At 35.7% G+C, this 126,282-nt stretch overlaps 3 protein-coding genes and 2 long non-coding RNA genes across 8 annotated transcripts; 2 read left to right on the top strand and 3 right to left on the bottom strand.

Annotated features, from left to right (window-relative positions):
• Positions 1 to 9,090: 9,090 nt before the first annotated feature.
• Positions 9,091 to 10,903, top strand: cldn23.2 (claudin 23.2). Its single transcript, XM_068223923.2, has one exon. The coding sequence runs from the start codon at positions 9,169 to 9,171 to the stop codon at positions 9,937 to 9,939; it is 771 nt and encodes a 256-aa protein (XP_068080024.1). The 5' UTR covers positions 9,091 to 9,168; the 3' UTR covers positions 9,940 to 10,903.
• A 2,997-nt stretch (positions 10,904 to 13,900) lies between these two features.
• Positions 13,901 to 15,852, top strand: cldn23.1 (claudin 23.1). Its single transcript, NM_001386714.1, has one exon. It carries the CDS (start codon positions 13,938 to 13,940, stop codon positions 14,778 to 14,780), a length of 843 nt encoding a protein of 280 aa, NP_001373643.1. The 5' UTR covers positions 13,901 to 13,937; the 3' UTR covers positions 14,781 to 15,852.
• Positions 15,853 to 20,902: 5,050 nt separating this feature from the next.
• Positions 20,903 to 26,421, bottom strand: LOC100537265 (uncharacterized). Its single transcript, XR_117764.7, has 4 exons — positions 26,101 to 26,421; positions 24,788 to 25,074; positions 23,323 to 23,398; positions 20,903 to 23,223 (listed from the first exon to the last, which is right to left on the bottom strand). It is a non-coding gene; the product is annotated as an uncharacterized lncRNA (long non-coding RNA).
• Positions 26,422 to 31,279: 4,858 nt separating this feature from the next.
• Positions 31,280 to 37,954, bottom strand: si:dkey-88l16.5. Of its 3 annotated transcripts, none has more exons than NR_170264.1 (4): positions 37,878 to 37,954; positions 35,071 to 35,357; positions 31,898 to 31,976; positions 31,280 to 31,799 (listed from the first exon to the last, which is right to left on the bottom strand). It is a non-coding gene; the product is annotated as a si:dkey-88l16.5 (long non-coding RNA). The 3 variants fall into 3 exon arrangements; NR_170263.1 differs by lacking the exon at positions 37,878 to 37,954 and adding an exon at positions 37,385 to 37,781; NR_170262.1 differs by lacking the exon at positions 37,878 to 37,954 and adding an exon at positions 37,524 to 37,781.
• Positions 37,955 to 45,686: 7,732 nt separating this feature from the next.
• On the bottom strand, positions 45,687 to 120,137 carry si:dkey-88l16.3. 2 transcript variants are annotated; one of them, XM_073914494.1, is made up of 58 exons: positions 120,054 to 120,137; positions 119,377 to 119,514; positions 119,000 to 119,230; positions 116,522 to 116,635; positions 115,683 to 115,802; positions 113,788 to 113,913; positions 113,504 to 113,707; positions 111,909 to 112,077; positions 111,664 to 111,832; positions 109,223 to 109,451; positions 109,021 to 109,140; positions 108,710 to 108,928; positions 103,838 to 104,158; positions 103,549 to 103,767; positions 103,306 to 103,473; positions 98,564 to 98,830; positions 98,265 to 98,480; positions 93,216 to 93,416; positions 92,865 to 93,131; positions 92,566 to 92,781; positions 90,779 to 90,985; positions 90,428 to 90,691; positions 90,118 to 90,333; positions 86,971 to 87,177; positions 86,634 to 86,897; positions 86,324 to 86,539; positions 82,335 to 82,541; positions 81,988 to 82,251; positions 81,695 to 81,910; positions 80,963 to 81,118; positions 80,014 to 80,262; positions 79,698 to 79,913; positions 76,004 to 76,156; positions 75,640 to 75,906; positions 73,530 to 73,745; positions 73,298 to 73,450; positions 72,689 to 72,955; positions 72,390 to 72,605; positions 69,934 to 70,110; positions 69,643 to 69,846; positions 66,796 to 66,963; positions 66,493 to 66,708; positions 63,979 to 64,208; positions 62,105 to 62,234; positions 61,833 to 62,026; positions 61,468 to 61,654; positions 59,986 to 60,201; positions 58,402 to 58,585; positions 56,362 to 56,563; positions 56,096 to 56,260; positions 55,044 to 55,250; positions 52,697 to 53,246; positions 52,000 to 52,125; positions 50,503 to 50,610; positions 49,478 to 49,711; positions 47,612 to 47,924; positions 46,293 to 46,410; positions 45,687 to 45,778 (listed from the first exon to the last, which is right to left on the bottom strand). In XM_073914494.1, the coding sequence occupies exons 1-58, from the start codon at positions 120,103 to 120,105 to the stop codon at positions 45,737 to 45,739; spliced, it is 11,691 nt and encodes a 3,896-aa protein (XP_073770595.1). In that variant the 5' UTR covers positions 120,106 to 120,137; the 3' UTR covers positions 45,687 to 45,736. The 2 variants fall into 2 exon arrangements, with proteins under 2 accessions (XP_073770595.1, XP_073770596.1); XM_073914495.1 differs by having other exon boundaries at positions 119,377 to 119,496.
• Between the last annotated feature and the right edge of the window lie 6,145 nt (positions 120,138 to 126,282).

Below are 126,282 nucleotides of genomic sequence, written 5' to 3'. Positions count from 1 at the left end.
AAAGGCGTATATATGTATAAATAAAACATCCCCACCCCACTCCAGTCACATCAGTCTGTACCAGTCTGTATCTACCTATAATATATATAAGACAGGGCTCGAAATTAACTTTTTTACTTGGTAGCACCGGTGCTCCCAACTTCAAATATTTAGGAGCACCAAAATAAATTTAGGAGCACCAGAAAAGATTTAGGAGCACCCACCAAAAATGAATGAGCACTGCAGCAAATTGCTTTTTAAGGGATTTATTGTATTTTAAAACAACATCAATAGGACTGACAAAATCCAGAAAAAACTATCTAACTAATGCTGCGAAGACATTGATATTTGTGTGCAATAATTCCAAAATGAATGTCTAATAATTATAGAATATTAATGATGATGAAAATGACAATAATAGTAACAATGAATTACATTTCTCATTATGATACTGCCTTGAATGTGCATGAATGTAGGTTATCTGCTATAAAAAGTCTGTTACTTTATAAAAAATAATTGTATAGTTTGCATCAAACAAAAATGAAGCATTGCAGTAAGAAATATTTATTTTGTACTGCTGTTTTTATATGCATGTCAATTTAATAAATAATATTTCTGCTACAAAACAAACAAAAGATTATAATAAATCATTCAATTCAATGATGAAAGCTGCAAACCAGTCATCAGTAAATAAATAAAAAATAAAAATAATATACACCTCAAAAAAGAATAGACAAAAGAAAGAAAGTAAAGTCTCACTTCTATCACTCTTTAAAAGATTTGGTTTCAGTTTGTGTCAATTTAAAGGTTCAGTCTGAGATGATCTTCATTTTTCTGTGTTTGTGGAAAAGCAGGCGAGTCAGCCGACCCAATTTATGAGCAGGCAGCGCAAGATTATTGCGATGACCACCGGCGGAATACCGCTGTTTGTTATGAGACGCAGTTTCAGTGTAAACTTAGTAAAGGCGAGCTTCTTTGGCGATGATATGTACAGTATTAGATTTGACTTTTAGCGGACATTTGCGCTGAACACGCAGTGAATGCAACGCATGGAGATTCGGGCGCCTTCTCCATGAAGCGCGTACTCGATTGATCTCAGCTGGTGGATCATTATTCACCACGTGACGTGTCATGATCGCTCTCATCTGCACCTCAATTTTAGGTGGGGTTTGCAAACCTGTGTGCTTTAAGTTTTTTACTCTTCTGCCGTTTGCATTTCCCGTGGTCATAAAAGCTCCTTCCCTGTCATCTGACAGCGGAATACCTTGAGTGATTGACAGCTAAAATGAACCAATATAGCGGCAGGGAAGAGCGATTCAGCATGTTTTTACAAAAAATCAAAACAGGTCGCACTACAACCATTAATTATAAAAATTGATAAATAGATTAATTTTCGGGCAATTTCGAGCCCTGTAAGATGCAGGATGTAGCTGAGTGGCAGGCAGGGGCGGGAACAGCTTACCTTGGTTCTTCCCGCCCGTCACAGCGTCTAACAAAGGGGCGGGGTGCGTGGTGACGTCACCGGCATCCCCGCTCCTTTGTTTACACGGCGGGCGGGGAATGCCAGTGACCGCTGTGTACGGATAGAATCAGCGGAGCTGGAAGCGCTCTCTCTCCCCGCTCCGCTGATTCTGTCAGTGTACAGCGGTCGGCGCGGGCCACAAAATATTGCACTGAGGGCCGCAAATGGCCCGCGGGCCGCGAGTTTGAGACCCCTGTTGTAATGTATTTCTGTAACATTTGTTGTAGTGTGAAATTATTAGGAAAAAATTATCTTTTGATTTAAGTTAAAGTATGTTTTATTCTTTATTGTAAAGAGAAAATGTGCATTTACACACAAACAAAAAAAAACTTTTTATAAAAACATTGTTTAAAAATGTATTTGAGGTTTTATATTTACTGAAAATAAACTGACACATTTTGGATATACTGTAGCAAAATACCTTTAAATAGTTCCTGAAGGAACTCATTTGACACTGTTGTACAAAGTGTATTGTCACTTTAGTGGTACCTTCATGGACTAGATTTGTACCTTCGATTTAGGTACAATATTGTTTCTGCAGATTTTAAAAAACAATGGTACATTTTAGTTTTCCATGGTACAAATCATGTCCTTAAAGGTACAAACTGCAATGGTACACATTTCGTCACCTTGGAATTATAAGGTTCTGCGTTCTAAATGATTTTGTGATATTGAGCCTCAAAGTTTTTGCATTCAATAAAGCAAACACTATGTCTGTAACATTTTTTTTTAAATAGAAAGACTTAAAATGTATACACGTTTAAAAAAAAAAAACATTCTAAAGATGTAAATAAGTTGTCATTTAATAGGAATTTGTCAATAACTCAATTTCGACAATTATGTCAGATAGAACCTTATAATCCTAAGGTGACGATTTGTTTCTTTGTCTTAAGATACAATTCTGTTCTAAAAAAAAGTACTGCCCCAGCAACAAGGGTTAGTACAACACTGTCCCATTTATTTCTGAGAGTGTGGTATACAAACTATAGGCTAATGAATACACAAAAAAAGTGTGGTTCTTAAGGGTTACATTAAATATAAGAGAAAAGTTTAGAAAATCATCAATCCCATATGAAAAAATACTATAGGTTACGGTAAATAATATAGTATTTTTGAACCATCATAATATAGTGTATTTCACTGTATATTATATTTACAACAATAGTATCTGGATGCAGCCTTTATGGTGCAAGCTCAGTGATGCAATGTCAGACACAATGCACTCAATGCACACAATGACGTCACTGGTTAGGGGTGGGGTTAGGTGAGCGCATTAAAAAGCATTGGATGCAGCTCAGATTGCACTGCACCAGGTCTGCATCCAGACTCTCATTTACAACACTGTTTGTTAATGCTACAGCATCTATTATCAACTTTAGTGAACTTATAAACTGTATTACTGTAGTGTAAATTAGTTTTTACCACTGTGGTACAGGTAGCAGTTGTTGCATTATTATTAGTAACTATAGAGTTACCACAGCATATTAATTTAAGCACTGTTCTATAGATTCAAAACGTTATAGTGTCTTTATGTGGGATGTTAAAGGTTTAAAAAATTATGATCAGCTGCTAAATATAAAAAAAAATCATGTGGGTTTCTTCCGGGTGCTCCAGTTTCCCCCACAGTCCAAAGACATGCGACATATGTGAAATGAATAAACTTAATTGGCCGTAGTGTATGAGTGAGTGTGAATGAGAGGGTGTTTCCCAATACTGGATTGCAGCTGGAAGCGAATCTGCCGTGTGAAACATATGGTGGATAAGTTGGTGGTTAAATCCACGGTGGCGAACTCTGATGAATAAAGGGACTAAGCCGAAGGACAATTAATGAATGAAAACAACAGATTTACTTTTTTTTAAAGAAGTCATCTAATCACTTTAAAAACAGTTTTACTCACTTTTCAAGTAAGGTCAACTAATCGCTTAAAAACAACAGTTTTATTCACTGTTTAAAAGTAAACTAATCGCTTGAAAAATAAAAGGTTTACTCCCTTTTTAAAAGTAAAGTCAACTAATCGCTTAAAAAAATCACTTAAAAAATAACAGATTTACTCCCTTTTTTAAGTAAAGTCAACTAACCACTGTAAAAACAACAGATTTACTCACTTTTTAAAAGTAAAGTCAACTAAAAACAACAGTTTTACTCCCTTTTTAAAAGTAAAGTCAACTAATCACTTAAAAAATAACAGATTTACTCACTTTTTAAAAGTCAAGTCAACTAACTGCTTTTAAAACAACAGTTTTACTCATTTTTTAAAAGTGAAGTCAACTAATTGTTTTTAAAACAACAGTTTTACTCACTTTTTAAAAGTAAAGTCAACTAATTGCTTTTAAAACAACAGTTTTACTCACTGTTTAAAAGTAAAGTCAACTAATTGCTTTTAAAACAACAGATTAACTCACTTTTTTAAGTAAAGTCAACTAATCGCTTTAAAAACAACAGTTTACTCACTTTTTAAAAGTAAAGTCAACTAATTGCTTTTAAAACAACAGTTTTACTCACTGTTTAAAAGTAAAGTCAACTAATTGCTTTTAAAACAACAGATTAACTCACTTTTTTAAGTAAAGTCAACTAATCGCTTTAAAAACAACAGTTTACTCACTTTTTAAAAGTAAAGTCAACTAATTGCTTTTAAAACAACAGATTAACTAACTTTTTTAAGTAAAGTCAACTAATCACTTTAAAAACAACAGTTTTACTCACTTTTTAAAAGTAAAGTCAACTAATAGCTTTTAAAACAACAGTTTTACTCACTGTTTAAAAATAAAGTCAACTAATTGCTTTTAAAACAACAGATTAACTCACTTTTTTAAGTAAAGTCAACTAATCGCTTTAAAAACAACAGTTTAATCACTTTTTTAAAGTAAAGTCAACTTATCACTTAAAAAATAACAGTTTTACTCACTTTTTAAAAGTAAAGTCAACTAATTGCTTTTAAAACAACAGATTTAATCACAGTTTTAAAGTAAAGTCAACTAATTGCTTTTAAAACAACAGATTTACTCACTTTTTTAAAGTAAAGTCAACTAATTGCTTTTAAAACAACAGTTTTACTCACTTTTTAAAAGTAAAGTCAACTAATCACGTAAAAAATAACAGGTTTATTCCCTTTTAAAAAGTAAAGTCAACTAATTGCTTTAAAAACAAATAATTTACTCCTTTTTAAACATAAAGTCAACTAATTGCTTTAAAAACAAATAATTTACTCCTTTTTAAACATAAAGTCAACTAATCGCTTTAAAAACAACTAATTTACTCCCTTTTTAAAATTAAAGACAACTAATCGCTCTAAAAACAAATAATTTACTCCTTTTTAAACATAAAGTCAACTAATTGCTTTAAAAACAACTGTTTTACTCCCTTTTTAAAATTAAAGTCAACTAATCGCTTTAAAAACAACTAATTTACTCCCTTTTTTAAACGTAAAGTCAACTAAGCACTTAAAAAAACAAGTTTTACTAACTTTTTAAGGGTAAAGTTAACTAATAACTTTAAAAACAACAGTTTTACTCACTTTTTTAAAGTAAAGTCAACTAATCACTTAAAAAATATTGGATTTAATCACTTAAAATCACTAATTACTTTTTAAAAGTAACTAATCATGTTTTATTTACTCATTTTGCTAATACAATACCATTTATCAAATATTAGTGTACATTATCTCACACAGTATATTTTGCAACTACATTGATTACAATGCCACAAAACCCAATTAAATGTAAATACATAAGTAATGTACATAAACAAGTTTTCCTGTAAGCATATACAATTCAGCTTATAGAATAAGAAATGCTAACATGTTGCAGTCAGTCATGTTGGCAGATCATAGAAAGAGACAGTTTAGTCAAGTTGATCCTCATTCCAAACCACATTCCACGATGATCTGTCAAAATATGTCAAGATGTGTGTAGAAACTCATACAGGTGGACCTCAGTCAGAACAAAGTGCATGTTGACTTTGTTTTGCAACTAGATGTACCATGGCATTATGGCGATGATATCTAACATCTAATAATACAAAACAGAACAAGCCGGTCAGAACACTAAAACCTAAACTTCCGCAAAGGCTATATTTGACAACAAGACTCTGAAACTAGCTTAACTATAGAGCTGCAACCAATATACTGTATGCTGGTTTAAACTGGTCTTTTGAGCTGGAAAACGTGTTAAAAGTTTAATATGGTGAATGAGTCAAGGATACTTGCTTTATAGTTTAAATAGTGTAAGCATGTGTAAGGGTGTGTTCTGGAGTTTCAGAGTCAACGTTACAGTATGTTTAGGATGACATTTCAAACATGCTTGATAGTTTCGAGTGCATTTCCATCCGCATTTCTACATATATGCAAAATTAGCTCCTTTTTCAAGGAAGAAGTTCTCAGGCAAACTCAAGTGAAGTGTTATTTTAGGGTCATTGTTGTATTAGCTTTTATTTTTTTGTTGTGTTACTATAATTTATGCTTTTTATGAAAAATGTGGGTTAATGACAAATAAAGGGACACTGTAAAAACAAAATCTGTAATTTTAAATAACAGCCGTTAAATTACAGAAATTTAGAGTAAAATAACGGCTGTTAAATTACAGAAATTCACTGTAAAAAAACAGACGTTAAATTACATTAAATTTCTATAAATTTTAATTTCTGGTCAATTTCTGTAATAACGTCTGTTATTTTACAGTAAATTTCTGTAAGTTAACAGCCGTTATTTTGCGTTTTTATCCAGCACCCCATATTTATATTCCAGTGTCTATTTTTCCTCTCTGAATTAAAATATGTCCTGTTTTTTCCTGAAAATAATTTTGATGATTTTAAAAAGACTTTTAGTGTATGTAAAAAGTGTGCACTAAATGCAGAGTCTACAGCAAAAACAGACAAAGTATTTCAGCAATTTTCTACAGTTGTTTTTTTATTTTTTATAAACTTGTTAGAAATGTAGAAACATAAAAATAAACCCAAGAATAAAACAACAACTATGGATAAACAAATTACAAACATTTTAAGCAATTATAACATTTTACACCAAAGCAAATGCTGCCATTTATAAATTTAAGAAAATCTCAAATAGGGGAAACAACTTTGAATGAAACCATAAGGTTCCTCATAAAATTAACAATCATAAAATACTGATTTAAAATATATGAAAAAAAAAACTTTGCAGGACCTACAGTGCAAGTATAGAACAGTAGATGATGCATAAAATACAGCTGTTAAACCTAAATAACCTATCAGTTATTTAACCTATCTATTTCTAACCAAAATCCTAATTGTACAAATAGCCTCGGGCCCGTAGCCTGAGGGCTGATTGGGGTGTGTGGTCGGTTGGTTTGAAAGACCCACCCCCCTCCGACAAAGTTCCAGAATTTGTCCTATGTGCTCATTTGTCCTATTTTGACTACTATTCTATCATAAATTGTAAAAACAGCCCATCAAAGAAGGCTTTAAGACAGTGAAATCCTTTGTTGGCTGTCATGACCATCATGAGTCCAACATCTGTGCAAGAAAACATACACTCTGATGAAAATTAAGGCATCTTTCACTACTGACCTACTGAATTGTTAAATAGAGAAAACATTTATTCTGAAATTTGGACCTTATTCATGAAAAAAGATCAATAAAAAAGTGTGAAGCACCAAAGACAGCCCAAATTAAAGTTATTTTTTATATAATCAGGCTATTGTTATCCATAAATTTTCAATTTAAAATTATGAAACTCCACATTACTATTGTTAATTTATTTGTTTATTTTTTATTTAAATAGCCAAGTTCGAACTGGACAAAGTTGAATGTGCTGGCCAGTTTGTTATTTACCTAATAAATAATCCTAAGACAAAAATAATAAATCCTTTTTTCTAATTATAATAAATTAGTATTTTAAAGTTAGTTTTTTAGACTTACCCCTTTCACCAGACTGGCTACAGGCCTAAGCCTACATATATAATTTATTATTACTCACTTTGTTATTAACCTAAAAACAAAATGTAACTTTAAAATGTGTTTATATTAGTTTAGAGAGCAACCAAGTTCCCCCCATGTAATCCAGCACCAAAGTGTCATACAAAGTTTTTATTATTTTTTGGAATGCGAAAAAAAAAAAAAAATTCAATAAGATATACAAAAGGGGTATATATAGTCTCACATTATAGCAAAAATGGTAAAATTTACAAATTCCTGTTGTTTTTAAAGCCTTTTTGTAATAGAGTTAGAAACAGTTTCAATTTCTCCTCTACAAACAAAAAAAAATTAATTATTATTGCTTGAGCTGACAATACAAGAACATCAGAACAAAGTTCAAGGAATCACAGACAGATCGTAAAAAAGGTCAATAATATACATAGTCATAACAAAAATATATATAATCACATACAAATACACATAATACCTTTAGACAGAGGGAAAAATAATAATAATTATAGTATTAATAATTCATTCATTTTCTTGTCGGCTTAGTCTCTTTATTAATCCGGGATCGCCACAGAGGAATGAACCGCCAACTGATCCAGCAAGTTTTTACGCAGTGGATGCCCTTCCAGCTGCAACCCATCTCTGGGAAACATCCACACACACATTCACACACACACACTCATACACTACAGACAATTTAGCCTACCCAATTCTCCTGTACCGCATGTCTTTGGACTGTGGGGAAAACCGGAGCACCCGGAGGAAACCCACGCGAAGGCAAGGAGAACATGCAAACTCCACACAGAAACGCCAACTGAGCCGAGGTTCGAACCAGCGACTTTCTTGCTGTGAGACGACAGCATTACTTGCTGCACCACTGCCTCGCCTAGTATTAATAATAATACTAAAAATACTAAAGTAAACAAACTAATTGAAACAAATGAAATTACAAAGACACTTAAACAAATAACCACAAGGAAAGCAATTTAATTCTTAATAAGATGAAGTGATTTTAGGAGGGAGTTCAATTCTATTCTAAAATGAGCAAAGGATGGGTAATTTGCACATTTTTGTTTGTGAATGAAAAATTTGCCATATAAGATAACAAAATTATGATGTGTTTCAGAGGTTTATATTTTGGCATATTAAAATAAAAAATGTCTTTCAGACAAAAACAGTTCACAGGATTGGCAGAATCAAATATATGAGAACGTAGGAGTAACCAAAACTGCATCAAAAAACATCTATCTTCTCTGCTTGCTGTCAAGCTGTCACTGTTCAAAAATGTAGAAACACTATAATTTACCGGATAAATTTTATGTAAAATTTTAAAATGTAAAAGTCTTTTGCCTTGTTGGAAATGCAATATTTCCCAGGTAAAAGTCAGGTTCTATTCCAGCCTATATCCTCACACAAGGACCTCCAGTAAAACTTTCCTCAATAATTTTTTCTATCAAATTGAAAATTTGGACGCAGAAAGCTATTGTCACATTTCTTATCTAACAGACTGTCTCCTCTAAAAACCTACAAAGTCTCCAAACCCGCGTGACGTCACCGCGGGTGGGCGTGGTCTACAGGTGTGCCTCAGCAGTCCGTCGAAACTTGGAACAGTTTAATGTTGACAAACGCAGACAGTCACGTGACCTTCAACAATAGCCAGATTAGATGGGATCCTCCCACATGAAGTTTCAGGTTCCCTGCTACTCCTAAAACAAGCCTGAATCAAACTCATTCATTCCCCCTTTTTTCCCCACTCCCCAAATCGATTATGAGAACACCTGGGATTTTTATTTTCGGCATGGTGCTAGGACCTTGCGGCTGGATCTTGGAGCTCGTTTGCACGGTGGCACCAGCCTGGCGCACGATCAACAACATCAGCGGGGAGTCAATCGATCTGGTCCTCCAACAAGGATTATGGGACATCTGCAAGACTTACTCGTCGTCCCAGAACATCCTCTGCGGGCAGGTCGACACGCAGTACTTCAGCGCGCAGATCATCACCATCGCGCGGGGCTTGATGCTGTCGTCGCTAATCCTCAACCTTATTGGCATCGGTGTGGCATCTGCTGGAGTGCGGTGCTGGACTGAATACCCGCAGTGGACAGTGGCTGGGGTCGGGGGTGTCCTAATCTTCATCTCCGGGGTGCTCACCATCATCCCGGTGTCGTGGTACACCAACATCATGACCACCATCCCCGCCGCATCCACGGAAGTCCGCGTCGGGTACTGCCTGGTGCTAGGCTTCATCGGGGGCATCTTGGAGGTGCTCGGGGGTTTGGTGATGTCTATCGGCTTGTGTCAGAGATGTGGCAGAAGTAAGCCAGCTGATAGGACGAGGATAAACGTGGTCAGGTCCGCGCACAACCCAATGCCGCCGCCGGCGCGCAGAGACACGGTGCCCAGTGTGAGCAGTTTCAGCAGTGCCAGCAGCGCGCCCTATTACTCCAAACACACCGAAACAGACTTCTACAGAGCCAGAAAACCGGACAGCAGACCAGTGAACGCTTACCAAACACGACCTTACGATTCAGATCTATAGATTAAAATCATAACTTTGAGGCATGCAGCCTTATAACAACCGTCATTACATCTGAACAAATTTCAGTTTGGATATATTCTTATGGATGCCCGTTTATATTTGGAAATACAGACAATTTTATTTAACATGACAACTTTTCATAATTGTGAAATTATGTACCTGTTAATTAGCCTAATAGTTTCTGTATTTTGTGTTTTCTGCTTATTTGCGGTTGTGAATTGCATTATAGGCCTACTAGATGTTGATCTCTGCTTTGTCGACTTATGTTAAAAATGCTACTCTACAATTCAACATAGACACTTTTATTGACATTTTAGTAGTTTTAAATAATGTAATGTGTAATAAATAAATTTATTTAGAAACAAAAGTTTGTTAAAAAAAAAAACAGAAATGTACACTGAAACAAGGATTCAAAGATGGTTCTTTGGATGTACTTAAGTTAAGTGGTTGTAAACAATTTATTTGGGCTGAATTTAAACAAGAAAAATGTGGAACACCAACCAAATTTAACTTGTGTGTTTAAATTCAACCCATAAAAATAGTTTGCAACAATTTTGTAGAAATAATTTTTCAGTGTACCGTTTTTTACAAGGTTTTTGTACCATAATATACAACAACACAGACAGTATATCACTTTAAACTATTAAAAATGTTTAGAAAAGTCTTACAGAAGTCATAAAAGAAGAAAAAATCCTACTCTTCAGGGTTAAAGCTGTTGAAAGGTCCCATAATGCAATTCAAAAGCATGAATAATCAGGAAAAAATTTAAAAACATGGATCACAAAATATGGAAAACTGCTAATTTACGAATATTTTTTACACTGTAGATGAAGTGCCTTGCATTTATATTTATTATAAAGCCTAACATCTGGGTTTCAAAAGCAATGTCTTGTTCATTTTATTCATCAGGATATAGATTTTTAATAGGCCTATCTGTTCAACGCATAAAGACAGTTTTGAACTCTAGTGTTGTTGTCTGGAATTGTGGCAATAAGTTCAACTTATTTTTAAATCAATTACGTTTAAAGCAGTAATTATTCAGAAAAATATATAACAGAGAATTTGACCAATTTTGGGGAACAAAGAGCAGATAAAAACTGATTAGCTCCATATACTTGAAGCACAGTCAGGCCAATTAGATGTACTCAGTCTCTTTACACGTTCAAAACACTCTATCTATCTATCTATCTATCTATCTATCTGTCTGTCTGTCTGTCTGTCTGTCTGTCTGTCTGTCTGTCTGTCTGTCTGTCTGTCTGTCTGTCCGTCCGTCCGTCCGTCCGTCCGTCCGTCCGTCCGTCAGTGTATATATATATATATATATATATAAATATATATATATATATATATATATATATATATATATATATATATATATATATATATATAGAACTAACTTTAAAACAAAATGCTCCCTTTGTAACTGGTTGGTTTGGTTCATGGCTTAAAACGTTTTAGTAAAGACCTCTGTTGGTAAAATCTTTTAGGCTACATGATAAGTCATAAATTTGGCATGTGTATCAATGCTTAAGTTCTTACAAGTTAAACTTAAAATTAAGAAAAGTAAAATTAGAAAAAAGTTTCCTGAAGTTAAATAGCCGTTTATTAGCTACTTTTATAGCCATGTGCTTCTTGTTAAACTTCAGTCAGTTCATTTCATGTTAACCATTATGTTGGTGTATTTTATGTGCTCATGGTCTGAATGTTTGTTCCCTATTTACAGAAAGGACATTGATTAACTAATTAACTAACTTCTTATGTTTTTCATGAACGTTGTTATTGTAAACTACTCAGTTATTGCAATTTGGCAGAAATGATGGTTGTCTGCATAAACTTTCTAGTCTAAGATTATTTCAAACAGCACTAACACCGTTATTTTGCTTTTATACTTTGCACTTTATATTGTAAAGCCCTCATGCTCTACCTTCAACGTGTTTTGTAGCACTAGTAGGCTAATGTGTGTAAATACATAGCTTATTAGGAACCTTTGCTGTTAAAATGCAAACATTCTTTTGAGGTTGTAAAACCACTTCACACATGAACAGATATGTGTGTTTGCAAAAATTGATGTCGTGACAAAACATGTAAATGAGGGTTCTTGTGCACAATAATGTTGTCATTGATTTCAACTCATTCATTTTAATAGAAATGACTGAAGGCTGTTTATTTACATGCATTATCATAATTGTGATGAATGAACAGTGTCTCAAAGCTAGCACATATGTTTACATGCATTAATATACTGAATGATGAAGTGATTAAATAAAAGGTCAGTTTATATGATGTGTATATTTGTTATTCATAACTATTTTATAATATACAGAAGTCAGAAACATAATAAAATATTTTTTATATAATATTTGGTCACACTTTATTTTAATGGTCCGTTTGTTGAATTTAAGTTACATTGCATCTACAAGCCAACTAATTATTATTAGATTATAAGTAGGCTGTTAGGTTGGGGTTAGGGTTAGTGTAAGTTGACATGTACTTGCAAAGTTTCTTATAGTCAGTTAAATGTCTGTTGAAGGAGTAGTATCAACAGATATTAAGCAGACAGTGTACTATTACTCAAATAGACCATCAAAATAAAGTGTTACTGAATATTTAAAATTATTTGCAAATGTTTGTTTCAAGTATGTAAACGCTAAAGCAGTTGCAAAAAATAATCAATTCTCAAAAAAATAAAACTTAAAATCGTTTGTCATAAATATACAAAACAGTTACTAATGCATAAAGATACAAAATATAAAACCACAAAAAAATCATTAATAAAATGTAATATGGTTACATTTTTAAAACGTTATGAAGAATGCTGGTTGCTGGTACACATTGACCTCCATATAGTATTCTTTTCCCCTAAAGTTGATGTGTTCTACCAATGTATTCTTCAAAAAATCTTCTTTGGTGTTCAACACATAAGAAAGAAACTCATAAAAGTCTAAAACCACACAAGGGAGAATAAATAGTATGTTTTTACTTTCATTTTTGGGTAAAGCAATTTAATTAACATTTTTGTCTTTACAAAAGACCACTGAAATGTTATTAAATATAAAAAATAGTTTGTATACCAAAAAAGTCAGGCATATTCAGGACAAGAATTACTTTAAAGCCATTTTTAAAATACTCAAGTATTGCAAAAAAGCTTCAATATACTAAATAAGTCATTTTAATTGTATTACGGGATGATAAAAATTCAACTCTAGTTAACAAATTTACTTATAGGAACATTTTAGTAGTTTGAAATAATATCATGTATAGGAAATAATGTATAAAGACATAAAAAAAAGTAAAATAACAGAAACTGTACTAGCAGCTTATCACAATGTTTTGTACCTTAATATACAAACCCAACCCAGACAATACATTACTTTATACTAATACATTTTTAATAAAGTCACTTTTTCCTACTTTTTAAGGTTAAAAGTTGTCAAAAGTATGATCAAGGTATGATCAAGCTATGGAATGGTCTACACAACAGCATCAGGAATGCCGCTTCTCTAGACAGAAACTTCAAGACTCACCTTTTTACCGTTGCTTTTAACTTTGGTTATTTTTATTAATTTAATCATCCAATTGTATTAAATAGTTCATATTTTATTGTTCTGCTTTGTTACTGTTTGCCTTAATAGAACTTTAGGTCTGAGAAAAGCGCACAATAAATAAAATGTATTATTATTATGAATTTATGGATATTTTTACAGTGTAGGATTGTACCTTTAATTGCTAAACAAATCAAATTGACCAACGTTTAACATAAAACTGTATCACCTTTCCCTCAACTATGTATCCCACAGCCCTGAATACTGGAATTCCGAGTTTGACGGAAATGCTTAGCAAAAGAAATGCAGCAGAAACCAGTTTGTGAGTTTGAAGGAGACATGCATCACCACACCCTTCAGATGCTAATCGCCTCCTCCAGGTTTCAGTGTGTTTCTTCTTAAGCACCAGACACACTTCACTCACCTCAGACACAGACAGCAGCTCAACCCTCAACCATGCGGACTCCGGGGATCCTGATATTCGGGATGGTCATGGCGCCCTGCGGCTGGGTCCTGGACCTGACCAGCACTGTTGCAACAAATTGGCGCACTGTCAACAACGTGCCAGGCTACTCTACAGATATGGTGGTGGGCCAGGGAATCTGGGACAGCTGCTTGACCTACTCATCAACTAGAACCCAAACATGCAACCAACAAGGCAACGACCAAATCTACTTCAAAAACCAAATCATTCCGATTGCTCAAGGAATGATGGTCGCATCCTTGATCGTAACTGCTCTCGGCTTGGTGGTGGCAACTCCTGGGGTTCGATGCTGGAGGGAAAAACCCAGATGGATACTGGCTGCGCTGGGTGGCCTACTTATTTTCTGTTCCGGTGTCCTGACCATCATTCCAATTGCGTGGTACACTCACATATTGACAAGCATCAATTCCACAATGGTCATAAGAAGCTCAACGACGACCCCTGACATCCGTGTAGGATACTGCATAATTTTGGGCTACATCGGAGGCATCATGGAGGTTCTCGGTGGTTTTGTGATGTTCATCGGGATTTGCTCCTGCTGCGGGGGACGGAATCGTGGAGAAAAGCCTCAACCCAAAACAACAGAAAGGCCTGTGCCCAGACCAACGGCTCAAACGAGGAGCTACAGACCAAGAAATGAGAGTCCAAGCAATTCCAGCAGCGTACCGTACTCGCAGAAGTCTCTGGACGATGACCTGGACTTCCCAAGAGCCAAAACCAGAGAGAGAGACAGAGGTAGAGGAACAGACAGAGGGAGAGATTTGGCATCAGTCAACGCATCCTACACTGGAAGGCCGTATGATGCTGATCTCTAGAGGTATTAACTTGGTTAAGACATACTGTGAATATTCCTTTACAATTTTGTGAGTGTTGATGACGAAGCTGTTTGAACAACTGGAGTGTAAATTCCTGGAATTGTTGTTACACCAGTTTTTTTTTTTTTACAATGTATAAGTACACATATTTTTGGAAGTATGTTTCATGAGAATACTAGCCTTTCTGCTTCTGTGTTTAACTGCAATTCAATGTCTTGTTTGATGTATATTTGTATGTATGAATTGTGAATTTTCTACAGCATTTTTTTACAAGTATACAAGTGTACTTTAAATGTTTACAGCAGTTACTGTTTGTGCTTTCCATTTGCACCCTGAAGCTAAAAAACTCTGAATTTGTACAATAGCAAAAAATGTAGGTTTAAAATCAGCTCTTGCACCTTAATGAACATATAATCGGTATCACATTAATATCGCAAGGTTCGATTTTATACCCAATGTCCTTTGAAAGCATTGAATGTGCAATATTTTCCATAGCTGCGGAAATACAGTACAAGCTAAAGTTAGTCATCATGGTTTCTGTAATGCAGTAAAACTAGTAATACTGGTTGTTTCAGTTTGATCTCCACACAAGATTATGGGTCATGTTTGAATTGTCAGGTGATTCATGAGTCAAGTGAACGATGAAATGATAGCAATGAAGAAGTAAACGTCTATGTTGTGTTATTTTCCTGTTTTTTTATTTGAAGAAAATGAGCGAGAAGCTGTTGTAGAACAATGAGCTGAGTTTGTACCTTCAGTCAGCATCAAAACAAACTTGTACCCGTTACATAAATTGACCTGCAGCACAAAACATGAAATATATTACGGCAATAAATTAGGCTAATTAATTATTAACTGTAAAACAGTTGCATGTGACAGCAACAAGGTGTAAATGAGGTAAAAAGCTTTCAGGAAGTAGGTGTAAGACTTTTTTTGCTGACTTTATTTTTCCTGTAACCTACCAGATTATGTTGTATTTTACACTGGGCTCAAGATTTGTGAGGTTTCTTAACAATCCAACTTTGTGTAAATGTTCTTTTCTTGTATTAAAGTACTATTTATTTAAAACAAATGTTGGTGTATTTGTTATGATAACAGATGGTATACGTACAGTATATAAAATATAGCTGCAAGCAGCAACAGGGTTCAAGCACTTGAGTACCTTAGGGCATAAAAATGTTTTTATCATTTAATAATCTTATTCAGTCATTGATGAAAAACAGCAGTTCATTTGCCAGCATTTTTCACAACTTGTGAACAGTTCTATTTCAACATTTATACACTTGTTGAATTTAAAGGAGGAGGCAGTTTTTGTTTAGGATTTTTGTGCTTTTGGGTATATTAAAACACACCTTTCAAATACTTTAATGATTTGATTGACAGCACTGGTTCTGGAGACGAATATACTCAGATCTAACACAGGTGCGTGCCTCATACTGTATGTCCAGAAATAAATGAAGCTGCAAGCACTTTGATCGCCCCCTGGTAGCTGGATAAAAAACAGGTCCTGACCCTTACATGTAAATGTAAGGGACTTAAACTAATAGTAAAACAAACCATACGCTAATTTCACACGGCCACCATTTTAAAACACGAAAGCGAGGCTGTGGTGGGAAGAAACCTGGAAGTATAGGATCAGCACAGTAAACGTTGAAACAACATGCTGTGGTCTTCAAACCTCCAGCTGTTGCCGCGATTTCAAAATGCAGATATGGTGTAAACTTCACTTTAATATTATTCGGTTCAGTTAATTTGAACAATTAAAAGCAAATTAGGCATCAAACAACCTCACAATCTCTTTAAGAGTAAAGGCCCGTGCACACCGAGACATTTTTTGCTCGCGATTTCCTTCGATGTTTAACGCCTTGTGACTAAATAAAAGGGCGCCAATGTGATTGTGCACACCAACGCACAAAACACCAGGCGCAAAAGCGTAATTTAAAAAAAAAACGCCTCATGCTCGTTTTTTTGTTTTTGTTTTGACGCGCGGCATCAAAACCTTCTCCACCAATCAGATCGGCACTTTTGTTCACGTGCACGGAGTTGCTGAAGTTACCGTAAACAGCACTAGGAGGCGCTCAATCGCAAAACTGTCAATGCGAGCGTACATTGAAGAAGATGCCCAGAGGCGATATGAACGTGCAGCTGCTTATTGCTCTGTGAACAATAATCATTTCTTCATCACTAGAGCTGGAGCTGCTACTTGAACCATCCATGCTTGTTCGAGTCACCAGTAACCTAAACAACAAGCATGTGAACTTCCTCTTTTCTTCTTCTTCTTTGTTATAATCGGGTGTCAAAAGCTTATAGTTGTGCAGCGCCATCTAACGTCAAAAGAGGGATTTAGCATACTCGTCTGCATGACGCCAGTGAAAAGCGCTTGGGTTTGAACACCGAAAAACGTCTCGTAAAACGCTGATGATAAACGCAAACTAAAAACGTCCCGGTGTGTAGGAGCCTTAATACGCTTAAATCCTCTTAGGTTTCAGTTCATGGCAGGAGGTAAACACCATGGGGACGCTTCCCTGCTTCAGCCTATGTAACCCGGTGAGTGATAAAACAATGGAGCCCTCTGTAGCAAACCCTTGTGTTGTCTTTAGCAGTGTTGTCACAGTACTGAAGTTTTAAAAGGTCCATTTTCTGCTTACATTTAAGTGCCGCCGAGCACATTCAGAAACAGCACTGATTTGCCATAGTGTTCACCAGTGCTCAACAGAAATGACTGTGATTGGCCCTTTAAAATGCATCGGAGCATTTTAAAGCTGTGATGATCAGTTAATTTATCAGAGGATCGCTCGCTTGTGTTTGCACTCTGTAAACAGTGGTGGGTGAACTGATGATCTTCTCGGCCAATCACAGTCATTTCTTTTGAGCACGAGAACACAATGGCAAATCAGTGCTGTTTAAGAAGGCCATCAACAGTGCTTAAATGTTAAAGGGAAATGAACGTTGAAATGTGTAATGACAAATTTGTGTCACTTTCTCTTAGCTGATAAGATAAACAGCCAGGTTCACAACATTCATCTGTGACTCAGGCAATACTTCCGGGTTTCTTCTCATCGCAGCCTCGATTTTGCTGTAAAATGGCAGCAGTGTAAAATCAGTCTATACCTGCCAACCCTTGTTTTTCCCGGGAGTCTCTGAATTTCAGACCCATCTCCCGCCACCCTCCTGTTTTGTTATTTATCTCAGAAAACTCACGTAATGAAACAAACACATCTACAATATAAAGTAAAATACATTTCCAAAAAAATTACTATGGCTATAGTTTTGTTTTTTTTGAGGTAGGTGATATAACGCTGATATATCTTTGCAATTTATGCAATAGAAACTATATATATTGTTTGTTTTTGGGGTCAGTATGAATTTAGGCAGTTATTTTATGCTACAAAAACAGGGGCTTGTCATTTTTTTTATTAAAAGGTAGTTTACAGCTTCTCTGAGCAATCCATCTGAGCTTCTAGACCACATTGGAGATTTAAATTTGAAGAATGTAATTTTTTCTAAAAAAAAGAAATTAACAGTTTTGTTTAGGAGCAGGACTGAAACATCTGCACCACCAATTATTCAATTCAGTTAAATTCATCTTTATTTCAATAGCGCTTTTACAATGTAGATTGTGTCAAAGCAGCTTCACATTGATGATTATAGTGAATTGAAACAGTGTCAGTTCAGTTTAAGTTCAGTTCAGTGTAGTTTAATATTTACTGCTGAGAGTCCAAACACTGTAGCAAACCCACCAATGTGCAGCTCTACAAGTCCCAAACCATGCAAGCCAAATTAAGCAGATCTGCTCTTGTTTGTGCTTATATCATATAAATCCTAAAGGTCTTTTAAATTCTGATATGAAACCAATTCAGATTTTCAAATTGATTGATCCAAATCTTTATTCATTCATTCTCTTTTCGGCTTAGTCCCTTAATTAATCTGGGGTTGTCACAGCGGAATGAACTGCCAACTTATCCAGCACATGTTTTACGAAGCAGACGCCCTTCCAGCTGCGACCCATCTCTGGGAAACATCCATACACACTAACTCACACTTATACACTATATACAATCTACCCTATCTAATTCACCTGTAGCGCCTGTTTTTGAACTGTAGGGGAAACCGGAGCACCCCACGGGAATGCAGGGAGAACATGCAAACTCCCCACAGAAATGCCAACTGACCCAGCCGAGGCTCGAACCAGCGACCTTCTTTCTGTGGGATGACAGTATAACATCTTGCACCACTGCATCGCCACCCAAATCTTTAGTAAAAGAAAAAACCTGTACAAAATGAAACTATGGACATTTTTGTGGTGTGCAATCTCTATTATAATGAGGCTAAATTTAAACATATACTTGATGAATATATATTTGCATATGCAACTATAAACATTAATGATGTGCTAAAACATTGCGACAAGTCACAGGTGAAGTAATTGTATTTTTTTAATCTCCTAAGGCCACATATTAGGGTCTGGGTAAGGTAGATACTGTAGTAAGCAAACATCAGTTCTGTTATGATATGATGACTGAGTGTTTCTTTGTAACAGCTTAATTAGTTGATCCTGGTCAACAGCGGTGGGATTTTACTAACCCTATAGGAGCACCACAAACTGGCAACATTAATGCAGTATGGCAAGGTATCTAGTTAATTGTGCCACAAGTGACACTAAATGTATATGATGGAAAAAAATACAACAGAACAAAGTATGTTGCACGGCATTGAACAATTCTGCTTATTTTGCACGTCTCTTTTGACATAAGTGATTTACAGCCACAAATGGGACATTTTTTAATGCGTTTTGCTTATTTGTTTACAGCAATGACATTTTGTAGCATTGTTTGACTAAAAGTCTCAAAGTGCAAAAAATGCCACTGCTATAATTTCAATGTCAACACATGCAATATGGGCATTATAGTCCAGGTTGGATAGACTTGCGCAGCACAGTACTTGTTTAGTTTAAAGGCAAGCTTAAACAAACATACACAACAATGGTGGAGTATGTGGTAGTGTCAGAACCCCCACCACCACCACCACTTCACGATAGCATTACTTATCGTATCCGGTTCTTCATAAGGCTAAAGAAGTAGTATTTCAAATTTTAATTGACATTTACCCATCTAATAGTTTTTTTATTTGAAACATTTTACTGGGGAAACAATTCATGCAGTTTTTGTGAGAAAGATATTGAAAGTGTAGAACATATGTTTTTTCACTGTGAAGTTATAAAACATTTTTGGATGGAATTTCAAAACTGGCTGCATTCCAAACAGATACAAATACAATCTTTAACTGTGGTCTCAATCAAAGTTGGTATATTTTTGAAGGATAAAGATCTAGGCTTTTTGGTAAATAATCTAATAATTCTAGCTAAACACAAAATTTGTAAAGGTGAAACCCCATTTCAATGGATGGAGGAATGATCTGAAAATGCTCGTAAGATCTCTACACTTCATAAGGAACAAAAATGCCCGAAAATTTTTACATGCCTTGAACTCGTTTCTATTACTTGATTAAGACTCTCACGCCCTACTTTTTTATTTAATTGTATTTATTTATGTTTTTTTGTTTTGTTTTTTTGTGTTATGTTCCTAGTAATATACTTTTATATCAACACTAACACTATAAGTATTGGATTGTTGTATATGTCGTAATGGTTTGTACTTGTACATACTTTGCGATAGCATTGAGCATCTGCCCCTGTGAGGCTCTGTGCACGGGCCTGGGTAGTGTTGTTGCTAATCAATAGTTTCTTTACACTTCTTTAGCAAAAACTGCCTTAATTTCACAATTACAACCAATATCAGGGACACATACACATACAGCAAATTTGAAACACAAATGAAAAATCTACATCTACATGGAAAAACAGAGGAAGACATTAGCCAACAAAAAGTTTATCATGACTTCCAACATGTACTGCTTATTAACAAGCTGGCAGTGCCATCTAATGGCTCATCATCAATAATACATTTTTTGGCAGCTTTCATAATTTGTTGTAAATGTGTGCATGTGAATTTTATACAACTTATAAAAATACAAGGGAATTTGTTCTTGTAGTTATTACTACATGATTGTCTTGTAAATGTAGCCTCAGTAAAAAACATAATTTGCATGATTAAAGACACAAATTGGGAAATAAATAATAATTTAATGTGAAAATTTAACACAAAGAACTCTTAATCAGTCAGTGAGTTTGCCTGAAATAAGACAAAATTTAGCAGTGAATTATACAAACAAAGCAAATTTTTATTACAGGGTTTCTGCAGGTTTCACCAAGTCAAATTCAGGACTTTAAGATCTTTTTATGACCATCAAGAATGAAATTTTTAGACTTGCATAAGGGCTAAACACTAAGGTCCAGCAATAAAGAAAATGACTTGCCCCATCAAAAAACTAATTCTAATTTCTTGGCAACATATTGTAATAACCATGTCAAAACAAGAAGACCTTTAATATTTTTTAAGTTAACGTAAATTAAAACTTTCATAAACTAAATGTATGCACAACAGACTGTTATAATATTAGTTATAAACAGAGTTTTAAGTTTTATTGAGATGTAATGTCAGTGATTGGATGCACGTTTAATCGATCGGGTAGCTTTGCATAAACAAAAGAATAAAATAACACCGGTTTATAAATTATTTAAGACCTTCAAAACAACATTTCAGTCAATTTAGAACTTTTTAAGGGCTAAAATTTAGTTTTTGGAAATTAAGACTGCAGACACCCTGTATTAGAAAATTCTGTACAGAAAACTAATAATGTTTAAATCAATCCTTTATGCAGAGAAAACAGGTGTGTAACTTTTAAAGTAAAACTAAAAGCAAGAGAGAGCCATGAGAATAGTGACTGTATATCATGAGCGCTTCAAAGAAAAAGACTCATCAATCAGTCTACGAATCTCATCTGCTTTCAGTCATTCAGACTCTCCTGTCTCGCATGAACTAAATCTAAACCCACAATAGCACTGAAATGCTTGGCATGTCTCAGCAACTAGTTTCTTTTATTTGAATGCACATGTATGGCCCCCGGCAAGTACAGGAGAGAAACCATCCAAAAAATGTTGTGAACTGCATGTGTTTTTGACACAAAGGGCACCTATGATGAAAATTAACTTTTGTAAGCTGTTTGAACAGACATGCGTGTACAGTTGAAGTCAGAATTATAAGCCCCCCTGAGTTATTAGCGCCCCTGTTTATTTTTTTCACCAATTTCTGTTTAATGGAGGGAAGATTGTTTCAGCACATTTCTAAGCATAATAGTTTTAAAAAACTTATTTCTAATAACGGATTTATTTTATCTTTGACATGATGACAGTAAATAACATTTTACTTGATAATTTTCAAGACACTTCTATACAGCTTAAAGTGACAATTAAAGGCTTAACTAGGTTAATAAGGTGAACTAGGCAGGTAAGGGTAATTAGGCTAGTTATTGTATAATGATGGTTTGTTCTGTAGATTATCAAAAAAAAAAAATTAGCTTAAAGGGGCTAATAATTTTGTCCCAAAAATGTTTTTAAAAAATTAATAACTGCATTTATTCTAGCTGAAATAAAACAAATAAAACTTTTTCCAGAAGAAAAAATATTATCAGACATACTGTGAAAATTTCCTTGCTCTGTTAAAAATAATTTGGGAAATATTTTAAAAAATAAAATAAAATCAAAAGGGGGCTAATAATTCTGACTTCAACTGTATGTACTGTGTGTCCAGGGTCATACTGGAGGTTTTTGGAATTTTGGACGTCAAAATAGGATCCAAATCCCTGCAATTCTGAGACCCACCACAACGTGACGTAGGAGTGTGGTTTTCCCAGGCCACCGAATTGACTGACAGCCGCGTAATAACATGCCTCCATAGTAACAAGTATAATTATAGTCACAAGACAGAACTAAAACAAAGCAACTGGCAATAAAAGATCTGTTCATCTCTCTGTGATCATCTGCACCCAAAGAAAGAGTTTTGCAAGGTTAACAATTTTTTAAGACATGTTTGTAATAAAGTCATTCTTGTCTGTCACTGTACCGTTTATCTACATGAAGGCTACATGTGTCAGTGCAATACAGAGAGATCTCTATGGCTCTGACATGCAAGAGGTATGGGCGGGCAAGGAGAACCACAGGCACAGGCAATGAAAACTGCTACAGTGTGTTTAGAGCTGAACATCCCCATGTTCAGAAGGTATAATAAATAATATGATGAGTATTTTGAGCTGAAGCTTTATAGACACATTCTGGAGACACAAAAGACTTATCTTAAATCTTGAAAAAGGGCAAAACAGGTGCCCCTTAATATAGTTTGTTTAAACATGGAGTACATTCCCATTCTTCAGTGACACTCCCATTCTTCTAACAACAGCACAGCTTGAATTCAGGCACAATGAATAGAAAACTAATGTCATGCTGGAATGTTCTTTCAAGTGACGTGCAAGTGATGTGTTGACTGTACTGTTTAGGGAGGGAAACAAAAAGTAAGAGAGTAAGTTATTTTATTGTAGTCAAAGTTGATTTGAGTGATGATGGTTTAAGCAATGCAAAACGAAATACCTTTTCTATTGCATGTTGCATTAAGATATGTTAAAGATGCTCTCCATTTCTTAAGGCTTCTTCAAACGCCATCTTTCTGTTGACAAAAATATCAAATCAGTTTTGAGATTTTGTCATTATAGCAAATCAACTCAAACATCAAGTCCATTTACAAAGTTTTATTTCATTCCATTTCCTTAAAATGCTCAGTTCATAACATGTTGTTAGAAATATGTGTTTATTTCTCTCCCAAAATTTCTGTTTAACGGAGAGAAGATTTGTTTAACACATTTCTAAACATCATAGTTGCAATAACTCATTTCTAAAAACTGATTTATTTTATCTTTGCCATGATAGTAAATGTATTTTACTAGATAAAATATTTTGCAAGATATTTTTAAGACACTTCTATACAGCTTTACGTGACATTTAAAGGCTTAAATAGGTTAACTAGGTTAACTGCAGTTTTGGGTTATTAGGCAAGTTATTGTATAACGATGGTTTGTTCTGTAGATTATCGGGGGGGGGGGGGGGGGGGGGGGGGGGGAATAGCCTAAAGGGGCTAATAATAATTTTGACCGTAAAATGGTTTTTAAAAAATTAAAAAACTGAATTTATTCTAGCCTAAATAAAGCAAATAAGACTTTCTCCAGAAAAAAATGTTATCAGACATACTGTGAAAATGTCCTTGCTCTGTTAAACATCATTTTGTAAAGAAAAAAAAAAACTATTCAAAGGGGGCCTAATTATCATTATACATATACACACACACACACACACACACACACACACACACACAAGCACACATGCATATAAACGCAATATTTTCCACATTTCAATGTAAAAAAAGTATTTAAAATATTATGAATAAGTTAGGAACAAATGAATAATTTGGATATTTGCACAACTTGACATTTTACAAATTGAACTACGCTTTGCATAAGTTTAATTCAGTACATGAGGTCGATTGTGACATCTTTTTTTCTCTTCATGATTTGGTTGCACCACATGGATCTGCTTTAGATATTAACAAGCAGTAAATGAGGCAATAATAAAGATTTTTAATCAGTATGCATGTGTTTAAAGCTTACAGATGTATGTTTTATGCAATGGTTTTGATTCCTTCTTTGATGTTATCAGTTTACCAGTTTGTCATATATATAGCATTGATATTATGCAGCAAACAAGGATTATCAATAGATTTTATTCAATTTGACCATAAATGCTGATCCCATCACTCTACGTTTTAAAATAGATCTTTGATGAATCAGTTTTCTGTTATTTACTTCTGTTCAGATATCTACAAAATACAAACACTGAAAAGCTGCTTAATTACACAGTTCTTTTTATGTTTAACAAAGAATGAAAAAAGATCTTTGCTGAGAGCATGTCTGGCGTGTTTGTATGTTGCATGCATAGACTGCTTTTTTATAAATTTTTTTAAATTTAAAAAGCAATTAAAAAAATTAAATATACAAATCCTTACCTCTTTTTTGCTTTTTTCTTTTGACGGAAAATAGCAACAGCAAAGAACAGGACAATGGAGACAATTATGACAGTCAGGACACCAAGGGTGAGCGGGACCGCCAAAGAATCATTGATTGTTTCCTGACAGGTTTTCCCAGTATATCCCAGCCTACACTCACACACAGGCTCTTCATGCACCAACACACAGCTGCCAAACTGACATGTGACATCAGCACATGCATCCGGTTGTCGAGACACACCACCATATTTATCCAGAGGACTCATGGCAGGTACAGACATGCTGAACTGAAGCAGAAAAAGGAAGGAAGCACTCAGAAACTGCATAAACAAATTTTGATTCAAGAAAAACTCATAGCTCAAAAAGGTTACAAAAACATGTTTTTTGCAGCGATGTCAAAGAGGATCCATTTTTAAATGTTTTTTTTTTCTGGTTTAAAAAAGACAGAATTGTTAGTGAACATCAGAGGACCCTTTCCATTATATAAAAAGAACATTTGTTTTTAAATATTACAAATAAGTAGGATAACCTAGCAACACCCCCCCCCCCCCACCAAAAAAAAAGCTGTGCTCTAGGAAAGGTGAAATCAGACGTAAACAATTACACGTAAATGGTTTTCAGGATATTAACAAACAAAGCAAAATACTTGAACAATAACATATTATTAAATTAAATAAAGGATAAATAAACTTTTAAAAAATTAACAACAAATTGTGTATATATATATATATATATATATATATATATATATATATATATATATATATATATATATATATATATATAAGCAATGTATTCCTGTTTAAACAGAAATTTGAATATATCACTTGACAGTCATTACAATATGCTCAGGAAGCATCTATCATTATTATAAATGTTGAGGAAAAAAATGGAAAATTGGGTTCAGAGAGTTCAAAAGAATATTTCTTTGAATTTGTTTGCATATTATAAATGCTGACAAATTAAATCAATTGAAAGCATCATTGCTTAATAAAACATTAATGTCTTGAAAAAAATAGTAGTAGATTGACATTAAATTTATTCAGTTATCCTTATTTCATCAATTTGAGCCTTAATCTTTTTTTAACAAGAACTAATTTAAAAACAGCTCTGAGGTAAGAGCCTATGCATTATGTTAAGTCTTATTAAACATTAATTATTTAGAAAGACGTGATACAATAAAATGGTCAACTTTTACAGAGAGGTAATCTAATTCTTTTAAAGCAACTTTTAAAAGTTGTTTAACATAAAACATTTACATTATTAACAACTTCCTAAGCCACAGGAACTACAGCAAAAGAACAAATACTTACAATTTTGACGTCAAAGGTGGAAAACAGTCAAAACCAAAACTGGAATTCAATGATGTAGATCCCCAGCTTTATACAGAGGAGTAAAGAGAGCTGAAGGCGCCAATGTTCCCAAGCACAAAAACAGACCCACCCATTTACCGCAGCACAGGTAAACTTAAAAAAACCGGACTCCTGTCCTGTACCACTTTAGCTTACAAAACATATATGGGCCTGGTGAATATACAGTAGCAGCAGTAACAATTTGACGACATTTAAATCGGTTGCTTGTGTGTCCGCGTCATGCGGGCGTCGATAAACTGTGAGCTCCGATGTCCCTCCGCCCTTATCTGTTCCTCATCGCGGCGCCTTTATGTGATCACGTGAGTGGACGATTAGTCATTCTACAGAAACCACGTCCAGATTGGTATGGCAAAATGTCTTAAATTTTAAAAATTTAAATTAGACCACATTTGAATCAATTTGCTTTTAATTTTATGAAAACTTGGACCGGTTTTTATGATTGCTCTAGATATTATTTCAATATCCTAAAGGCTACCATTTTTGCCACTGGTGTTTACCAACATTATTCAAAGGTCCATATTAAGTTCAGCACATGTAGTCATAATTACAGGGAAAAAAACACGATTAAACAACAAATATGGAGCATGTTTGATTTGTTTTAAAGGGGGCCTATTTTGCAAAAAATCACATTTATAAGGGCTTTAAAGAAAGTTGCATGGCAACAGTCTGAATATAATCAGCTACTAATGGTAAATGTTTGTATTAACTTTGCTTTTTATAATCACACTTCATAAAAACTGCAAATCTGCAAAAACACTTCAACATTCTCCCTTTGTACATGCCAGTGGCGTGAATGAAGAAGTAAACCAGTCCAGTTCATCAAATCGTTCCTGACACTGAGGTGTGCCATCCCCCACCTGCTTTTTGTAGATACACATCCTCCCATGAGCACAGCAGAACTGATCCAGGAGCAAACATTGGTTAAAGTCCTAAATCTCAAAATCAGTTAGATTTTTACTCATGAATTGTGCATGCTTTACAGCGGTATGGACAGCCACATGAATGTGCAGGACACACTCATGCCCATCATTAAAGGGTTTAAAGACAACGCTTGGGTGGGTCCAGAGTTTGAGTTTTCAGTAGCCATAGTGAGACATCCATCCTCAGATCCATCACACCAAATCTCTCAACACACTTATATCCTTAAAGAAGTCACCTAAACCAAAGTAAAAAGATTGTCACTGCATGACTTCTAAATGTAGCCATATTTAGAGAAGTTCCTCAGGTAAATTTCACACTAGTAATTTAGGGCATGTTAAAAATCGTACGAAAAGTTTAAATGCACCCAAGATTAATTGTTATAAGAATGTCTAAAAGCATGAACAGTGTGAACCATTAATTAAATTTACTTCGGAAATTACTTTACAAACACTAAACCCCTAAAGTGAATTCTTTTAAAAATGATCTTCCTACAAGAGTACCTGTTTGGCCATCTGTCAAAACAAAAGGTTTCATCAAATCCATCAGGTATTTCTTGCCATTACAGAGACTAGTGGGAGGGACACAGATTAACCCGTCACGACAACACAGAAGGACTTTCACATTTCATCACCTTTGTTGGGTAACCCAGGTGAACCTGAGGACAACTCAACCACCACATCAAGGTTTTGTCAACAAGGTAAAGTTTAAAGGGAAGTCAGGCAAAAGGCATTTCATATTTAAAAAGGCAAAGAATTAACAGATTTATGAAATAAGGAAACAATTAGTAAGAAACTAATGATATATTAGTTAATTAAAGCATGTGGTCTTTGAACTCCTTAAGCCAGCGATGCACTAAGTTAACTTCAAAGTATTAGTGGCAATGAAATCGATCCGTGTTGTCACCTCGCATTGGCTGCGTCTGGTCCCGTCTGGACCCCAAAACCATGTGTGAACACATGTTCTGCACCGGAGTAAGCAGATGTATCTGCACCTGCAGGTGGCAGTATCTGTAGTCATTCCATAATGGGAAACCAGAAATAGTGCTGCACAAGGTACACACCATAAACAAGGCAACGTTTGCATACCATTTTCACAGTGACTCTCATTCAACAGAGGGATTCACTTATGCAAATATGCTTGATGCTCTGATAATTAATTTTCAGATGATTTATTTTCTTTGAATTGATACTAGCCTTTCGTGTATACAAAACACTCTTATTTACTTACATTTTGTTTGCTTTTTAAAAACACCTTTGAAGGTACAACATGTTTAGAAATTACATAGAATAAATGCATTTCCTTATCAAGCAATATTTACCTTGATTTTTCTTCAAGTGTTGTTGATAAAAATTTAAATTCCCTCCATCTTGAAGATGTTCTCAGATGGCACTATTCATTTTCATAGAAACCACATGAATAATCTTTCACACAAACTTTATAAAGCAACATTACAGTGTTGTGGTGGAAATTACAAATATACTGTGCGACAGCTATTTTTTCTATAAAAAAAATTAATTGATAATAGTCTCACATTAATAACTATAAAATATTGAACTTATTTCACTAGTGCTTCATTAAGATACATTAATAGATACCAGATAAATAATATTTTAAAATGTTATTTTCATTGTTGAAGTTTAAAACTCTGGGTGTGCGACAAGGTGAAAACAGTGATTTTGACTACTAAAAGGAGGTTGAATAATATGAAAAATATATAATAGAAAGCTGGTATTTTTTTAAAGTAGGTTTTATTGTTAGTTTGACAAAGAGAGAGGAATTTGAACAAAAATTATATCTATTTTTGCATATATGATTGAAGGACATACAAGTGCCAGTAGTGGAAGAATTACCCTTATGCTTGTACTCTGATTCATCAACCAATCCAAGTCAACATGTGGAGATCATCAAACAAACATGGCAGTAGCTCACAGATGGCCTGATGAAAACCAAACCAAACTCTAAACCAGGCCTAAACTACAGCCACAATGTAAGAGGATCAATCACACACTTGCCAAAAATTTATACACTTCTTTCTCGATTACACTGAAACATCCCTGTGAAGGAATCAGCATGACAAGAACAGGTGTGTTGGAGTAGTTACTGGTAATACGGTTTAGTTTTTAGAACATATTCATATTTTTTGAAAACAATCTCACCAGGATTGCACTGAAGTTCACTATCTTTTTCATCAGATCCATTCCTACAGTCCCTGTCTCCATCAGATGACTGTACCGGACACACTTATCCAACCTCATCAGAACCATAGTGAGAGTGGCCATCACAAACATAAGCCTTAGCAATACACTTCCTCCGGTCCTTACAGAGGAAGTCACCTTTATGATCAATAGAGTCAGATTACATATTTTGGTTAATGGCTGGAGAAGAAGAACAACTGGAGAGAAGGTAAAATAGACTATGATTAAAGGGTAGAAAAATAAGAAGGTGGTATGTCAGATATGGAAAAAGAACAAGGAGATCCATAAGGAAAGAAAGAGCAAGGTAAAAAAATGTGGAGAAGAACAAAATGTCACAGTAAATCTGTACTGGTACTTACCTTAAGACTTGTTTGGAGGAAGAATGGGAGAAAATTACACCTAAAACACTTTATCACTTGGTGTCCCTAAACGTCTTGTAAGTGTTGTGAAATAGAATGGGAACATTAAAAAGTAGTAAATGCTTTACTGTTGTAACAATTTTTGAAATGTGTTGCAAGAATAAAAAAAAACAAAAATCATGAAGAGCACACTTTTGTATTGTCTGCCATGAATTACAAGTCAACGTAAATTCAGAAATGAATACTTTCTTTTTTTTATTGCATTTTCTACATGTCCCAACTTTTTATGGTTTGGGATTGTAAATTTTTCAACCAAAAAACTAGACATTTAATGCATTTTCCCTTCTCAAACAACAATGACATTTTAAAGACTAAAAAAAAACCCAATAACTTTAAACAAAAGTTTCAAAATGCAAGTATGCCACTGCTATGGTTTTAATCTAATATCACCCAATTTGGACATATTACAGGTTAGGTATGTAGACTTGCGCAGTGCAGTACTTGTCCATTTTAAAAGGCAAGTGCAGACAAACAAACAGCAACAGTGGTTTTTTTTTTTTTTTTTTTTGCTGCTCAGGAGTTAAAAAAACTGCATTTACTTCACAAATATTACAACCAGTATGAGAGACATACACACACGGCAAACTTGAAAAACCCTCACTATTGACGGAATATGTTTTTGGATTGGCACAGAACACAGGAAGACATTAGCCAACAAAGAGTTTATCGTGATTTTCCTACAGGTACTGTTTACTATAGAGCTGACAGTGCCATCTAATTGGCTTGGCATAATACATTTTCAACAGCTTTCACAAATGTTTGTAAATGTGAATTTTATACAACTTCAAGAGTTCACACTTAGCTGATGATTGATTATAAAGCTTGTTTGGCACGCTGTCCCGGGAGAGAGCCCTGAGCTCATAAGATCCTCGAGCCTGGTGCTCCCTCCAGTTGCAAGACGAGAGGAGAGTTTAAGCTCAGGTAGATCTCGAGAACTCCCCTGTCATGGTGGCTGAAGAGCAAAAAGTAGGTGCTCTTTAAAGAGATAAGTACTTGGTTGTAGCATGTCTAGGATGTTGATTTGTATAAGTCTATAAACTTAGGCTGCATGTTTTTGGATGGTGGGAGGAAACCTACGCGAATACAGGGGGAACACGAAAACTTCGCACAGAAACATCAGCTGGTTTGGGAAAGACTAGAACCAAAGACGTTCTTGCTGTGGGGCAACAGTGCTAAGCACTGGGCCACCGTGCCACCCATCTAGGAAGGAGGAGGGGTGGAAGAGGGGGATTCTTCAAAACGAAGAGAGCTGTGATACGTAACTTAGGGTATTAATAGTAGCTTAGGAATCGTCTGATTGGTACATTGTCAATTGGATAATGCGGGTCCAGCTGAAAGCAATCATAAGCACGCGATCCTCTCGAAATTAGTTTATGAATAAACTTCACTTATAAAAAAGCCAGGGAATCTGTTCATTTAGTAGTTTTTCACTACATCATTGTCGTACATAGCCTCAATAAAAACATAATTAGCATGATTAAAGACACAAATTGGGAAAAATTAGATAAAATAATACTTTCATGCGAAAATGTATCACAAAGAACACTAAATCAGTCTGACAGTTTGCCTGAAATAAGACAAAAATTAGCAGTCATAAACAAATCTTTATTAGAAAATACTGTACAGAAAGCTTGTAATGTTAATATAAATATATCATGCACAGTAAACAGTTGTGTAATTACAAAATTAAAAGCAACAGAGGGCCTTGAGAATAGTGTGACTGTATATCATGAACACGTCAAAGAAAAATACTGATCCATCAGTCTACGAATCTCATCTGCTTTCAGTCATTCAGACTCTCCTGTCACGCATGACCTTAATCTAAATCCACAATAGCACTGAAATGCTTGGCATGTCTCAGCAACTAGTTTCTTTTATTTGAATGCACATGTATGGCCCCCGCAAGTACAGGAGAAAAATAATCCAAAAAAATCTTGTGAACTTTATGCACTTTTTGACCTAAAATACTTTTTGTGGAGTACATTCAGTGACACTTCTATTCTTCTAACAACAGCACAGCTCTAATTCATGCACAATGAATATAAATTTAAATGTAATGCTAGAATGTTCTTTCATGTAGCGTGTAAGAGATGTGTTGTCTGTACTGTTTAGAGAAAAAAAAAAGAGAACAAGTTATCTTTTTGAGGTCAAAGTTGATTTGAGTGAGAGCAATAATGATTTATGTGATGCAGAACGACATACCTTTTCTCTGGAATGACGCATTAAGACATGTCAATGACACTCTCTATTTCTTAACAAAGCTTGTTCAGCCGCCTTCTTTCTGTTGATCAAAAGATCAAATCAGTTTTGATATTTTGTCATTATAGCAAATCGACTCAAGCATCAAGTCCATAAACACAATTTAATTTCATTTTGCTTTCTTAAAATTTAAATTTCATAACATGTTGTTAGACATATAAATGTTCAAAAGCTTTTGTAGCCTGCCACTGCACAGTAAATGTTGTGTGGTGTAAGCATTTAGTAAAAACAAACTTATTTTCATTGGTACCCTATAAACACTTTGAGGGTATTTACATCCAAATCATGTAAACGGATGCATATGCATAAACAGTTTGCATATGTGCCTCTCACCTGTTAAGGGACCAAAAGTAATTTGACAGAAGAAGAATTATAAATCAAACTTTTACTTTTTTTTTAATACTTGGTTGCAAATTCTTTATATCCCTGGGTTTCATTCCTGGTGGTGCTCTGCCAGGCCTCTACCGCAACTGTTTTTAGTTCTTGCTTGCTCTTGGGGTATTTTCCCTTCAGTTTTGTCTTCAGCACATGAAATACATGCTCAGTTGGATTTTGATCAAATTGACTTTGCCATTGCATAACATTCCACTTCTTTACCTTCAAAAACTCGTTGGTTGCTTTTGAAGTATGCTTTGGGTCATTCTCCATATGCACTGTGAAGCACAGTCCAATGAGTTTTGAAGAATTTGGCCAAATATGAAACTAATACCCTTGTGAAGGGTGTTTTCTTCACCAGGGAAATAATTCTTTGGTTATCCACCACAGTGGTTTCTGTGGTTTTCCAGGTTTTTTGGTGTTGCTGAGCTCACTGTTGCATTCTTTGTTTTCAAGAATGTTCCAAACAGTTGTTTTGGCCATGCATGATGTTTTTGCTATCTCTCTGATGGGTTTTACTTTTACAGCCTAATGATGCTTGCTTGACTGAGAATGACAGCTCTTTGGATCTCTTCAGTTGACAGTAAAATATTTCAAATGCAAAAAGCATACTTGAAATTAACTCTGGACCTTTTATCTGCTCATTGTAATTGGAACAATGAGAGAATAACACACACCTGGCTATGGAACAGCTTAGAAGCAAATTGTCGAATTGCTTTTGGACTCTTAACAAGAAATAAATAATTGATTTCTGCTCTCTTCATTAGTTTCAAAAAACACAGTTTTTTTTATTTACAACACTTTCTTAACAACAACACAAAAGCAACATAAAACCTTACACATACTGCACCTTGGGAACAAAATAACAGAACATTTTAGCGGTATTAAAATCGTGATTTTTCTAAACCGTAATTAACTTTAAAACCGGTTACCTTACCATGAGGCTTGTGTATGTATGTATGTGTATGTGTGTGTATATACACACACACACACACACACACACACACACACACACACACACACACACACACACACACACACACACACACACACACACACACACGAAGTGAGAATTATTAGCCCCGTTTATTTTTTTCCCCCCAATTTCTGTTTCATGGAGAGAAGAGGTTAGGGTATTTGAGCAAGTTATTGTATAATGATAGTTTGTTCTGTAGAATATCAAAAGTGTTTTTTAAAAAAATGTAAAACTCTAGCCAAAATAAAACAAATAAGACTTTATCCAGAAGAAAAAATATTATCAGACATACTGTGAAAATTTCCTTGCTCTGTTAAACATAATTTAGAAAACATTATATATATATGAGGTCATGTTAGACTTTCTCATTGTCCGTCATTTTGACGGAGAGGGTTATAAAAATTCCGTCATAACCTATTATTGATCGTTATTTAATTTGCAGACTTTCTGATCGCTTTTTTCATTCATATTTTAATAATGAACTTGCACAATGAGCATAATAGGCTAAATTATTCATTTATTTATTTGTCAATTGAACAAAAACTTTTATCTGCCATAACTCATATCTTCCTCCTGCGTTAACCTGAACTGGGTGCTTGCCTGTGCGTAATCAAACGCATCAAGGGAGACTGATGCAGAGGCAGTTGTCATTCAATTCTGTGTCTTTGTCTCGGAAAGTTGACTTCTCGTAACCAAAGACCAGGATAATAGCACCACTACAGCTAGCGTTTTGTAGTTAAAAAACATTTCTCCTAAGCTGTGATCAGAACTAATTTTGCTGGATTCTCTGAATGTGGGATTTCACGATCCTGCAAGCACTTGTTTCACAGGGAAAAAATACTAAAGCACACGCTCCTTCTGCACCAGGGGCGCGGCTGCACCCCTAACCCCTCTGCGTTTGGTAGTGCTCACAACGCACTCAAAAGCACCTGACCACCTTGATTGGTTTGTAACAGCTGTCGGTGACTGAGGACTTCCTCTTTTTTTCCCTTTATTATTAATATCACAACTATTTGGCCTTTAAAGAAATTTCTCACAGTCAGCTGCTGTGACATTTTCGCAACTGTACGCAGCGGTGACAAAGAGACAAAACAAGGACAATCGCCATCAGCTGGAAAAGAGTGGGAATTTTATTTAGCTACAAATTACAATTGATCACCCTCAGCATAATCCGTCAAAATGACAGATCACATTCAGATTTTTCCGTCACTGCTGAAAAAAAATCTGTCAATGTCTGTCAAATATTCGGTTATTGCGACCTCGGATATATATATATATATATATATATATATATATATATATATATATATATATATATATATATATATATATATATATATATATATATATATATATATATATATATACACATATATACATATATATATATACACTAGCATACATTAATATTAGGATATTATTAATTTGAATATTTGCACAACTTGACATTGGGCAGACGTACTGCTTTAAATATTAACAAGCAGTTATGGAAGAAATAATAAAGACTTTTTATTATTTTATTATAGAGAGTATAAATTTGTTTAGGAGTCATATATGTATGGTCTATATAATGGTTTTGATTCATTCTCTGATGATATCAGTTTACTGGCTTGGCATATAATGCAGAAAACAAGGATTGTCTATAGATTTTATTCAATTGGGCAAAAAATGCAGATCCCATCACTCTTTATGCATAAACTGCCTTTAAAAAAAAAAAAAAAATTCTTAATAAATTCAAAAGTTATTAAAAAATACAAGGTCTTACCTCTTTTTTGCCTTTAGCTTTTGACAGAAAATTGCAATGGAAAATAACAGGACAATGCAGAAAATGGTGACAGTCAGGACGCCGAGAGTGAGAGGGACAACCAGAGTCTCATTGACTGTTTCCTGACAGGTTTCCCCAGTATATCCCAGCATACACTCACATACAGGCTCATCATGCACCAACACACAGCTGCCAAACTGACATGTGACATCAGCACATGCATCCGGTTGTCGAGACGCATTGCTATCTTTATCCAGCGGACTCATGGCAGGTACAGACATGCTGAACTATGAAGCAAAAAAGAAAGCACACAAAATCTGCATAAACAAATGTTGATTCAAGAAAAAAAAAGTTGAAGTTCAAAAAGTTTACAAAATCACCTTTGTTGTAGCAATGTCTAGGCATGGGACTATAACTGGTTTCAAGGTATACCACGTTTTGGAAAAGTCAAGGTTTTAAAACGTTCAAAGCTTTCTGCAATATCGTTTCTAAGATATGTGTACATTTATTTTTTTAACAAGTTTTTCACAACGATTTTAGTAAGTTTTTTTAGGGCAACAAAATATTCAGCAATAAAAGGAACATCAACATCAACTGTTACAAAAAATTATGGGGAAAAGTTGATTTTAACCCAAACATTTAAAAATAACTTATTTTGGATCAATAATAAAAATACCTTGACACTGAAACCATGATATTTTTATCCAAGGTTATCATACCGTAAGAATTATACCAGCCCATGCCTAGCGATGTCGCAGACAAACCATTTTAAAGTTTAATTGTTTGTCTTGATAGAGACAGTTTTGTAAGTTTCCATAAAAAAAAAATTGTAATTAAAGGATCTTTGTGCCACCATGTTAGTTAAGACGACTTATTTTTTTTAAAGTAGAGATAAGGAAAAGTAGGATAACCTGGGAAAAAAAAAGAAAAAGAAAAAGTGCTCTAGGAAAAGTGAAACCAGATAGAAGTAAACATTTACACCTAAATGCTTTTCAGGATAAATTAGTAATTTCACAAGCCATAGAAAACATTTTATTATATCACTAAAAACAAACAAACAAAACACTTAATAGACTGAATAGACAAAAGAGGATATTTATTTTATGATTTGCATTTTTAAATTCACAATGAGATTTACTATAAGTCTGAGTGAAATAAGAATTTTATGGTAATTGCAAATGCATTTATTCAACCACAAATTAAATTAAAATACCTTTAAAAGCTCTATCTCTCTCTCTCTCTCTCTCTCTCACACACACACACACACACACACACACGTTTATATACAGTTTATTTTTTCATCAATTTCTGTTTAACGGAGCAATTTTTAACATATTTCTAACAAAATAATTTTAATAACTCATTTCTAATATCTGATTTCTTTAATCTTTGCCATGACAATATTTATATAGCATATATACTATTTTTACACTAATAATATTTATAGAGTATATAATATTTAATTAGATGTTTTTCAAGATACTTCTATACAATTTTAAGAGACATTTAAAGGCTTTAGGTTTAGATAATTGGGTTAACTAACTATGCAGGTTAGGGTAATTTGGCAAGTTATTGAATAACGATGGTTAGTTCTGTAGACTATTGAAAAAATATATAGCTTAGGGGCTAATAATTTTGACCTTAAAATGGTTTTAAAAAAAATTGAAATTGCTTTTGTTCTAGCCGAAATAAAGCAAATAAGACTTTCTCCAAAAGAAAAAAATAATATCAGGCAGCAGTGAAATTTCCTTGCTCTGTTAAACATCATTTGGGAAACATTAAAAAAAAGAAAAAGAATTTCAAAGGGGGTTTAAGCATTCAGATTGCAAAACAACTGCCTTCTGTTTGAATATGTTTTAAAATGCAACAATGTTGCCACATTTATTCAATTGAAAGCATCCTTGCATGATAATTATTTTCTTGATAGGTATTCTGAATTACTTCTACATTTTAACCCGTTGAATAATATTAGATTTTATTCATTTTCCTCATTTGATCATTTTGAGACTTTTCTAAAAAGGGTTTTTGATAAATAGCTGTAAATTGAGAGCCTATGCATTAAGTATTATTAAACACAAATTATTTATAAAAGAGGTGATAAAATAAAAACTAAACTTTTATGGAGAGATAATCTAATTATTTTAAAGCAACTTCTAAAAACTATTTAACATGTGAAGGAATCTAATACACAAGTCCTTAAAAGTTGTGAAAGCACATCATGGCATTTTATGAAAATGGACCCTTTGAAAGAAAAAAACAACAACAACTAAACTTCCTAAGCCACAAGAACTACAGCAAGGGATCAAATACTCACAATTTTGCCAAAGTCAAAGGTGGAAAACAGTCAAAACCAAAACTGGAATGCAAAAATGTAGGTCCCCAGCTTACAATACACAAATGTATACAAATGAGTAAAGAGAGCTGAAGAAAGCCCAAGCAGAAAACAGACCCACCCTTTTACCACAGCACGGGTAAACTCAGAGAAACCGGACTCCTGCTGTTCTGTACCACTTTAGCTGACAGAACAAATAGGGACAGGTAAATATAGCAGCAGTAACAGCAATTAAATCACTGTTGGTTGTGTGTATGTGTTTGAATGCGCGCCATGCGGCCGTCGATAAACAGTGAGCTCTAGGTTGTATTCCAGAAAGCTGGGTTAATTTACCATATGCTAAACTCTGAACTCTCGGTTAATTAACCCAAAACCTGCTTGCCGTGAGTATGTCGGTTCCAAAACAGGTGATAAGAGTTAGTTAAATCAACCTCCTGAAGATAACCGCGGGTTAATGCGTTCACAGTGCATATACCTGAAGGCATTTTTAGTAGATAGCCGAATTCAAGAGTCATCATAGAAAGTCACCATGAGAAAAAAAGGCAACGCACTTTACAGAGGCGGAGTTGGAGGTTTTAATACTGGCGTACGAGGAATTAAAGCCGATTATATATATAAAAAAAAAAAAAACAGTAAACATCTGTATTAACGAAGGAAAGAAATATAAGATAATAAATAGATAAGAAAAATATTATATAATAAGAGAAAATTCAGTAGTTAATACAATTTGCCACCTTTTATTGTAATGAAAAATTAAATATAATTTTAACATCCTTTTAAAGTATGTTGTTTAACCATTCATGCATTTAATTTTCCTGCCATTAATTTATTAAGGCCACAATAATAATGAGTAGTAATTATAGAAATTAATCCTTCTGGAGAACTCTAGAAGAAAAGTCAAAAATTAAAAAGTCAAAATTAAACAGAAACATTCTCTTAAAAAGTAATATTTGACTACTGAAGCTATGTATTAAATACTCCAGAATATTCTTTGTCATGCAGCTAACAGAAAGGAGGCTGAGGCCTGTCTAACTGCTTTAGGCCACCAAATAACTGAGGAGCTGCTCTGTCCCTTTATTAAGGCTAATCAGTGGTTGAATTATTTGTCAAAGTTGTAAGTGGTTGTTGTGAGGTAACTTTAGGGTTCTTTTTACATTTTTTGTTTTGTTTTGCATGCAGATTAAATTTCTTCTGCCTTAACTAACAAACAGTGAAAGAATAATTTTTCGTTTTTCTTTCATATTTGAATTTCGTTGTTGTATCATAAAACAATCTTTTATTTGTTTATTTTAATTCTAAAGTAGCTTTATAAGGTCCATCTTCAAAGATAAAAAAGTCTCATGAGCATAACCTTAAGGTGAGAAATGTATAGGAAAAAAATATGTTACATGTTGCAAGGTGTGTGTATAAAGCAATGTAAAGAAATCATTCATTTCATTTCAACAACTAAATAAATGAACAGTGCTTCAGACCAAACTATTTAATTAATTTGACAAGTCATGTCTCTTAGCACTCTTATCTCTTTGGTCTGCTTGGGTCACTGAGGTTTCCTCTGGGTCAGGCTGCAGGTATGGTGGCATCAAATAAGGCAGAAAAGGGTATCCTTTGTCTTCCAGCAAGTAACAATCTAGTGCCTAGTACTGATTCAATTGTATAATACAAAAACAGTTAAAAGAAACATTATATAAAGCACCATTTGCTTTACACAATGTTTTTTTTTCACTATATTTGTATTATTCACTTGAATCTTTACTCCCTGAAAATTAGCTATTTCGCCTCAACATAGTAATGAGGTGGGGTCATCATCACTTAAGAGCTAGTAAGTGGAAGCAGTGATGAGTTTTATAGTTGTGTAAAATGAGAAAATATTATATATTCTTCTCTTATATATTTCTTCTATGCTAATGAAGGACTACTGAGACATTCCTAACTTGGGATGGGTCCTCCTGTAGTGGCAGAGTTCCTCACAGCTCCAATACACATCTCTGCAATTTGCTTACAGTAACCATGTCCTTTTAACCATACACAATTCGTCTGCTCGTGATCTTCCTTCATATAACTTTGTCATGTTTGGTGCCGTTTGACAGTTTATGACTTATAGCTTTGTAGTGATGAAATCAACAGACAAATTGATTGGTTGTATTTCAATATATTTGCTATTGTTGAGTCATGGCCTGAGGAGAGTTTGTTAATGTTCTTCTCCCCCATTTTATCTCCTCAACTTTGCTCTCATGTTCAGCTGGTTTTGGGGGTTGTTTTTTTGTTCTCATGTTTGATGATGCTTTGCTCGGAGTATAATAAGGAAAGGTACTGTTGGTCTGGGAGAACGGCTTTTACTCTGCATCTCCCGCACACCAGTGCGTAGCCTCATATGCTAACAAAGGCAGTTTCACTGTCTTTGTTGTTCAGCAGTGCATATGTTACAGCTAATTTCTTTATACAGTATGTTTGTTTGTTTTATTATAATGTCTGTATATTCAAATATTTAACTAGATAAACAACATTGCTTGCTTTAAGACGTAGAGATTCTTTCTCTTTATCGATGATAACAATTTTAATGGAGTCAGATTACAATAATTAGATAAATAATGGATTTAAACACGCCATCCTTCAACTGCTTTGTTTCCGACTATTGGTTCAGAATAGCAGCGTATGCTTCAAGCCTTGCAGAAAAAAAACAGGACAGAAAAAAAAAAGTTGTACCTGCACATTTATACTATGGGCAGATTTCATATTATCAGTGTCCTTTAGTGACTGATGGAGCTTTAAAACTGGCTGCAGTTACTGCACACAATAGCATTTAGAAACCCTGAAAAAAATTATATAAAAAATGTATCAGGTGTGTGTGCATGAATGGATGTATACAAATGAACGGCGTCCTGCATCTTAAAATATGGATATATTTTCCTACAAAAGACAAAGCTGCCACCCCTTTTAATATTATATATAAACTAAAGAAAATGTGAGGGTGCAGAAAGAGAAAGAGAGAAAAACATGTGATCTTTATGTGAAATTTGAAATCGCTCCGCTGTGCACTACGTTGTTATTTAATGATGCACTGTCCTTCGACTATTGCCGCGCTCTGAATCATCTGTGTAAAAATACGCAGTGGTTTATGACCAAGGAACTGTACAAAAGTGTATAAAACAGTTCAGTGCCAGGCATACTGTACAGATGGTCCTACACGCTATTGCCACATTGTACAGTTGCCTAAAATGCCCTGACGCGAATAAAGAGCTGCACTGAATGCCGGGGGCGCTCAACCTGCGGTCTGTGTGAGTCCTAATGCCCTGTAAAAGTGAAGGGGACACTATACTGTCAGTGGGCGCCGTCTTTCGGATGAGACGTTAAACCGAGGTCCTGACTCTCTGGGGTTATTAAAAATCCCATGGCACTTCTCGTAAAGAGTAGGGGTGTAACCCCGGTGTCCTGGCCAAAGTCCCTCAATTGGCCCTTACAGTCATGGCCTCCCAATCATCCCTATCCACTGAATTGGCTCTATTACTGTCTCTCCACTCCTCCAATAGCTGGTGTGTGGTGAGCGCACTGGCGCCGTTGTCCTGTGTCTGCCTTCGCATCATCCAAGTGGATGCTGCACACTGGTGGTGATGTGGAGACCCCCCCCTCCCCCCTCATGATTGTAAAGCATTATGGGTGTATGGCCATACACAATAAATGCGCTATATAAATACACATTACATTTTCTATGGTAAAGCGCATACCCGTGGTTTGTCACGTTTGATTTCAAAAGGTTTGTTAAATACATTAACAATTCTTTTGAAAACGATAACGTTCATTTAAATCAAATGTACATTTGGTTATGAAAAGACCTACTTATACACATTTTGTTTTGTTGTGAGAAAGTTATATCTGTGCTTCTACGTCCATGAATACTCATCAAAAGACCATGCAATGCTCAGTAAACTCTCTGAAACAGACAAACTCTGGAACATAGCAACTTATTCTCTGAAGATAACCTGCTCCGGAAAAAGTTGTCTTCAGAGAATAACTTGCTATGGCTACCTAACATACCCCAGAAGTTACCTTCGATTTTGGAACCAAAGCTGAGGTTATCTGCTGATTCTCAAACTTACCCGGGTATGTCACATAACCTGCTTTCTGGAATAGCCCCCTGGTCTCCCTCCGCCTTCATCTTTCCCGCAGCGTCTTTATATGATCACGTGAGGACGTTTAGGGTAAGCCTTTTAAAGGGGTGGTCTACTATGATATCATATTTTAAACTTTAGTTGATGTGTAATGTAGCTGTGTGAACAAACAACATCTCTGAATGTAAAAAGTTTCAAGTTTAATGTAAAGGGAGACCTTGGTTTTTACAGAGTTAGCTTAGCAAAGCCTACCATGAACGAATTTTGGGGACTACAAAAAATATTTCCACCCCGTGTGAGATTACAAAGGTTCGTTTACTGCGCACACACACTGCGCAGCTAAGGGCCTTGGCCAGAGGCACTGTAACGTTATAGCAGAGATGGAGCTAAAAATGCGTCCAAACACAGCTTTTTCCACAGAGCTTCGTTTGTTTCTGTATTTGGGCTTCCAAAGGACACGACACAAAGACAGAAGAGCTTACAGTTCAATATTAATTATGTTCCAGAGAATACATAGCAAGCATGATTTGACAAAACACAGCTTCAGAATCTCTTCCAGTTCAGTGCTGGATTCGTTTAAATATTACCTCGAAGCTGTGTACTACAACCTGTAAGTGTTTTTATTTGTTTAAATCGATCATGACATGGTGTAACAACGATGTAAACAATGGGAAATGCTGCTTTGCACCGCAAACGATTTAGCTACAAATTCATATTTAACAGTCAAACTGCTGTAAACACACACACACACACACATACATACATGCATACTCCACCAGCGCGTTAGTGTCTCTTATGTGTGTGCACGACTTTGCATTGATTCTCCATGCAGCTTTTCCATGCATTTCACATCTCAGATAATGAGGTCGCAAAAGATATGTGGATGATTCATCTTACTTACACCTGCATATTCCGGATATATGTGAAAGACGTCGTGTAACGCATTGAGTTAATAAAAATACAAGATAGCTCACCTAACTCATGGTAGCAGCAGAAAAATAAATCAAGGCTCACACAGGTCTCATCCCACATCTTGTGCTTTATTCTTCTGTCACGATATATTACAGAAAATAACTTAATCCGAGCAAGGGAAAAAAAATAAATAAAAAAACTCCCGTGCACATACGCTTGTTACAGAAAGTTCACACATTCACACATACAATGGCAAACTCTCTTAAAGGAGCTGCACCCCATTTTCACTCGTTACAGACACTTGTCAGATTTTATTTGAGAGAGCAGTTTACACAGCAGAAAACTGCGTGCTTGTACGGGCGTGACGTAGAGCTGATCCGCGAATCGCAGCACATTATAACGATGACCAATCAGAGTCACTTAAGGGCGTGCCTTTCAGAGGAACTAGGAAATATATCAGTCGTTTTCATGTTAGCTGAGTAGCTGTGTATATTCAAAGTGAGACACGATTTCCTTCAAGTGAAACATGAGCACACATTGCTTTGCATCTTAAACACAACCAAGCCTTAAAATTACATTCTGGACCACCCCTTTAATATACGTTTGTTGTACAAATTATTTAAAGTTCACATGTAATGTTTTTTTAGGGTTACCACTGATGTAACCTAGGCTACAATATTGGAAATATTAGAGGTTAATTATATGAAGTAATTTCTTGATTTTTATCAGCACATGCAGTCAGTTACAGAAAAAATATGATAATGCAACAAATTAGGAGCTTATGTATTATTTGTTTTAAAGGGGATCTATTATGCAAAAATCGCATTTATTTAAACAGTTGTGTGTATGTGCACGTGCGGCAACAGTTTATGAATATATCCAGCTTCTAATGTAAACAATTAATATTTTTTAAAATCACAAATAATTTACCATTAGAAGTACATTTTTACTTCTAATACTAAACATTATTTTTTATTATCACACTTCATAAAAACAGTTTGCAGAAACAAAGCCCCGCCCATTAGTTAAGATGTTTCCCTCATCAAAGAGCATAGGCTATAGTAGAATCATATTATACTATTAGCTCTTTGCCCTCATTAGCATTGGAGTTACACTTGATTCTGAATCTACCACAGTGGGAATTGAAGCTCCGCCCTCTTTTGAAAACCAGGCTGCATGGGAGCACAATCTTAATTGAATTTAAAGTAATAGCCCAAAAGGAGCAGTTTCAAAGTTATATTTTTTGTGTGGTATTATGAGCTGAAACTTCACATACACACTCTTTATCAATCTATCTGATTGATAAATATTATGTCAGCATTTTGTTAATGTGATGAGTAAAAACACAGTAACACCACTAACACAAATGAATCACCACTGAGAAACACGATCTTCAGTGTGTTTTAAATAAAATAATTAGTAATACACAACACAAACATCAGTGACTGATTTCATTAAAAACTGCATTTTACAAAATTTCAGCGGCAGGGAATTTTTAAAAATTCCTTAACAATAAAGGATGTAAGACTTTTTAAAACCGCTTTAATATTAACTACGACTATGAAAATGTCAGTCACACATTGGCTGACATCCCACATGGAATTGAAAGGCAACATCTTTTCAATACTACCTTAGAGAAAGGATAAAACATCCCTTAAAAAATGGTTGTTGGGTTGGTTGTAAAAGGTTTTGCTTGTAATAAACTTGAAGTCTGTTGATGTTTGAAGGGGGTTGACACAATGTTCGCTATGCATGCATTATACAGTACCTCACTGTCTTTAAGAAGAAACAAAAGCCTTTAAGGCAGGGGTGTCCACACTCAATCTTGGAGGGCCGGTGTCCTAGAGAGTTTAGCTCCAACCCTAATCAAACACGCCTAAAGCTAATCAAGCTCTTACTAGAAACTTCCAGGCAGATGCGTTAAAGCAAGTTGGAGCTAAAGTCAGCTGAACACCGGCCCTCCAGGACTGACTTTGGACACCCCTGCTGTAAGGTAACGGGAAGATTGGAACAGCAACTAACATTAGTAGTGCCTCCCTAAAATACTTTCAACTTTGCTAAAACTCTCTTCAAGCGATTGTTTGTGCGTCCCCGAGATTTTTTTATTTGAGACAAACCAAAGAATTTATCACTACAATATTTGGTGCCCTGCATGAGGATAAAATATCAAAATAATATTTGATAAATTCAAATCATCACTACATTATTTGGTGACTACATTACGAGCTAAAAACATCAGTAATATCTATACCAATACTGATGTGACATTCAAAATATTACACTTTATGAATAGTCTTGTCAAATTGTACAAATATCCAGATACTTTTAGCATGAGAAATTATACTCTTCACTTGTCAAAACGAGTGTTGCCCTCTGAATAAACATTGATGAAATCAATCTTTTCGCCTATCCAAGGTTAGGCAGAACAACTAATAACTTGACTTCTAGTTGATCATTTGGTATCAGAAGCGGCTTATAAGAAAAGGCAAAGGCTTCTAGATTACACTTATTTTATAAAAATAAAATGATCATGCCTTGATTTTTAATTATTTAATTAGAACAGTAAGGTCTGAGTTTGCTTAGACAAAAGTATTGTCACTTAATAGAAATGATGTAGAGTATAGAATATAAAATTCATGGTGCAGTGGAAAAATATTTAATATTGTGTTTGATACTCATGAGCTTGGAGGACTGCATCAATACATCTCTGCAATGACTCAAGTAACTTAATAAAGTCATCTGGAATGGCAAAGAAAGCGTTTACGCAGCCCTCCCAGAGTTCAGCAAGATTCACTGGATTCATCTTCAATGCCTCCTCCTCCATCTTACCCCAGACATGCTCAATAACATTCATATCTGGTGAATGGGCTGGCCAATCCTGGAGCACCTTGACCTTTGGTTTTATGAACTTTGATGTGGAGACTGAAGTAGGAGGAGCGCTATCCTAATTTTTTCTCTCCCCAAAACTGTGATAAAGACATTGATTCACTGGCTCTTCCTCCTGGTTAGGTTTCACAAAGGGGGAGATGCTGGAAGTAGAGTATTGAAAGTAGAATTTGCATAATCAAATGCTTGTGCATTGAAACAGACTGAAATGACTCCAGCCTAAGGCATGTACATTGTGTGGTTTCTGTATTGAAGTACTGCATAAATGTTTCCTAAAAATTTCAAACAACTGACATTTCAACATGTAATTTATGCGAAAAGCACTAAAGCCCCTTTTCCATGTAATATCTTTCTGACCAGGAAGTGAACAACACTATATCTTGCAATTAATATTTATTTTTTATTGAAAATTAAAAATTATATAAATGTTTTAACTGACAACAGGAGTGGTGATGATTGAAGAAATAGGAACCTACAGGAAAGAGAAAGTCATATGATTGAATTGTGAGTCAGCCTTTTCAACCTTTATACATTAGTGTCATTCTAAACGCAATATTCTCTTTGTTGAACACAAATGGAGAGGTTTAGCGGACTGTTCAGGCTACTCTAGGGTTAAAATGGAAGTTTTATCCAATTCTAGTCTGCTTGGAACAGTTCCAGCCAGCACAATTCTTTTTTTTTTTTTTTTTTTTGTATTTTTATCATCAAATAGGAAATCTAAAGAAAAGAGAGAAAAAAAACTGTCATCTGCACAAAAAAAGTTGCAAATTGGAGCTGTACTAGGAATGCCATGTAAACAAACACCATGCGTCACCACACACACGGTCCTGTATTCTACCACTGTGTTTTTTATAAACTACAAAAATGAATCAAATGTTTTCAAAGCTTGTTTATATGCCCATCACAAGACAAAGTGCAACTATTTTTCAAAACGTCTCCTTTTGTGCTCCAAAAAGAATTGCAAAGATTTAAAAACCAAAAAATACCTCTTCTGGATCATACAGCTCATTAGCAAAGTTCTGAGCTGAGAAGGTCAAGTGCTCTTTCACGTCAGTCACTAGATTCTCTTTTTCAGTCGACTCTTCCCTTGCTGCTCGTGCCCTTCTGTAAACAGAAACAAATCAGGATGAAATTTGATATACAAATCAGGTCTACATTTTAAATCTTCACCCATTGCCACTATATTAGGTACACTACCTCACAAAGTCTTGCCACCTATCCAAGTTTAAGGAAAAATAAACAATTTGACTTCCAATTGATCATTTGGTATTAAAAGGGGCTTTTTTGAAGGGCAAGGGCCCCTAGATTATGCTTATTTTAGCAACAAATAAAAATACATGATTATATTTTATTATAGTAAAGTCTGACTTTGCTTGGACAAGTCTTGTCACTTAACAGAAATAGTGTATAGTATAGAATATAAAATTATGGTGCAGTGGGGAAAAAAAGAATAGCGTATCACTCCCATGAGCTTGGAGGACTGCATCCATACATCTCTGCAATGACTCAAATAACTCATTAATAAAGTTATGTTATATGGAATTTTATGTTATTTGGAATGGAAAAGAAAGCATTCCCACAGGACTCCCAGAGTTCATCAAGATTCTTTGTGATTTGTCACCTACAAATCTAAATTTTGTTATTAATAATTGCCTACATAACACCAGCAGCAGTTTGACCTGGACATGCAAGACAATACAGATTAATGTCTTCACGTCATTTACATCAATTTCGTTCATGCAAATGCAAGGACAGAAATCAAGATTTAGACCAGTCAACCTTTGTCCTGTATACAGATTGATGCATTTTTGTGAGCTTATATCAATCATAGACTGCAGTGTGTTGTTTTCTTTATCTGACAGGAGGAGTGTCACTGGTGTTTTTTTTCTGCTGCTGTAGCTCATCTGCTGCAAGGCTTAATGTGTTGAATGTCCAGAGGTGCTTATTTCAGTTTCCGTTGTCTTTCGATCAGCTCAAATCAGTCTGGTGATTCTCCCGACCATTGGCATAAAGCTGTTTTCACCCACATGAATCATTCTTTCGGTTGTGGTTGTGCATAAAAATTCAGCAGTTTCTAAAATATTCAGACCAGGCCATTTGGCAGCAACAACCATGCCATGTTCAATGTCAGCTAAATAGCTTTTCTATTCCTATTCTAAAACTTGGTCTGAATTGAAGCAGCTCATCTTCACCACATCTGCATGCCTAAACACATTCACTGGTGCTTCTATGTTCTGAACATAGTTAAACTCTAATACCTAATAAAGTGGCCAGTGAGTGCATTACATTTAAATAAAAGATTAACCTTCTCATGAGGAAGATGGCGACCATTAGAGCTCCTCCGAAGAGAAACATGAGTGTGAGAGCGATAGCGGTGCCGCTGGATTTGGTGTTCTGACAGTTATCTCCGCTGAAGCCTTTGTCACATTCACACGCCAGCACACCGTTCACACTTACACACTTCCCATGAGCACTGCATTGCTCGGCAGCACATGACACACTGCCCACATTCTCCACCACAACACCATTTTCTGAAGATGGAGAAAGTTCAACAGCAGAGTCGAGAGAGCCAGGCCCAGATTTGGATTTCACCCCTGGTTTGGTTTTCACACGGTCACCTGTCAATAAGAAAAATTATTTAGGTGCCTTTAGTTACCAAGTGACTTCTTAACACTGACCACATTACAATAAAGTTTTAAAAGTGTTTTTGAGTGTTAATAGCAGAAGGTTTACATTCATCCAAATGTAAAAAATAAATAAATTAGCAGCTTGTTCAAGGGTGAGGATTTTCTAACCCCTCTCATAGATCTAGTCTAATTCGTCGATATATCTAGCAACTCAAAGACCCTAGATTACAGCCTAGCATTCAGCAATTTCTAAAATTTCAAAACTTCCTAATAACTACTTTGAACACCCTAGCACACAGCCTAGCAAAAGGACTCAGGCAGAATATCTTAGAAACAATTTTGCAACATGCTAACAAATACTCTGAACACTGTAGCTTACAGCCTAGTAGGCAGCAACTTCCAGAATATCTACACATGTCCTAACAACTATTTTGAACACCCTAGCACACAGCCTAGCAAAAGGAAACTAGCAGATTATCATAGAAACTTTCTAGGAACATGCTAACAACTTGCCTGAAAGCCCTAGCCCACAACCTAACAAGTAGCAACCAGAAGAAATGTCTGGAAACTGCCAAGAAAATGCCAATAACTTGTCTAAACACCTCAACATACAGCCATCAAATAGCCACCAACAGAATACTCTAAATTGTTTAGCAAACATGCCAACAGGTACACTGAACACCCTAGCATGCATTCTAGCAAGAAGCAACCATTGAAAAAACTTAGAAACATGCTAACAACTACGGTGAACATCTAAAAACAGCCTAGCTGGCAGCAACTGTCAGAAAACCCTAGAAACTGGCTAGCATAGAGCTGCACAATATCTGTGCCATATCACAAATTAATAAAATCTATTACAGTATTGATGTGTAAAGACAAAATGGTTCTAGACTGCAACCTGCTAATTTTATTGATAATGTTAGAGACAAATCTGAACACAACTGCACTGGTGTAAACGCTTAATGTTCAGGTTGTTTTGGTATCTGGCTGGTACATGTGCACTTAACTAGTCAGGTTTGATTGGCCACTCCCTATCTGTACTTTTCCTGCTGTGTAGTCATTAGTTAGGTCAGTTAATGATACCAGGAAAATATTGTACAATTCTGTCAGTGTCTCTCAGGCAAGTGGGTTTGACAAACCATCTGTAAGAAACACTTTCCTCTTTACTCTCCATATGCATCAGGCACTTTCATGTTATATGTAAACATTTTCAAGCGAGAATGAACCACATCGAACCGTACCTCTTGGTGGAAACCAGGCATAAGACAAGTGTGCCCATATTATACAACATTTATCTCATAAGGGAAATATTATATGAATACTAATCATGGTTAAAATGGACCAAAATAACAGTAATGATCATTTTAACTAGATTAACAACATGCTAAAGGCTACTCAGAACATTCAAATGAAGCCTAACCAGCAGCAGAACCACTACCAGAACACCTCAAACTACTGCAGAGAGTCTGTGATCGAGTTCATCAATGTAATATTATGAAATAATTGGACAATGTAAAGTTGGTTAGCATTTAGGAATCGCTTACACTCCTCATCGGACGCATCCTGGCAGTCTGGGACCTGATCACAGAATTTTGCCACAGGGATACACTTGAGCCTATCTCTACAGGCTTTTAAACCCACGGGACACTTGAGGCTGGACACACATTTGGTGTTGTTCACCGATAGATAGTCCTGAGCGCAGCGACATGTGCGACCACCAGGATTTGGCAAACAAAGATGACTGCAACCCCCGTTGCTCATGGAGCATGCATTAAATCCTGGCAAAGAAAATAAGAAAGGGACAAAAAATAAAAACACACAAAAATGAAAATGGCTTTGAAATAAACTTAAATGTAAGACATATTTGCATTTTAATGTACAATGTATTGTTAGGATAAATTAGAACAATTACATAAATATTATAAACTAATAATACAATAAACACTATAACTAACAATTGTTAAAAGTGTAAGAAACAAAAAAAAGACACTGCTACTTTAGCCAACAATATTGGTTTGGCCTTAAACTTCCAATGAAAAACAATTGAGCAAATTAAAAACAAGACGATAAATTACATTAACATACAAATGAACTAAATTAGATAAATTAACAAATAGGAAATACATTAAATTACAAAAAATAAGATGATATACATTTAAATGTATAATTGTTTAAAAATATAATTTTTAAATGTCAAACAACAATTTCCAAAGAGAACATCTGAACTATACAGTCACACTGGAAATGTAAGGCTAAACCAAGGTTACTACTGTAGCACAAGATGCTTTGTTGACAAATGCATTAGATCATTCAGCCACTAAGAATTCAGAAAATGTTCGCACAGTATGCATTCACACACAAGAGGAGGAATTTGTGTCAGTCTGTTATTGTGAACTGAATAATGTAAAGTGAATGAGTGAGTCTGTTCTGCAGTGAAGGGTGTGGGAAAAGTAAAAGGAGACGCTAAAAGGTGTCTATTGTGTGGCTCAAGCTCCTCCAAACACGTGACCAGTCTTTTCATACACCTCAGACCAGTCACGTTTCTCACGCACACACACAAGAGAAGCACCTTTCTGACTGGACCTGCTGTAAGCCTTCAGCTCAATAACACTCGTCTTCACCTCAAACCACATCTGCTTGGGCTGTAAACCATCGGAGTACCAGAGTTGAGAAGTACCTGGTTCAGAATTAAAGATATATATATATTTTTCACATTTAGGATTTTTTTACCACCAGTAATGCAAGAAAAAAAGTTGCAGGTCAGCTTATGCAAATTAAAATTGCAAAAATCAAAACTGAATGAAAACAAGTCAGAATTCAAGTCCCAAAGAAAAAAATGGCTACTTGTAAATTACAGAACAGCTTTCAATCGGAATAGCAGGAAATAAGCTGAAAAGCTTATAAGCGGATTTAATTTAGCTGATTAGATTGTTAGATGGTCATAACCACACTTTGATGTACAAAAAATATTTCCTAAATAATTAGAATAAGAAGACAATGACATCATATATGATTAGAAATAATTATGTTTTAAATGAAAAACTATGGTTTACTGTAATTTATTATGAAAATAACAAACTGGCCAACACATACAACTGCCCTCAGTCAGAATTTAGCCGTTTGAATAAAAAAAATAAATAAAATGCAATAATAATAGAGCTTCACAATTTTTCTAGCATTTCTTGTAAAAAAAATAAAATAAATAAATACATTTGAAAATCATGAATAACAACATAAGCCAAATTAGTATTTAATTTTTACATGGGCCATTTAATATTGGTGCTACACACCTTTTTTTATTGGTCATGTTTTCTTTTAAGCATAAGGTCTAAGATTTGGAGTAAGTTACTTGTAAAATGTTTTCACAATTGAAAAACAATGCAGTTGCGAAAAACGACTTTGCTTATGTCAGATGTTTTCTTGCACAGATAGATGTTGGATAATTGTTTGCATTGGCCAAAACTAATTAACTGATGTCACACCAGGATTTTGCTTGGTCTAAAGCATTTTTCGATGAGTTTTTTTACTATTTAATAGGGCATAGCAGTCAAAATACATAGGGCAAATGAGCTCATGAACAAATTCTGGACCTGTCAGTGAGGGGTTGGTCTTTTGAATAATCAATCAATTCTGAAAATTTGCAAACACAAAGGCAACTTTGAAGGAAGGGGAAAAAAAAGAGAGATTTTGTTAGAATACTATGATGTCTGTCTTTATTACGCAAATCTTGTAGAAATTTTTTGTTCTCTCTAGGTAATACTGCTTAGTTGCATTTTATGTAGTTCGATTGGCTTTGATAACCAAATGACAATTCCTGTTAAAGGTAAATCAGTGTATTTCCATAAATGTATAAACTATAGTCCAAATATAATTTGAAACGCAAATTTGTTGCAAATTGGAGATTGGTCAATAAATGCCTTTAAGTGACTTTAAAATATTATAGTATAAAATATAAATAGTACTTTTAATATGAACTGAATATTTAAGAAGGATCTCTCCATGCCATCTTGTGGCTCCTGCACAGAACTGCACTGTGCACACCTGTCTGGAGGTCATGAATCATTACCGTTGTCCAGTGTGATCCAGAAGTAGATGTTGTCAATACGAGCAAAAGACACCATAAATTCAGAACCGGTGCTGAACTCCTTATAATTAGAGCCATCGATGTTAACAGAGCAAATCAAATCACTCCCTGGAAGAAAAAAAAACAAACAGATGTCATTATTAATTGGTCAAAGGAATTAGGACTTGATTAGGAAACAAACAACTGTTATTGTTATGATTGAGTATTATTATTATTATTACTATTATTATTAATAATATAACAGGTGTGTAACCCTAAACCTAAATTACTATGGTTAGTATTTAAACTTGAAAATATATTATTAAAAAATTAATAAAAAAAACAATTTTTTGAACTAAAAAAACCCAACATACATTAACTTATTTAGAAAAGACAAAGACATTTATTTTTATTATTTCAAAAGTTTATTAAATGGTTGTTTATTGCAATAAATAAGTAATTATTTCTTAAATGAATCAGTTAAAAGTTAAAAAGGTATAATTACCACTAAATTAATATTAATTGAATAAACAACATTAATAATGACAATGTTTGGGTTCGATGAGGACCATTACTTCAATTTACAAAAAAATAACTGTATGCCATTTATAAAAAAAAATAAATTAATTAATTTTAACACAAGACTCTATTTTGCACCCTTTTTGTTTAAGCCACAAAACAGACATTTTCATGAACGTACCAATATCAGCCCAATACAACGTGTTCCCCTTCTCCGACAAGGCTAGTGACACTGGCATTTTTGCTTTACTCCAGAGCCGGGTTCGGTTTGCCCCGTCCATGTGAGCGCAGTCCACTTGGGGCAGCATATCAGCACCCCTGCGTCCCACAGCAGTGAAACACATCCGACCTGAAGGGGGGTGCAGAGCAATAGAGACGGTGCCTGCAAGCTCAGCCTGCAGAACCACTGCTGTGAGCTTCCCTCCAGGAGATGTAACAAACAGCTCCGGCCTCTTCATGCTGCTCCAGTAGAGGTTTTTGGTGACCCAGTCCAGAGCCAGAGCAGACAGGATGTCCCCCTTCAGTTGGAGGACGAGTCCGATTGGAGAGAAGCCAGAGCTGCGCAGGCCAAGCTGAGAGACAGAGCCCACAGAGGCGTCTGCTAGAGTGATACTTCGGTCCTGGAGAAGCATGTCGAAATCAGAGGCTTCAGAAACACCAAGCAGAGGCAAAGATCGGTGATTGGGCCACTGCTTCAGCCCAACTTCAGACTGCATGCTCTTAGTAAAGATCTTCGGGAGAAAAGACAGAGGGGCAAGACTTATTGTAGCAATATCTTGTTAATACAAGTGACAAATCACATTTAGACTTTTTTTTTTTATTATTATAACAGTTAAGGGAAAGAGTACAATTTATATTGCAACAAAACTTCAAGAACACCATACATATTTAGGTGAATATTGTTTAGTGTATTCATGTGCACAAGCAGGCCCCATGTACATAGTTTATTTTATTAGGATAAAAATTTATTTGTACACGATCTGATAAAATATTAAAATTAAATAAGGTAAATGATTTACATCTATAGACAGCTTTATTTCAAAAATTAAGACATTAACAATGATAATAATAATAAAAAAGTCATAATACCAATTATACATTTATAACCAACATGTAAATGATCTATAATTGTAAAACAGAACTGCAAGTTATAATGAAGTATAACACACAAGTAGATTTTCATTGATAGATTGTTTGTTAGGATATGATATTTGGCCAATTATCAATGAATGTTGTGAATGATATTTAAATGAATGTAGTGAATTAAATTTTAAATGAAAGAATAAATAAATAAAATTCTTTAAAAATGTCCAAATTTAAGTACTTTGCAAAGCATAATACTAACAAAACTATTAAGTTTGTAAATTTCCAACTGTAAATACATCAAATGTCTTCATGCAACATAACCTGCACATAATATAATTATGATTTTAAAAAAGAAAAGAAACTTAATGTATTTTTAGCTATTCCCACAAACATTGTTGTGCAACAATTTTTTTAAAATGCCTTTTAGATTTTAAAGAAATATTACGAACACAAACTGATGAACTGGTAAATTGGCACAGCAAGACAAGTTTTTAAAACCAACAAATACTTGAAGGTGGGACAGACAAATACTTGAGGCTTACAAAGTTAAAAATAATAGTACAAGCTTTAAGTATTTGTCTGTCAGACCACTGTCTGTATTGGCATTAGGACGTTGCAAGACAAAGCTCTACTGGGGTACAGCTCCCCCTCAAAAAAAAAAAAAAAAAGATAAGACAATTATCATTATTCATAAATAAATAAATTCTAAATGTAACGGAAAACAATCTAAAAGACCAAACTGGAGTGATCTAAGACTATAAGAAATCTTTTGTATGAAAATTAATTTTAGTAGAATGAAATTTTATAGACAATTCAATTGAATACAAAAAAAAGATGTTTTATAGAATTGCTGCGTGTTGTTTCGTCAGGACTCATGGCCGAGAATTAAGTTTATTAAAGCTTACCTCATCATGCCTCCTTTTTGCTTCATGCAAAAATCTATCAGGAGCCATGCTTAGTCAAAATAAGATCGCCATCATATTAGTTAAACTTTGTTTTGTCGACTTGCAAAACTCACTGAGTGCCAACACCTCCACTTAAAAGACTGTTGCGCCGGTTTCACAACGCATGAGCGGCGCTGCAATTATTTCAGTGTGCATGTTCAGGACTGGGACTTACACTGGGAGTAGAGCAACATCAATTTCAAGGAGCAGCTTTTTTTTTTTATCTGCGCACATGCTCAGTTTTTTTTTTTTTAAATGTACGGGTTGAGATAAATGTCTCTGGATGTTGCAGCTTTTTGATTAAACTACACTTTTCATCAGCGTTGGTTTGGTTGCACATAGAGAATATTTTCTTTATTCTGGGAGTACCACTCTTATTAAATACACTTTGCATTAAGTAAATCATATCTCAAAGCATAAATGGGATCTAGTTACACCACTGGCTGGCATTCAATTATTCTGTGTTATATTATTATTATGATTAGTGTTTAATTATACCTGTGTGATCGTGGTGAGAGACAGTAACATAAGGTAAGAGGAGGAATCATCCAAAGTCGAACCACAAGTCAATCCGTCCGCAGCCAGAGGAGCTCTGGTGGGACAGCGACACACCGCTTTGAGTCCTGGAGCCAGCAGACACACGTGAGAACAGTGGAGACTTTGACAGGGGTTCGGGACATTGGGCTGCTGAAGAGGGTGGACAACCTACAACACCACCACAGAACACAGATATCAGGTACTGATACATACTATCAGTAACATTATTATGCTGTATTTTACAAAATGCAAACATTGGTAGCCATGTTGTAAAATGCTAACATAGTACATATTGAAATATTATTTTATAATCATCTAAAATATGCTGCAAATTATTTTAAACTTTTACACAAAATGTGTAAAACATGACTTTTGGCCTATTGAAAGATGCTGACTTACAAATGGTAACCTAAAAATATTTAAGACCTTAAATATTTAAATTAAAAACATGTTAACCATGTTAAAAATTCTACAGATATACTAATGCTAAAATATTATGCTAAACCACCACCCCCAACGCCAACTAAAATTTGTTAGCCATGTACTAAAAGCTACGAACATGCTAATGTGTTAGATAAAGGTCAAAAGTGTTTACATATGCTAACATTTTAAACATGCTAAAATGTGTTAGATATGTATGCTAGGTGTTAGCAACAATGCATTAAAAATGACTAAAAACATGTTAATTTACTAATGTTTAAACATGCTAACAGCATGATTTGATTTGAGCTAAAATGTGTTTGTGCAGACAATCAAACTAGCAAATCAAACGACTGATGTTCGATTCACACTATTTTTCCTATTTCAAACCAGGTTTAAACAATCAATTTGAAAATCTTGAAAACCTTCCAGTTAAGCTTTCTCAAGCTAACAAACTTTTGTCCCTACAAACATTAGAGAAAACCACTCAGCAATGCAAAATAGCATTTTAAAAATGTGTCACCCTGTAAGAGGAATTTTGTCACATTCTGTAAAAGAAGAAATTTAATAACGCTTGCAATGTGTATTCTCACTTTAAGGGCAAATGGCTGTCCAGGTCTTTTGAGAAAAACTTTGCGGTTCTTGCCAGTCAGTTTATTGGCTCCTTGAACAGATCTTCTCTGAGTGTCAGACCAGTAGATCATGTCATTAAACACAGCCATGGATAACGGACTAGGCATATGAGACAGCTGGAGAAACTGGAGAAAAAAAAAGCCAAACATTTTACTTTATTGCAGCACTGAAATTAGGGCTTTAATATAAGAAATCAATTGAAAATGTCTTTTAAATGTCCAGTTACCCTTATGTTTTCTCCATCCAGTGTGGCTGAGCCAATACACCCGAGCTTCTTGTCTGTCCAGTAGAGTCTGTCAGTCAGAATGTCCACCGTCACACTGACAGGCCAGTTGAGTCCACGTCTGATCACTGCTCTCCTGTCTGATCCGTCCATGCTGGAGCGTCCGATCTGTGCTTGACCTCCAACCTGTGACCACAACATGATCCTGCAACATACAGAAACATTAATTTCAACTCGTACAACAAGACTAAACTCTCTAGTAATAACATGAGGTAGGGATGTGAATATCTATGATGATACTGTAATGTGGGATAATACAGAAAAACAAGGTATTTAGTGCATCATGAAAACTATTAGAAAAGCAATAAGAGTGCCCTATCATTTATGAATGCAAATATAGTAATTGCTGTTAAAGGATTTGGTGGAATTCAAGTAAGAGAGTTTTACCAAACATTAACAGAGTAGCAGAATCATAAATGTAATGTTTGCTTAACTGTTGTAAAAAAGTATAAATAGAGAATAGAAAAAAAAAAAGTATAAATGGTTAAAATTGAGCAAATTATTGTGAGGACACGATATAGCTTTTTATTTTTTGTAAACAAAGCCAGAACACAACATTTGTTTATCTCAGAGCAACGCTGCAATGTTTCATTAATTGAATGAGTTTCATAATGATCCAACTGTCCTTACTCTTTTTTTCTAAATAAATCAGTCATTTGAATGAAACATTTGAATGAACAGAGTTAATCATGCATTAAAAATAAGTTCACCTGAAAATATTTGGAGCTTCATTCAGTTCCTGGAGCCTTGTATAATTACAATTGAACCACTGAAGTCACATGGAATATTCCAGCCTGATCTCACGAGAAAACGTAAGTATTTTATATTTTGCCAGTTTAGTGGCTAATTTAGTCATCCGAAAATATATGATTTTCAAAAGGAACTGTGGCACCTAAACCACACCCCTAAACCCAACCGTCATTGGGAGATGAGCAAATCGTACTAAATTGTATAAATTAGTTCTTACGAATTCATACGAATTAGCCACTAAATCAAAAGTTACGAATTGCTGTGAGATTGTGTTAAATATTCTGACAACGTTTTTGGTTAATTTCTGATCATATCAAAACCATTGCCATCTATAGAGGATGAAGGAGCTGTTAGATTTAATCTAAAATATCTTGTTCCAAAAATGAACAAAGGTCTCAAAGGACTGGAATGAGTCATTCGTTCCTCACGGGCCAATCATATGCGTTTAGAGCCGGAAAGACATTTGATCCATTCACATCGAATCCTCGGGCTTGAGTCATTCTGCCACGTGATGAACGAACGATCATGGCTCCTATCGGCTCAGACTGTGTGCAGTGGTTCAGATTATATGTGACTAAGTGTAACGTAAACGATCCACTGACATTTGAAGACATATAGAGGTGAGCTGAGCAAAGAGACCATACATTCATAGACAAAAGAGCAGGTAAACATTGAATTATTATTTTCTCCTCCTTATAGTATTCTATTTATGAGTATCTATTTGTCGTGTGATCAACCTTTTGGGCTAGTTGTAGATGTGTTAGGAAGCAATTTGCAACATTTTAATAACATTTTGGCAAATTGAACCAAATGGATCTTTGAGTCTCGTTCATCGAGATTAACGACTTTTTTTTTTTTTTTTGAGTTGAGTCAGTAAAATGATAAGTAAAACTTCCCATCACTACAACCTACTGATGGTTTAAAGTGTAATTTGCTCATCTTTGACATGTCTAAAATTGCCATGGTCCAGCATAAAAACACAGCAAAATATTACTTTGTATAAAGTAAGAAAAGTAAATGACACTCTTAAATATTCACTCAAAATATTGTTTGTAGCTTGCTCAAACTTCTTATTTAAGCTGAAAATATTCCTGAGATTTCTCTGGGGCGACTTAATTGTATGTTCAATCCACTTAAATTTGTAAAAACTAATGTTAACTTAATTCCTTCATGATGTCCCAACACAAATCGATTGTGTGGAACCCAGCACTTTTACAGTGTTTTATTTCTTACCCTTTCTGAGGCAACAGCACAAGTGAGTTTGGCTGCTTCAGATCCTCATCCAGAACTACAACATAGTTTTGTGGATGTACAACACTGTTGGTCAGTCTCACAGCTAGAATCTGCCCAGCAACTCCATCCACCCAGTAAAGATTCCTTCCCATCCAGTCAATGGCAATGCAGTCTGACTTCACACCTAAACATGCAAGATTTGTTTAAGACAGGAATTATCAATCTTTGCATTGTATCTTTTTAGAGCTGGAATCATGAGGACAGTTCACTCAAAAGTTTTTTTAATTAATTTTTTCAGTTTTGAATTTTTTTTTACAATTAACAATTAAACTGTCCATTTAAGATTAGGTTTTCTTGATTGCATTCTAATCAGACGAGGGAGACAATCCTAATTATGACTGATGCTTTATTAGTCTCTTTTGCCCTTGTCCTGGTTGCTTTGAGTAGAGGGTTTATGAGTGGACATTTATGAGCTTTCTCAGATCTTCAGATCCACTCTTGCAAAATAAACTTGAATATTAATACAAATGTAGTCAACGGAAAAATGAGAGCATCACCTTTTGTTTCAGCTCTGATAAGGCTTTAAAAATCAGGACATAAGAAACTGTTTAATTTTTTTCACTATTAACCAATGATTTCAAATCTCAGTAGTCTTGCACACTTCAACAATACACTGTAATGCTTAAAATTAAGTTTTGTAATATTAAACATTAAGGGCTCTATTTTGCGCAAAGTGCAAAGCGCAGGACACAAAAGCAATAAGGGCATGTCGAAATCCACTTTTGCTGTTTTCAATCAATCAATCAATCAATCAAGCCTTTATTTGTCACTACACTTTCGTATAGCGAAATTGGACCCCCCAGACCAGGACGGAAAAATCAGCTTTGTGACGTGGTGCATTGTCTAAGGGTTGAGCTCATTAAGTTATAGGTGTGTTGGGTGTTGAGAATAAACCTATGAGAGTCTCATCTCCCATTCCCTTTAAGAGTCAGTTGCATCGCGCCATAGAGCATTTGTTTTTTACATGACGGACTTGTAAGTGGTAAAACTGAGTGTTTCACTAGCAAGAAAACAGTTAAACAGAACATCTACAGGCGAGAATGAGAGAATAAGCCTCATGATTTACTGTCACTTTCACTCTCGTGAATAGGGAAACTTCTTGTACCCACAGACATGCACTAGCATATAAATAATTTAGAACGCAAAGTTTATTTCAAAACTATTTCTTAATTCAGGTCTAATCTCCATCAAACGATTAAATGAACAATAATAACGAAGTGTGGTCAAAAAAGTTATATAATAATACACATGCTATGCCCCATATGGTCTAAAACCTTACAGGTGGGCAAATTTAAGCTTGTTTTTAATGAAACATACAAATATGCTGATAATAAATAATACTGCTAATAATAATAATAATAATAATAATAATAATAATAATAATAATAATAATAATAATAATAATAATAATAACAATAACAACATTACAAAAAGGCAAATTGTTTTGACCCTCTTGCTGTGAGGCGATTATGCTACCCACTGCGCCACCGTGCAGCCCCTATTACTATTATTATTTATTTTTACCTTTGACAATAGTTCCAGTATTGTCCTTTTCTCCGTGGAAGGCATATTTGATGCTCTCATCCTCCAGACTGGCCCAGTAAACCCTTCTCTCCCTCAGATCATAGTCCAGAGAAAAGATGGGTTTCCGTCCAGGAGCAGTAAGAGTCTGAATACTGAAGCTTCGCAGACCCATATTCAACAGCTCATCCTGTTCAGAGACTAAAAGACTGGGCTCATCTGCAAAAAACACAATTCACATCAGATTACTACAAAACATATATTTAATAAATAGTAAAAAAAAACCTCTTCATAAATATATGAAGAACAGATATTTCTGTAAAGACTCTGTAATATCTATAGACCACAGACCTGCCAAGCTGTGAGAGTGCAAGACACTATTTACCCTATCGCAGTATTTAGCCGTTCATCACGGTTTGTGTGCATTTGTGATCATGATCCAATGAGTTGTTGCATAACTTTCTCCACGATGCTGTCAGGGCCAATACAGCAAAGCTGTCTGTGTGCAGCAAGCATTTTTGTCAGGAGAAATGTAAAAGAATTTGAGTATGACAGACTTTGTCTTTTATCAGTTGATTTTGTTACCATTCAGACACATGGAACACTGCTGTGTTTGTACACAATCCTCCAGATTACCGGCAGGGCTAATGAATTGAATAGATGGGGAAAGAGACCTGCTGTACTGCTATTCATTGTTTCTCTATTCAGATCCGGGATTTAGGAGGCGAGAAGTCCTCCTCATTTATAGTGTTTATATAAACATGATTATTTTTTTTAATGATAACAAATTGTGGTTATATATTACATGAAATTATGAACGGCATTAAAATTACTTACTGTTTATTTCTCTGCAGTCTACTTCGTAAACTATAAAAGCATGTGTCTCCTTACATCTTGTATCAGATTATCAATCATTTATCTTAAGTTGATGAGCTAAATGGGCCTTTCCCCCCTGCTCGACCAGCCATACCCATTCCTCCCTCCGCTCGCAGCACTCCACACCTATCTTAAAGAATTTTCTGAAAAAATTCTGAGGTTAACTTGAACTAAAAGAGGGGGGGGGGGGTTTATGACCCTTAAAAGGGATAGTTAACCCAAAAATGGAAATTGTCATTTATAAATGCACCCTTTACTTATTTAAACTTTAAAGTTTCGTTTGGTAAACACAAAAGATGATATTTAAAAAAAAAAAAAAAAAATTGGAAACCTGTAATCATTGACTTCCATAGTGTTTTTTTTTTCCTACTATGGATGCCAATGGTTACAGTTTTAAGCTTTCTTGAAAATATGTTTTGTGTTCAACAGACAAACAAAAATCTGGTTTGGAACCACCTGAGGGTGAATAACATGGGAACAAATCATCATTTTTGGGTGAAATTAAAGGCAGGAAAATGTTTTACAAGCGGTCATTTTTTTTTAGCAGAACTTGGGTAAGAAGTTTAGGATGAATCAAAATATTTATAAAAACTAATAATATGCCAATACCAGCAGTTTTGCAGCTGTGACCATCAGGCTCCAGTAAAAATTCAGGGTGGCACTGACAGATGTAGGAGCCCAGTCTGTTAAAGCATTTATGACTGCAGGCAGCTGGCTGAATCTCTTTACACTCATCTATGTCAACGCAGGATAACCCGTCAGAGTGAAGCTTGAAGCCAGTCTTACAGCCGCATCTCTGAAAACACAGACAACATTTTTGAACATGTAGCTATATGCATTTACATTTCGTCTCCTAATATGCTTTTAAAATACTTCAGGTATACAGAATTAAGTTCAATATACTAAATCATCCAAAAATGTAATTAATGATAATTTATGCATTGGCTAATATAAAACTTAAAAAGATGTTTTACTGCTCCATGTGGAGTGTTAATGCAGTAGTGTTGGCATGATGGGCTTCCAGGACTGGAGCAGTTGTTCTTCAGACACCCCACGCCCTCATCAGACCCGTCCGCACAGTCTGACGCCTTGTTGCACACCAAATCTGGGTCCATACACTCCCCACTTCCACACTGGAACAAGTGCGTTGGGCATTTCGTTTGACCACCTACACAATGTTTACACTTTAGCATTAATTCAATTATTATAGTGTGGAGCTTGGAATGGATTTCAGATGTGAACTTACATCCAGATTCATCGCTCTCATCCTGGCAGTCTTTCATGCCATCACACCTCCAGGTCTTTGCGATGCATTGAGTTCTAGATGCACACGACCACTGGAACTCACCACACTTCAGCGGAGTCGCTTTGCAGTTCTGCAAAGAAAATGAGAGGGGAAAAACTGGTTAACTAAATTTACATGGACACTTTTTGTCTCTTGAAATTAAACAAAATTGATTTTGAAATCTGAACATTTACATTAAAATTGAAAAGGATGATGGGTGTATTAGTCAAGTTTCAAATGTCTTTTGATCAGATTTTAAATTAATGCTCATCACACGATAACAAATTCACACCATAAATCCCATACAACAAACACCACTGTTAGCACCAGAATCTTAACAGACCACCAAATAACTAAATACCACAACAAACATCAATACAAAGCACGCCATTAATAAAACAGACCATACAGACAAAACATAGCCACAACAAACACCACTCCAAACACAGCAAAAACGACTACAAACTAAATAGCACGCTGCAATAAAAAAACAACAACACCACTATGAACCTATAAAAACAAACTCGACAAACAACAAACACAGGCCACACAAACACCACTACAAACCAAACAAAAATATTACAGAAAAATGTAACAGAAAAACAAAGACAATCAAACTACAAACACAAAAGATAACCAAAACACAGTAAACAAACACCACAAAACATCACTATGGTACAAACACACCCAAACAAAAACAAAAATCACAACAAAAGAAAAAAAACACTGCAAACTAAATGATAGCAAAAACAAAACATTCACAAACACCACCCAAATACCATTACAGACAAACAAAACAAACACCACTATGGTGCAAACACCTAAAAAAAATACCACCACATCACTATGGTACAAGCACAAACAAAATCACAACACAAAAAAACCCACACAAAACATACAAAAAACCCATAATGAACACTAACAAACACCACACAAATATCATTACAGGCATCCATATAACCAACACACTCAAACACACATGGTACCCCAGTTCCCCCCCACCAGAAAACACCGTCACACAATAAAGAAAGAAAAAACACCACCACACCACTATGAACCTATAAAAACAAACTCGACAAACGCAACAAAAACACAGGCCACACAAACACTACTACAAACCAAACAAAAATATTACAGAATGTTTCAGAAAAATGTTACAGAAAAACAAAGACAATCAAACTACAAACACAAAAGATAACCAAAACACAGTAAACACCAAACACAAAATAAACAAAACACATCACTATGGTACAGAAAAACTCAAACAAAAACAAAATCACAAAAAAAAAAAACACTTCAAACTAAACGATAGCAAAAACAAAACAAAACAAACAAACACTCAAACACCACACAAATACCATTACAGGCATCAAAACAAAAACATCACTATGGTACAAACACACACAAACAAAAATCACAACACACAAAAAAACAACATACAAAAAATCCATAATGAACACTAACAAACGCCACACAAATACCATTACATCCAAATAACCAACAACCCCCCCCCCCCAAAAAAACAAAAAAACAAAAACAAAATAGCAATAAATAAACCCCATGCACATTAAAACAAATGCACCAGAAAAACACAATTACGCAACAAAAAGAAAAAAAAAACACCACACAAAAAACACAGCTAAACAAATTTCACTACAAGCATCAGAACAAACTGCCAAACACACAACAAAGAAAAATAAAACGCCAAACGCACTGTGTACACAATATGTTTTGTGCACGATGCATGTTATGCTTGCATGCTTCAACCAAACTGCCTTGAGCAAATGAATAAATACGAACACAAAAACAAAGTTTAGATTAGTGCAGTTCCTCACCCTCTCATCAGAGCCGTCGCTGCAGTCCTTGTCTCCATCACAGAGCCACTCTTTCAGCAGACACTCATGAGTGTGAGGGCAGCGATGATCCAGAGGACAGTGTGGAGGCTGAGGACACCCCTTCTCATCTGTGTGATCACGACAGTCTGCATACCCATCACAGCGGAGACTCAGAGCAACACACTGACCATTACTGCACTGGAAACGATCACCCGAACAAGGCTCTACAACTGTAAAACCAATAAGAGCGGAATAAAAATATATTTATGATAATAAATGGATTCACACTTTTATGAACATCAGATTCAAGGACTTTCAAATGACTATACATTTTAAAATCAAGCGCCATTGTAATTTACATCAACAGCATTTGTAGTACCATGAAAGTCCTTCATTTTACATACATATAATATTTGCAAAAAATTTGCAAGTAATTGTTGTTTTGAGTTAACAAATGTTTAAAGAAGTTTAATAAAATAGAAGTTTAATAATAACACTAGTCCAATACTAGTAATATTCAAATGTATTTTCTGAAATTGATCAAATGTTTGTTTATTAATCACATTTCTTGTACAGAATTTAAATTTAAGGTTTGTAAATTAAGAATTTCTCTTTTTCATTCCGTTTATGACAGCAATACAGAACAATTGTTGAAATAACACAATAAGCTAATTCAATTTCATTGAATTTAATTCAAGCACTTTCAAAGACGTGTTTGTTTTTACGTACTTTTTAATCCTTAAATCCATGTCTGAAATTCACATATTTTCAAGAATTCCCAGAGTAAGCCAACACCCCATCAGGTAAATGTCTAGCATGTTAGAATGTTTAATATTGGCTTAATAAATACCAGAAAATATTGTGAAAAGGTTTTCTGATCCCAGTTTCAATGGGGATAATTCGTTATACACACAGTCAAACATTCCTGCACATTCCTGATAAGTATTGCCTTTACTATTTGTATTTACAAAAACTATAGGGTGTTAATAATATTAATATAACACTCTTAAAGTAAAATCAGTTTCACTCATACTCGAAGCTACAGTAAAGAGCAAAATTGTACAAAACCATACAAGACATCCTGCCAACAGCAGGCAGCTACCTGTTGAACAAATCAAACATTAAGACAAATTATAATATGTCTGTTAAAGACGAAGGACAAAGAAATAAAAAATGAAATTAAAATGTTCATGTAAACATTACTTGGGCTGTCCTACTTGCCTGATGTAGATTTTCAGAGACTAATGCGGCTCTCTCGTTGAAAACAGCAAAATTGTGTGCCCCTCAGGGTGAGACACATTGGTCGAGGCACAACCTAATTGTGTTGCTCCTGTAATATTATGTGCTTTGAACTGCATGTCCATGTTTTCTCATTGGTGAATGAGATATCATTCTTATTGCAAAACAAATGCGTTTCTTATTTTTTTTGTCTCGTTTCTAGTTCAAATATCTAATAAATCTTAAAATCAAGAAGCATTTTCGTACAAGCAAAACAGTCTTGCTTTAAGAAATAATGTGCCAAAATGAAGCAACTTTATCTTAACAAGCTAAATAACCTACCAATGGGGTAAGAAAAACAATCTTGTCAAAAGGAAAAACAAGATTATTTTGCTTGTTTTAAGGAAAAACTCACTTAACATTGGCATGTTATTTCTGAAAAACAAGACATTGTGTTTTGCTTGCCTACAAAATACTTCTTGATATAAAAAGATTTAGATATTAGGCATTTTTAGACATTTTTATTCCTACACCTTGTCCTAACTTCAGAAGATGTTGTGACATGATAAAAAATCTTTTCCAAATAAAAAGGAGTATTTGTGCTTATGATTTGAGATGGCGAAATGTTTTCTATTACGTCGCAGGAAAACAACATCATAAACTGCTGACAATTATCACCTCAGGTACAGATTATGTGCTTTATTCAGTGTCAAATGTTACTATCGTGAGTTCGAAGGCTATTTTATGTGACATTTGTCGTTCTAAAACCTGCACAGATAGCTAAACTCAGATCTAGAAAATAAAACTAGCAAACAATTTGAAAATGAAAGTCAGTGCGACTCGGTGCAAACCAACAACTTCAGTCAATTAGTAGCCTATGGACTCTCAATAACATTAAAGAGGTTTATTTAAATGAATGGCTGGTTTCAAAATGTTTGTTGGGTTGAGTCTTGTGCAGACAGCCTAATTGCTTGTCCAGTCTTCTGTAGTTAGGACAGGGTTTTGGGAAAAATATTTCGGTCACTTTATTTTGACAATCCGTTGAATTTGATGGTCCATTTTGTTAAATTGAAGTTACATTGCATCTACATGCCAACTAATTCTCATTAGATTGACTAGACTGTTAAGTTGTGGTTAGGGTTAGTGTAAGTTGACATGTACTTGCAAAGTTTCTTAGTCAAAATTTAAGTATCTGTATCAAAACATTAAGCAGACAGTCTACTAATACTTAAATGGACCATCAAAATAAAGTGTTACCAATATTTCTATAAACTGCTACCATGAATACTTCATTACCGCAGTTGGCTTCGTCGGTGCCATCCACGCAGTCTTTTTCCCCGTCACAGAGGAACGTTTCAGGAACGCAGCGGGTTTTATTGTCACACTGGTGTCTACACTCATCTGAGAGCTTCATGCAGTTGGCTTCATCTGATCGGTCCTGGCACTGAGGTGTGCCGTCACATACAAACTTCATGTCTATGCACTTTCTGCCATGCGAACACTGGAACTGGCCTGAAGGATACACAAATGTGTAGTGTCAGCTTGGTCAGTTTAATTCTCTTACTGAAGAGCGAAAGGTATTTCCACAATTAAGCGTACCTTTTTTACATTTACGCTCACAGGTCCTCTCATCGGATCCATCTTTGCAGTCTTTCTCTCCATCACACAGATGGTCCAGCAGAACACACTCTTTGCCATCCATGCAAGGTTTGGACCCCAGAGGACATCTCAGAGGTAACGAAGTACTTGCAATCACACCACCAGTGTCTGAAATAATCAATTTGATCATTATAAAGAGAAAAGATCAAAACATGACATGGCTTTCACTTTTATGCACTTCTAGTATGTACACCTCACAAATTGAATACTTCAATTAGTCTACATTTATTGAATTAAGTGCAAAAATAGAACACACCTTATAGTTCAAAAGCAGGAAAATGCAACGTAATATAATAAACATTCAACATGTACACAAATTAATAATAGAAACTATGATAGTTCCAAAACCACCACTGTCACCAACTTATTGAGAAAGATGGAATAATTTGTTGCTAAAAAACCCTGTGACATCATTGCATGACGACATCGTTATGTAATCGGAACTCAAAACTTCATCTTAACGTAATCTATAAAATAATGACTTCTCAAATTAACTGGCCATCTCAGCAAAATGATTTAAAATATGCTCAATTACAGCATGGTATTGGCAGTTATATTGGTATGTAATGCTACGTAAACGAACAACAATTGTTGACAATGATACATACATACATACATACATATATATATATATATATATATATATATAATATTTATTTATATATTATATATACACCTGTTATATTAGACCTGTTGTCTAATAAATTACAAACAACCTATAAATTAATAAATGATATATATATATATATATATATATATATATATATATATATATATATATATATATATATATATATATATATATATATATATAAAATTTAATTTTAACCTCAAATAGGTTGTTTGTAATTTATTAGACAACAGGTCTCAAAATCAATTTCTGGAGGGCTGCGTACAACTCGGCCGTTAAAAAAGTATGTTCTATACAGTATGAATGTGAAAAGTATGAATGGAATTCGGACGTACTACATCTGCCATTTTGACATAGTCACGTGACATACCTGCGTCATTTGCGTCGCTTAACTCCCATTCATGAATTCGCTCGCGGGGCATAATTGGATAGCGCAGTGTGCATGGAATGCTTACTCCAGAATCTTGCCGGAAGTAGTCATCTGGGTACTTCTCGCATACTGTTTTTTGAATTCTATGAATTCGGACATACTACTTGGCTCGCATACTGATTTTAGCGTACTGTATAGTATGGAAGTATGCAGTTTCGGACGCAGCCCAGGTCTGAACAGTTTTGCTCCAACCCAAATCAAACACAGCTGATTTAAATAATCAAGGTATTCATGAACACCTTGATTAAGCTGCGGTTACACTGGGCTTTTCCTCCCATAGACTTCCATTCATACGCACGTAAATGCGTCAGACCAGAAACACAGGGTCATGCGTCAAGTTTCGCAGGTTGCTGCGGTGCATAGTTCAAGCTTGGTGAACCTGCGAAATTGCATCACTAGCCTGCGTGAGACCAATCGAGGAGCAAAACATGATCTCTCTGGACAGAAATTTAAAACATGGAGCAATCACGGTCACACTAGAGTTTGATTATGCTAAATTCTGTCATGCAGCACTGTGAAAAGGGGCGGGCATATGCGTCAGTTTCCAGTCTGACGCATTCGCATGCGTATGAATGGAAGTCTATGGGGGGAAAAAATTCCAGTGACCGCAGCTTAAGCGGTGTTTGATTAGGGTTGGAGCATAACGTCCAGACCTGCAGCCCTCCAGGAATTGATTTGAATCCTGTGCATTAGAGTGACAAAGGTTGTCAAAGTTGCCGCAAAATAAATCTGCTGTAGCTGACGCTATTGCTGTGGGGTTAATCTCAACTCCCCAGGGGTCGCAATTCAATGAAAGAGGAAAAAAAAAACCTCAAAAGGCTGATTGATTTTTATTAGTATGTTGTCGTTTTATGTAACAATGCAACTATTAACAACCTTCTGTGGGTTATAAGTAATCTCTCGTCATTGTCCCGCAACCCCCACTTTGGAAACCACTGCCTTACTGGACGGATCAATAACAACAGGGTCCTAATAATGCAGAGGGTCCTGGAACTGCATTCCAGCTTCTCTGGTTGTGTGGGAACATACCATTGACTGCTACAGATTCCGTGCCCAGCTATTTAGACCTTACTTGAGCCACACTCTTTTGACTCATTGAGTCATTGTAATAATAAAAAATAATAATAATAAATAAATAATAAAAAAAAGCTAAAAGTAACAAATGAATGCCAATTGCTAAACTTGTTGTTAGGTGCATTTAATAAATGTTGCTCGTTGTTACATCACTATGCTGTTTTGTGATCATGATTATTTTCGCCAGTCTTTCTTTACTCCCACTTTTATCTCTACAGTTGCTTCCTATTGACCAGCTCCCCTCGAAATAATCATACTTTCTTCAATCTAGCCACTGCCACCATGACAAAAGTGATGACAGGACACTACTCGCGAGGTTCGAAATACTTTGGATTTACATTGTTACATGCCCACTTTTGTTATTCTATTCTCCACTTGTCTATTGTCAGTTTTACACTTTGACTTTATTACATTAAGTTTTTCGTGGTATTTTGTCCCTCACTCGTTGATATTGTGGGTTTGCTTATGCGCATTTTATCAAAAATTCATGTTTTATCAAAAATGGCTCTCCTGCCCCTTGACTGACAACCTTTGAGATCCTACACTAAGGTTTTATGAAAAGTTGCTAAATATAGCAAGGTAATTGCCAAGTTGGCAAAACTGAAAACTACCTAAAAAAAAAAAAAAAAAAAAAGTACTGTTTTGAACTTACAACAATCCTTCTCATCTGAACCATCTCTACAGTCGGGTTTTCCATCACAGCGCTGCTGTTTAGTCAGACAAACAGTCTTTTGGTCGCACTGCAAAGCACAAGTCGGGCACTGATACTCATCAGAACCATCAGCACAGTGTGAGTAACCATCACACACAACAGCTTTGTGGACACACTTCCGCTTGTCCTTGCACAGAAAATGGTCTGAAGGCAGAACAAACATGATATTACAGCAAATATGTATGAACATTAAAGATGGTATTCATGAAAAGGACAAATTCCTCCTTTTACCTGGATCTGAACATGAATATATGCAGAACTGCTCATCGGCTCCACTGGGACAGTCCACCTTTCCATCACAGAGCTGAGATTCTGGCATGCACTTTGATGTTTCTTTGCAAAACATAGACGGGCTTCTGCAGCCTAATGTTTTTAAAGGGTCTGCATTGGATGCGTCAGGGATTGAAGCTACAGAACAAAAACAAAATAAGTAAATATTTAGAACCAAAATGTTATAAACAGTGCAAATTGCTTTAAGAATGCAATCCCATTAAAACCCCCCCATTGATGAGTAGATGGTTTCTATGGTGTATTTTTACTGTGCAAGTAAAAAAAAAAAAAAAAAAACACACATGCAGGATCTTTAATTGAATACGACCAATAAATCCTACCGATTCCTCTGATATGAGAACAATCTATTGAAATAAGATTAGGGATGCACCGATATGGATTTTTTTGGCCGATACTGATAATTCTTCAGACTTGGAGGCCGATAGCCGATATGTATAGGCCGATAATCATAAATATTTTAAATTGTTATATTTTTATACAGCAAACTTTATAAAAGATTTAACTGCTCTTTAGAACTGAATAGCCTATACACAAAGCAAAAAAGCTATAACTTCAAAATTTCAAGGTGATTATAGACCTATATTCACGATTTCACATAAATCAGCATCCAAAAAAATGTCCTTTTCTTCATAGCAAATTAACATGCAAGTTGATTGTTGCATAAAATAATAGTTTAAATAACAAAATGGTATTTAATTAACAAGCAAGATAATTATATTTAAATAAGATGAAAATGAAAGAGCTAAGGACTGAAACCAGCTCAAATGGTCATGGATAAAACATGTTACTGGGATGTACACATGTACAAATATGTCATGTCTGAAAAAGCCTTTATCAGAGGTGTTTTGACAATTTAGACCCACCGTACAAGCCAACAGCTAAATACAGATAGTACGTTTTAGTATGTTTAGAAAATGCGGCACAGATTCCTTCTATTTGGTGTTTTGACGTCACATGTAGCTGCTGCTTGTCAATCAGACGCTTCTGCGCTCTATCTTGTCGTCAATCGCGGGAAAATGATCGATGAAAATTTTATGATAAACCACTGAGAGTTTTACTCAACTGTAGAGGCAGAGTCGTCATCAGAGTCAGATTTTGATACAAAACCTGCATTGAGCTGACTTTGACAAACACAGAGCAGAATATAAAGACTGAATTAGCGGCTAGTTAAGAGCCCTTTTGACTGGATTCACCTCTCGCCTCTCCCCCATGCTACAGTGTGTGTGCGGTGACAGCTCGCCCTCGTTATAATCAGTATGAATATTCCGATCAAACTGAATACATCTTACATCATGACATGAGACATGACCAGCAACGTGTTGATAACAACAAATAATCAGATTACAAACAACCGTTATGTTTACACGTGTTGTAAAATGTGCGGGTCCTTCAACGGGACTGGGCTGCGGTTTGGGGTGTGTACGAGACAGAGGGAGAGAGAAGAGCGGTTTAAGCAATGAGACCATTTTCTGTGATGTTTCCTCTTTGGAGACTTATTGTACCACACGGAAAGTAATAATTATTTTGGACCAAGTTACATGAGTCCTCTTTCATTCACCAGCTACAACGAAAAGTTCACCCCGTAACTAATATTATTCGGCCCTAGAGTAATAAGTGAATCTCCCCTGATATCTCTTAACACAACAAAGAGACATATGCAATATGCTGGTGTTTAACTGCATTGCTTTAATGCACTCCTGCATTGCATTCACACATACTCTGCATTCTACGTTACTTTAAAACTGTTGATAAGCTGTGGTGGGCATTACCAAACACAACAGACTAGGTCATCTGACCAATCAGCACAAATTAGCTTTGTGCTAAGGAGGGGTTTGGGAACAAATGAATCGCTAAACAAATCATATGGGAGCCATTGAGATAAGGCAAAAAATAAATGCATTTTATAAGACAATAAATGTTTTTTTTTTTTACCTTGCATACATATCAGACTGTTGCTAAAGACCACCGAAACCAAAATATGACCTTTTTCAATGAATATTAGAGGCTCTTAAATGTCACAAGAATGAAATATTGCATTTTACCTGAAGGACCCGATTTAGATGTGTGGGTCACTTTACAATAGGTTTTCAATAACGTATTTACTAACATGCACTAATTATGAAGAATACTTGCACAGCATTTATTAATCATAGTTCAACATTTACTAATGCATTAACATGCAAAATCATGCTTGTTAACATTGGTTATTGAAATAACAAACAACCATTTTCATTAACATTAACAAATACTGTAATGCATGTTTTCTTCATTGCTTGTTCATGTTAGTAAATGTATTAATTAACACTTACTAATACAGTACAACCCTATTGTAAAGTACTACTGACTTATAAATTAATGATTTAAACCAGAAAATTTGCAAACAGTTACAAACTTACGGCAGTTAGCTTCATCAGTGGCATCTACACAGTCTTTCTCTCCGTCACAGAGGAAGCTCTCTGGGATGCAGCGAGTTTTATTATCACACTGATGTTTGCAGTCGTGTGATCGAGTGAAACAGTTCAGTTCATCAGAGCGGTCCTGACACTGAGGGGTGCCGTCACACACCTGCTTTTTGTCTATGCACATCCTCCCATGAGCACAGCGGAACTGATCTAGGAGCAGACATTGGTTCAAAATGTCAGTTGCACAAGTCCAAAACCTCAAAATCAGTTCGAATTGTATTCATGAGCTTTACCTGCTTTACAGCGGTTTGGACAGCCCTGCTCATCAGATCCATCATCACAATCCTTCTCTCCATCACACACATGAGTGTGGAGGACACACTGACGTCCATCATTACAGGGTTTAGAGCCTACGCGACACTTCAGTGGTCCAGAGTTTGAGTTTTCAGCAGCCTTAGTGGGACATCCATGCTCATCTGATCCATCAGTGCAGTGAGAGCGGCCATCGCACACCAAATCTTTATCTACACACTTCCTCCTGTCCTTACACAAGAAGTCACCTACAACAAAGGAAAAGGATTATTACTGCATGGCTACCAAAAGTAGCCATATTTTGTGAAATTCCTCAGGTAAATGAACATTTCACACCAGTAATTTAGGCTGTGTTAAAAACAGACCCATAAAGACAATCCAATCAATAACATTGCAAATATGAAGACAATCTACAGATTTAAGATATGAAGCATAAAAATGTCAGTTTGCATGCACCCTGGATTAACTGTTAATAACGGCTTGTGTGAAACCAAGCAATATTACTTTGGAAATTACTCTTTAATATTTGGATCACTCTAAACCCATAGTAAAGTGAATCCTTTTAAAAAATGAACTTCTTATAGGAGTACCCGAGTTTGGACATCTGTCAAAACAAAAGGTTTCATCATATCCATCAGGACAGTCTTTCTTGCCATCACAGAGACTAGTGGGAGGGACGCAGAGCAACCCGTCACGACACAGCACAGAAGGACTTTCACATTTTACCACCTTCGTGGGGTAGCCTGAAGACAAAAGCAGTGTAAATGATGTTGTTAGCGTTTCATTATAAATTCTTGCAGGTACAAATCATAGAGTACCCACCACAGTCAGATTCATCAGTGCCATCCACACAGTCTGTCTCTCCATCGCAGAGGAAGTTTTCTGGGATGCAGCGGGTTTTATTGTCACAGCGATGGCTGCAGCTTTTGCTGCGAGTGAAGCAGTCCTTTTCGTCAGAGAAATCTTGGCATTGTGGTTTGCCATCACACACAAGCTTGGCATCAATGCACTTTCTTCCATGGGCACATTGAAATTGTCCTGAGTAGCACAAACAAACAAACAAACAAACAAACAAACAAACAAACAAAATAACACAAAGGTTATCATCAACAAGGAACATTTTGGAGGAGAGTCAGGAAAAAAGTATTTCAGACGCATGTAAAAAAACACTTAAAGTACATATGGTTGTCAATAGATTTATTGCAAATTAACTGCATTTTTTTAATTGCAAAGTTATCATAAAAATTAACCACACACCTATTTCATTTAACATTGTCCTCATTTGCTACATAATGCAGTGTATTTTTTATTTGATGCCATTCCATTGCAAGAACATTTCAATACTATATATATATATATATATATAGGTGCTCATGCATGTACAGTGCTGCTACTTTCAAGAGTTCGAGATTTTTTTTGCAAGCAGCAGCAGTTGCCACTTTTACTTCCTTGAATAGATTATTAATGCATTACCCGCATGTACGCAATTATCCTTTCATTATCGCACAATGTTTTTCACCTATTTTCTTTTGCTTATAGTTTTATTATTTCATTATTTTCTTGTCAGCTTAGTCCCTTTATTAATCGGGGGTTTGCCACAGCGGAATGAACCACCAACTTATTCAGCACATTTTTACATAGCGGATGCCCTTCCAGCCGCAACCCATCTCTGGGAAACATCCACACACACTCATGAGCTACGGACAATTTAGCCCACCCAATTCACCTGTACCGTATGTCTTTGGACTGTGGGGGAAACCAAAGCATCTGGAGGAAACCCACGCAAACGCAGGGAGAAAATCCAAACTCCACACAGAAACCAGCGACCTTCTTGCTGTGTGGCAACAGCACTACTTACTGCGCCACTGCGTCGCTATGCTTAATTTTATAATATAGTTTTATTAAAGTTTAATTATCATTCTTTACAATAACATTGCTCTAATAGGAGAGTAACTCTATATTTATCGATAGGTAACTGATCTAGGACCTTTTAGCCACGACAGCCTACTTTTTATAGTTTTACATATACGAAAAAAGTTTTTTTTTTTTTTTTAAATGTCAATTGTTTTATTAAAAAAAAAAAAAAAAAAAAAAAAAAAAAAAAAAAAAAAAAACAACAACTGGTAAATCCCTAAAAACTCAAGTGAAATAAATTAAAATGAAATAAAATTTATTGCATTGCTACACTATGAAAGCACAACCCATTTGTTCATGCTCATTGAGCTAGGTCATATACAGCACACACAAAACTTAAAATTAACAAGGAGGCATGTTGACATAACACAACATTTAAATCAAGTAATTTTAGCATGCCAAGCTCAAAATTATGCATATAAAATAAACATTTTCCCAACAACAAATTTGTGGCTAATGAAAATGGCGAGTGGCTAGTAACACTGGAAAAATACTAGTCACAGTGGCAGGTGATCAAAAGTATTAATGTCAAGCCTCTTCATCAAGGTCTTCATCTTTAGGCAAAAACATGGGTTATTCTTGTATGTCCAATACGACATCAGGTAAAAATCACTAGATTAGTGTAGTCTTAAAACTCTGTTTGAGATTTTAGGTTGTATTTCATATTGTTAATTATTTCACAATGCAACCCCACTCCTCTTGCCACTTATTTAAAATGTAAACATTGCTGAAAGGTCTTTAAAGATCTTTAAAGGAGAAATTTGGCATTTGTTCACCACGTTTCAAAGCATCCTTAGCAGCTGCATCTCGTTTGCTAAATAAAATGAGCAACAAAGTAGGTAGTGCTGCTAACGCATGCATTGCTTGCGACACCATACCGAATGGAGTAATATTTGAAAATGCAGGATTTCCCTGTTTTAGTGTTTACATTAATGCATTTAGTGGACCAAGTAGAAGTAAACATTTACCAAATATATAAGATTATATGCAGAGAAAAAAAGTGGTTTGAAGGGCTTACCTGCTTCACAATTAAAATCACAGTCAATTTCATCTGATCCATCTTTACAGTCTGACTCCCCATCACACACGTGACTGTGCAGGACACACTCACGTCCGTCCCTACAGGGTTTAGAGCCCACACGACACCTCAGTGATGCTTTAGTTGTGGTTGTAGGTGCTGTGGTGGCACATCCAATCTCATCCGAATGGTCAATGCAGTGAAAGCGACCATCACACACTTGCTTTCTGTCAATGCACTTTGTCCTGTCTTTACACATGAAGTCACCTGGCAGGGAAGGAGATTGCAAAGCAATAAGACAACAAGAGATTTACTCCATCCACTATGTTACAAATAAACCAAACAAATAAACGGTGTTCATTACTGCGATATGGGCAGTTGCGAAGGCAAGGTCTCTCATCAGAGCCATCAGGACAGTCTTTTCTCCCATCACACAGATATTGCTTCAGGATGCAAAGTGATGTCCCTTGACAGGCCACGTAAGGGCTTTTGCAGGGTGATGGAGGAGTGGGCATGGCTAAAAAACAAAACAAAAAAAAAACAATATATTAGACTTTAAAATGCATGACTATAGCATTTCCCTAACTTGTTTTGCCAGTATCTTACTACAGATTTAAATCCATTCAAGGTCAAAAACACTTGAGCTGCTCAAACACTGCAGCAATAGTTTTTGTTCCGCAGTATCAAACAGCTCATTTAAGGATGATGTCTCTCCTTAACTGCTTAAGTCAGTGTTGTGCAAAAGAGAAGATTAGGAGACTGTCGTTTCTTCAACTAGGATCCTTTATTGAACTCACCCATGCTGCAGACATGAAGATGTCTAACAGAAGTCTTACCAGTAGTCTGCTTGTGCATGTTGCACTGAATGTTATATACATTTTAGGGGGGCAGTGATAGAGGTACACACTTATCTAAAAGCAGTAGATAGTTGAATTTAATAATTACAATACTACTACTACTACTACTAATAATAATAATAATAAATACCTTTTACTTATAGGCGCCTTTCAAAGTACTCAAGGACACCTTACAATATATCACAGGCACATTATAAAACAAAAGCAGAAGAATAATAAACATAAGATTAAACCAGAAAATCATTAACAGCAATCCTGAACAGAAAGTCTAACCTGAGATGAAAAATTGTAGATTGAATCCACCTGACGAATATCTAAATGGCAGGGAATTCCATATCTGTGGTGCTATGCAGCTAAAAGCTCTGCCACCAGATGATTTCATCTTAAAATTCCAGCACCCACCCTGATCTAATCAACAAAACAGTCAAATTTATAGGTGCCAATACAAACAGCCTAAAAGTATTGCCTTGAAATTACATGGAAACAAAAAAGGCACAGCCGCGTTTTATAATTGTAAGGTTAATATTTCTCACACATGGGCTGCAAGACTTATTCTTTAGCATGTCATAACATAAAACACAATGAACTAAACTTTCAGATATAAACTACTGCGATTGTGGTAGGCGGACCCTTTAGGTGCGTGCGTTGTGTGCCAATCACGTCAAGGCTTTATATGAGCAGGTGCGCGCTCCGTCTCCGGTTGGCATTTTGTTGTTTGGACCTGTTGATGGGAGTCTCTCCACTAGCCCTCCAGTGAGTAGAGCATGTTGGAAACCGTGAGTAAGATGGAATGGATTATTAAGTTTACATGAGTGTATTTTTCTTTTAAGGATAGTGGATAGTAGTGGTTCTTTGTATGTGTTGCTTTGGTTGCTGTTGTCATTATTATTAGTTTATGATTATTATTTCTAGAAGTTGGTGTTGTTGTTATGATTGTAGTGATGATGTGACATTAACTTATTTGCTTAGTATTGCCCAATCGGAACCAAGGGTGGTGTGACGGTGATATTTTGAATTGTGTGGTTTGTGGTGTATATGATTTACTATATTTAGATTTTTGTTTGGGGTTTATGATTTTGTTTTCAACGTCTAGGGGTCCTACATAGTGGTTCCTATTTGGGTTTTATTATATGCTGGAGTGGGACACATTGATTAACCAAGAATAACAACTGATTGCCAATTTCATTTTTGTTGATTGCGGGTGGGATTTATATTGGTATAGTCTTCCTGGTATTTGTATTGATATTGTTTAATGTTTTTTTTATTGCTATGTATTTTCTTTGTGGTTGTTTTCTAGAATAACCACCTAATTAGCTTTATTGATTCGGTTTATGCCATTTGTGGGTGGGCTTATGGTTGTATGGATTTTTGGGGTATTGTATTGATTTTGTCTCTATTATGATTTTTTTGTGTGTCTATATTTCCTTTTTTTGGCTAAATGTATGGTGTTCTAGAGTGATATCGGCTACACATTGATCCATCTACTTGTCCATTTGTGGGGATGATGCTTTAAGCGCTTATGAATTCAGAGTTGGGAAGGTGTCCTTAACTGGTGTTTTTGTTACTAGGAACACTGTTTAATAAAGGCAACATTTTTATTGTGATGTTGAGCTCAATATTTTAAATGGTAAATGTAAGAAATAAAATTGAGATTTGCTTGAACCGTGATTAGACTCTGCTTGTCACTGTCCATTAAGTTGGATACTTACCATTGGGAAGACCATCTTTAAGTTAGTCTTAGGCGTCGAGGGCCTACCCCTGAGTGCCCCTTTTACACATTGAAACTTAGATTTTATAAATTGGTAATTCCACACCAGGGACGCACCAACTTCAAAAAATGTGCGGCAATGAAATCCAGCTGCTTTGAACCCAATGAAAAATGACACGTGGAAAACACCAAATAAATTAGCATGACACTGCCCAAATCCTGGCCATTGGAGCCTATTCTACTTTGATTGGTCAAGATCAAACCAAACTCTTCTAGGAATAAATTACAGCCACAATGTGGGATTATCAAATACAATGTTGTTTGCAGACAATAAAGACCACTGACTTGCATTATGACCACATGGCAAAACCCATGTCGATTCAATTCAATCTCAACTCATGTAAGGCAGTTCAGAATCACTTTGTTTTTGTAGACTATAGGTGTGTCCCAAATTGCATACTTATGCACTATTCTATGCCCTTTTTCACACTGGAAACTCTATTAAAAAAATTAAAAAATAAAATTGTAAGTGCACTAGGCTTGGGCGGTATTCAAATTTTGATACCGTCAAACCTCCTCCCTATTTTACCCCGGTATCCAGTATTACTGTGCATAATAAAAAAATTATGATGCAAGGCTCAAACAGCGTCACCAAACTGTTGGCTTGTGCCTAAATCATTCAGAAACTGAATACTGTACAAGCGACATTAGGTTCGTGGTCACCTGTTTGTCTTGTTCGTATTAGAGATCTGCATGCTATCTCTATTTAAGTGCATTGTTTTTATGGTGGTATAACGGTATTGAAACTGACACTGTTGCTATTTTTAGATCCCGCGGTATACCATATTACCGCCCAAGCCTAAAGTTCACTTTAAATTTCTCGGATGATGCATTCATATGACCGGTAAAATGAAGTGCAGAATAATGGACACTTCACACACTCAATGACCACAGATTTGCTCATGTAGCGGAAGTGTTGGAAAACTTCATTAATTTTGGAGTGTTAAAGCAAAATTCTCCCACGAGTGATTATAGCGCCTTCCAATGGTCAATGCAGTCATACTTATGGCAGGTATTATTTGGTAGTTTTTTTTTGTTAATTTCAGTAATTTGGCAATCATCAAACATCATCAGTTTGAATTTCCTCTTAAAAAAAAAAAAAAATTGGGATGACACTACATTTATACTATGCTGTTGAGTGTGTAAGTGCATAAGTACAGTGGATAAGTGCATAGTGTGCCATTTGGGATGCAGATTATGACAATTGAGCACTTTCAGCTGTTTTTAGTAGTAAAAAAAATGAGCAAAGTCTCAAGGATCAATTACACCTTGAAAGACAATATTTCAAAAATTGGGCATTTTAACATTTGCCACCATTTCTTTGCTTTGATGCCCCTTTTCAAGCAATATTCATTACGTTTGTTATGCATTTCTAATTGGAGTAATTAAAGGTTCAAATGTGCCATTTCTGGATTCTTCAACAGCACACTTACCACAGTCAGCCTCATCTGCACCATCCCAGCAGTCTCTCATACCATTACAGACAAACACTTCTGGAATACAGCGGGTGTTCCCATCGCATCGAATACTGCAGGTCTTGGTGGGTTTCCAGCAGTTGGCTTCATCAGAGTGATCCGGACACTGAGGAGTCCCATCACACACTTGCCGAAAATCAATACACTTCTTTCCCTGAATACACTGAAACATGCCTGTGAAGAAATCAGCATGCCAAGAATAGGTGAGTTGGATAGAAGTTACTGTTAATACAGTTGTTTTAATGAATTTCACGATGTGTGTGAACAGTCTCACCAGGATCGCACTGAAGTTCACAATCTTCTTCATCAGATCCATCTCTACAGTCTCTGTCTCCATCACATAGATGATTGTACCGGACACACTCGCGTCCATTTTTACAGGGTTTAGAGCCCACACGACACTTGAAGGGAGTCATTTTGGTTTTACATCCAACCTCATCAGAACCATCAAAGCAGTGAGATTGGCCATCACAAACAAGAGCTTCCGCAATACACTTCCTCCGGTCCTCACACAGAAAGTCACCTTTATGATCAACAGAAAAAAAACTGGCATAATTGGCAAGAGTCATGACAGATTAGATATGTGGGATAATGGAACAAATGGAAAGAGAAGGTAAAGGAGAAGGTGGAGGAAGGGAGGGAAATGAGGAGTTAACTTTCTTCACATTTGTGCTATTTTACAAGAAAAAGAGAAGGACAAGGACAAGAAGACTGATGTGGAATGGAAAAATGAGGTGAAAAAAGGGGGATGAGATCAAGGAGAAGAATAATGTGGTTAAAAACAATGACAACGTTAAGCAGTGAAGGTGGAGATGGAAGAGGAAAATGAGGAGTCGAAGAAAAGCAAAGAAAATTGAAAGATCGAGAGTTGAAGAGAAGAAAAATGGGGATAGGTATAGGAAGGAGCGAAGAGAGGCGAACAATGAGTAGAATGAGGATGGGGAGGAGAAAATGTTGAGCCTGATGAGGAAAAAATTAGAAGAAATGAGGGAAAGTGAATGAAAAACAGAACAAACAGACTGATAAGAATATCGTCATGCAAGGTAAGCACATGTTTCCATGGAAAAATAATAGGAATGTAGTGCACTAAAATGGGAAAAGGCTTTGTGTTAATGGCCCTTTAGAAAGGTTTCGGGCACTAGTAAGCAAAGCACGATGGGACCCAAAGGGTAAATCAACTTGGACTGGTTTCAGCAGGTTGTTTTCTGCTGGGAAAGAATTACCTGGAACAGCACATGCATCTAAACAAGAAGCTTCATCAGACCCATCAGGACAGTCTCTTCTGCCATCACATAGCTGAGCCTGGGACACACACACTGACATATCCGGACACAGGACAGAGGGACTCTCACAGCTTGTCTGATCTGGTCTGGATGCAGCTGTCATGAAACATGAAGCAAGCAAGGTTTTATTAGAACATTTATTTGAACAACATGTCATTTGTTAAAAAAAGTTGCTTTTTAAAAAGCGTTTAGAGGATTAGATGATTAATAAGGAGTTAGAGTTGGGAAGGAACACCTGACAAGTCAAGTCTTGTCTTCTCCCACCTTGGACTAATCTGGTCACTGTTCTTTACTACAATGAAGATTGTTAAATCATGTCACCGGAATAACCACTAGACAATCAGAGCCAACTAATGTGCACCTTTCAATACTTGGAAGATTGTTATAAATCAGGGGTGCCTAAGTGTGGCTTGGAAGAATAATGGAAAAAGTTGGTCTCTGCATGCACGGATGGAGTTGTAGTAAACGTTGGACTTGACAATGGTGTTTGTCCCCAAATTACTTGAAGTAGTGGCAATTGGTGTTATGATTTTCACATCTTAATACTTATAATGACAGCATAGGCTATGCCTTGAACAGTAGGACCACCAAACAACATCTATAGTAGATCTCTAGGGCCATATCCAGTTTAGATAAAGTAAGGCTTTTTACAGTTCAGAAATTTTAACTCACCACAATTATCTTCATCTGTGCCATCTCGACAGTCTCTAATCCCATTGCAGATAAAGGCTTCAGGAACACAGTGATGGTCCCAGTCACAGCGTAAGCTGCAGCTCCTAGAGGGTTTCCTGCATCCTGCTTCATCAGAATTATCCAGACACTGAGGAGTCCCATCACACACCTGATTCATTTTGATACATCTCCCCCCAGAAACACACTGGAACTGGCCTGTGACGGAAGAACGGAAGAATGTCAGTACTTGAACATAAATGGCCAGTGAGTGTAGATTTGAAGGTTAGACTAACCTTCTTGGCATTGATGACCACAGTCCTCTTCGTCAGATCCATCCTTACAGTCCTCATCTCCATCACACAAATGACTCTGTGGGACACATCCACGCCCATCTTTACAAGGTTTAGAGCCCACACGACATGCAAGTGCTGGTCTGGTTGTAGTTTTAGCTGGTATGGAACAATCCAGCTCATCAGAGTCATCAAGGCAGTCGGAGTGACCATCACACACCAGATTCCCTTCAATACACTTTCTTCTGTCCTTACACAGGAAATGACCTGGCACAATTTTACAGTGGTACATTAGTTTTTAGTTCATTCTGTCAATAAAAGTTTATTTACACTGAGGCTCGAAGGTTTACCAGGTTTTGAACAAACATCTATGCATGAAACTTCATCAGAACCATCAGGACAATCGATTCTCCCATCACAGATCTGAGTCTGGGTAATGCAGAGTGATGTTACAGGACACAGCCTGGAGGGACTTCTACAGACGGGAGGTGGAGGCTGCAAACCTGAAGTGTCTTTGTTTGGCGTCACCGATTTATCTTCTTCACCTTTAATTTCAGCTGTAAAAGATTTAGATTAAAACCCTTATCAGGTCTGTTACATTCTACATGTCAAATGTTCAGATGGACTGGTCTAACCATATCAGAAACTGCTGATCTGCTGATATCAACAGCAGTTCAGCAGGTAAATACAATGTCAATGTCAGAGACTAGTTCAATTTGATAAAATAGTTACTATCAAATGACCACTCATTACAACTGAGGTCTGCGGAAGCACATCTCTAAACAAATAACATGTCAAAACCCAAGGCAGAGCTATAGCACTAGAGGAAGATGCTCCTTTCAGCTAGAAGGAGAAAACTGAGCCTAAAATTTCCACAGGCCCAATAAAAACTAAAGGGTCACGAAACATCAAAACACATATTTTGAGCTGTTGACAGTCGTATACGTGTCCCACACTGTTAAAAACACTATTAGGACACATTTTACTAAAAAGTAGGGATGTAACAATATTGTAAATACCGTCATACCGCAATAGCAATTTCTTTCAATATTACCGTGGTTGTGACTCAAAATCATAGGTGTTTTGGCAAAAAGTTTGCTCAGGCGAAAGGAGCGAATGAGAGGTAGCGGAAACTACAATTTTCATCAGCCCAGGCGTGGCCATCATCCTTTGCAGTCTGCTGTTGCTACAGATCCAGTAATGCAGAAATGGAGGGTGCTGCTAGTCCCTAAAAATGGTCGAACCTAAAGCGGGTTTTAAATCAGATGTGTGGAAGCATTTCAGTTTCTCTCTGAAAATAAACAAGAAAGAAGAAAAGGTGACAGAAAAAAAGGGTATGCAGGCACTGCCAGACTGTGCTGAAATACAAGTCGGGGAATACGACTAACATGATGGGGATTCTTTTAGTCAAGGGGACAGCAGAACACAGCACACTGCTCAGATTGATGAAGACATTGACTTGTACCACCAAGAGACCTCTATCTCACTTATGGCTTGTCCTTTCGAGTGGTGTTTTTTTTTTACATGGTTTAAAAATTTTTGTTATTAAAATTGAATAATTTAAGTTCCTGTTTTAAAGTTTACAGATTGATAATTTGTATGTCATTGATCTGTTCTGTGTTGAGGTAACTTGAACATTCTAGCACTTTGAGTCTCTTCAATAGTTTTGTTTTTCCTTTAAATGATTCAATAAATACCTTACAGTGCCATTCATACCGAGGTATTACCGTAATGTGGAATTTTGATACTGTTACATCCCTACTAAAAAGTTTTTGCGTTATTTCGAGTAAATTTGTTTTTCCGGTTTTAAACTAATTTTTGAAGCTGCGTTATGGACATGAGATCTCAGTATTCCAGTGTGTGCGATCAGTGCCCTTACACTGCAAGCAAACTATTGCCGACCATCGTGTTTAATTTTCGCCGCATTTTCTGACAGAATAGTCTACACACACACACGGCTATCTGACCTACCGAGTGCATCCGAGTAACCAAGAAATGCGGAGGTTTTTTTCCTCTTATACGACGTGCAGTATTAAACATTCCACCGTCATTAAACAGTCACTGTCTTTCTCCACTGCGTCTGTGTGTTTGTTTTTCCTCTATGAAAATCAGCGCGTGCCCAAATGGAAACTCCCATTTTTATTCAAATCCCTTCCCTTTTCCCTCCCCTGAAACTCCAACCCAAACAGATAGACACACCGACTTTCCTGACTTTTTCCAAACTAGAAGCGTGAAAAACCCCTGCTGAAACGGGGGGTTTCTTGGTCCTTTAACAATAGAAGATTGGTAAAAGATTGATTTCTGCTTTGGTTCCAGACATGGATGATTCAGTATCAGTTCAGTAATAGATCATAACTGTTTATTATGTAATAATGTCATATGCACTCATGTCACGGAAGCATATTATGCCAAGGGTGAATAATTAAAACGCTCCAACTACTTAAAAGCTGAAAACTGTACACAATTCACTTCTTGCAAAGTTGAGCTGTCACTGATGGTACAGTAGTTTTCTGGGCACACAAAACACATTTTACAGATTTGGGAGGGAAACTCCTCAACAACCACCACCAGTGTGCAGCATCCACCTGGATGTAACTGTAGCCATTTTGTGCCAGACCGCACACCTGCTTATTGGTGGAGAGATGAGAGTGATGAAGCTAATACTGATATGTGGATGGTTAGGATGCCATGATAGACAGAGACCAGTGGGCAAGTTTGGTCAGGATACCAAGGTTACACCCCTACTCTTTTCAAAGGACATCCTGGAACATTTAATGGTCAGAGAGTCAGAATCCTAGCTCAGTCTCATTCAAGGGGTGGTGTTCTCTGACAGTTCAGTCCTTATCAGTATATTTGTGGCATTAGAACCCACAGAGACAATGAGAGGAGCATCCCATGCTGGCCTCAATAGCACCCGTTCCAGAAGCAACTTATTTTCGCCATATGGCCCATCAGAGGTACAAACCAGGAACAACACTGCTTGGCTTCAGTGGGTAATCATGTGATGGCTGCAGAGAGCTAGCTGCCAGCATGCTATCATGAATGTTACCAAGTACTTGAGTGTGTCAGTTTATGGCAGTTTACTCAAACCTGATGCTAGAAAGGAGGTACATTGAATAAGTGATTGGTGAGTGCAGACTCTCACATTAAATTTTGCATTTAACAGAAAAAGCACCATGTTGCAAAAAAAAATTCTGTCTGCTTGTGTGGTTTGACATATTATGCCTTGTTTCCACTAAGCGCTATAGTTCAATACAGTATGGTACACATTTTCAACCATCTAAGGTACCAAAATAGTGAACTGTGCTATACCACTTTGAGAATGACGTTGATCCCAACATCATGGCATACATCACATCAAGAATGTAAGGCCGTACTCACACTAGGTACAGTTGCCTCGAACCGGGCCAAAGCACGCTTGTCCCCCCTCCCGTTTCCCCTGACGGCCCACGCTCACACCACAAACGGGCTTCGGCACGCTTACGTCATCGCTGCTGTGCTGTTCAGAGAGAAGCACTCTCTCACTCAGCAGCACAGTGGAGATTTCTTTAGTTATATCGTTTCAGTCGTTTTATATGCCGTCAAATATTTCGCCAAACAGTCCTTAGGGATGCGGGGACACGCAGTCAGATATTTCGCCAAACAGATCCGCCACTTTTGGCGTTCATAAACAATCATAAAGCTCTCGTGCTGCAGGAATGAGGAGGTCTGCTGAAGGCGCGCAGCTGTCGTGCAGTGAGGAGTCTGCGTCTTTAATAAACTACAGCAGTTTGCGTTCACTGAACAGTAAGAATGATTAATAAATCCATATGAAACAGTCCCTTAAAAGTCACGTCTCGCTTTCAGTTTCGGGCTTTGGCGCGTTTTGCACTCACACACAAGCGTACTGTGCCAAAGCCCAAGTGAACCGGGCTCAGGCACACCTCTTCCAACCGGGCCAGGGCCAGCCAAGTGAACCGTGCTTGAGCCCAAATCAGCGCACTCACACTTCTCAAACGATCTGGGAAACGGGCCTGGGCACAGTACGGATGGCATAGTGTGAGTAGACCCTAAGACTACTGTTGACATAGCAAACAAGCCTGATCCAGTTAACCTGTACAGCTCAGTGAAAATGAGGCATCACCGGACTATTATGGTGTAAGTTTGGGTAAGAATTGCTTGTCTAACAACTGAGAAGTGCATTATTTTGGAAAATAGTCAAAGAAACCCTTTTAAAAATGCAGTTTAGAATTCTTTGGTAGTGCTAGTGGTCATAGAGATTAGTTAACATTTAAACAGTGAAAGGGCAGAAAAGAAAATATATTTAAAATAAGTGTTTTTTTTTTTTTTAAGCACTCACAGCAGTTAGCTTCATCAGTGGCATCTACACAGTCTCTCTCTCCATCACAGAGGAAGCTCTCTGGGATGCAGCGAGTTTTATTATCACACTGATGTCTGCAGTCGTGTGATCGAGTGAAACAGTTCAGTTCATCAGAGCGGTCCTGACACTGAGGGGTGCCGTCACACACCTGCTTTTTGTCGATACACATCCTCCCATGAGCACAGCGGAACTGATCTAGGAGCAAACATTTGTTTAATATTGACAATAAGTTAAATATCAAAAGCTAAGACTAGAAGTAAAATCACTAATAGTTCAAAGAAATCTTTACCTGCTTTACAGCGGTTTGGACAGCCCCGCTCATCCGACCCATCCTTACAATCCTTCTCTCCATCACACACATGATCATGCAGGACACACTGACGCCCATCATTACAGGGTTTAGAGCCCACACGACACTTCAGTGGCACTTTATTTAAGGTTCTGGCTGACAAGTAACAAGCCATCTCATCAGAGCCATCAAAGCAGTCAGATCGACCATCGCACACCTGATTTCCATCAACACACTTCCTGCTGTCCTTACACAGGAAGTCACCTGGGATAATATTACATGTGTCAGTGCTTTCCTCTTTGAAATAAAACTTGTGTGAGGCCAAGCAAAGATTTACCAGGATTAGAACAAGCGTGGACACAGGAAACTTCATCAGAACCATCCGGACAATCAAGTTTGCCATCACAGAGCCGAGTCTGGGAAATGCAGAGTGATGTTCCAGGACACAACATTGAATGACTTTTACAGACTGGAGGTGGAGGCTGAACATCAGAGCGGTCTTTGTTCAGTGTGACCAAATTTATATCCACACTTTTAATCTCAGCTGAAAAAATGAGTAGAAAGGGCATTTATTAAAAGATTAAAACCCCAACATGCTAGGTAATAAATCCGTAGTAGTATGCACATTTTTCACCATGCACTAATTAGATCAGTGTTGGTGTTTGAGCAAAGGTGTAAACAAAAAGCGCATACTGACACATTTACCTATTTATTATGCAAGAGGATTAGGATTTCCAAAGTCTTCGTAACAGTAGGCGAGAAGTACACATATGAGCTACAATTAAATTGACGTGGGTAGTCATGTGAAGACAACATAGTAGATGTGGTTACTTAAAATTCCATTCATACTACAGACAATAATGGTCGATAAGTGCTTTCAAACATAGCACCTGTGATTCATCTTGACAGTGCCATCTTTCACTGTGTGTCACGGTGTCTACATGCTCAAAAATCATTTATAATCAGGAGTTTAAACTGACTACTGCTTAAATGCATGCAGATGCTTGGTTTGTTTTTGCCAGAGTAACTGAGGCACAAGCTGTAAAGACTTCACCCTCTTCTGGAAAGGGGGCTGAAAGCAGCAGCTTACACATTGGCTGTTTCTCAATATACATTTTTCAGCGTTCTTGTGTCCTTGTGTAACGCCATCATCAAAAACTCAAGACCACAAGAACGGAGGACATGCTAAAAGTTCCCGGATGTTTTCTTCATATTGAGGACTCATAGATGCAGACTTGAGAGAAAACTTGCTTGAAAAGTGCTACAGGTCCTTGCAGCTAAAGGAGGTGGGGATAGTACCATTTTATATCCTTGCTATTAAAGTTTAGAGATATAACTTAAGCAACAATAACTTAAGTTTCCCTAAATAATACGGTGAAAGTAAACATTAACATGAATATCTATATAAAGGCATAAACACATTAAGGGTGTTCATTTGCTGAAATTTGTATTAAAATCTGCTTCATTTGTATTGTGCAAATAATTTTTGCATGGTTTCGGGCCGTGAAAAGAAGTAAAAACAAAATTGTTGTATAAATGCTGTAATGTTTTAATTTTCCAATAAAAATACGTGAAGGTCATGTGACCATCAGGAAGAACTCAGCATCTCATTTCTCACAAGATGCGTTCTGTGTTCCTGCAGTCTCCCAAGGTTATACTTCCAAGGTAAGCTGGCAAGAATGTCTACACAAGAACACCAGTATGCCCTGTGATCTTGGAATTGAGAAACAGCCATTAACACACCTGGGAGTTAAGTAAATCTTTTATATAAAAAAAAAACTGCATACCAAGACAGTATTATCGGAATAGGAGCATGGTAACACTTTAGAATAACTGTGCATTATAACTAGTTATTAGATCATTAATAAACTGTTAAAGAGCTATAAATTGCTTGTTAAAAGTTAACAGTTTGTCAATTACTTATAACTGTGCCTTTTAGATAGCCAGTAGATAACTTACAAGCTGTTAGTTAAGTTATAAATGAATTGTTAACTGTGTTTTAATGAATTATAACTATACCTAGTAAATTAGTAACAGATCATGAACAAGCGGTTAGTAGAATACTTACTAAACTGTTAGTAAATGTGAAAAAGTTGCAACTTTAGAATAACGTCCCAAGAACATACTTAGGCTAATAACTAACATTTAACTAATGTAACTCGCACTGCACAGATCAGTTGTTCATAGTTTGTTTACCACCTACTAATACCAGTGAAACTTTGTAGAACAGTATATGGATGGAACAAGTGCAAGCTACAGAAACTTGATGTGACATTTAAAATATAACTTTTTTGTACCTTAACCTGGTCTCACTCATGGGCTTTGCAGTGTGCTGTATTTTACCAAAGAAACTCCACAGATGAAATGTTGAACGTTGTGTTTAATGTATAGAAACACACATACTGCGCCATCACATGACAGAACAGCAGTATACAACAGAATACAAACCCATGAGGTTTGGGCCCTTTTATATAGTAGTTAAGTGTTAGTTATTAGTATATTAGCTTATGCATGTTATTGGGAGGTTATTGTAAAGTTGCAACAATTCCTAATTTACTAACCGTTAATAAATGAAGAATAGTTGCAAATAGAATAACTTCCCATTAACAAACTATTAACTGATACTAAAGTCTGTAGTAGGTAATTTACTAACAGCTTGTTCACAATCTATTATTAATTTATTAGGTATAGTTATAAATAATTAAAATACACAGTTAACATGTCATTTATAACTTAATTAACAGCTTGCAGGTAATCTATTGACTAAATCTAAAAGGCACAGTTATAAATAATTAACAAACTGTTAACTATTATTTAACAAGTAATTTAAAACTCTTTAACAAACATTTTATTAATGATCTAATTAGTTATTTTGCATAGCTATTCTAAAGTGTAACCAAGAAAACGGACTACTGCAACCAGCGGCCGTGGAAAGACAAAAGCCTCTGACTCAAGCACAGAACACATGCTCTAGAACAGGGATGTCAAACTCAATTTCTGGAGGGCCACAGCCCTGCACAGTTTAGCTCCAACCCTGCTCTAACACACTTACCTGTAGGTTTTTAAACAAGCCTGAAGGACTCAATTAGTTTGATCCAGTGTGTTTAATTAGAGTTGGAACTACACTGTGCAGGGCTTTGGCCCTTCCAGGAATTAAGTTTGACATCCCTGCTCTATTTAATCGGCTGCTTTCCGTTGGGTGCGTTCACGAACAGCTTTTTGGTTCAGAGACTAGATGCCAGAGGTGACAACACAGTTGCTTTTTGTCTGGCATTGCCTTTGTGTGTACCAGCCTTTAGAGATGTATACATAGTGGAAAGTAAGGCTTTTTGGCTAATTTTTTACAGAAATTACACTAACTTTCAAAGTCTAAGAGTCCATTTAAAATAAAGTGAAGAGCATGTGGTTAGAAAGACACAGAGAGTAAAAAAAAACAAAACAATTAACCCTCTGTGGTGTTTAGAAACAAAAAAACATAACTCACAGCAGTTAGCTTCATCAGTGGCATCTACACAGTCTCTCTCTCCATCACAGAGGAAGCTCTCAGGGATGCAGCGAGTTTTATTATCACACTGATGTTTGCAGTCGTGTGATCGAGTGAAACAGTTCAGTTCATCAGAGCGGTCCTGACACTGAGGGGTGCCGTCACACACCTGCTTTTTGTCTATGCACATCCTCCCATGAGCACAGCGGAACTGATCTAGGAGCAAACATTTGTTTAATATTGACAATAGGTTAAAAATCAAAAGCTAAGACTAGAAGTAAAATCACTAATAGTTCAAAGAAATCTTTACCTGCTTTACAGCGGTTTGGACAGCCCCGCTCATCTGACCCATCCTTACAATCCTTCTCTCCATCACACACATGATCATGCAGGACACACTGACGCCCATCATTACAGGGTTTAGAGCCCACACGACACTTCAGTGGCACTTTATTTGAGGTTCTGGCTGACAAGTAACAAGCCATCTCATCAGAGCCATCAAAGCAGTCAGATCGACCGTCGCACACCTGATTTCCATCAACACACTTCCTCCTGTCCTTACACAGGAAGTCACCTGGTACAATAATACAGATGTCAGTGCTTTGTGCCAACAACTCTTTAAAAAAAAAAGACATACATTGAAGATCAAGAAAAGATTTACCAGGATTAGAACAAGCGTGGACACAGGAAACTTCATCAGAACCATCTGGACAATCGAGTTTTCCGTCACACAGCCGTGTCTGGGAAATGCAGAGTGATGTTCCAGGACACAACATTGAGGGTCTTTTACAGACTGGAGGTGGAGGCTGAACATCTGAGCGGTCTGTGTTTCGTGTGACCACATTTTTTTCCACATTTTTAATCTCAGCTGGCAAGAGGAGCAGATCCAAAAAAAAATTTAAATCACAACATGCATGAGTGTGACTTATTCCACATGCAAACAGCAAAGCAAAAAAAAAAAAAAAAAAAAAAAAAAAAACATCAAAAAATTATTTTCGCTGCTTGTGTAAACTACTTATTTCAAGAGTTCACACTTTGATATTGCTTGATATTAATAACAACAGGGTATGGCATGCTGCCCCAGGAGAGAACCTTGAGCTCTAAGATAATTGAGCCCAGGGATCCCACCAGGTCAATAAGCATGTAAGAGGGTATAAGATCAGGTAGTACTCGAGAGCTCCCCCTGGTAAATGAGAAAGAGGGGGAGATGGGGTGGATTCTTCAAAAAATGAAGATGAGAGTAAAGCTGCAGTCACCCTTGACTTTTCTCTCCACAGACCTCCATTCATACGCACGCAAATGCATCAGACTGGAAACGCAATGTCATGCGTCAAGTTTCGCAGGTTGCTGCATGAACTCTGACTTGCGAAATCGCATCACTTGACTGCGTGAGACCAAACAAAGATCAAAACATGACCTAAAACATGACAAATTTAAAACAGAGCAATCAATGGATTTTTAATTGTCTAAGAATCTTGTTTAATCCCGCCTCTTTTCACAGAGCCGAACGACAATTTCTCAGACACAAACGTAATGCTAGATGAGATTTATAGTGAGTTTGAAATAATCCGATTGGCTTACTAATGATTACAAATGAGAGACCAGCCGCGATCAATCATATCACCTACTCTTCTCAAAATTACTTTGTAAAACTTCATTTAACCCAAGCAGAATCAACAATTGAGTTTAACAACTTAAATGTTTTATGTTCAATTTACTTGAGTTTATAAAAAACAAGTTAGATTAATTTATTAGTGTTGGGACAACAAATAAATTGTGTGGAACGCAGCATTTTTTAGTGTTTAACAGAGGTTATATGCACATTTTTCAACTTATTTAGTGCATAGTTACGGTTTATGACCAAAGGTTTGACCACAATCTCAAATTTAAACACTTCCCAAATGCTTAATTTGGAATAGTAGCATTTGCGAATTAATAGTATTCGAAAAACAATAGGTAAGTAGTACATGTATGAGCTCCTCTAAAAGCACACATCCAATTCATACTTTACCATCCCATGAGGACATTAGAGAGGATTTATGAATGGAAGTGAAGAGATCAAACTGATATGGGTAGTCGTGATACAACAAAGGATGTGGTTACTACACATTCTGCATGCTGCACGCACATCTTGAACATTTTCAAACATGGTAATTCATCTATAGCAGGGGTCACCAATCTCGTTCCGGGAGGTCCAGTCCCCTGTAGGGTTTAGCTCCAACTTGCCACAACACATGCCTGGGTGTTTCAAATATACAGAGTAAGACCTTTATTAGCTTGTTCAGGTGTGTTTGATTAAGGTTGGAGCTAAAATCTGCAAGACACCGAACTTCCAGGAACAAGTTTGGTGATCCCTGATCTATAGTATGTGATTTTTGGACACAGGACATGACAAAGATCTACAAAGTTACAAATGGGATAGTCCAACTAAATAAAAATTTAACTCACAGCAGTTAGCTTCATCAGTGGCATCTACACAGTCTCTCTCTCCGTCACAGAGGAAGCTCTCAGGGATGCAGCGAGTTTTATTATCACACTGATGTTTGCAGTCGTGTGATTGAGTGAAACAGTTCAGCTCATCAGAGCGGTCCTGACACTGAGGGGTGCCGTCACACACCTGCTTTTTGTCTATGCACATCCTCCCATGAGCACAGCGGAACTGATCTAGGAGCAAACATTGATATATGTCAGTTCCTCAACTGTTAGATCTCATAAATCAGCTCATGGGTCATTTTGATGAGTTTTACCTGCTTTACAGCGGTTTGGACAGCCCTGCTCATCAGATCCATCTTCACAGTCCTTCTCTCCATCACAAACATGATCGTGCAGGACACACTGACGTCCATCATTACAGAGTTTAGAGCCCACACGACACCTCAGTGGTCCTGAGTTTGAGTTTTCACTAGCCATAGTAGGACATCCATCCTCATCTGATCCATCAGTGCAGTGGGAGCGGCCGTCACACACTAAATCTTTTCCCACACACTTACTGCCATCCTTACATGGGAAATCATCTGGAAAAGCACAGAAGTAAGCCTGTCACTTTCTTTAAAGTGTCTTAATTTTATGTTTGCTATTGCTAAGATGGGCTACTTCACCAGGTTTTGCGCAATCGTCAAAGCATGAATCTTCATCAGAACCATCAGGACAATCAGTTCTCCCATCACACAGCCGATTCGGAGAAATGCACTCTAATGTTCCTGGACACAACACTGATGGACTTTGACAGACTGGAGGAGATGATGTAGGAGTGTCTTCATAGATTGGCATCACACTGACTTCCCCTCTGCTAGTCTTAGCTATAATAGAAAAACAAATATACAAAGAGTGTACATTGGTAGTGTCACTGTTAGTCCAAAATAATATGCATAAATTGCTATTAAAGATGTAAAAGTTCACTGGAGTTATTGTTCGTTATGTACATCAGTTTTGAGGTCACAGTTGGGGTCGGATACAATACAAAAGGAATACTGCAAGTACAAAAATTCCCAGTACTTACCTTTTCTGTTTATTTTAAACAGGCAGAAGTGTTTTGTCACTATCAGCTACAGAAATGATAAGCTACTTTTGATGCAAAAGTAAAAAAACACAATAATGGAAAATAAAATGTTAGAATTACCAAACGAATTAGGAATTTGTAATTAAAAAATAAGCTCAGCTCTCTCCTAAAAAAACCCCATTAATTGTGTTGTAAGATTCAGTCAGTTTCAAAACTGAAATCTCATAATGAAAATGGCAAAACCACTTCTGAACTCTGTGGTGTCGTGGTTTCAGACATTAAGGGCTATATTTTAATAATCTAGGTGCAAAGTGTAAAGTGCATGGTACAAAAGCAGTAAGGGCATGTCTGAATCCTCTATTGCTATTTTAATGACTGAAAATATTCTCTACGGCCTGGTGAATGGTCTAACAGGGTTGTGCTTATTCTCTTAATGAGTTATAGGTGTGTTTTTAGAGTCAGTCTCATCTCTTATTTCTTTTAAAACCCAGTTGTGTCACACCATGGCAAATTTTGCCATTTCCATAGCGGACTTTAAGAGAAAAATCTGAATGCTTCACTAGCGAGAAAACAGATAAACGAACCATCTGTTGTGCGAGGATAAAGAACATGCCTCCTCCATTTGGCTTCTTTACTTTTATGCTTTACTCTTACTTTTGTGGATAAGGAAACGGTGGAAACTCACTCAAAGACATTCGTTAGCCTACATTTCGTAATTTCATTTGTTAAGCACAAACATGTGTTTCAAAACCATTTCCAAAATGAGTTTTAATTTTCAGCAAAATCATAATTGAACAATGATAACAAAGTGCGGTCACACAAACAAATTATATCCAGACATGTGTCCTATTCTTATGCTCCATATGGTAATGCAGACGTCTCCAAAACCCAAAAGGTGGACAAAACTAAAATAGTTTATTAAAGCAAAAATTAATATGCACATGATAAAAAAATACTACTAATAATAACAACAACATTATACAAACTGTCATGAATAAACTGAAAAAGTCCCCTAAGACGAGGACATGGATGCAGTGGTTATTAGTTATGTAGAAAATAAAGTAAAAAAAAAAAAAATCTTTACATTTTTTTCTTATGCAAAGTTATCAGTATTGCTGTGCATCCTATGTGTGTTAAGCAATGTGCAAGCGCTTGGACCAGCATAGATGCATGACTAACACGCTCCGTGCTGGAATTAAGACCTGCCTTTATTTGGTCAATGGTGCAGTCCATTTCAGCTCCTCAAAATAACAAAGCGCCAACAACGGGCCCTAACACACATTTATAGATGGGAATACCCGCGAGTCCACAAAGTGGATTTGCTATTTAAACTAGGCACAAATAGTGAAAATTAGGGTTGCTCTCTTCTGAAAATAGCGACAAATTACAACTACACACGTGTTGCGTGTTATTGCGCCTGGTGTATGATAGGGCCAAAAGACAAGTTTGTTGAGATTGCTGAGTTGCTGCACTACTGTAGTGATTTCTATGTAACAGATACTGCACATCTGGACTGATTGTATTCATCATGGGACCACGTGAACTGATCCATGACCAATATATGCACAGTTACACCCCTAATTGCTAGCGATTATACTGAAACCTATGAATGATAACAGAATCATCAACTTTAAAAGCATCCTTCTAATTAAATTCAATTAGTCTTTAATTTCTAGTGATTTTTACAATGTAGATTGTGTCAAAACAGTTTAACAGATTAAGAATAGAGAATAAAAAGCCAAACTGTGGAACTTTCCAAGAATTCAGGCAGGAGAGCAGCATAAAATATGCAGTTGTAGTTCTTCTTAAACAAAAACTGATTCAGTTCAGTGTTGTATACTGTAAATACCACTTGAAGATCGATTCATTTTAGTTCACATCTGTGTAAATACAAATGTAACGGCTGAAAGCCAATCTAGTGAGAAGCAAATCCACTGATGGGCAGCTCCAGCAGTCCAAACCAAACAAGCCAGAGACGACAGTAGAACGGAACCAAAATTTCTGAAGGAAGTGTATAAAAAATAAATAAATAAATAAATAAAAAACAAGAAACCAGGCTCAGCTGGGCACGACTAGCTCTCTGGCCAAACGTCTAGTGCATAGCTGCATTCTATTATGCTTTGTATAGCAAAGACAAAATAACGCCTTGCTCGCACTGCATTTGTAGCCACTATTTATAGTCTCAGTCAAATTTGGGAAATCTTCCCGTAATCCCAGGATAAAATGGTCTTTTAGCATTGGCTTGACATGTTCAGACAGCCGCATAATGACTGTTGCAAACAAAATTTTCCCTCTGATGAAGTTCTGGCAAAGTAAGAAGATTTCAGACACGTTCCTGCATCAAACCAAGAACCAATAGGAGAGCAAAATCGGTGCAACAACTTCAAACAAGCACAGGGAAACGTCAAAACAAAAAGAGAAAAACTACTGCTACATTTGTTTTAGTGTTCATTATTAAGTATCATATCAGAGCGGGGTATTGTGAAAGGCTCACCTATGGATGACAACTAAATACTGTTGAGTTTTCTTGCATGTCCGTGTTTGCAAGGCCAGCCACAATAATCAAAATATTGACTTGTCGTACAACACATGCACATGACCTGCAACTCGAGTTTTGGTACCCCTGGTTTAGAACAGTTGTGTGTGAATTTAAACGGCTTGAAACTGTGTCATATTCTAGGTTCTTCCAAGTAGCCACCTTTTGCTTTGATTACTGCTTTGCACACTCTTGGCATTCTGAGCTTGATGAGCTTCAAGAGGTAATCACCTGAAATGCTTTTCACTTCACAGGTGTGCCCTGACAGGTTTAATAGGTGGGATTTCTTGCCTTATAAATGGGGTTGGGACCTTCAGTAGTGTTGTGCAGTAGTCAGGTGGATACACAGCTGACTGTCCTACTGAACAGACTTTTAGCATTTGTATTATGGCAAGAAAAAAGCAGCTAAGTAAAGAAAAATGAGTGGCCGTCATTACTTAAAAATAAAATGTCAGTCAGTCTGAAAAATGGGGAAAACTTTGAAAGTGTCCCCAAGTGCAGTCACAAAAACCATCAAGCAATACAAAGAAACTGGCTCACATGTGGACCGCCCCAGCAAAGGAAGACTAAAAGTCACCTCTGTTGCGGAGAATAACATCTGAGTCACCAGCCTCATAAATCGCAGGTTAACAGCAGCTTAAACTAGAAACCAGGGTTGTGTCCGAGACACAAGAAGAGAAAGTATGTACTATGTATTATGAATATAAAAAGCACAAAAGGCATTTGGACGTACTACATCTGCCATTTTGTCATGGTCACGTGATCTACCTGCGTCAGTTGCGTCACTTTACTCCCGTTCATGAAACAAGAATCATGGGATGCGCATTTCAGAATCTAGCCGGAAGTAGCAAGTCATCCGGGTACTTTTCGCATACTGATTTTAGTATGTGGTTTCGGACACAGCCCAGGTTAATGCCACACAGAGTTCTAGCAGCAGACACATCTCTAGAACAATTGTGTGAATCAGGCCTTCAGGGAAAAATATCTGCTAGGAAACCACTGCTAAGGAGAACAACAAGAAGAGACTTGTTTGGGCAAAAGAACAAAAAAAACATTTTAACAGTGAAAATCTGTACTTTGGTCTGATGAATCCAAATTTGAGATATTTGGTTTTAACCACCATGTCTTTGTGCGACACATAAAAGGTGAACGGATGGACTCTACATGCCTGGTTCCCACTGTGAAGCATGGAGGTGTGATGGTGCTTTGCTGGTGACACTGTTGAGGATTTATTCAAAATTGGCATTTTGAAAGGCATACTGAACCAGCATGGCTACCACAGCATCTTGCAGCGGCATGCTATTCCATCCGGTTTTCGTTTAGTTGGACCATCATTTATTTTTTAACAGGAAAATGACCCCTCTTGAAGCTTATCAAGAGAACGCCAAGAGTGTGCAAAGCAGTAATTAAAGCAAAAGGTGGCTACTTCGAAGAACCAAGATTGACATTTTCAGTTGTTCCACACTTTTGTATTTATATAATTCCACGTGTTAATTCACAGTTTATGATGTCTTCAGTGTGAATCTACAATTTTTAGAATCTACAATCCAACTTTGTTTGTACTGTATAATATGTAATGTATTATACTGTACATTAAGTATAATTAGGACCATTTTAACTTGAAACTGCATTCACAGGTTAAGAAAAACAAATAAAAGGGACTTCTAAAATTGTGCCATTTGTGTTGTGAATCAAAATATTGCAGTTATTTTAAAAACATTTTATATGATTGAATCGCTCTTTATGAATGGAAAATTGAGCTCATAATTGTTGGATTTCTATAATGTAAACAACACTATTAATCTAACAACTAGACCACCAGTGCCTTACAGTAGTTTTCAAATGGCATGTCATTTCTGCTTAAATTCACTGGCCAAAGTGTGACATGCATTATAAATATAAATTTCATCTCATGTTGACAAATATTCAGGCAACACTTTTGCTTCAAACTCCAAATTTAGTTTTTTTAATGGTTAAAGGTAGTTAGTGTAGCAGTAAAGTTTAGGTATGCTCTTTAAAATTACTAAAATGTAAAGCCATTGTGCTTATTAGTGAGAATTGGTCCTTAAACCAAAATTTTTAACAAGCTGTAGACAAATATCTCATACTCACGGCAGTTAGCTTCATCAGTGGCATCTACACAGTCTCTCTCTCCGTCACAGAGGAAGCTCTCAGGGATGCAGCGAGTTTTATTATCACACTGATGTCTGCAGTCATGTGATTGAGTGAAACAGTTCAGTTCATCAGAGCGGTCCTGACAGTGAGGGGTGCCGTCACACACCTGCTTTTTGTCGATACACATCCTCCCATGAGCACAGCGGAACTGATCTAGGAGCAAACATTGGTATATGTCAGTTCCTCAACTGTTAAATCTCATAAATCAGCTCATGGGTCATTTTCATGAGTTTTACCTGCTTTACAGCGGTTTGGACAGCCCTGCTCATCAGATCCATCTTCACAGTCTTTCTCTCCATCACACACATGATCGTGCAGGACACACTGGCGCCCATCATTACAGAGTTTAGAGCCCACACGACACCTCAGTGGTCCTGAGTTTGAGTTTTCAGCAACCATAGTGGGACATTCATCCTCATCTGATCCATCAAAGCAGTGAGAGCGACCGTCACACACTAAATCTTTCCCCACACACTTACTGCCATCCTTACACAGGAAATCATCTGGAAAAAAAAAAAGTTAAAATTTCCATTTGTTTTGTACAATTTGTTACAATGACCTAGATGAATAAAACCCAATGACAAAAACAAAAAAATAAAAACTAAAGTAAAACAAAAACTAACCAACTGAAAACAAATCGGAATTAAAAGCAAAACAAGCAAGATCAAACTGAAAAAGCAGCAAAAGAAAACAAACAATTAAAAATATCAAAAAAAAAGAAAAGCAAACCAAACCCAAACAAAAAAAGACATTAAACAAAAAAGATAAAACAAAAAAGACTGACAAACAATAAAACAAAACAAAAAGAAAAGCAGAAAAACAACAGTAACAAATACAAACAAAACAGTTTTTATGGTTTATTATTGTAAAGAAGTTGATGGGCTCCTAGCCATCAGGGGCCTGATTCATAAAGGAGGTTAAGTGCAAACTCTGAGTATTTATGCCTGAAATTAAAGAAACTCTGGGTTTTCCGTTTCAAAATGGCAGGTTTGTTAAACTCGAGAAAGCAGGTTAAGTCGAGCCTGTTTCTGAAAGAGAGGTAACTAACTCAGAGACAGTTACCGTGGTAACTTACTCTGTAAATATAACCTGGTCAGGAGCAGGTTTTATTCTCTAAACTCTGAGTTTCTGTCCTTCTCCTCCCCTTTTTTAAAGACGAAGCAGTATTTGTCGCCTTAGCCTTGCGTTTCCACCCACCCATTTTAATGCTCTTTTTGGATATGCGCAGAAAAACGATTAATGGAAACGTCATGATGCACATAACTTTTAAAAATTTGCATAAAAAATGCACATAACTAAGTAGGATGAGCTTTTATTTGATTAAAAAAATAAGCTCAAACTACGATGGAAACACTTTTACTGAAGGCTGATCACACTGTAACAGATCTTAAATGTTGTTTTGGTTATTCATTCTAAAACGCAGTTTCAGTATTAAATGTTATGATATTATTAATGACCTCCAGAGCATCTGGAGAATGTCAAGAGCGTCTGTTCTCCGCATCTCATGCCTTCAAACGCCCCCACGCATTCATTGAGCGTCAGCGTGCTCTTCTGAGGCGCAAGTACATTTATTAAGTAAAGCAAAGACTCGCGCAGCTTCTTCTACCGCAGTAAATTCTGCTTTTACAGTTGATATTTGGCCCCCCATTTAATCAGGAAGTTCAATTCAATTCAGCTTTATTTGTATAGCGCTTTTACAATGTAGATTGTGTCAAAGCAGCTTCACATAAATGGTCATAGTAACTGGAATAGTGTAGTTCAGTTTTTAGTGTTTAAGTTCAGTTCAGTTCAGTTTAGCTCAGTTCAGTGTGATTTAATCATTACTGAGAGTTCAAACACTGAAGAGCAATTTCATCGATGTGTAGCTCTACCAATCCTGAACCATGCGAGCCAGTGGCGACAGCGGAGAGGGGAAAAAAACTTCACCTGATGGGAGTGAAGATAAAAAAACCTTGAGAGAACCAGACTCAGTTGGGCACGACCATTTTAATTTCTCCGCTGGCCAAAAGTCTTGTGCAGAGCTTCAGTCACCGCGGTGGAGGCTGGAAGATGGCCTCAGCGAAGACTCGTCTGTCCCTGGAGCATCGCTGGAATCAGTAACAGTAAATGACAATATTGTTCTCTTTGACTCCTTGGATGGAAACGCTGCTTTATTCGCACACCGCTACTTTATTCGCACACCTATAATGCGTTATTCCAGTTTCACACATAAATTTAATTAATGTATTTGTATGGAAACATAGCCATTACCTACATTTTAGTCACACAGAGAACAGTCACATACGAGAATGGTAAAGTTCAGCTGGAGAAAGAAAGTGATTTCTTTTTTTCAGATGTTGTCATGGTCACTCGTAATATCTGCGCTCCATTTGATAATGCCATTGATAATGCACAGGGTGCGCGCTTAACTCTGAGTTGGTCTGAGTTAACCTAACTCAGATCGCTATTATGAAACCAAAAACTCTGAGTTGATTTACAGAGAGATTAAAAACTCAGAGTTCAGGTTTAAACTCCTGAGTTGGTTGAACCTCCTTACTGAAACAGGCCACAGGAAGTAGGTGGAGAGTCCACAAACATTAACACAATTAAATAAACAGAAAACAAACACGCTGCATCAGCCCCTCCTGGAAAACTTCAGCCTATCACTACTTTTATCCTTCTTGCACTTCATACATGGAATACATGTTAGCACCACTAGTCTCACTCAGGCCCTGTTTACAAACAGTTTTAAAACGCACAAGTTTTGCTACGGTTATGCCTTTCGTCCATGATAAGCTGGAGTTTTCAGACCTCAAAAACATGAAGTGTTATGGAAACAATGAAGAGGTCGGATCATATTAAAACGCTGCTGCTCCATCAGTGTGGATGAGAGAAAATGGATGCATCTGAAAACATGGCTTTCTGCAAAATAGAGACATCTGAAGACAGGGCTTTTTTTTATCAATATCTAGTGCACAAGGTTCACTCTTGCATTCTTTCCTTGAAAGTTCAGACTTAGAAAGTTTAATAGGGAAACAAACACCCGAGGACATGTCGGGTATCATTCGTATCACCCTGCCTACGTTGTTACACTCTTAACAACAAAATTAACATGACATAAGGAACTGTTTATTTTCATTTTGATATTAACTTAACAGACACAAATATTAAGGAATCATGTAGCTACTTATTTATAATGACCATTATCTTCACTGTATGCATTATTATAACAAAACGGAGCCTATAACATAACTGCCTGCTTTCATTTTCATTGAAAAATATGTCTTGTTTACTGAATAACACTTTTAATAATCAATGACAACGATTGACACAATAGGTTTATACAATAGTAATTGTAATTAAGAAATATTAATATTAAGTAATATTATTTTGAGGCAATCAGTCAAATGTGCAGAATAAGTGTACATGTAGGGGTGTCGAAATTAATCGTTTCTTCGGTGCACTGCGATGCAGATGCGGACAATTCGGTATCGGTTCAGTAATAATCATAACCAATTATTACTGACGTCATTTACCTCATATGCGCTCTGTCGCGAGAGAGGCGAGCGCGAGTATTTACAGCTCTTTAACTACTTAAAACTCGTAAACTATGCACAATTTCACTGTGTGTGTTTGTCTTTCACTGACATATACAACAATAGCCCCTATTTCACTGAGATCGAGAGAATGAAAGTAGCCTACTCCATTTCTCTTTTTCTCTCTCTCTCGCTCTGTCTCTCTCTTTCTCACACACACAGTGGCCCATTTGACCTGCTGGCGTGGCTTTTCTTCTCTTCTCGTCTGTTTTACAGTGTTACTTTTGCATACAGAAACGAGTGCGTGTCTGCAGAGATTTCTCCACCGTGTCTATCATACATCAGCTGTGAGATCGCCGCTGCCGCCTGCCGCTTATCAGTGTCACTCATCTGTAAAGAGCGCAGCACACAAGAGCCAATCACAACCGTTTTTTTTTTTTTTGAGGGTGTGACCAATCAAAGGGGTGTAAGAACTAGACAAGGATCAGAAATTGAGCTGGATATTTATATTTGTTTATATTATTTGCTAAATGCTCGTTTTGTTTAAAGGTACAGTTTATATATCTGACTGTTTGTATTAAATGACAAAATTGTATTACAAATAGTATATAAATATATTCATACATTTTAATACAAGAACTGCTGCTGTGAAGAAAATATAAAACTGTGTATGGAAAGCACCGTCAATGCACCGTGATGCACCGAAATATCGAATTGAACCGAATCGATGGCATGATAATCGTAACCGAACCGTGAGACTAGTTTAGGTTCACAGCTCTAATTACATGGTTATATAAATTAATATATTAACATATCTTTGAACTCAGCCAAACAGGTTACCTGAGAAAAAGTAAAAGATTAAAAAGACAAGAGTAGTTGGACAGACATTATGATTTAAATATCACGTTTAACAACTATAGTGAGATTAGATCCAGCAGTTGATCTTTAATGAACTGTCCAACATACGCTGCTCTCACCTGGGGAGTTGTGCTCATAGCATCCGCTGACTGCCTAGAGCTCAGACGTGCGGACACGCTGAAGCATGCAACAGTGTGTGTGTGGTCACGTGATGTCCGTTTTCAGCAATGTAGTGTAGACAGTTGTTTTAAAAAAAACTCTAGGTGAAATGCCAGTGCGGACGTGGAGGGTTTTCATTCTAAAACACTAAAACTAAAATGTATTCGTGTAAATGGGGTCTAAGTCCTCCTGCTCTGAGCTACATGCCCCCTCGCAACAATTCTGCTTTTGTTCATTTTGTTTTTGCGTGGTTTTATTCATTTAAATGCACGTTATTCGTGAACTAAAATATTTGGCTTTTTAAAAAATAAGTCTGCATGAATTCATTGAAGTCATTTATTTTAAAACGCATTATAAGCAGCCCAAGAGCCTTTATAAAAAGTCTGTTATACAGGATTCAACAAACTCAAAAAAGGGGAAAAAAAGGTGAATACGTCAAAGCATACCTGCTTTTGCACACATGTGCAAACATGAGACTTCATCAGACCCATCTGGACAGTCTCTCTTCCCATCACACCGCTGAGATCGGCTGATACACACTGTTGATCCTGGACAAAAGACTTGAGGACTTTTGCAAGTGACTTCAGTAGGAGGCACATCTTTGGTCACTATCTCTGAAATTACCACAAATAAAACAAATAAACACCACAAAAACATACGAAGGAAAACCACACAAGAATATTACAAACCTTGTTGGACTTCCCTAAGAGCAACAGACAAGCTAACAACCCCATTCTCCACCGCCACTCCTGAAACACGAGCACCATCTCTGCGATTCCAAATGGTCAGGATGTTGTTGAACAAAGCCACCATGTAGGGCTCATAAGCAGACATGATGAAGCCAGGAACAACCCACTCCTTAGAAGCAGAGTACTTCCTCATCTTGAGCAGACTGAAAACCTGCAGGTCTATAGCAAACAATCAAACATTCAGCTGAGAAACAGAAATGGGTCATTCAGAAAGGAAAAGGGCACTTACAAGTCTCTGTGGTCCAAAGGAAACTGTTCCCTTTTCTGTCAAATGCAATCCGGTCAATGGAATCCTCCTCAAAGGTGTAAATGGTTTCAGCATTTCCACCAATCAGACCCAGCTTCATTCTCATAATCTGCTGGCCCTCGAGCCAGTACAGCTTTCCTCTTTGCCAGTCCACAAACAGGTCTTGGATTGCAGATCTTCCTTGATATAACTGTCGGGAAATGCTTTGGTCAAGTGGGCCAATGGTGGAAACACCAATGGAAAGCTCGTCGCAGGCCAACCAATACAGATTTCCATTTCTCTGGTCAACTCTGATGATGCATGCTAAATGACAAAATAAATCGGAATTAATTTGATTTGTTTACACAATCATCATACAAACTCAAAGCTACTGTATATACAACAAAGGTCAAAATGCTTAAATTCGAAGATTACTTATTTCTATTTGAATACATCCTATTAGTAAAGTATGGTGGCAGAGGTGCAAAATAACACATGCAAATAAAAATAAATAACAGCAAATTAAGAAAACTCATTCATCGGTTTGACAGCACGTCCTCACAATGCAAAGACAAATAGCAAACATGCTGTAAATCTGCACAACACAAAATCTGCACAAAACAAAAGAAACAAGTGCAGTAAGCACTTTGTATGAGCATTATTGTCCTTTCCATCAAAAGCCTTAAGTGCCAGAATAAGTTTAAATATGATCTACATTTATTTTGATCTTGTTTCAACAACAAAATCATTAATTTCATGTATTTAATTGCATTAACTTTCAAATATTTAGTTGAGGACATACAGGTAATTTAGCCATTTACAATCGTGTTTTACAGTTACTAATTTTCACTTAATTTAGGCTAATAATATGCAAAAGACAAAATGGAATGTTAGAGTATAAAAAAACAACAAAACACATCAATTTAAGGTCACCTGCAATATCGATCAATAATTACTGCACAATAAGCAAATTCCAGCCAGGTCTGTAACTTTTTTTCAGTTGATGCCCTTGAAACATTACTATTGTGGTCCATGCTATTGTGTTGTAAGGATTTGCATTGGGTTTCTTAATTTGCATGTGTTGAGAATTTACAGCGAGTCTTCTCTATTTGCATTTACATTGTGAAGATTTCAAAGATGTCAAACCGTTGAATCCATTCTTAAATTGCTAGTGTTTTTAATATTTGCATGCATTTCTTAAGTTTCAGCACACTGATCTTTCTCTGCCATGGTAACGAGTATTTGTTTGTTTATTACCACATCAGCAACTTCAATCAATAGATATAAAATCAGGTGGTTATCGCAAAACAAAGACTGACAGCCTTAACAGCAGCCCGATGTGAAATGAAACATGGGGTATAAAACTGAAGGGCGTTATTCTGCTAAGTGCCATGATGCACTTTTACTTTCTTAATTACTTAACACAAAATGTAAAAAAAAAAAAAAAAAAAAAAAAAAAAAAAAAAAAAAAAAAAACCAAAGATAGTTCTAAGCACTAATAGTTTATTTTGGTAAAGGAGAAGCTGACAAAAACTAAAAATGGCTGAATGGAGCATACACTAACCTATATAATTTTTAGTCACAAGGTGACACCAGAGTAAAAAACAATAGCATGACAGACAAGCATAAATATGGATGTGAATGTATTGATTGGCAAGATGATTCCAAGTACAAATTAATCAGTGACTTACCAGTCAAAATAAGCAATTCCAGACAGCTGTGTAATAGAGTACAATTGATGGACTGCTGTGCGTTAGCGTTGTCACTATACTGGAATTTGGTACCAATCGATAATAAAATTAAACATGTACATTTCCTGCAAACATTTGAGCGTTGTTGAGCATGTTCATGTAAACAGTGCTGATTTGCCATTGTGTTCATGTGCTCAACATAAATGACTGTGATAGGCCATGAAGGTCTTCAGTTCACCGAACTCACCTCTGTTTACGGAGTGTAACCACAGATCCAGGGACACTGGAGCTTTTCAAAGTCACGTCAAGCAGCTGGTTTGTCTACAAGCTGACGTACGAGCAGATGAATATCGGCTTTGAAATTCTCCTGGGTCCCTGTATCTGTGGTTACACTCAATAAACGGAGGTGAGTTCAGTGAACTAGATGGCCAATCACAGTTATTTCTATTGAGCATGTGAACAATGTCAAATAAGCAGTATATGAGAACGTGCTCGACAGCGCACAAATGTCCGCAGGAAATGGGCTTTTTTTTTTTTTTTTAAATTTTAGTATCTTTTGGTACCAAATTCCAGTATCTTGAGAACCCTATCGTGCATTAAAATATTTTAAATGCTTGACACACAGGCACATGGTAAGCCACTGATGATTCCATGGCCATTTGTAAAGTTATAGACAAGTTCAAACTAGTTCTGCTCTTTGCAGAGCAATATTTGACAATTACGACAAGTTTAATCAACCTGCTTTGACTCTGTCACAAGCAGAGATATCACAAGCATGTGAGAGTGATCGTATGTGCATGTAAATGACACACGCATTGACTGTAAATCAGGCGTTTAAACTGACCAAACATGTTTTGCATGCTGCCAGAACAACAATGCAGAAGCTGAAAAGGCTCCGCCACCATCTGGAAGCAGCATCTCACAAACATTTAAATGAGTTCTTTGCATGAACCAGAAATTGCTGCAGACTTCTATTCCAGTATTTTGATGCATTTCCAACTGAAAAGGAATACCGAGTATGGGGAAAGGGCTACTCTTCATTTGTGTATAGTTCTTCTAACCTTTTACTCACTCCAAACATTTAAAAAGACAATGGCTATAAGCAAATTCAGCAGTCAGAGTGGTCAGATTTTTGATTAAAGATTTCCTAAATAAAACATCTTCAGGAGATTAAGGCTGAAAATACACAACTAAACTTATTATAAAATATATGTGTATTGCAAAAGCATAATAGCAGCCTTGTAATGTAATGTATTTTTTATTTAATGCCATGTCAGCAACAAAGGCTATTTTCATGGCAGGAACATTTCAGTAATAAATATACAATAAAAAAAATTTAAAAAAAATCAATAAACAAACGAATACATAAATTAAATTTGTGATAATACATGATAAAAAAATAAATAAAATAAAAACTATGTTAAATTAGAAAAAAATAAACCGTCTTCGAGGTTCAGTGGTCAAATTTTCTAATATTTGGTTGCCTTTTTTGGAACATGTCAAATCTCTGAGACTTGAGGCAATTACTGGGGAGTGAATGGTTGCCATTCTTGCATTTTTGTTTTGATCTGTGCTTCCAGTTGAGTATTAGTGCTGCTGATATAGCACAAACATACAACTTTTTCTTGACATAAAACCACAAGTTTTAAGAATGTGCCACCCCCCAGCCTATTTAGTTTAATACATTCACTTTTCTCTCGCTTTTTTTTTTTTAAATTTCTTTTCCTATTTTTTCTATTTGTTTATTTTATTTTATAATTACTGTTTATTTTACTTAATACACCATGCTGTCAACCTCAACGTCTGGTACAGACCTGTTTATATGCTCAATTTAAAAATTGATTTATGCACATCATAGAGTGTTTTTGCATGTCATATACTGTCGCACAATATGAGGATTATAGTGTGGTTTATTTATTATTTTTTTATTAATGTTGTACTGTTTTATATATATATATATATATATATATATATATATATATATATATATATATATATATATATATATATATATATATATATATATATATATATATTTTTTTTTTTTTTTTTTGTACTGTTATTGTCTCTTTTTACTTTGTTAACTGTCAAAAAAATCTAATAAATAAATCTTAAAAAAAAAAATTATAAATCTAAAATCTTTTCTGGTGTCACTTTGCTAAAAATGTCCTTAAAGGTGCAGTAGGTGATTGTCTTCAGAAACATTTTTGTTGTGCTGGTTGAAAGTCTCTTCACAGTCCAATAGTAATGATTACAGTAAATGATCTAAATGTGTTTATATGTATTTTTATATTCTGGTAGGCATAAAACTAAAAATTTAATCATCCAATTAAATAGTCAGGTCGACATCTCCCATAATTCCGATAAGTAGTCCAAACTGTGTGTCAACAAATGTAGATTTGGGCTTCAGTGCATCTGTTTACGCATGTCCATCATTAACGTGTGCACGCTTAGTCATACACAAGACAGTCACTGCAAAATCAAATGCTGAATTGAAAATTTTTATACTTCTGAATCAATATTGGAGTTACTTTAGCCGCTGAAGGAGGGATGGCACCATAACTGAATATTTCTGTTAGACAGGTAATGTTCTGTTTTAAAACTATTTTAGCTTCGCGCAGAGCTGACGCAGATGTTGTTACAAATGGGTTATATGCAGACGTGTTGTTCAGCCACTGAAATCTCCCAGTGAAAGATTAAGGTGACTATTTTCAGTTTCATAAGGTACTTTACAGCATCTATAATGTAGATTTATATTCAGTTTAACAGCAAAACATCAGTAAATAGTGCTATTCTGCCCAGCCTTCTTAACCATGCTACTCTGAATATTCGCTCTGAAATAGCATGTCAGTGTGGCTTAGTAATGAGTGTAATTCCTGCACGCCGCCGAGCCAACCTCTACACACACTTCTAACTTCCGAAGGAAATTAACTAGTGAGTTGTCTGCTGTCGTATTGCTGACACGTTTGCGATTTCAGGAGTCGTGGGTTTGAAACAGTCCTTCCCCTGCAGTCCAAAGCTAATATGCTTAAAGATTAGCATTTTGTCAGATCTACTACTGCACCTTTAAGAGAGTTCATTCAATAAAATTTCTTTATTGAATCATAAAAGCAGGACAGTCCAGTAAAATGTGTTTCAATAGGAGCCTTGTAAATAGTGAAATAGTGAAATGTAAACAACATACCAGGTTTTAACGTCAGAATGTACTCTGACAAGTCCTCAGAGGGCATATTAGTCTTTACGTGGCCCGTGCCATTGGACCAAATCACCAATCCTTGCTGCCAGAACATGTCAAAGGACTGGATGTCTTCATTTGATGTAAAGAGTTCAGTTTTCACAGGAGTCCTCCCTGTAAACTCCAAGCTGTATATAGCCATGGACGTTGCATAAGCAACCTTAAAATCTGAGAATGATTTAAAAAAAAAAAAAAAAAGTAAATAAAAAAACAACAACAACTGATGACTGAAATGCAAAGACACTAAATAAGCAACACACTTTCACAAGATCCATAAGGCATGGGCAATGCTCCCTCCGGACACAGACAGGTGAATCCAGTGTCACTGTTCTTAGTGGGCAAACACAGCTGGCAGCCTGAGCCTTTACACGCTGAAAAACCTATATGAAGGAAACGCGATTTACTTTAAGCTTGAAGCAAACGGTGTAACCACTTTCAATGTGAATAGAGAAATGAACTCACCTTGGGGTTGCTGAAGTGGATGGTAGACGGTCAGAGAAGGAAGAGACGCTTTTATGATGAATCCATTTTGTTTGGCAGCAGGCTGATTTTGAGGAGCTTGCCAGAGTCGTTTGTCATCGGCCCAGTAAAACCAACCATTAAATACGGCTAGCGCTTGAGCAGGACTTCCTTGAAACACATCCCAAAAGGTGTGCCGCCCAGTGCCATCTGTCCTGACACTCTCAACTGACTGAAATTATCAATTAAAGATAAACAAATGCATTAAATAAATAGGACAAATATCAGTTATATAGACATTTCTTTAGTAACTACCTGAAAACATATTTTATAGTAACAAATGTAAACTTTGTTTTATAGTTTTTAAGTTTAAAATAATGAGAAATTAATAAAACTTTTCAAATTTAATGGTTTCAGTTTACAACACATGATGTTCATAAATAAATATCAATGATATCTGGTCAACATACCATAAAACTGATTAATATTGGTTGAAATAGACTTGTTCGCTATACTACGATTGTCAAAAGCACAGACATCGTTCCCATTGCTCGATATTGGAAAAATTTCAAATTGCAATGTTTTGTTTTGCGGTGATGTATATTATGAAATGAATTTCACCAGAAGATTTAAATGGTTAGACTAGGGAGATCTGCATATAATAAAATTAATTACAATCAAATATAAATATGACAGAGCAAAAACTAAAGCGAAATAAACAGTGCTTTGTTTTTCTGTGGAGTCTAACAGTATTGCAGTGCAAATAGTTAATCAAATGTAATATAACATGAGCATCATTGTATAAAGAACTTTATACAATAAGATTAAAACAATAGCTTTTTAATATCTAATTAATAATCTAATCCAGCAATGTAACTGTTGCGGAAACGCACATCATGATACCGAAGCTCAAACGATCTGTATTGTTCAGCCCTAGTACCAGTCAGTGCCAAATATTTAACATTTCCAATTCCTGCTAACATTTCACCATGTACTTAAACACTGCTGACTGGCTAATGTGCTCACATGCTCAACAGATATGCCTGTGACTGGCTGATAAGCTCATCGCTTCACCACCCTTCAAGCGCAAACACAGATGGACAGAAATTAATATCATGTATATAAAAGTCCTATTGCTGTATTTGTTTTATTAATTTTTATTTAAAAATATTTTTTTACCATTTTATTGTTATATTTTTATCGTTTTTTTTTTTTTTTTAAATATACAAACATATAATGTATATGAAAAATAGAAGTCCTATCAGCAAAGAGATCTCATCAAATATTTAACAAAAACAAGAAAACTGCAGAACTCTTGAATCAAAGCTAAACTCTTTTACCCTCTTCTAAGCATCTCCCACCTCTCCCCGTTTCCCTGAAGTCTTTAATGAATATGCAAAGATAAATCAAGACACATAAATAATAAACCAATTGAAAAAATATACAAATAAATAAAATGAATGAATAAATATATAGAAATAATAAATATATGTTTATATGTAGATACTAAAAGCCTCTCTTTCTCCTTTTTGAACTTCTAGCAAGCAGGTCCAGAAAAGTTAAGGTTCTCAATGAAAGACAGTATTGGTCTCCATGTTCTGTTAAGAGTTTAGTTATCCTTTAAAACAATACCTCAGTTTCTCAAGATAGATGCAATGTAGAACCTCTCTAATCCAATGTTCTAATGAGTGCCTTTTTGCTGTTTTATATGCATTTATAATATTGTTTAACCTGCTCTGTTAAGTTACAATCATTGTTACTTTCACTGTTTTTTTTCATATTTGCCTGTTTGTTATTAAAATTTTAATAATAATAATAATAATAATAATAATAATAATAATAATAAAGATTCACATTGTTGATTGGTTTTAAAGTGGATACTACTACTACTAATAATAATGCTTTTTATTTAAAGGGTCTTCATGACACTCAAGGTCACCGTACAGGACAGCTAAAACAACAAATTCAAATAAAAACACAATAAAACAATAGAATATAATACAAGTTTTAAAAATGCAATCGGGTCAAAGAGAATAGTCTGTTGTATACAGATGTGTTTTGAGTCTGGACTTAAATTGTGAAAGAGTCTAAATTACGGAGATCATGAGAAAGTGAATTCCAAAGCTGAGGAGCAGAGTGGCTGAAGGATCTGCTCCCCATGGTGACAAGGCGGACAGAGGGAACAGTGAGGTGAATGGACGAAGAAGACCCGAGTAATTGACACAAAAGGATTTCAAAAGACCTGATACTTTTGACTATCCTATCTTAGACCACCTATTTAAACGTATTATTAATTTATCTTTTATTTAATCCATTCATTTTTTTAGTTGTTTGTGCATTTGGCCTACTTCTGTAAGTTATATTGCTTGGCAAAATATAGAAAAACTGATGAATCTGAAAATAATGTGATGTTCTGTGGTGTGGCTTCTCCAAATGTTACTTACCATCTTGTGCACACTGATCCAGTAAAGCCGTCGTGCAGAGACATCTAGCGTAAGGCCTCTCGGTAGCTGTGCAGTAACAAAAACCAGCGTTTTCCGATTCATTCCGTCCATATCAACCCTCTCAATGGTCATCTCTCCATTCACTCCTTTATTCATCCAAAACATAAAACTACGAAGAGGGGGGAAAAGTGAGATATAATTGTGCTAATCAAAGCAGCAACACATTTAAAAAGAGCAGTTTTTACCCTTCAATCGGGCTGAGGACTAGATCACTTGGGTCCACTCCTTTTGACATTAACATGCCTACAGCACTGCCATCAGCTGCACCTGTGTAGATGGCTTTCTGGGTAACACTCGTCCAGTACAGCTGACCAGTGAGCCAGTCGACTGCAAGACTCTTCACACCCCATTGGCCTAATGAAAGTTTTTGTAGATTTTTTTTTTTAAAGAAATGACACTGCTTAGGTAAAAATTAACAGTTTGCACTACACTTCCACTGTGGACTGATTATGTTAAGAAATAAGCACTTTTTGCATCACAAGTTATCTAAAATTGATTAAATATGCAAAATAACCATTAATTATATATGCACTACTTTGAATCCATTTTTAGCACAAAAAAATGTACTGGTTCCAAATAGAGTGCAACATTATAAACAATATCTTGTTATGATTTACATCATAAATGTGTATTTATTTGTTTATATTTATTTCTGGGAGGTTAAAAAGCACAGATGAGTCAACAAAAGAAACCCAATTTAATTTCCATAATATTCAAGTGGGATTTTAGACAAAATGGTCAGATGAAAATGTGTCTGGCAATATACAGCAACAAAATTCCAAACGCAAGTGAACATTATTAATAGTCTTTAAAAGTATAACAGGTTTTATTTCAGCAGATCAAGCCGAGCATTTATAGCACAAAAATTGGACCATACTTTAGAGACAGGTTTCAAATAGTGCCATTTAAATGAATAACAGCGACTAATCTTGTACAAAATAAAGGTTTGTATTTACAATGAGTGAATATTTATAATTAAATTAAATATAATAAAATGTGCATAATCATGCTAATTATGCATGAACAAATCAATCTATAAAAAACTATATACAATATAAATGTGATTAAAACTGAAGTTGATGATTAAAACTAAAGTTTGGTGCATCTAAAAGCTGCCAAGTTGAAAACTTCTGGTTTAGTGCAGGAGGTAAAAAATTTTATTTGAGAAATTTGAGAAATGATATTAAAAAATAAGTATTGTAATCTAAATTAATAAACAACCAATGATGATAAAACACTTCTGTATGTTGGATTTTTTGTTTTACATTACCCTGAAATAAAATGTCTTTGAAAACCTAGAAAACCCAAAGCCCAATTGACAAGTGCATGAAAAATTAAATAAAATATTAACACTTAAAATTAACACAATTAACACAATTAACACAAATTCTAACACTTAACAACAAATTATTATTCTGTTATTAATAAAAAATTATTATTGTTATTGTTATAATTATTATCATCATCCTTTGACAAACTTTTGCTCTAATAATAATAATAATAATAAATGTTATTGACAATCATTTATTGTTGTTGCTATTGTTATTATTATTAATATTTTTATTAATTAACATCACCAAAAAAAAAAACATCTGTAAAAATACTTTGCATTGTGTCAATTGACAAGTGCATGGAAATAAATAAATAAATAAAACATTTATTGTTGTTGTCATTATTATCTTTATAAAAATAAATTTAAAATATTTTAAAATATATTAATTCCATGTCAAACCTTAAGCATTTATACACCAATTTATCTGCAAACTGTGACTCATCTAACCTGAATACAGAACTGTACTCTTCCGGTTATACGTCTTAAAGATGCCTCCATTTCCATCAGCCCAGTAAATGAGGTTCCTCTGGATATCAGAGGTCATGGCTACAGGTTCAGTCTCAGTTGTAAAGAGTGGCTCAAACACTCTGGTCTTTACATTCACTAACCCGACGAGACCCTTCCTTGTGGTCAAAATCTTCATCACAGGCCCTTATAGAAACAAATTTGATATTAGTATTTTTGTACACGTTTGACATTAACAATAACAGCAAACAGACCGTGTTATTTACCTTGGGCTTCACAAGAGCCATTGCCAAGAGGTTTAAAACCATTCGCGCACTGACACCGATATGACCCTGGTGTATTTGAACACAAGTGCATACAGGGACTAACAGACTGGGCACACTCATTGACATCTGCAACAAAACAATCCATATTAAGTGAACAATAAAAACTATTCAAATTGTTTCCTACTTTCCATAAATTAATAGTAACCATTAAGTAGTTTATTGGCAAGAGCTTTTGCCAATAATTTATTTGCATTTAATGAAAATGTCATAGCAAAATTGTATGTTTATGTATATATATATATATAAACACTTAAACTTAAAACTAAAAATATAGGTTTATAAACAAAAGGATGAACAAACAATACATACAATAAAATGGTTTAAGATCTACTTTAATAAAAATGTGATGGGCAAAGATTAAACATGATTAATCGCATCCAAAAAAGTTTGATTTTACATAATATATGTGTGCAGTATATAAATAATGTGATGCACACATGCATAGAAACAAAACTATACAAAATAGTTACATACACGTATTTAAATGAATACATCCCAAATAATTCCCAAATATTTGCATGCATGTGTTTTTATATGTGTACATATACACCCACACAGTACATCCATTCAAATTATGTTTAAAACTTTTATATTGGATGAAATTAATCACCATTAATTTGACCAGCACTAAAAATAAAATTCAAACACATAAAAAAATAATTTGAAGTCTAATGGATTAACAGTGGATAGACTAATACATACACTTATAAATATTTATTGGAGTAACTAAATTAAGATAAGTGTGCTGCAAACAATTTTTATGGGCTGAATTTAAAGAAACAAATACAATTTGTAATGTTCAACTTAATTTGTTTGTTTAAACTCAGCTTATATAAATTGTTTGCAACAATTTGCAATGAACCACTTTTTTTCAGTCTACTGCACAATGTATTTATAGTGCACTAATGTATTCATTAGACACCAACAAACATTCTTAAAATATTAAAATTTATAAAACATTAAAATATTACTTTGATCACTACGTCAGTAGAAAACAATATTGCAACATTTATTGTGAATTTGATATATGCTATCATCCTAACTTCTTAAACTAATCATTATTATTATTATTATTATTATTATTATTATCATCATCATCAACATCATCATCCTCATCAACGCTTAATTTATTTATTTGGAATTTAATGCCATGTCAGCAACAATGGCATTGGCAAAAACAAATAAATTTCTTTATCCACCTATGTAAAAAAAAAAAAAAAAAAAAGTACAATTGCTGAGCAATTTGCTTTCAAAGATAAGAAAAAAATTCAAATATAAATGAATCAAAAATAAATTAATTTTGTTCAGCACACAACAGTAGTGCTTTCACAGAAGTTTAACCAGCTCATTGCCAGCGAATCTAATATGACCTGCAATCCAACTTCGTCTATCACATTGATGTTCTGTCTCATTTGAGCATTTAAACCGAAATTATGCAGTTTTAAATTTGGAAACATTATTTCTTTAACAATTAAAATGTTTTTAAATGACAATATAATGCTTTTTTTTTGTTTTTTTCAATCTAGAGCAAAAAGTAACAAGATTCAGAAGACGGAAATTTCTCCAGGTATTGAACCAATTGCTACAAATCACAGATACAAGACGTTCTTGTTCACTGTCTTTTTATAATTAGCCAAGTTTATTAATTGTATATGAATTCATTTGTTTATATTTATTTCGGAGACTCAGGAAGGTAAGGACAACAGGTGGGCCAACATAAGGGATCCAAATTCATTTCCATTTTCTTTAAGTGATACTTTATACAAAAAGAACAGACAAATCTGGGTCTGGCAATGTATAGCTATCTTACACCAAATCAAACTCCATAACTGTACCTTCACAATCACGTCCATTTGCAGATAGAGTCATTCCAGCAGGACAAGAACACAAAGCTCCCCAAAATTTGTCAGTGCAAAAATGGCTACAGCCACCATTTCCAACAAGACAACTTTTACCTGGATGACAGGAAAAAGTCAAACACTTGGCATTGAAAAATAGTTTTAACATTAATACTAATAATACTAATGGCTGCTGCTATTACAAAAATGACAAAAAAGTTGTTAAAAACATGAATAAGCATAAATATAAATGTTCAACGTAAGGCTGCACAATATCGGATAGAAAATTGACGTATGTTATTCTCCTGCAATACATATTGGGATTGGATAAATGGGATTTCATCTGCATAAAATATAATAAACCAAAATCACGAAACATTGGTATATACAGTAGAACAAAGATACAAAGGATTGGGGTACACAAATTAAATGCAATAAACTCAGTATAGTCTTCATTGTTTGTGTGTGTGTTTGTCTCTCTCTCTCACACACACACACACACACACACACACACACACACACACACACACACACACACACACACACACACACACACACACACACACAATTATAAATTACTTGTGCCTGAATGCTTAATCTGGCTTGAAATGAACCACAAATGAAAACACATTCAAATGATATATTTTTGGTTACTCCTTGCAATGACTCCACAAATCTTTTTTTTTTTTTTTTTTAACTGTGGCATCAGCTATAATCCTGATTCAGCATTCCAGGTCTTGTGATGTAACTACTGCGAAACAATATATTGTGCAGCCCTAGATCAGAGACAAGTACACTGTATAAGTAAACATGCAACATCAAGAGTCTTTATGTACCACATGTAAGAGGTTCATCTCTGCTGTCCGAGCACTGAGCAACTCCATCACACCTCTGTCTCGGTGTTAAACATGATCCATCAGGACAGCGGATGGACATTCTCCCACAGGAACCTAGGAAACCAGAGGCAAATATTTAACATTTCTGAAGGGATAGTTCACTTAAAAACTAAAATCCTACAATTATTTATGCATCCCCAAGGTTGCTCTAATGTGGTTTAAATTTCTAAACATAAAAGAAAGAAATTTGCCAGTAAATAAACAGATCTCGCCACCTATTTACTTCCAACTTTGGCTGTAAATGGGTGGCAAGATTTAATTAAACAGGGTATGTGCAGGAATCCTAAAAGTAATTTCAATACCTTTTAAGGACTACTTAAACTTCTCAGAATATTTTAAGACCTTATCGCCAATTCAAGTTCTAATCACTATCAAACCTTTAACTTAACAAACAGTAGTTATTAAACAGTTGTAGTTCAAAAAAATCAATTAAGCACACCATGCAACAGAATTCATAAGCTCCAAAAACAAAAAAACAAAAAAAACAAAGCTTGAAAGTATAAATTACGCGGTTGTTTTCAGCGCGAGTCTTCAGCCACTGTTTAAACTAGTCTTTCTCCAACCAAGAGTATACAAACTAACATTTTCCCATTTTGCCATCTGTTTCGCTCTGTTTTCGCTACATGTGGAGAGCATCATATCACTTTCCCGCATTTGTTGCAATCACCCAGGCGGAGGAGTTTAGCCGGATGCACCCCAGCCTGAACCAAATGCGTGGATTGAGCACGCCATTGCTAATATTAGGAGGGAAATAAATATATTTATGCTTTTTTTTGGAGTCAAATACATTAAACAACCCTTCAACAAAATGCAAGACCTAAAGACTTTTAAGGGCCTTAATTTTTTCATAATTGATTTATCAACTTTTAATACTTAAAGACCCAGCAGACACCCTGTTAAAGACACCTTGTTATCTTCCTTTGCAGAAGAAAGAAATGTACAGTTTAATTGAATATTCTCCTCATGTGATTTTTTGCTTTCTTTCAAATTTCCCAAATGATGTTTAACAGGACAAGAAATTCACATTATTTTCTATAATATTTTTTCTTCTGAGGAAAGTTTTATTTGTTTTATTTCGCCTATAAAAACTATTTTATATTCAATAATATTAGCCTCCTACAGCAATTTTTTTCCCGATTGTCTACAAACAACATCATTTTACAATGACGTCCCCCTCACTTTTAGAGACCATTTAGAACCAAGTGATTAATAATTAATTGTAAACTTTTTGATCTCATACAGCTGTGCCCCTGCTGATTACCCTAACTTACCCAATTAACCCAGTTAAGTCGTTAAACTGCACTTTAATCTAAAAACTAGTATCTTGAAAAATATCTAGTAAAATATTATCTACTGTCATTATGGCAAAGATACAAGAAATCAGTTATTAAAACTATTATGTTTAATAGAATGTTATTTCAGTTAAACAGAACTTAAGGAAAACAATATAGAGGGGGGCTAAAAATTGACTCTAACTGTTTTTGGAACTACATGGGACCCAGTAAATGGCAATTTTCCGTTTTGGGTGAACTATTCCTTTAAAAAAAATGTATAAAAATCTGGATAACAACAGTAATATTCAGCTTAACTTCGCTTGCAACTACGGAAAGAGAAAGATGACCCAGAATTTGTCCCATACATGAGCTAATTTGCCTTATTTTGACTGCTATGCCATCACAAATTGTGAAGGCATCAAAGAAGGCTTCCAATAAATGCAAAAAATTATAGTTCAACATCCAGTTGTGCAAAAAATAAAAAATAAAATAAACAAATAGAATCTGACAAATGAAGACATTTTTCACTACAAGTAACTTTATGAATCTTGGACCCTATTTTTGATACAAAACAAAATAACTAAAAAGGTTTAAAGCACTATTAAAGTTTTTTCCCCATCCATGAACTTTCAAAATGTACAACTATGTACTAAATGCTATTTATTTTTTTTAACTATTCAGATGGACAAATTCTTAATGAGGAAAGTCGAATGTGTTGACAGTGGACATGTGTTTTATTAATTTTTTTTACATTTAATTTTCTTCTAAATATTTAGCAAATTTTATAACAATTAAATAGAAAAGGTGAATAACTGCAGAATTTAATATTTGATTTCCTAGGGATTTTTTTTTTAAAGCTTCAAAAGGGCAATTTGAAAAGTTGACATGAATTAATCTGATACTGAAATACAGTAGTCAACATTCAAAGTGGATCAAAAAAAAAAAGTTAATGAAAATTGTTCGAAGAAAAGACAATGTGAATGACAAGAACTTTGATGAAATCCACTTCAAATGCTGACTAATGTATAGATCTTCATTTGTGTTCTGAAGATGACTTTAACTCTTATGTGTGGGAACTCAACTTAAAGTAATGACATTTACACAGTGCATAATGAGAGTTTAACCATTCTAGAGTCTTTCTTACCACAGGTTTCTTCATCAGAATCATCACCGCAGTCATTGGCGTCGTTGCAGAGAAGCTCCTGTGGGATGCAGATGTTGTTCCTGCACTTCCAGTCACTCGAAAGACACCCAGAACGCCAGCTGCAATCCCACTCATCTGAACCATCGGGACAATGGGTCACCCCGTCACAAACATCAGACCCAATAACGCAGCCAGACCCATCCAAACACTCAAAATCTCCAGGCTGACACACTGGTGGTATAAAACTCAAGTTTATTATCGTTTGTCAATCCATGTACCATATCACACTTTATTATATTATTATAATTTGATCTGAATTATTTTAACTGACATTAATTCTGAATTATTGGCATGAATATTATTGACATGCTACATACAACATTCCATCTCATCAGATCCATCCTGGCAGTCGCTGGCACCGTCACAGCGCCATCTGTGGGAAACACAAGCTCCATCATCACACTGCCACTGATTCCTGCTGCAGCCTCCATCAACACCTGAGAGCACAGGTAAAGCTGAAAGTATAAGCAACATTCATTATTTTGACATGCAGATTATTTACGACTATATGTGTAATGCATTTTTATAGCTTATAGGTTAAATAGTTAAAAATTAACTTTTTTTGTCATGACTATTTTTGTTTAAATAAAGTAATTGTATTCTTAAATTAAATTTCAGTAATACTTTAGTCCTCTAGCTAGCTAACGCGGGTTCTTCTGAAAACAATTTTTCAGGATATGAAGCTTTATGACCAATGTTGAAAACGGTCATTTTTTTGCGAAAAAAAGGTTTTATTTTATTTAAATAACTTCAAGAGTGCATGCATACTGTATTGTTTTTGAACTGTAGGCTAGCACGTGTTTTGTCAACTGATCTAAAAAAATAGAACAAAATTATGTATTAATCAGTGGTCGCGTTTCGAGATGTGGCCGAGATGTGACCTTGTGCAAACTAGCGTGCTCCTTTTATTTAGCTTTTTTAAGAGGAAGACGATTACAAAAATATCTTGAAAAACACCATGACTATAACAAAAAGTCGCGAGGGAAAAAGTTACCTGAGAGTAAAACAAACACTGCGGTGCAGCAGAAGAAACGCTGCAGGTCCATCACAAACAATCACACTCAAGAGACCCACGCGCGTGTGCGCGCTAATCAATAGCCTTTATATAAGATTCTACGCAAGGCGCGCTCAATCATGACGTTTCATGTGGCCAAAGGTATTTTTTCATTACTTCAACGTGTGTTTTTTTTATCTAAAAGAGTAGCCCTAGCTGATATAAGTATATTCGTTTATTTCATTAAAAAGTGCAAATGTAACTACTATATTATGTGATATTTTGTCATGCAATAAGTAGACTATATTAATAGTACAGGTTGGCAACATTCTATTTAAAATGTATGTATGTATGCAAGCATTTTATTGTATGTATAATTAATTTTTTTTTTGTAGAAATCAGATCTTTAACCAGTTGTTTTTAGCATTATAAATGTTTTACTGTCGATTTTGTTCAATTTAATTATTCTGCTGATGATAATAATAATAATAATAGTAATTATTGTTACTATTATTATTATTATTTACATCAACATTAACAAATTAAACTTTAAATGTATATTTTAATAATGTATTTTTACAAATGTTTATTTTAAAAATGCTTTTATTGGTACTTAGCTTACACAAGTAACAATGAACAATTTATTAACAACAATTTAAAAAACATGACAAATGTGCTGCCTTTTCGTAATGTTAGTTAATGCATTGCCTTATGATAATTTATTGAAAAGTGTCATAAAAATACTTAACATGAGCTTTTTTACAAACTTGTTTTCATTCGCTCATTCATTCATTCATTTTCTTTTCGACTTAGTCCCTTTTATTAATCTGGGGTCGCCACAGCAGAATGAACCACCAACTTACCCAGCAAATGTTTTTTACGCAGCGCACGCCCTTCCTGCCGCAACACATCACTGGGAACATCCATACTCTCTCATTCATACACATACACTATGGACAATTTAGGTTACCCAATTCACCTGTACAGCATGTCTTTGGACTGTGGAGAAAACCCACGCGAACACGGTGAAAACATGCAAACTCCACACAGAAATGATTACTGACCCAGCCGAGGCTTAAACCAGCGACCCTCTTGCTGTGAGGCAAACGTTCTACCCGCTACACCACCGTGTAGACAAACTTGTTTAATTTGTTAAAAAAACTAAAAAAATGTGTACATAATACTGTATGTTACATACTGTATGTTGTCTAACTCATACATCTACTGAATAAAATTAGATAAAAGAACATGCTAAACATTCTAAATGTATTTTGAGCATGTCGTATTTAAGAGAATTTTCAAAGCAAATTCTTATATAAATGTATGTGTTTATTGGAACGTTTTACGTGTTTAACTGTAAATAAACACAAAAATACAAACCTCACTTTGTTCTCATCACGAACTGAATTTATAATGGTTAATTTAACAGTTTAACTATCTATCAATAATAAAGCAGTATACTTTTATTTGTACTAATTGTTTAAATGGGTCATCGTCACTACAAATATCACACAAGGTTGAATCAGTCCTGTATGAACATAATGCGGAATACTGAAATTCTGATGTTTTAATATAGTTGGTTAAACCTTTAGACACGTACAGATAGAATTATGTGTTTTGAAATATGTTTTTGTCAATTTTGGCCATTTTCTTTCATTGAATGGATGTGATTTTGCCATGTCCCACACACTGCTCAGCCAACTTTAGTTCAGAGTCTAAAAATGAGTTAAAATAGATCAAATTAAAAAAGATTTTAAAACATTCTTATTGTCTTTAAAAAGTTATTTAATAAAATAAGTCATTTCAATAACTTTTGTTTTGTTTTCTTTATTTTATTAATTTGGTGACACAGTGGCGCAGTAGGTAGTGCTGTCGACTCACAGCAAGAAGGTCGCTGGTTCTAACCTCGGCTGGGTCAGTTGGCGTTTCTGTGTGGAGTTTGCATGTTCTCCCTGTGTAGTGTATGAGTGTGAATGAGTGTATGGATCTTTCCCAGAGATGGGTTGCAGCTGGAAGGGCATCCGCTACACTGTAAAAAATAAAATCTCAATTTGTTCAGCACACTGTACTTTTTCTGTCATATATACTAAGAATTGTGAATAACTACTGATCTACATAAAAATATATGTTATGTCAATAATTTTCGCTAAAATGTTATGTCTACATGTTTACCAGAGTTTTCTGGACATACATTTTTGTGTTGAACAGGTATGTTGATATTTAAATAAATTGCGCATGCGTGACGCGACGTTTGAAAACGGCGCCAACCCTCCCCCATATTGACGATTCGTTTCGCTCCTCATCTCCATTTTGTCTTGGTGCCATATCGGACTTCACAGATATTTTCGACTCTTCGAAGAACTAAACATTAACTTGTTCCTGTAGGTGAGTAACAACACTTATTAACACAAATTCTATGCATGCAATGAATTTTACTATATTCACTACCTGACGGTTTGTTTTTAGCGACGAGAATTATTGCATATGCTTAACGTTAAGTTTCAAATGCAGTGGGTAATTAATGTGGCATATAGTTTCAGCTAAGTCCAAACTCATAAATGTTTCCGTGTATTCATGACATGAGTGGCGGATTTAGGCAGAGTTAATCGCTCAGGGAGGCATGGAGACCCCGCGCGACATCCTTCCCGCCCACGCCCGCACCTTCGAGAGGGCGGAGGACCGTGAGGTCGGCACAGTCGTTTGCCTAACGCCAGTTAAACTTGTGCCGCTCCTTGAGACATTACTTGGGAAGAAAACGGAAACTGCTTTTCTGTGCCGTTTAAGTTTAAAATGTTTCATGTTAACACTAAAATGACATCTTTATGCTTAACTGTTAATCACTGATAAAAGATGGCTAACTTGGGACCATAGTATTAACACATTTACGTTAGGGAATTCAGAGGTTTTGTTTGTTTTTAGGTGAAACGTTTTCATTTCTCTAGCGAGTTTTCACATTTTTCTCATTTTACGTGCTTCTCTCCGTGTGTGCACCGCCTAGTGATGGGTCGTTTTTGAACGATTCGTTCATTTTGAACGAATATTTTGTATGACTCGAGAACGACGAGTCCTCTCTGGGAGTGATTTGTTCACTCGCGCATGCGTACATTTGTGCAGGTGGAGGAAAAGATTAGTTCATTTTTCGAGTCCTCTGTCGGTTTTAAGTCATTCGTTCATCAATTTAAAGACATAAGGCAATGGAATGCAATCAGAGCCGGAATTTTTTTTAAATCATCTTTCGAGTCCTCGGCGTTGAGTCATCTCTCTTAACATGCTGTCACGTGATGAACGAACGAGTCAAAAACCAGATGACTCGAAAGGTGAACTAATGGCTCCTTTCGGTTCAGACTGTGCTTTGGTTAAGCTTATATGGGTCTGTCTGTGTGACGTAGACGAACCCCTCAAATTTGAAGACCTGTCAGAATAGCTGAGCTCACATAATCATAGACAAAAGACTAGGTAAACAAACTATTATTTTCTTTTTCTTATAGCATTCAAGTTATGACTTGTTTGTAGTGTGATCAACGTCTGGGCTAGTTGTGGATGCGTTTGGAATAACTTGTATCATTTTAATAATATTTTGGCAAATTGATGGAAATGACTTGTAAAAAATATTTGTTTATCTCAACGAACGAGACTCAAAGGTCCAAATTAGTAATGTGATCCGAACTTCCCATCAGTAAGAGCGAGTGAGACCGTAAGTTTTACTTATAAATTTGTGACGCATATATTAAGCACGGATATTCAGATAATATAAGATAAAGTAATATGTAAATGTAGTTTATATTTTTTATTTATAAAATATTGCCTAAAACATTATTTAATCCTGTCAAATTAATATAAATAGTTCCTATTAGGTTTAAAATAGTCTTAATTTCAAAGCATATATTATTACTAACTATATTACATTATTTGTAGACTCCTCTGTATACATCAATATCATATATTGATATTAATATCATTGTCTGCTCCCAAACATGTTTCATGTTAAAATATGGGAGCATAAACTTGAAAAATGTTTAAAACTTTTAAATGTGAAGCTTTTTCAAATATATTTTTGTAAGAATTATATTTTATTTAAAGTTGTGATTTAACAATACAATGTTATAACTGCTTAATTCTGTTTTCAGGATGATCTCCTCAAGACTTCATGCAGTGTAAAACTGCAAATTCAGCATTTCAAGTGAAGATGTCCTTCTAAAGCACTATCAGCTACATCATCATTGAATTTCCAACTGGCCCTGTCTTTACACGCAGTGTGTTTGTGCTTTTAAAACTGCAGGTACTTTACGATCCCACTTATCTAAATCACACCACAACACTGATAGAGTCAGTCGAGATCTTTCAACTTTTAATTGTGGACTATGTGAATTTCATGAGATTTGTACTGAAAAAAGATTTTTTCTTCACCTACAAAATCATCTGAAACGTAAAGAAGTTAATGCAGAAGAGACATGGCAGCCAAAAGTGAAAAAATGGAACTAACATTTTCCCTTAGAAGAAAAGAAATGGTCCAAGAGCAGCCAATGATTGTAGAGGTTCAGGAGAGGTGGCCTGCACTCTTTTTTCAAGAACAGGTAAAGAGATTTTTTTCTTTCTTATTAGGCTTTACGTTTACAGAATGCAAGATGCTCTGTTTACAGAAAAAAATGATTGCTGTAAATCTGGTTGGTTTGTTTTAAAAAGATCTGTGAGGAATTTTTCCGCATCACCAACAAAGACCTTCTAGGAGTCTTCATGGCAGCCACTGACAAGTACACACCAAAGCTTCTGAAATTATACAGAGCCAGAAAAGGAGCGTTTGGACATGAAATGGAAGAGCTCCTGGAAAGACTTGATGAAAGGGCAAGTTAATAATTTTCATTATTTACATGTTTTTGATTTATGTAGTTGATGATATTTCAGTTTTCATTCTGTGACTTTTTGGTTGTATCTTTTTTATGTTTTTGCAGACAACAGAAATTGTTAATCACAGAAGGACTGCTGCTTTGGAGGGCCTGCCTTTGTTTCTTCGAGAGAAACAAACTAACCTTTTCAAGAAATGTAAAGTAGGTATCAAACACTTTAAATGGTTTAAAGCATGAGTGTCCAAACTTGCTTCTGTATTGCTGGTGTCTTGAAAAGTTGAGTGCCAATCTATTTGGAGCTTTCATGAAAACTTTTGATTAGCTGAGTTAAAATGTTTAATTTAGGTATCATTAACAGAAATTACAAATCTTCTGACCTTAAGGTATAAGAAGTAAATTTACGTATATAAACGTGTCTTGTAAATTTCATGATTCACAAGTATCTTGTTATTTTTAAAAGATTGATATCAGGTTCTATATTAGTACCAGTTTAGACCTGCTCACTGATTTATGCAGGTAGTTAAGGGAAAGAACATGTAAAAGAGATGCAAGAGAAACTGTTGCTTTGTCTGTTATTACATAAAATTAGAGTTGTGCCAAGAGTCTTAAGACATTATTCTTGTCAACCAAAATGGCAGCTGTTGTATTCAGAGTACAACATATCAGCATTTATTTATTTATTCATTCATTCATTTATGACAGTATTTTAAAATAAATCACTTAAAATATTTAAACTCTAATTACTGCATTAATGTTGCATATAAATCCTGATGATTTATGCGTTTGTAGATCTGGGCTCCTTGTTATTTACATGTTGTCTGTTTAATTGTTACATTCACTTTTGCTTAATGATTTGAATTATAACACTATGTCTTCCTACAGACAAACTACACATTACATAGCATTTTTATGATCATAACTATTTGATGTAACTGGTCATTTTGCTTAACTGCAATTAAGTTTGCATGGTCATTGTATTATGCTGGTTTGTTATTTTTACAGAATGTTCATATTTCTGAAAGATAACGGTATATATTTTTAACTGAATAAATAACTGTTACAATTATTTAAATGTGTGTGTTGTTATAGCCCTATAATAAACAAGTACTTGCTAATTTTTTTAAATCTCTATAATCACCATTAATCAAAATGTTTTATTTGACAATTAATCGTCACCTAAAATTCAAAAGCATGACAGCCCTACTTGCAATATAATATCTTGCTTGTTTGTAGATAAAGTACTATAATGACTTTCTATGAGCAAATATTCTTATTGTGTTTTCATAGGAAACTAAAGATGCAACAAAGGGCGTATCAGTTGGCATTCTCTATGTTACGGAAGATGACTCCCGGGCAGCATCACCAGTGATCCAGAACATTGCTGT

This window comes from Danio rerio, chromosome 10 (genome assembly GCF_049306965.1).
Source record: "Danio rerio strain Tuebingen ecotype United States chromosome 10, GRCz12tu, whole genome shotgun sequence".
In the NCBI taxonomy this organism is placed as follows: domain Eukaryota; kingdom Metazoa; phylum Chordata; class Actinopteri; order Cypriniformes; family Danionidae; genus Danio; species Danio rerio.
The sequence above is the reverse complement of the archived record's forward strand: the minus strand, read 5'-3'. Positions and strand labels throughout refer to the sequence as shown.

Bases quoted from the DNA above. Each gene is read 5' to 3' on its own strand.
- cldn23.1 (NM_001386714.1), top strand. From the start codon at position 13,938: ATGCGGACTCCGGGGATCCTGATATTCGGGATGGTCATGGCGCCCTGC.
- si:dkey-88l16.3 (XM_073914494.1), bottom strand. From the start codon at position 120,105: ATGGACCTGCAGCGTTTCTTCTGCTGCACCGCAGTGTTTGTTTTACTC. The intron at 104,159-108,709 runs GTATGTTGTTTA...TTTGTCATTTAG, and splicing joins CATTCTGACGTTAAAACCTG to CATGCATCATCAGAGTTGAC. The intron at 82,542-86,323 runs GTGAGTGCTTAA...AATCTTTTACAG, and splicing joins CACTGATGAAGCTAACTGCT to CTGAAATTAAAGGTGAAGAA.
- cldn23.2 (XM_068223923.2), top strand. From the start codon at position 9,169: ATGAGAACACCTGGGATTTTTATTTTCGGCATGGTGCTAGGACCTTGC.